We start from the raw sequence: 137,548 nt of genomic DNA, 5'->3' as shown, positions 1-137,548 counted from the left end.
ATTAAATCGTGTTGGGGGAAATTAAATCGTGTTTGGGGGAAATTAAATCCGGTTTGGGGGAAATTAAATCGTGTTTGTGGGAAATTAAATCATGTTTTGGAGAAATTAAATCATAGTTGGGGGAAATGATAGCTGTCGAACACCGTATCCGGGCCTGTTAATCCCGTATCATCTGCCAACATCTTGTATAATCCTTCCTGGTGCACCTCTTGTTCGCTTTCCATGTTTGGGCTGCCCCATAAGAACAATTGAAGCTGCTTCCTCTTTCGCGTTTTGCACAGTGCCGCCCTGCAAACTTTAACCTTCTAATCCTGAGCCTCTCAGAGATTGGCAACAGATTCCCATGTAGTTCTTTGTTGGTGGTGTGTGTTTGCCATGAGATATCTAGTGCCTTCCAGCTTCCGCAAGAGACGGGTATATCTCCAATTCGCTTCCGTCCAGTGCTTTTATTGAAGATGGAGTTTCCTTGTACAGCATTGCCTTGGTCTTCTTGGCATTCATTCCTATAGTTAACGTCACTGTGAAAAATATGAAGAAATTATTTCCAAATCGTGTTAAGTATGCAACCATTATATTTCTCATTATCAAGAATGCTGGTTAACAATATACAGACTATTGTCTCATTTCGTAAACAAAGGCCCACACAGGATTGTATACCCTGCGTTTGCTTTATAATCGTTCACCCAACTGAAACTATGATACCAGCTCATTGCTCATTGCACAGGTAAAACAGAAACACGTGTAGTGTGGATTTAACCTGGGGTTATACTGGGGTTTAAGTCCTGCAAAGGTCGTGGACTCGTACGCGTGGTGAATTCTACTGTAGACATGACTGCATTATGCCCCTTTTACCGGTACGCCGTCAGCTCACAATGACCCACCACCTCAAAATTCCGGGGGAACATACCCACCAAAAATGTTTGATGCCCCCCGGATGCTATAGGATCACGAAATCCTTCTTTAACTAAGGACTGAAATTTTATTTCAAGGAGGATTTCGTGATCCTAGCATCCTCTTTTTATGCCATTGTCCGGTAGATATCCACGAAAAAAGCTTATTCCGAAAATTTCAGTGGATTCCGATTTTGCGTTTGCTAGTTATGCATGATTATGTGTATTACACTGCTCCATAGACAATGTGTTGTAATTTCGTTCTGGTATATGCCAGAACGAAATTCGAATTTCTCGATATCTTTGCTAAACGAATTAATCTGCAAGAATTTTTTTGTACCATAAACATTATGTAGCCAGGGGTTTCCAGTGATATAAAAATCTCAATTTTTTGGGAGAAAAGTGGGGGGGGGGGATGATGCTGTGGATCACGAAATGTCCTTTTAAGCTTCAATTTTGGTTAACTTTACAGATTCAGTTTTTTTATTTAAAAATGTTGAAAAGCGACGCCGCTATTTCAACACCAAAATTAGCATTGGTGTTCCGTTCAGGGTCTGGTTCCGTTAGCAGTAATTCAGACAGGGCCTATTTTTCTTGTATAATTTCATATCTATCTTAGTCATTACTAGGTTAGCACCTTTCATTTAAATCAGAACATGCCAACCTCACGAAGAACATGGTCCCTAGAGACACCACATTGTCTCTAGTATAGCCATCACCATTCCACCTTTCGCGTAGTGATTTGGTGTAATGCGCCCTTCACTTGCGACAGATCGCTTCTTCCCATTGGTAGACTGCTCTGCATTCCCTTTTTGATAAACAATTCACCATTCCATGCATAAAACACAACACACCAGCTCCCTGCCCAGAGAAATTTTATTCATGGATAGCTATAGCTGTTGGATCAGAACATGATTGCTGGATTTTCCATGGCATTCGCTTAGGGAGTGTTCATAACATAACATAACATAACATAACATAATATACAAATATTGACTGCTATGAGGGGCATGGTTAAAATTATAGGCCCAAGGTGATCTCAAAACCATGACTATGCCCCGAGGCGTAGCCGAGGGCATAGTCATGGTTTTGAGATCACCGCGGGCCTATAACTTTAACCATGCCCCGAATAAAAGCAGTCAATATTTGTTTTATCTAAAAACTCTTCAGATTCTTGTCATCTGTTTGGTTAAAAGTATCGATTTTGTGAAGAGAAATTAATATTTTCAATGCGAACGGCACACAGATTACAATCTGCGATTTCTGCGTAATTATAGCGCGTGAAAACATTAACGCGTGCGTAATATCATTTTACGCTGGGAAAAACGCGCAGTTTGATCGTGACGCACGTGACCGGTCCATAGTTCATTTCCATGGACCGGTCCATAGTTCATTTTGCGGGCATAGTTAATTCAATGACTGCTTTTTCAACCAATCAGATGACAGGAATCTATATATGAGGTATATAACATAACATAACATAACATAACATAACATAACATAACATAACATAACATAACATAACATAACATAACATAACATAACATAACATAACATAACATAACATAACATAACATAACATAACTCATACATAAATTCTAGACAGTTCATTGGTTGATTGCCATTTACCATTTTTACCATCAGCCTCTCCGTGTGATTTACAGATTAACTTTACCTATTGGTCAAATTTATTGATGTTCAAAAACCCAACATTAACATCAACAAGCACACATACAGAAACATATAATACAAGTGTTTTAAATAAAACATGTTACAAAAATACTTATGTATCATGAACAAAAGATAAAATATTAACAAACTATTGAGGTAAACAAGTACTTCTGGATTTAAATATTTACATATAAAGCGGAAGATCGGTTGACGTCATCGCGTCATATGACAAGAAAATTAGCATACATATCAAGCTGGTGCAACAAGTCATAAATACTTTGGTGGAGGCTGGGCATTATGGGGGGGGGGTCAAAAAGTTTTAGGTCTTCAAAAGGGCGGGGACTGAGTTTGACTCGGGGGGGGGGGGGGCGAAAAAGCCTTTTAACCAATATTGATAGAAAATGTTGAGCGCTTTGAGCACATTAAGGGGGTATAATACCCTGATTTTCATCAGTACCCATCTTCTTTTTTTTGTTGCAAATTTATGAAGTATATAAATATGTTCATCACCTCATGTCCTGAACTTATAAAATATCTCTACATACAAAGTGCTTTTAAACCATTTTAGAAAATCATTTTAGCCCTATATATTTTTTTTTGTTTACTGTATCCTAGTAACTCAGATGTGAGTTTCATAACAAACCATAATTTATTCTATTCAACATGTCCAAGTAGAATACATGAATAGAATACATTAAATCCGTTGTTATACTATCTATAGAAATGTACTCACTGATTATAACACTGAATAAATTAAATAGGCCTTATCTCTTCCACATAGACAATTTAATACTACACCATGTATGTATCTTCTATAATGTGTTGTTAGGAAAAGAGATTTAAAAAGGCTATAAGGTCATCAAAGGTCAGGTTATAGGTCAATTGGTTCAGGTCAAATTCAGGCATCAATTTTGAATACACGTGATAGTCTGTGATATCATACATGTCATAATGATCGAGGCATCAATTTTGATATTTTGTCTGTTACTATATACTGGATAATATAGGCCTATAATGGAAATGTGTGAGGTGGATATACTAAAATACCTTGGGATGTAAATGGTGAGTACAATTTAGATTGCCTAGTTGAGATGGATTGGGCAAATAAATATAAAATAGTTACCAAAATCACACAAATGAAGCTTACGGAAAACTACCTATAATATGGTGGTATAGGTGACAAAAAATCTTTTTCAACATTGCTGTAGTGTGGTTGTGGTAACCTGTTACCTATGGCTTAATTAAGTTTCAGTGAAATAATGTCGCAAGTTCAAAATACAAAATATAGCTCAACATTGAAAATAGAAGCATTTTAACCGGTTCAATTTTTGATAGTTGTGGAGCACCAAGTTCATGAAGTCATAATCATGATCGAGGCATCAATTTTGATATTTTGTCTGTTACTATATACTGGATAATATAGGCCTATAATGGAAATGTGTGAGGTGGATATACTAAAATACCTTGGGATGTAAATGGTGAGTACAATTTAGATTGCCTAGTTGAGATGGATTGGGCAAATAAATATAAAATAGTTACCAAAATCACACAAATGAAGCTTACGGAAAACTACCTATAATATGGTGGTATAGGTGACAAACAATCTTTTTCAACATTGCTGTCGTGTGGTTGTGGTAACCTGTTACCTATGGCTTAATTAAGTTTCAGTGAAATAATGTCGCAAGTTCAAAATACAAAATATAGCTCAACATTGAAAATAGAAGCATTTTAACCGGTTCAATTTTTGATAGTTGTGGAGCACCAAGTTCATGAAGTCATAAAAGAAATCGGGGACCACTTATTCCCATTTTACATATCAACATTATTTCCCTAATGTGTTGAGCAACACATATCCAAAATTTTAACGAAATCCGTTGATAGTAAGCTTTCCAAAATGAAGTGAATTTAAAACATCAGTGATGTACCACCTGTTGGCTTATACCATTAGAAGCATGTACGCTTCATTGATACCGATGCCACCAATTGAACGAGAAGATTTGCCCCTTCATTTTGCATCCACTTTGTCCAATTTCTTTTTCTCATTTCTTCACAAAATGCAAAAAAATGCAATGGGTGTAGTACCCCCTTAAACTAAGTTATAGTTTTAAAGGTTTGGGGCTCTGAAAAGAGCCGTTCACTGAAGACTGCCCCTTGTCTACAGAAAACAAGCATACCTCACCTATCTGCTAATTTCAAAGGTTTGGTGGCTCTGAAAAGAGCCGTTCACTGAAGACTGTCCCTTGTACAGAAATAAGCAGACTTCTCCTATCTGCTAATTTCAAAGGTTTGGTGGCTCTGAAAAGAGCCGTTCAATGAAGACTGCCCCTTGTCTACAGAAAACAAGCAGACCTCACCTATCTGCTAATTTCAAAGGTTTGGTGGCTCTGAAAAGAGCCGTTCAATGAAAACTGCCCCTTGTCTGAAAAGAACCGTTCACTGAAGACTGCCCCTTCAACAGATCTGCTTATTTTCTGTTTGTCTTGACATAAGAATCAAGAAACAGTATAGTATATATGAACAGTATAGTTGATTAAGAGCAGGGGGCTGTTGGTTAGTAGGCCTACCAGAGATGTAAGTTTTCGGGAAATCTCCTGGGTTTATTTTGGCTTGGTTCTTTCTCGGGCATTTTCATGCTTTTCACATCTAAAATGCCTCCACATCTTAAAATAAACTTGTTCTTCATGTGTGGACACTCTCATCCTTTTATCACAAAATGCACAATGATTCAGGTTAGCAACTGTATTATATAGACTATGCCATAGTCGAATTTTATTAAAAATATGTTATTATTAGTCATGATGAACCCATTTCGTTGAACTCAAAATTATACTGATGTTTATTAAAATTAAAGTATTCAATAGTAAAATGGTCATAAAGAGTTAAAAATATCAGATGATTAGTGACAATAAAAGTAATTGAATGCAACATTATCTTGCATAATTATAATGGCTCACTTTAATACTGAACAATTCTGATTTTGGAATCTACCAGTTTATTGATAGCGAACCCCGAAAAACTTGGGAAGCTAACAAAGAGAGGGAGTAGGGTGACTGAAAAGATCAGATGTGAAAATCTATCAATTGTGCACACATTAATTAAATCAGAGTTTTAAGCTTAAATACAATATCCAGAGTATATGCACAATGGGCAAGTGGACTACGGGGTAGTCTACTGTATATACAATTCCACATCTAGTACAGTGCACATCTTCTATATCAGTGACATGGGTACAATTTCATTGGACATGACTATTACAAGTTACCTAATATATCCTGAGATATCAAAACGTTTTAGGGGGTGTCAAAAAAGTTTTGAGTTCTCGAAGAGGGGTGTTAAAAAAATTTAACATGAAGAAAAAATTCCTGCCCCCACCAAAGTATTTCTGAACACTCCCTATTTATGTAGGCCATCAACATGCTCATAAGGCCTATGTAATGAAATGATTAGTTTCCCATGCATCACCCGCCCGCATCACCTTTTCAATTTGACCAAAACTTTTATTATTTTCATAAAAATATCAATTATCTGAAAATTGAGATGGAAATAAACAAAATTGAAACTCTCAAAATGTCTGACATACCCTGCTGACCATAATCAGCAGTTTTTATACCCGCATGCGAAGCATGGACGGGTATATTGCCATCCTTATACCCGCATGCAATAGCATGCAGGGTATCTTCCCATCCTGTGGTTTCTTCTCCTCCTTTTCTTCCATCAAACACATCATTCTGTCAAGGCTAGCGCTAAAACTACAAAGGCCCTGGGGCCCATATGTGGTACACTTATGGGCCCTACCCCATAGAAGTGCCTTTTGCCCATCGTGGCCCCAGAGGTCAAAGGTCACGGGCCCCAGGGGCCCAAATGTGAAAATACAAAGCACGCCATTTCTCATCAAATGAAGCAACCTCAGGACCCTGAGTTGGTACACAGATAGCCCTAGGTGTACTCTATATTTACAAATATACAAGAGCCCCATATGTTATATATTATGGGCCCCAGGGGCCCAAATGTTAAAATATGGTGCAACAGATTGACAAGCCTAGCTCTAAAAGTACAAGATCATTAGGGCTCATATGTGGCATATGTATGGGCCCTAAGTTGTAGATGTGCCTTTTGCCCATTTTAGCCCCAGATGTACAAGGCTGGGGCCCCCAGGGCCCAAATGTTAAAACAAAGGGCCGGCCGTTTCTCAGCAAATAAAGTAGCTACAGGGTTCAGATTTGGTACACAGATAGGTCTTTTAGTATTATATTGTCATATGTATATATAACCCCCATATGTCACATAATATGGGCCCAGGGCCCCAAACGCTAAAACATAGGACCGGCCGTTGCTCAGTAAATAAAGCAGCTACAATGCCCAGCTTGAGTCTACTAATAGCACTTGAGAATCATACTTCAACATATGTGCATGAGCCCCATAAGTCATATATTGGGCCCTAGGGCCCCAAATGTTAAAACAATGGGCCGGCCGTTTCTCATCATATAAAGCAGCTTGATGGCTCATAGTTTGTACACAGATTGCACCTGAGAATTACATTGTTATATGTACATATGAGCCCCATATATCACATAATATTGGGCCCAGGGCCCCGAACGCTAAAACATAGGGCCGGCCGTTACTCAGTAAATAAAGTAGCTACAGTGGCCAGCTTGAGTCTACTGATAGCACTAGAGAATTATACTTCAACATAATTATGTACATGGGCCTCATAAGTCAAATATTATGGGCCCCAGGGCCCCAAATGTTAAAACAAAGGGCGGACCGTTTCTCATCAAAGAAAGCAGCTTCCGGGCTCAGAATCTGTACACAGATAGCACCTGAGAATTATATTGTTACTAACACTCAAACACCCATCCACCACACACATGTAGGACTAAACAGATCGTATTATAGCATAATTGGAAATACAAGCGTGAAGCGTTAAGGCTGTTCCAGTTAAATTACATACCCATTGGCTGTTCCATTTAATCTACATACTCCCTCTGAAATGGCCCCAAAAAGGCTGTTCCGTTTAATATACATACTCCCTCTGAAATGGCTGTTCCATTTAATTTACATACTCCCTCTGGAATAGTTTCCCCTAATCATATTGCATAGCCTCACTGTGAGTAAGAGAGACTGACAACAGCAACCTATGGAGAGTAAGAGAGACGACTCCCCTGGGAGGGACTTTTACAATTTCTTTATTTTAAGTGCTACGACAGTGCAACCTACATTCAATTAAAGCTTGTGACTTGGACTTTCACTTTTTACACATTTTCTGCCCAATTGGGCGACTTTTTACAATTTCTTTATTTTATGTGCAGCAAATAAGGACTGTAAGTTTGGGTACACCGATAACATGCGGGTATAGCCGTATTTGTGTACAAATATATAGCCTTCTAGTTGGGTTTCATCTCCTTCTCCTCCTTCATCAAACACATCATTCTGTCAAGGCTAGCGCTAAAACTACAAAGGCCCTGGGGCCCATATGTGGTACACTTATGGGCCCTACCCCGTATGAAGTGCCTTTTGCCCATCTTGGCCCCAGAGGTCAAAGGTCACGGGCCCCAGGGGCCCAAATGTGAAAATACAAAGCACGCCATTTCTCATCAAATGAAGCAGCCTCAGGGCCCTGAGTTGGTACACTGATAGCCCTAGGGGTACTCTATATATACAAATATACAAGAGCCCCATATGTTATATATTATGGGCCCCAGGGGCCCATATGTTAAAATATGGTGCAACAAATTGACAAGCCTAGCTCTATAAGTATAAGATGACTAGGGCTCATATGTGGCATATGTATGGGCCCTAAGATGTAGATGTGCCTTTTGCCCATTTTGGGCCCATATGTACAAGGCTAGGGGCCCCAGGGGCCTAAATGTTAAAACAAAGGGCCGGCAGTTTCTCAGCAAATAAAGTAGCTACAGGGTTCAGATTTGGTACACAGATAGGTCTTTAGTATTATATTGTCATATGTATATATAACCCCCACACATAATATGGGCCCCAGGGCCCCAAAAGCTAAAACATAGGGCCGGTCGTTACTCAGTAAATAAAGCAGCTACAGTGCCTAGCTTGAGTTTTCTGATAGTACTTGAGAATTATACTTCAACATATGTACATGAGCCCCATAAGTCAAATATTATGGGCCCCAGGGCCCCAAATGTTAAAACAAAGGGCAGGCCGTTTCTCATCAAAGAAATCAGCTTCCGGGCTCAGAATTTGTACACAGATAGCACCTGAGAATTATATTGTTACTAACACCCACACACCCATCCACCTTACACACGTAGGACTAAACAGACAGATCGTATTATATCATAATTGGAAATACCAGCGTGAAGCGTTAAGGCTGTTCCAGTTAAATTACATACCCATTGGCTGTTCCATTTAATTTACATACTCCCTCTGAAATGTCCCACAAAAGGCTGTTCCGTTTAATTTACATACTCCCTCTGAAATGGCTGTTCCGTTTAATTTACATACTCCCTCTGGAATAGTTTCCCCTAATCATATTGCATAGCCTCACTGTGAGTAAGAGAGACCGACAACAGCAACTTATGGAGAGTAAGAGAGACGACTCCCCTGGGAGGGGACTTTATACAATTTCTTTATTTTAAGTGCTACGACAGTGCAACCTACATCCAATTAAAGCTTGTGACTTGGACTTTCACTTTTTACACATTTTCTGCCCAATTGGACGACTTTTTACAATTTCTTTATTTTAAGTCCTCAGAAATAAGGACTATAAGTTTGGCTACACCAATAACATGCGGGTATAGCCGTATTTGTGTACACATATATAGCCTTCTAGTTCTTAGTTGTATGGGTAGAGGATGTGGTAAATAGGCCTAATGGAAATTTAAGGATTACCTCATCATGTTTCTAGTGATTACAAAAATTGCAAATTTCTTTGCATTAATCAAAACAAATTCAAATCTTTTCTCAATCTGTTGCACTGAAAATAAAAATGTCTGTTTATGGTCTTTCATCAACAATATATGTAGTAGCCATGTAAATGAATGTTTTGACAATAATGACATTTTCTAAAATAATGAATAATGAAATCATGACTCCTGACCTCATATTTCACTGAAAAAAATGTGACGGGAAACTAATCATTTCATTTCATTAGCCTAAAGGCCTACGGCTTGAGTATTTTATTTCAAAAATGAGCCTGAGTCAAGTGCCGTATAAAATTAATGTTTTGGTTATCGTCCGTAGGATTTGTATGAATTGATGAGGGAGGGGGCGAGATTTCCCCCATTCAATGTAAAATTAACATTGTAGTTCTCGAGGAAATAAAAGGAGCATGCAGGCACGTTTTTTTTATTTTTATTTTTTATAGGCCTATGATATTTAGGGTTTTTTTTTGTAGGCTTATGAAGTTTTCCTAAGCATTCCAAAGTCTAAACATTTTTGACAAATCTGAAACAAAACACAAATCCCAGAAATCGAGCAGGAAGGGGACGAGAACGATATGCATCTCTGTGCATAAACAATCGTCAACCGTGCCATGGTTTACAGACTGATCATCGACCGCAGGTCTGCCTCCGCCGCTCGTCCACGAAGTTTGTTTGTAAACAAACTATTTTGATCGAAACGGATTCACCCTAGTCTGGAGTGTCACTATTGCAAAAAGCACTGCACGCAAACTACCCATTCAATTATGGTGCATTGTGGGAAATTCGTAGGTACTCGGTGGGGTGAGGTAACACGATGTTTTCCTTTGCGTCGGCCATTTTGCCAGTGCTGTGAGAAAAGGTAGTGGAATGGCATTTCGTCAAGCCTCGGATAACGACGCCTGGGCGCTTCTAGCGCTAAAATCAGCGCCTGCCAGCCCTAGCAGAATTCCCTGGTCAGATGAGCCAAATAATGGGCAAGTTATTGCAAGGCTGGAAGGTAGAGATTTCGAGTATTTGGTGCGACAAAAACGAATTACCATCGGTCGAAATTCGAAGCAAGGAGAGGTGGATGTAAACATGGGGCACTCGAGCTTCATTTCCCGAAAGCACTTTGAGATTGTTTACGATAATTCTGGCTTCTTTTTGGAATGCATGGGAAAAAATGGAGTGTTTGTAGATGGTGTGTTTCAAAGGCGAGGTGCATCTCCTCTTCAGTTGCCTAAAACGTAAGTATAACTTCATCAAATAGAATGTACATTTTCACGAGAAAAAACTTCGCGAAGGTCAACATTCATTGCACATGCACACATGTACACTGCGTGAACGAAAACTGGCTCCTCCGCATGCGTAGATCGTCAGGTTATTAACGGAAAAACAAGACATTTCTATGAAAATCTAATAATTTTACGTTGAACGAACATAAATTTTGAGACGCAGATCGTACTATTATTGTAAAATCTTCATTTCCTGATGGCATATGAATGTTTATGTTTACTTCTTCACCATGAGTTGATACACGGGCATGACGGGACGCATTTCAAAGCAAGTCATGTTGTTTTCAATTCGAAATGTAAACAATCGTAAAGCTTGAATCTCTTCCATTTTTAACCATTAAATGCACACTAGTTCCCTTTTAAATCTATCAAATGTTTTACATGAGTTGGTGGTGTAAAATATGACACGAATTTATGGTGATTTTGGACTCTCTAAAGGTTATGAAAACCCACTTGAATTTTTGTGTTTACAAGGTCTGTGTACGTGATCCGTGAGCTGTCGTGTGGTGGTGGTCATGTTTAGCACAACTACTGACGTCACTTGCCAGCTGATTTCAGCCATGTGCGCGGTTCAGAGATTGAGCAATGGCTGATATATGCAACAGGAGACATGGGAGGGGGAGAGGTGGTGTGCCCGGGGTGGTGTGTGTTTTCAAAAATTGAAAAAATACAAACGGTAAAACTTTTGTTTGCCTCCAACATGTGTCGCTTCTTTTTGTATTTACAGTGTCTTATTGATTTTATTTTTGTACTTAAAATATCAGTGACAGGGGGAGTGGCATATTTTCAATTTTGTTAATACCTTTCCTGCTGGCGCTCTTCAACAGAAGGATGTGTTGTATTAAAAATTAGGGCAATTGTTAGCAATGATTAAGCTCTATGCATTTAACAGTTTATTTGCATTTATGCCCAGAAATTTGAAATAAACAATACACACTTCGGCCAAAAAAAATTGTTTGATTTGTGTAAAAAAAAATTTTACACACGCTTTTTAAACTGTAAATTACATTGGGGTTGGGGGAGCCTTGGAACTTTTTTTTTTTATTTAATTTTTTTATTTTAAATTAAATTAAATTTTTTTGCAAAAAAAGAAAGAAAAAAATCTAGGGTTGGGCCAACTTTTAGTGTCGGTCATGTTGCGCCAATCAAACAATTTTTTTTTGCCATTTAGTGATACTGCAACAAACATTTTGGTTCTCGTTCCTTCCCTCAAGTCAATTCCCAGTTTCCCGTTACATAATTTTTCATGACTATGTAGTCTATGTAGGTGACATTTCATTATTTTATAGTATACCATTTCGTTATTGCATCTGTTACCGGTGTAAACCAATAACTACCCATGTATCAGCGTTCGAATTAAGATTTTTTTCTGGTTGTCCATCGGACAACCAAGTAAATTTTTTTGGTTGTCTGAAAATATTTTAGGTTGTCCCGAAAATTTCAATATTGATACCTGCTTCACCATGCATGTTGTCAAATGTCAATAATCCTGGGCAATAATCATTTACCCACGGCAAAAGTCATGGCATTCACCGCTGCATACATAGCTCACTCGCATTGCATGGAAAACATGGTAATAAATGCCTCGATATAAAGTCACAGTTCACAAGCGAGTAGAGGCAAAGGTTGCTGTGAGAACTATGCCCCCAACGTACGAACATGCAAAAGCCTCAATGAGAGTACCACAGTTCAGATTGGTTTCGATAATATTTCTACATTAGAACTGTGTACAAACGATGATTACGAAATAGATTGATGACCTGTAAGTTGTTGACGTGTATTTCGTCATCAGTATTCAACACTGGGAATACCCTACCCCAGGTCATTTTTTAGTAAGTAAAGCATTGGCTTTTGCACTTGCAATGTGGTTGCAATGCTGTTGAATTCTGCACACTTTTCCGATGGAGAAGTTCATTTCGTGGAATTCGGTGAATTTTTATGGCATAAAGCAACATTTTTATAGTAAGTATACTGCTTTGGAACTTTCTTAAAAAGCGAGATAATTGGTTAATAGCGAGATTCGCGGCGTGAAAAGTGAGATCTCGTTTCTTGCCGGGCCTTAACCCTAGAGCTGCAGGCATTTGACGATCGCTGCTCGAAAGTGGGATTTACAGGATTATGAGAAAAAATAGAAACTACAAAATGAAATTTTTTTTTGGCTGTGGTAAACTGGTAAGCTTATGAAATTACACTGAGGACGTTTTCTATGGTTGTCCATTGGACAACTGCCTTCTTAAAGGGACATATTTTATGTAGCCAGATCGCTAATAGCCTCATCCCCAGAACCCCAGATTTTACCGGAAGTGGTATAAATTTTGGTATCAAAAGAAAGATACTATTTTTCTCATTAAGGGGTATTACACCCCTGGCCAATTTTTTGCCTATTTTGCATATTTCTCAAAAATTATAGCGCATTGGTGACAAACAAGATATGTATATTTTAGGGGCAAGGACTACAACTACAGCACTGAACATTTTATTTCAGCACAGACAACAGTTGTGGAGTTACAGTAAAAAATGAGGGAAAACCAATATTTGATCAATAAATCAATAACTACTAAACCTTGAGTTACTGAATTTTCAGTGCAGTAGTTGTACTCCTTGCCCCTATAATCATGATAATATACATATCTTACTTGTCACCAATGCGCAATAATTTTTGAGAGAAATGCAAAAATAGGCACAAAATTGGCCAGGGGTGTAGTACCCCCTTAACCCTGTGAAATTTCAGGCATCAAAGATATTTAGTTTGCATGTCATGAATGAAAAGGTGCACCTTTTTGGTCGACCAATTAATTTATGTACCCGTTTACATTGGGCAAAAGTCGTAATCAACTTTAGCTGTATTTTGAATTACGACAGCAGATTAATTCGTTTAGTGGGTGTTTACACTACATCGGCTGAATACGATTCCAAATTCTCATTCACGAATATTGAATTTGTTTGTTACCAGTGGTTACGGCAGGTAAATACAAATTCAACAATGTGTTCGTTTACATTAGCGAAAAGTCGTAATTAATGACGACTTATTCAAATTCACTTGAAATGAATGATGATACAAGTGACAAGTCATCATTTGAATTACAACTTTTGAATTACGATTAATTACGACTGTACCTGTTTACACTTATGATACGAATTAGTGTCTGACCGATCAGGTCCTTATCTGAATCGGCCGATTGTCCGATCAATTGCCTCTTTGATCTGCCAATCAATTCCCTCTTTGATCTGCCGATTCGATCACCGATTACCAACTCCCCAATTGTAAACAATGGCTGCCATCGCCATGAGTAAATTTCACCGGTATGTTGAAAGGGTACATGTACGCAAAGTATTACCATAATTATGTATGCTCTGAGCACAAAAATACACTCCCGTTCTCATTTACAATACTTAATTTGACAGGAATTAATGTTTAGTCCTCAAGACAAGCCATATAGTTTACTGTTAGTCCCCATTTGAGGCAAGTCATAGAATCTACTGTAGGGCTGCTAAAAAATACGCAATTTGCGTTATTTGCGGCGTGTCTCCAAATGCATAAATTGGACTTTTTTTGCATTAAAAAAATGTCACAGATTTGGAGAGTCCCTGACCTAGAGCGAACTTCGCGAAGTACTGCAATCATTTGTGGTTGATTTTAAAAACTTGAATGGGGTGACCAGATCCTGGAGAGAAAGTGACCAAAAAATTTGTATCCAAATGGGACTGATTCGTAACTTGTGTTCACTTCAAAATCTAAAAGATATAGACTTGTGTACAAAACCAATGCATTTTTATATCTTCAGATTATAATGTGAACAGGTTATGGGCACTGGGTAGGTCAAAGGTCAGGTCACATAATTTAAAGTTGCTCTGATTGAGCTGCAATTGGGGGGCGATCCCAGACACTTCAGGAGTATGAAACCACAGGTCATTCGAGGTCAAAGGTCAGCTGTAAAGGGTACGGGGCTCAAACTCGGTGACAAACTTTAAAGTGATCAGTGACAACAAACCTCATGACCAGGGGAACATTTTGCATGGTAGTGTCAAAGGCCATGCAGAGGTCAAATCTTAGAAATGCATTTTATGGACATCTGTTAGGGGTATGGGGCGCAAACACCCTAAGCAAGGAATTTTTTTGAAATTTACCCCTAAAACAATAGACATTATAAAAACACCCTAAGCGAGGAATTGGTTAGAAATTTGCCCCTAAACAAGGTTTGTCGGTACAGTAATATCAGTAAGCTTAAAATTGGCACTGTTGAAATCGGCTCAGATTTATCTGGTTGGTAAAATTGCTCAGAAACAACACTTTTGTGCCGAATAATTGGATAAATGTCACCACTAATGTCCGTTAATTGGGTAATTTAAAAAAAAATTACCCTAAGTGAGGATCATCCTTAAAAAAACACCCCTTCTTTTACCAAAATGAGTGTTTTGAGACCCTAATCGCGGATCCGCGCGGATCCTCGTTTTGCTTTTCAAAACCACCCTAAATCTGTGTTTTCTTTCCGGATGCTTACAACTTTCATATGAGTGGCTCCCCGGGGGTAACAGGCACCGAGAGCTGAGTTAGGAGTGCAATTTCCCTTGGCGATGGCAGAAAGTGCGGGAGGGCAGCATGGGTGGGGGGGGGGTGGGTGTCAGGTCAAATTTGAAGTTGCTTCGATTGGGCTGTAACTCAGGGAAAATGATCCCTGACACTTGGGAGTATGAAACCAAAAAGGTCATCAAAGGTCAGGTCAAATTCAAAGTTGCTCCGATTGGGCTGTAACTCTGGGAAAATGATTCCTGGTTGGGGAGTATGAAACAACAAAGGTCATCCGAGGTCAAAGGTCAGGTCAAATTCAAAGTTGCTCCGATTGGGCTGTTACTCTGGGAAAATAATTCCTGGTTGGAAAGTATGAAATGGCAAAGGTCATACAAGGACAAAGGTCAGGTCACATTTGAAGTTGCTCTAATCGCGATGTAACTCGAGAGGGAAACAATCGCCCACGGGGGGTGTCACTCCTCATAAGACTGTGGTAAATATTCCTATTTTGGGTCTATATCTTGAAATCCAAAGAAGGTATGACCCCCAGGTGACAGTGGTAAACCCAAGGCGTAATGACGAAGCCGTGTGGTTCAGCTATGGTGCGGTAACCGCTCTAGTTATAATTCCCCATTACCAATGTGTAAAATGATTTAGTTACCCAGCAGAGATCTGAGACAATTTTATCAGTTTTGTAATGCCTGTACCCCACTGCAGATTTAAATTCAGGTACCAATTAGATCTTTCCTCTCTTGGGCCATGGATTGTCATCTTCAATTTATTTCCAGTCATTCCTCATGGGATATCTATGGGTTTAAAATGGAGTCTTCAGATTCAAGGAATTTTATTGAATTTAGTCAGATTTAGTCATTTTACCCATCATCTATACATCTAAATTTACTGATGATTTATATTTCAAGTGAATCAAAACAGTAGGCATGAATGGGAATTGAACCAGTCATATAACGTTGCGTAAAGTTACGTAATTCTTCTTTTCATGTCATGCCAGTTCGAGGCTCTCCTTGCATCATGTAATGGGGGAAATGGGTCACTTTCTCTCCAGGATCTGGTCACCCCATTCAAGTGCTCAAGAATGTCAATCACTAAAATATTTTGCTGGACAAATATACTACCGTGCAATAGGCAAATTAGCTTAGGATGATGATTTTTTTTTCAAACTTATGGTACAGTTTCAAATACTGTCCGCTTCTTGCAACCATGTAAAATATGAATAAATAAATAATAAATAAATAAATAAATAAAAAGTATGAAATAGTACACAGTGCACTTGTAACACATACTGATCAAGCCTCAAAATAAGCCGATCTGGACGAGGAGCCACACATTTGGAAAAATCAGCTCCTGGTCTTGAGATTATCTAGTGAACCAGGAGCCATTTTTAAAGAGCTAAGAGTCATTTAAATTTCAATTGTACACATTAAATACAAACCTGCTTTAACTACCAGGCTCTATTTAAAAAAAGGAGGGCCTAGTCTAGTTCATATGATTTTGGTGTGGACCAGGAGCATAAATGTTATGACCATTGGGTAAATGGCTCCTGGGTGCCTGGTTATTTTGAAGCTTGATACTGATATACTTAACATTTATAAGTGTTGTCACTCTAATTAAGATTTGAACTGTTCATGGCATGCATGTACGTGTGTACAGGTCCGAATGAGTCAGTTTGATTCATTGGTTGATCAGTCATCGTACGTTCATTCACTGTTGCATGTTTGATGACACTGCAGATGGATGCATGGTGATAGTTTGTGGGCATAGTTGCATCTAGCCACCTGTTTGGGGATTTGGCATTTCATTGATTAACATAAATGTTCACTCTCCATGTACATGTGTGTGGTAAATAAATTGATGAAGAGCCATGACTAAGCTTGTGAGTGTTTGTGGTTATGCTTCATGAAAAATAAATGTAACAGAAACAAAACCAATATGCAAATTTATTGAAATGAATTATGCATATTTTTCATATCTCAGAAGGTGTTTGATAAAATTGTACAATGCATTTTTAGTGTGAATTCCTCATTTATATGGACTCATGTCCCATATTCCCTTTTTCCATGATCCGGTCTGATTGTAGGACCCTTACATTATACATGTAGTAAGTTGAGGCATTAGCCAGAGAGGTGTCTTTAGGGTGTCCAAAATGGTTAATACCTTATTCTACAAAATCAGGGTGTGCAATTCCCATTCACTCCATTATAAAAATCAGAATTTTAGGGTGTCCAAATTGAAAACAGGGTGTCCAAATGACACCTGGACACCCCTCTGGCTAATGCCTTGTATACAAAGGGAGTTAAACATAAATAAGGCCTGAATGTGAAAATAAGTCTGGTTCTTAGCTATTCTGATATGACCAAAAGACTCCAGGAGGGAAAATTGGATTCTTAATGTATCACTAATTAATATGGTAGTATGGATCAGACTTGAATATTGTAAAAGTCCATATGTACATACCGTATTGTTTGTAATAAACGCTCCCCCTCTAATAAACGCCCCCTCCAATTTTTCTGTGAAAAATTGACAAAGATGCGAACATTTCCATGACATATCGTGTAGGTAAGCTTAAAACTTGCATCAGTCATGTCAGTCACGATCGCTAAATTGAATGGACAAAACCTTTTATGGCTCAACTCCCATCCATTTCATTGCCTAATTATGGTAGAATTTCACTAATTCCATGCACTGACTTGCAGGTGTAATTTTGTTGTATTCCCCACGAAAATATCATTTTCTGTGGGCACCGCCATGTATAGTCGTAAATCCCTCCTTTTAATAGGAGCACCATCGGGAAATTGAACACGATTTTTAAGCTTTTTTCACTGACAATTCACTTCCAATAAACGCCCCCCTTTTGGAAAAATGCAACGCCCCCGGGGCGTTTATTACAAACAACATGGTACGTTAACCACATTTAAATTCACCTGCGAAATAGGCTGCGATACCTTAACATAATCCCTCTGCTGTGCATTATGCAGCAGTGTGAAAAGTTGTTTTTGTTTGTGTTCATTTCTCCAGTTTCATTGCTAAAGATATATCTGTGAGAGAATTATTTTGGTCAACAAGTGATAACAAGTAACTAGGCTAGTGTTTTTTATTCTCGGTGGCAAAGTAAAGTGATAGAGCGGTCATTGATCGTTACTATCAGCTTGATTTATCTTGTTTTGCTGTATCCAGAAATCAACCTTTGGCCTTTTACAATACAATGTTTTCATTATCAGCTCATCATTAATTAAGGTTATATTGTGTAACTGCAATATGGGCTATTGATAGCTTCAAGATTGCACAAGTTTTATATGCAGGACAAAATTCAGCACAGGCTGACATAATTTTTAAGCTATAAAAAATCCTAATTATTAAAAAGAATTGATGAAATTTTATTTGTTTATGACTTCTATAAATATGGACATAATTCAGCTACCGTATCGTACATGTGCAATAACAAATACCCTGGGGAAGATTGTGGCTGCGCTTTAGTACTAAATATCAGCTCATTGATTCTATAATTGAATTGTGTTTGTTTTGAGAGATCTATTTAGATATGAAGGGGAAAATATCCATCTCTGCAAATACATAAAAACAGAAGCAACAACAACAACACCCAGCACACTCTTCCCACACACACACTTTTTTTTCTATCTATGCGAGGACCTTGCACACCTGAAGCTAGGCTCCAAACCGTGGACCCACCTGATTGGTCTTAAAATATCCAATATGTTGTTATCCTGGTAGGTAGAGGGAACCGTGGATGTCCTCGGTTACTGGGTGTCCTCGGTTACTCTGCTATTTTCGGTTGTGCATCCTGGAGGTCTTTACAAACCCACCCCACCCCACACACGCACCCGCACCCGACTCACTGTGAAGGTTCCACTACAGGACACCAGCCCCTGAAGTATTGACTAAATTAAAGTAATGTTCTTCATTTCACTTCCTTGTTTCAATGTTGACAAAGCTTTGATGGAATTGTTCCATGTGTACCACTCTGCCGTATCAGTGCTGGTTTGGCATTTTGTAAAAAGCACCAGTTGTAAGATTTGACTTAAACTAGGGACTCAATGTTCACTGGTATGCGACTTGAAGAATTTGGGAAAGGTGGATATATGTATTGAAGCTGGTTTAAGTTCGCATGTTGGATGCTGCATTGAGGCAGCTGTTTCACACATGGATCTATGTGGCGTCTAAAAGCATGTGTGTGTGCATGTGACATGCCAACGCTTTGAGCAAACGCTAGCTACATATAATGAAATGCGCACTGACGTCACTGCCACTTCATGGTGAAAAATTTTCTCTTCAGAGTAAATTTATGCTCATTCAGCATGAAAAATTGCCAATCTCTCCACTAAAAATACATAATAATGCTATTCTCTTGTGACAATTTCATTCATGAGACTTGAGAGGATTTTATTATATTTCATGTGGTGTGTTTTCATGCTGATTTTAGCCGTGTGGTGGTCATATTTACATCAACAAAAAAAGGACTAATCCTTATCACTTGGTGGCACCCTAACTAAAAGCCAAGATGGTGTACAAGTTGAATAGCTATGAAGAGTGGGTGAAAATAAGCGCTCGGTAAAAAAGAGTAACCTGTAAGCGCCCTGGGTGGTTAATGGAATGAAAGTTGGAATGATAAGAATAATGGAAGTTGTTAAACACTTCAGGGAGAGAACAGGTTATTGGCGAGTTAAAAAATAGGCGAGTTAGAAAAAGGCGAGTTAAAATGGCGAGTTACCCCCTGCAGTGTTTTCCGGAAAGTCCATGTGGCGAGTTGTGAATTTCCGGAAAGTCCATGCGGCGAGTTGTGAATTTCCGGAAAGTCCATGCGGCGAGTTGTGAATTTCCGGAAAGTCTCACGCTGGCGAGTTGTGAATTTCAGAAGGTCCACATGGCGAGTTGTGAATTTCGGAAAGTCCACACGGCGAGTTGTGAATTTCGGAAAGTCCATGTGGCGAGTTAAGAATTTCCGGAAAGTCCAAGATTTTGAACCAAAAATGCAGTTTTGGTCAAAATTCAAAAAAAATTGATACTTGTATTCTTTGACTCATGTCAGTTCCATAATTATACTTCAGAGGTTGTTTAAATGTAACCCCAGAATACATTGCAGCCACTGATGGCATGTGGTTTGAGAAACACATGGTTATTTTCAGAAAATATCACACTGGGCTCCTGCTGTGCATGGTCAAGGTTGTTATACAACCAGATAAGCTATGTGTCTGCATGCATGCATGTGCAAGAAAACTTTGCTGGTTTCATCTTCTTTTCCCAAGCATTTAAAATACAACTTTTTAACTTTCTTGGTGGCAATGTATCCACAAACATTAGCCGTACCAAATTATCAATTCAAAACATAAAAGTCTCGATGAATATTCCATTAACTCACTAATGGGACTTCATCATAGTGTTACTGTAACTCGCCACCAGGACTTCATAGTGTTACTGTAACTCGCCACCGGGACTTCATAGTGTTACTGTAACTCGCCACCGGGACTTCATAGTGTTACTGTAACTCGCCACCGGGACTTCATAGTGTTACTGTAACTCGCCACTTGGACTTCATAGTCTTGCTGTAACTCGCCACTTCACAGTGGACTCGCCACTCATAGTGTTACTGTAACTCGCCACTGGGACTTCATAGTGTTGCTGTAACTTCGCCACTGGGACTTCATAGTGTTACTGTAACTCGCCACTGGGACTTCATAGTGTTACCCATGGGAATATCTAAAAATAGCCTGACTCTGTGGGGGGTAACTCGCCTTTTTAACTCGCCTTTACCTAACTCGCCCATATTGTAACTCACCTAAAACATGCTCTCCTTCAGGGATAGGGCTTTACAATTGTAGGCGGTGCAAGATCATAGTGTAATGACATCAGCTCTTTCCTGCTCAATCTTCCCTTTGCTTATTAGGGCATGCAGAAAGAACAGCTCATTGCCGACTGCTTGGCAGACTTGTTGGATGCAATAGCTATGTGTATTGAAGCTACATATATATCTGCAGTGAAAGGAATTGAAACCTTGCCAACTGACACATTTGTTGTCAACTGATGTGCAATCATGAATTATTGCAAAATATTTGTTACATGATTGTTAAGCGCTGATTATTGCAATTTTAAAGAAAAGTGACCGCGAAATGTTATAGGGATATAGACATTTGAAAGAACTCTGAATACCAGGGATGTAATATAATATATTTTTGAATGTTCAGAACTGTTTTTACTAGATCAAGAGGATGTTGCCCTCAAGACAGTTGAGGAGCCATTGATTATTGTATGTAAATGAGCCACTCAAATTATGCAGGCTCCCTACGTGTATTATTTCTTCAGTGAGGGAAAGTGAATCTTTGAGAAATCTTGTTGTAAATTAAAACATGCTGACGACTTCAACTGCAAAGTTAATGTTTGCTTACGCAAATCAGTATGATTTTGATATTTTCCTTGAGTCCCTGGACGACTCTGTGCCAAATGGATAGGCAAGATGCCAAATGTTGCAGTACTAGTCATACACAAGAACCAGAGTCAGATGAGATGTTAGTATTGATTTTGAGCTTGATCACTATCAGGTTGCACTGTCTTCTGTAATGTAATTACAATTTATCTGAGCAACTTTTTTTACAACCCTTCCTGACTTGCTAAATGAAACACCAACATTTTACATACATTGTTTGTGTTTTGGGTGCTTGTTTTTGTGTAGGGAGTGGGGTGTGTTTATTAATTTCATGTGTACTGAATGCTGTTCATTTTTACATATCAGTTGGAAATGTAAGGGTCTAGGTCTTTGGGTGACAGATATAAAGGGAAAAATATGGGGTCTTTGGGTGACAGCGATGGTGGAAAGGGGAGCTGAGAATGCGAACAGATTCTGTTTATCCATGATTTTTTGTTGCGTTGCTACTGATAGCATCAGCTGTTGACTGTAAATGTGACTATCCAACACAATTGAGCCCTGAAGTCGCCAATCATCATTTTTGAGATATTCAACCAAAATATTCTGCTTGAAATTAGCTTTAAAGTGATGTATATCATGTCTATAGTACTTAACATTTAAGTAGTGAAAAATCAATAAAACAGTCAAGAAATCCTTTGTTTCCTATTGATTATTGTTAAGTTCAATGGAGCATATCTCAATAGTGGCACTGGCGACATCCAGGCTCAGTTGTGGTGGATGGTCACAAATGTACAACAAAAATGTACCATTTCTACAGGTGTATTCGTGTAATAATCAGATCAGATAAAATTTGATGCGAATTGTGTTTAAATTTGTATTTCCACAGATGTTTGCTGAGGTTTCCAAGTACCAACATCAAGATCATGTTCCAGTCACTAGCAGAAGAACAGCCACGGCATCAGTCACCCCCACCTGTAGCGCCTATTCCCCCACCCCCAATAGCTGTAATACCAGCAGCACCTAGTCCTGTCAAAACAAGTCCTGTCAAAAGGAAAATGATTCCTCCCTTGAAAATAGATATCCCTCCTCCAGATGCACAGTTTGGAAGTCCATATCCTTCACCTACTGGTACATTAAGGTGAGTTTGAAAATGAACAACAATCTTCCTCTAAGTGCAGTCAGTGACGTCATGTGGATTTCGCTTTATGTATGTACACCTAATAAAAAAAGTGTGCATGTGTACACCAGCGCTTTGAGCGAACACTCATGTTTGAAGCTGTGTCAAGTGCAATGCGCAGTGACATCACTGACTGCACATTTAGACTAAACATAGTACCATATTTTACTTAACACCCCTTCTATTAAATGCCCCTCATCAATTTTCCAGCAAAAATAGATAAATTTCAGCCATGCAATTTACTGGAATTTCCATGCTATCTTGTGCAAGTAAGCTTACCATGGTCAACACATGATCGGTAATTGCTGCGATATGTCATATTGGCATGATTTTTAAGCTAACGTAACAATTTTTCAGGAACTATCGCTGTAAGAAGACCTCTAATAAAAGTCCCCTATTTCAAAAATGTCACGCCCCTGGGATGTTTAATAGAGTAAATGCGGTATGTTATATGCAGAGTGAGAGCGGATCAAACGTTATCGCTCGTCAATTTCAGAAATCAGTACAAATGGACATCTTCTTTGATCAATTTTATTTTTCTTCCTGGCAGAGTTTACATTATAATTTAAAACACGTTTTAAATTATGATGATTGTGTTTCCTGTTTTAACTTTGCCCTATATATTGAAAAGATGGTTCCTTCCTGATGGCATGTATTACACGTGATTCATAAATATTGTACTATGTCAATATTTACAGATTCTCACCTCGCATGTTATGAATCTTACCGATTTGCAGTCACTCTTGACATCATTTTGAACCTTTGAACATGGAAGAAGCCAGTTCGAAATACACAATATTCTCACTGAATATTTATTTGTCTTGCTGTGAGTTTTAAAATGTTGTACTCAAGAATGTCATGTCCAATATTTTGAAACTCGCAGCTCAACCAATAAATATGGACTCAATTAATCCGAATTTATATCACACTTTGGTCTGGTGTAGAACATATAAATTAATTACAAAGAATAAGGATGACATTTGCCTGATGTCTAGTTGTATCATTCAACCAGTCCAAAACTATTTGTTTGTGAAACATTAAAGCTGTAATTATGCTTAACTTGTGTTGCATTTGTTTGTTTGTAGTGCTGCCAACTCATGTCCAACAAGTCCCCGCGGCGGAACCGGGCCGCGACGAATAACTCCCGACCTGCAGGCAGCTGCCTTAGCAGCAGCAGCGGCGACGGGATCTGGTGTTGAGGAAAAAGAAAGCCAGTCGTCAGGGAACGATGCGGGTAGTCCCAAAGAGGAATCAAAGCCTCCGTACTCATACGCACAGCTCATTGTGCAGGCTATTATGTCAGCACAGGACAAGCAACTAACGCTGAGTGGAATATATGCGTATATTACAAAGGCGTATCCATATTATAGGTCAGCTGATAAAGGCTGGCAGGTAAGTCTGGAAATACTCAAAAGGGGTTAGATGTGTTCTAACTTAGAAATCTAAACCAATTATAATATCATCACCTGATATGATAATTGCATTGAACTCGTATTTTTTAGCCAAATAGATTTTTTTTGCCATCAACTCCCAATCAACATGAGCATGTATCCAAGTATTGAATTTCCATACTTCATAATAAATTAGTTTTTACAAATTCATCCAAAAAATAGTGTATGTTTATTTGACCATTTTTGTCGTGTTCCCCTACATGTACGTAACCTGATAGAGGTATGAAAGAGGAGTCCACATGTACATGCACATTGTAAACATGTAAATACCATCCAAGAAAGCCTTGGTGTAACTACAGATAATGATGTACATTTTGAAGGTTGATAGGAACCTCTTACTTGATAGCAACTGCACACATACTGGAATGTTTACATAATGATTTCTTTGAATAACCAGGCACATTGTGTACTCATACTTGTAGACAGATTTTCAGGAAGAGTGATATCTTTTTTTTTATTATGAGAGCCAGTTGTATGCAAGAAAGAAAACAGCGCAAATACATAAGAAATTGTCATTTGATGCTCTATACATGTAAACCAAATTAACCTCTGAAATACAATGCATTTTAAATTAAATTAATTAAAATCAGACTTGGGCATAATGATGGTCAGACTCATCATTTCATTGGCTGATTATTCAGTACTTAAATAAAAATATGGGCCTTTATTCTTTCTTACCAAAAGGCTAGAAATAAATAAAATAAAGTTATTATCTTTATTCATGGTGCCATCTCTTGTTTGGGTAATGAAATGAAATGGGAGATATGCCTTCATTGCGTCACCCTCATGTATTCCACAAGTTAACGAAGAATGCGGCTGGAAATTTGATTAATTATGGGTTTGTTACTCAGAAAATCAAAATTGCAAATGAGAAACAAGGCAGTTTTGTTATGAGGGTGACAAAATTTGGTAAAGTATGTAATGGAAATGCATATCAAGAAGTAAGAAACCCTGTCAGGAAGACAATGTATGATGTCAGTTAAAACCTTTGCCATAACTCTAAATCTGTTGTCTATGTTCTTTTGCAGAATTCAATTCGACACAACTTGTCGTTGAATCGCTATTTCATAAAGGTGCCAAGGTCACAAGAGGAGCCTGGTAAAGGTTCTTTCTGGAGGTTAGACCCAGCTTCAGAAGCCAAATTAATGGAACAAGCTTACAGAAGAAGAAGACAACGAGGCGTACCGTGCTTCAGAACACCATTTGGTGGTGTTTCATCAAGGTAAAAACAAAGAAATGTGTGTTTGTGAAGGTGGTGTATAAAATATCTATATATAACACATATTCTAATAGTTGCCGTCATCGTTTTAATAAAGGTGACAAGATCTGATCCAATCAGACCAAAGTCAGCCATAGTGAAATTGAGATATAGGCAAAAACAAGGAGGAAAAAAACATAAGTAAATGGACATAAATAAAACATTCATAACTTTGTGACCAAGTTTGCCAGGGACTTAGGGAAATCAATATCAGCATGAAAGTTCAGTAAGCAATAGGTACTGAACAAGTATATGGACAATGTTTCCGATATTGGTCTGAGTTGATCAAATCATGTTCTAAAGTTTGTTCGGTTTATATAAGGCAGAAAAATAAGACTCATAACACCGTGTATTGATATAGAATGGCATGCACGCAGCTGGGCGCAATGCTTTCACTAGTTATGCGTTGCGTAATGTGTGACGGGCGCACGCTTATGTGAATTTACGCGAGTGTGAGTTGGGACTTTATTGATGCGTGCAGTAACAAAAGCCGAATAATTTCTGCCTTATATAAGCCGAACAAACTTTAGATTTGGAGCGTGCATAAAGGGCTCAAAAGGGGAAAGGTCACCTGTTTTCATATAAGATGTTCTGTAGTAACAGTACTTTGTTTTCTTTTGCCCCATACAGGTCAGCACCAGCATCTCCTTCACACACAACCCAGTTCTCAAGTGGGATTTTCACCCCCGATAGCTTGTCTAGGGAAAGCTCGCCAGCGCCACAAGGGGCTCCTGATTCAGGAGGAGACCATGCGGTACTGGACCATCAGAGAATCACACAGGCTATGCAAGAGGTAGGTGTCATTATGTTACCATCCTCTCTGGTCAACTCACTTGGCAATATCACATGATGAAGTTGATCATGTGTGGTTTCTAGGGGTAGAAGTGCATGCATTTAGCTTGAATGCAGAATTCATGTTTGTTTTTGCAAATTTAGTGCTGTGTAAATAAGAATCAATTTTGATTCAGGCATATCAAATCAAGAGAATATTTGCAGGAATCGATTTGCGAATTCTTGCCAAATATTGAAATTCTAGCCTGGCTTGTGTTATACTTTGTAAGCTGTGACTTTTAAAGCAAAGATCTTCATTTTGGTGCACCGGTCAAGACCATGGTACAAGTTCAAGGTACGAATACCATTTAAAGATACTGAGTCATCTCCCAGCTTAATAAGGTTGAAAGAAAAAGACATTTTGGTCACTAACTGTTATCACTATAGCATGTGCAGATCTTTATGAAAATTAGTTTGAGATGACTGGTTTTTAAATGATATTGTATATATTCCCGGTAATGTTGACAGCAAATGGCAAATGTTCAATTATATTATTTCACAATTCACATGTTTAAAAGGAAATACTCTTTGGTATGTTATGTATAACACTCATGGTAGTAAAACAAGGTAATGCTTTGTTCTCTATAAAATAATATGGAAGTGGAGTGAACAGGGCCCCAAAAAATGTTGACTCTTTCTGGGACCTTAAATTGTAATGGCAAATATTTTCTGTCAAATATATGCTTGTGCACATCACGAGCAGCCAGTAGCGCCAAGTCCCCATGACTGGGGTCCAGGGCCCGCCTTAGGGCCCTGGAAGCCAAAGGTATTTTGATGCTCTCTGGTGCGATCTGGGCCTAGTTTTGGACCATTTTTGGAAATGTTTAGGACTTTAAATTACGAAGATGCTACACCTTAATCACCCATCTTCTTGTCACATTACAATGAAAATAATAAATCATACTACAACAAAACTATTTATCATTTGCATCTGATTTCTTCATGAGTTTCTGCAAAATTCGGCAGCCATGCCAGCCATACCAATGCATACAGGCCCGGTCCCATCGTTGATTGAATATTGTTGAATACGGCCAGTTTGAAAGTTGTTATTTGATGGAATCAAGTTCAGTAATATCCAGAAAATGATAGATAAATAAATGAAATCATTCACTCACCTTGGTACGTGATCAATCATTCGATCCGTGACAATATAATATGACACTGACAGCATGCCTTCCGGCTGTGTTTACGTTTTTTCGCTTCACGAGTCAGCATTGCCTCGTTCAGTAAAATAACTTGACAATAAAACCCTTTTTTTTTTTCAAAAAGGACTTAAAAGTTGATACTAAGGCAGAAACAAAATGAGAAATATTTCTTGATGCTGGGAATACCATTTTCATACTGAAACTCATACCAAACAATAATTAAATTAAGCAAGATAATTATGTCTAAAAATAGCGTGTTGGGTGTCTGTCATTTAATACTGGTCTCTTCCGCATGCATCGTATTGTGTCAATCCGGTACTTGGAGCACGTGGTAAGTAGGCTCACAAAGACTGTACAAAAGACTAACGTTGTCCTTGCAGAATTTTAATGAGCACCGAGTCGCTGACGACGGCCACGACGCACTGAGTTTATTTTATGGATAATAATGACTGAAATTGAACATGGAGATAGGGAACGGGAACGGGAAAATGGACAAAGAGGCATATAATATTAGGTGGAAAACAATAAATAATAAATCTTGAAGTTGAGTTTGAGAGTTTGAAACTTACAATTTTTAAGCGATTTTTTATTTTTATTTTTTTCATTTTTTTTCATTTTTTTTTATTGGCTTAAAAATTTTCTGCAGCTGTTAATTTCTTTCTGGGACCGCCGGTCCCGCGGTCCCGTGGATTTTGTGGGCCTGGGAGTGAACATCTTAATTATAATATAAATTAATACTATATAATTATTTTTTTAATCCTGTTTATTTGCAGCAAGTAAAACGAAGCATCTCTAGTCCTGGCTCACCCGTTCATCAGCAGCCATCCCAGGCAGCTACTGTTACCGTCTCCATGCCCACCATAAGCACCTCCTTTCCCCTCGCCATACACCGACTACCCCAGACACGTGTGCAAAGAAGCAGTGGACAGATCCCTGCATCTGTCATCACATCTTCAAGGGTTTTGTGATGCATGAGGCAGTCAGTAATAGCTATGCTAGTGCCCAGACAGGTTTCATTCAGCAGGAGGTATCATCAACAGAGAATGGTGCAGCAAAAACAGTGTTGAAAATTGAAGGCAACGGTGTTGGTGAGTAAAATTGTTGTTTGGTGCACACCAATTAGAGGTTAATGACTGCGCATCAGTTGTTTTGAGGGTATTGTGAAATATCTAAACATTGTGCTTTGGAACCGAGGGATATTCCGAGGTCCAAAGCACAATGTTTAGATATTTCTAATACCAAAAATAACTGATGCAAAGTCATTAACCTCATTCATAACCGTTACTTTACACTTTTTAAAATTCAATTTACGTCACATTTTCTTCTTTTAATTTGAGAACAGAACACAATTTTAACTTCATCTGTCGTTTTCCCTGTAAAAAATCGAACAGCCCATTAAGGAAATACCGCTAGCGACCAATCACACTAGCACGCAATCATGCGATGTCCAAATACGGCGGCCAGCGTCCGCGTAAATTGTTCGAACGCGTAACACGTCACGTAACACGGTCATTGTAGAGCATACTTTTAGCTACGTCACGAGACGCGGTCATTATACTTTTTCAATGACCTGCATTTGCATCCGCGTATTTAAAAGTTATTATCAGTGATTGGATCGCACTTGCTGCGTATATTAATGAGGTTATGAATATGGAAGAAAAGTATTTTGTTTTATGGTTTCCAATTATTGTCTGGAAGAAATATTTTTGGAGATTTGAAAAAATAAAATAAAAAACTTGCAAAACCCACTTGAATAGTAAGAGTGACCAGTTCAGCACCCACTATCTAGTCATTCAAGAAGTGAATAAAAGAAGTTTTGAAATATCTTCCAAAATTGCTACGAGGACAAATTAAAGTAAACACTAGACAATTAGATTCAGGAAGTTTGATGCAGCAGTCTGTGTAATGTGAGTGGTTCATTATATGTGACATGAATAAGGAGAATGAGTCACATGTTGGCAATTTTCAATTAGAAGTTTTTACATCATTTTACTAACTATGCAAACCCCATCAAAATCGACATCTGGTTACCAAGTTATGAGCAATTTATCAATGAGTCAAAACAATATAAAACAAAAGAATTTGAACACTGTTTTGCCAATATCTCAAAAACAATATTAGCAACATGCGGCTCATTCCGTCTTGATCATGTCACATATGCAAATCAAAGAAGAAACAGTGAAGATTCTACTAGCATATTGTGTTTTACTAACTATGTTTTGTTTTGTGTTTTAACTCAGAAGCAAAGCCCGTTATCCAAGCCCCAATAGTAATGACACAGACGAAGATGGTAGTGGCCCAACAACAACTATTGCAGCAGCAACAACAACAACTGCAGCAGCAACACCAACAGCAGCAGCAGCAACTACAGCAGCAGCAACAACAGCAGCAACAACAACAGCAACAACTGCAGCAACAACAGCAGCAACAACAGCAGCAACAACAACTACAGCAGCAACAACATGTTCAGCAACAAGATATTAAGCCCCAGCAACCAGCTCCTGGTCAACACATAGTCACAGTTTCAGGGACATACCAACCCCCAGCCAGTCTGTATCATCACATAGCAACCACTCCCACAGCGACGGTGGCTGCTGCTGCTGCCAGTTCTCCATTGGTCATGTTAGCCACATCTGCTGCTCAATCAAGCAGCAGTCCTGTCAAACGACCGCTCAGCGGGATTACAGAAGAGGATGAGGCTAGGGACGACCACAGTAAAAAAATCAAAACAGAGAGTTCTGAAGGCTGAACAAACCCCACGGGTAGTAGTACTACTAGTGTAACAAAACATAATAATAGAATGGCCAAATATATAGAGTGGTTTGTTCCAGTCTTATGTTGATTATAAGATGAACGTACCATTATTATTAATTTTTTCATTTCAGTCAGTGAAGTGGTCTGCCAAATGAAATTGATAAAAACAAGTGTGTAGGTGTAGTTTTTAGACTAGGCTAGTTTCTAATCCTTGTAGTTGTCCTATTCTTTATGATCCAACAAGGGGCTGTAAACATATCATTTGTATTTTTTTTTTGAGTGAGTGGATCTTTCGAATGTCTAACATTATGTATGTACAATTACTGTCATACAAAGTCTCACAACTGACAGGCAGAGGATGTTAGATAGTCCACCCAGTTTTGATACAAAACCTTGTGCATGTAATTCATGGTTAAAAGAGGAAGGACAGCAAGATGCTGTTAAAGTGATATATCCAGTTTTGCACACAAGGCAGATATTGTGGAATCTTTTTTGTTATGTCATGCTTGCAAGTGAATATATAGTTGGTTACCCATTTATATATAAAACTTGACATGAGGATATTGTAGATGTGATTTTCTTGATTAATAAGAGATTGAAACGGTACTAAATTTGTATATTTTTGCCGTTTTGTGATCACCTTGTAAATTTCCTTGGGAAAGTGTAATCAAACCTGTTTGCCTTATCAGCTGTTGATTTTCTGCCAAATTTTATCATTTTTCTTGTCTAGATAAATGTTGCCCCACTTCAGATTTGGGCTTCTGCATAAATGATACCTTCTCAAAGTTATGGTGTCGTTTTGAAATGAGAGTGACGGGTAGCTTATATATCGGGTATCTGTATGTGTAGCACAGGAAAACTCATCTTCGGATGTGGTTTGTTTACCCTAAATGCTCTGCAGGCTAACTGCATGAGAGCTGATGTTTGCTTGCACTGGCCCTCTGGTGAAATGATGGGACCTTGGGTCCATTTTGACAATTCACTTTCTTGATCCCATTTGCAGAAAAGAAGATGTCAAACAAAACAGAACTTCAGGTTGAATTTTCAAGAGGTCTGCTAACTTGTAACAAGGATTAGTCTAAGTAGAGTACTAAAGGGGGGGGTAAGGGATGGTTAGATGTAGATATATTATCAAGACACCCCAGTTCATCATGTTCTATGATGAATATTAAAAGGAGGGAAATGAAAAGTGCCACATAAGTAGACTACTGGTACATATTCTATTCTAGACTGAATTTAAATTAGGACATGGGGTCATGGCGTTGTTGGTTCCAACAGCATTATGCTGACTTACGCAGGGAAAAAGTGGGAAGCAGTTCTGAAAATCGTTGCCCCTGTTTGATCAAAATGTTTGTAAAATAAAAAAGATGTTGGTACATTTAGCATCTCATAATGTGATCAGTGGTTCGTGTTCATAGAATCTTGATATGGAGATTCTTAATTTTGGAAAGTGGTGAAATACTAAATTATTTGTGTGAGAACCTAAATTATTCCTTTCCTGGAAAACAAGCAATTGAAATAAGGTCCAGAAAAAAATTTGTCTCAGCTTCCCTTGGCCAAAAATCCATGAGTGGTATGCATTTGTATAGTTGAAGAAGGCGATGTGGACAGATGTTTTATTTTTATTTATTTTTGGCCCAGTTTTATTTCTCAGATATTAAAACTTTTTCTTGACAATTAAAAACCCTCAAAAACATTTCAAAAAAAAAAAAAGAAAGAAGAAAGGCAGTAAAATGCAAATTTTAAAACCTATTTGCACATCAAGCTGAGACAAACTTTATTTCTCACCTAATATCATTTTCTTGTACAGGGGTGAGTTTAATATAAGTGTGACTTAAAAAGTAAATTTCACTGAGACAAATTTTGTATGAAAAAATGAAATATAATATGTACTTTAAGTATTGAAAAAGGTGCAAAACTTTAAACAAATTGTCCACTTAGTAAACTAAGTTCAAAAGAATTGGTAATTGTGATGACCCAGTTATTGGTTACGCTGATTTTGGAAATGTTATAAAAACAGTACCCATATTTATAAAATATATAGTGTTGTTACTATGTAGTAAGTCCATTTCAAAGTGTCCACTCCCAAGAGTTCAAAAGCATTGGGAAGAGTTATGCATTTTAATGGTCAGTTTTGTCCACATTGACTTGTTGAAACAAGTGTTTTACTGGAGGTTTTGTACAATGGTCATGAGGAAAGTTGATTGTTCTTATACTGTACTGTTCCCTAATATATATGAATTTTGTTCTGATTTGTTGTAAATGTCATAAACCTGAAGATGTGTATATTGTAAACCTTCAAATGGGTGGGTTCTCACAGATGTGCAGTGTATAGTATCTTCAGTATATTTGGAAGGAAATGCATTGATTACTAGAAATTTTATTTTACAAAAAAATTATGAAAAATGTGTTTTTGTGATGCATCTTAAGTGTGAAGTTTTGTGGGAATCATTTCAGGTATCACAGGTTCATCAGTTACAAGGACTGTCACATAGAACTGGCACAAACTAAGACCCTGCGTAAACTAAGGGAAAGCTGTTGACCTGGTCTTTATCGAATTCAATACCAGAAGTAGCATACATGGATAGAGTAGATATAAGTCTAGAGTAAGCAGGGTGTTAGATTTGGGGCAGACAAAGTATTCCCTTTCACCACATAATTATGTATCTTTATTTGAAGAAAGTTCTGTCAGACAAGAAAAACAACTTCAAATGTTCAACTAGCATGGCCAGCAGAAGTATGAACAAGCAACACTTGAGTTATCCATTTGATTTTGTAATGCTATAGTATGTGTGATTGTTAGTTGAGATTGAATGAAACATGTAAAACCCATATTATGCTAACCAGTCACAACAAGTGTAGCTGTTACACCATTGGAAAAAACCCAAAATGCTGTAGCTATGGGCATTGTGACTGACTAGTTCGATATGGGCCTAAGGGGGAGTTACTATAGTGGTTATCTGTAAAAGTTTCAACATGATTCATTTAATAAAAAACAAGTATTACAAGGAATATTTCTGATCCAGAAAACGTTACAATATTAAATTTGCTTACTTTTGATTTTGTAGTATTTTTTTTCTGTACAGATATTGGATGTTTATTTTTTTGATTTACGTACCATCCAGAGAATGGGGAAGCGCTATGTGCTAACCAGCTAATGCGTACATATTGGTGACTGATCAGACATAATGACACTAATGTACTGCACCAATCTGAAATATCCCATTTATTTGGGTTTGTGAGGAGTGAAAATTGGCATTGTGTGTCACAAATGGGGACACATGTCCATGCATGACCATATTACCATTGCACTGTATCAGTGTTACTGTAAACTACAAGACTTCAAAATAATCTTGTAGAATTGTGAACCAATGTTTCATTCACTGTAAAATGGCAATTTTGTGCAATTAATTGATTGTGCTGTAATGATTTTCAATTGGTGTTTTTATAATTGTTTTAAGTCGCGCTGTTTAGGATTTCTTAAGTTTATCTTTGTTAAAGTTTTCTTGCTTGTAATTTTAATTTCGCACTCTACCAGAGGCACTTTAAAAGGAACAAAAGTACTAAAATTTCTAGTTTTACAGACTTGTGCTGTTCTGGGAGCAACTCAAATCAATCATGTTTATCATATGTTAGAAGCAAACTCACTGATGATTCATAATTTGGGAAAATTTGTGACAAATTTTGAAAGCCATTTATTGAGATTGATTAAGGGCTGGGGTATGAACGTTTGGACAGTATTTATTTTGGGACATTAGAGCACATCAGACATATCGAATTGCATTCTGAATATGAAGAATGTCATTCTGATATCAAATAATTTTGATTTTTGAAATTATAAATTAATACACATTTTATGGCAAATCATTAAAATTGATATTTTGATATTTAACAGTACTTGAAGTAAACTTTATTAATCTGATGATTTATACTTAAAGTGTATGTAGGTGGGATGAAAAGCCGACGATCAATTGAAAATTTTGACCTTTCGTATTGAAGATATGGAATTTTTTCCCAAAACACCAAAAAAATTAGGTCTTTTTGGGAAAAAAATCCATATCTTCAATATGAAAGGTCAAAATTTTCAATTGACCGTCGGCTTTTCCTCCCTGCTACATACACTTTAAGAATATATCATTAGATTTATATAATTTACTTGAGGACTGTTATATATATCAAAATTTGAAAAATATCAAATTTTTATAATTTGTCATAAAATTTGTATTATATTGTGATTTAAAAAAATGAAAATTATTTGATATCAGAAAGACATGCTCAGTATTCAGAATGCAATTCGATAGGTCTGAGGTGCTCTCATGTCCCACAAAAATACTGTCGAAACACAATAAACGCTCATTTTGGATCCCTTAAGTAAACTCTTATGTTTTGTAGTTGAGGTCATAAAATGTTGGATGTTTGCAGTTGTCCTGGAACAGCATGTTGGATGAAACCTTGGTTATTTTATGAAGTGGGAATGGGGGCTACTGTCATTAGTTGCTGACTTGCTTTGGGTTGTCATTGCTCAGTTTAAAACTTGCCAGCCAAAATAAAGGACAGTATTGTAGGCTTTCATTTTTATTTTATTATTTTTAATCCGATGAGGATTGATATATTATATGATGTACACGAGTTGGGTTGGGCTTGAAACTGCAGGGGTTTTGCAGTAGATGTTATATTCACTGGCATAAAATTCAATTAATGGACTTAATAAATGAAGAAATCAAACCAACTGAATTAAAATGTATTATAAAAAAAGTGATATTTCTTTGTATTTTGCACCGGATTAAAATTCGCTTGTAGATGTAGGTCCATTAATTCTATATGAATGAATCATAGTGAAAGTGGATACATGTTGGAATCCAAACACTCTTTGGCTTGAAGTAGGAAGAACATAATACATTCCAGAACACAGGCAATAATCTGGGATGATTTTTTTTCTTTTCTGCTTTTAGACTGCTCTTGATCTTTTTCATTTGTAAACGAATAGGCAATTGAATATTTACAACTTCAAAAAAACATTGCAGGCTTTGTGGTCATTGATTGTTTTGGTCCCTGTATTTATATGAAGGGTGTGCCTTTGCCACAATTTGTACATGCTCTAAAAGAGAATCCCTTTTACAGTCTTGAATCAAAGCAGACTCTAATCGTACATATTCAGTATATTGATGAAGTATGACTTCCTACTGCAAGCCAGAGAGTAAAGCCCTGCAGTCTCATCTTTTTGCATATTTTGTTAAACTAAATTTCTGTGAAGCACTTCACTACGGTGCACTCTGCTATTTCTGTCATATCCGATTCCTTTCATATCCAATTCCTTTTCCATGTCAGTAAGTTTGATTATGTTTGTTATTTAAGCTTTATATATCATTATTTAAGATCCACGTTTTGGTAATTTTAAAGCTTGCACACCAAGTTCTTTAATTTGTCAGAGTATCTCTGCTATGTATATTTTTTGTAAAGCTTGCAAAAAGAAAGTTAAAATTCGCTGCCATGAAGGTTGGGACAATTCTACACAAAAGGTGATGACATAGTTGGCACAATATCTTCCTTAACTTTCCAACATCATATCTGTTCAATTGTACTTCATAATAAAGCATGAAACAAAGGCTGTTGTAAAAGTAGAAGTTACTCTTATTATTATTAACCTTTTGCTTCGTTGAGGTAATGATGTGTTTTTCAGTGTTGAATCTTGCATGTTGACTTATATTTACATACATGCACATTTGTTCACATACATCACAGCCGGTGTAGCAAAGCATTGCTATCGGCTCCTTGAGGAAGCATCAAGTATTGTTAATGTAGATACTGTGTACTAATCCAGCAGCTGATTCCGAGCCAGGGGTCCATTTCACTAGCATTTGAAACGCTTCATAAGTCTCAAAATTCATTGTAACTTACGACGCATTATAAAATCTATTTTGCTAAGAAGTTTTACAATCGATTCCTCTCATTAGTAATAGGGATTTACTACATGGACCCTTTGTAAAGTTACAAAATGGGTATTCATAACTTGTGAACAGTTACTTGAGATGCGAAGGTTTAAAAGTTAAGTGAAATGGACCCCAGGTGCACAAGTAGTACTGAAATAAACAGTTTGGAACCATTCTTAACCTACAACCTCTTTTCTCTAGTTCCTGAATGCAAAAGTTTGTTGTGCCATCGGATATTTCTGGCAATTTAGGCACCGAAAAAGGTGCAAAGACTTCAGTCCTTTATTATTACTGCTTGCCAAATGAAAACGGTGCATTGTAGGAACTTTGCTTTACTGCATGTGGCATGCAGGTTGAAATGCAGAGAACCGATGTCAGGAATGTGAGGATTAACCATGCTGAAATGTGTGCTAATAACATCATTATCCCTCTAGTATATACAAATCTTTCCCCTGATATCCCATAGCATGTTGTGGTGTTCTAGCACATGTACGTTTGGCAGCTGTAGATGTGTACTTATACTCTGATCAGCTCTTAATAGGCAGGACTCATAACATTGCGGATTGATACAGAATGGCATACACACAACTAGGTGCAGCACCTACGCGAACTGCGTTTTGCGTGAATGATGCATGCTTTTGTGAATTTACGCGTCCGTCAGTTGGAACTTTATTGACTCACGCAGTAACAAAAACCGAATAATTCCCGCCTATTAAGAGCTGATCATAGTATAATGCTTTTTTTGCCCGGGTTGTCTAATGATGGGTTTTTTCTTGGTTAATAATGTAAGCTAGGCGATTAAGAACCAGAGGCAATGTAATCCAAATGCCCTCCCTCAATCTGATCATCCTACTATAATTCACCAGAATCTGTTTGTGTGTTTGTGTGTTTGTCTGTCTGTTTGTCTGTCCGCCTCTTTTCTCGGAGACCGGGGGTCGCGCGTTCCTCAAACTTGGTGGGAGGGTGCAGCTTGGTATGAGGAAGAACGAGTTTATATTGGTTAGTGGGTCAAGGTCACCCAAGGTCATCCAGGGGTCAAATTAGTAAAACTGTTTTTCTCGGAGACTGGGGTCATACGTTCCTCAAACTTGACGGGTGGGTGCGTCTTGACCCGGGACAGAACAAGTTTGTATTGGTTAGTGGGTCAAGGTCACCAGAGGTCATCTAGGGGTCAATTAGTAAAAACTGTCGTATGGGCATGAAACTTGGTGGGTAGGTGCATCTTGACCTAGGACAGAACAAGTTTGTATTGATTAGTGGGTCAAGGTCACCCAGGGGTCATCTGAGGTCAAATCAGTAAAAACTGTTTTCCGCCTATTTTCTCGGAGACTAGGGGTCGTACGTTCCTCAAACTTGGTGGATGGGTGCATCTGGACTTCAGACAGAACAAGTTTGTTTCAGTTAGTGGGCCAAGATCACCCGAGGTCATCCAGGGGTCATCTGAGGTCAAATTAGTAAAAACTGTCGTACGGGCATGACACTTGGTGGGTACAGTCAACTTTTAGAGTCAAATTTTTGGAAGGTCATTTTGGGGTCATCTGGGGTCATCTGAGGTCAAATTAGTAACAAATGTCGTATGCGCATGAAACTTGGTGTGTACAGTCAACTTTTAGGAGTCAAATTGGTGGAAGTTCATTTTGGGGTCATCCAAGGTCAAATTACTAAAAACTGTCATATGGGCATGAAACGTGGTGGGTACAGTCAACATTTAGCGCCAAATTTTGGAAGGTCATTTCGAGGTCACATGGGGTCATCTGAGGTCTAATTAGTAAAAACTGTCCTATGGGCATAAAACTTGGTGAGTACAGTCACCATCAGCCAGGTAATCGCGACACCCAAGAACCACCAAATTGGTGGGTAGGTGCATCTTGACCTAAGACGGAACAAGTTTGTATTGATTAGTGGGTCAAGGTCACCCAGGGGTCATCTGAGGTCAAATTGTTTTCCGCCTATTTTCTCGGACACTAGGGGTCGCGCGTTCCTCAAACTTGGTGGGTGGGTGCATCTGGACCTCAGACAGAACAAGTTTGTTTCGGTTAGTGAGCCAAGATCACCCGAGGTCATCCAGGGGTCATTTGAGGTAGGTGCATCTTGACCTAAGACGGAACAAGTTTGTATTGATTAGTGGGTCAAGGTCACCCAGGGGTCATCTGAGGTCAAATTGTTTTCCGCCTATTTTCTCGGACACTAGGGGTCGCACGTTCCTCAAACTTGGTGGGTGGGTGCATCTGGACCTCAGACAGAACAAGTTTGTTTCGGTTAGTGAGCCAAGATCACCCGAGGTCATCCAGGGGTCATTTGAGGTCAAATTAGTAAAACTATCGTATGGGCATGAAACTTGGTGGGTACAGTCAACTTTTATAGTCAAATTTTTGGAAGGTCATTTTGGGGTCATCCTGGGTCACCCAGGGGTCATCTGAGGTCAAATTAGTAAAAAATGTCGTATGCGCATGAAACTTGGTGGGTACAGTCAACTTTTAGAGTCAAATTTTTGGAAGGTCATTTTGGGCTCATCCAAGGTCAAATTACTAAAACTGCCATGGGCATGAAACGTGGTGGGTACAGTCAACATTTAGAGCTAAATTTTGGAAGGTCATTTTGAGGTCATCTGAGGTCAAATTAGTAAAAACTATGGGCATAAAACTTGGTGAGTACAGTCACCATCAGCCAGGTAATCGCGACAGCCGAGAACCGCCAAATACGGGTAACCGCCTAGTTACTATAATTCACCAGAATCTGTACGTCTGTTTGTCTGTACATCTGTACGTCTGTCCGCCTCTTTTCTCGGAGACTAGGGGTCGCACGTTCCTCAAACTTGGTGGGTGGGTGCAGCTTGGTATGAGGAAGAACGAGTTTATATTGGTTAGTGGGTCAAGGTCACTGCAAGGTCATCCAGGGGTCAAATTAGTAAAAACTGTTTTTCTCTGAGACTGGGGGTCGACGTTCCTCAAACTTGACGGTGGGTGCGTCTTGACCCGGACAGAACAAGTTTGTATTGGTTAGTGGGTCAAGGTCACCAGAGGTCATCTAGGGGTCAAATTAGTAAAAACTGTCATATGGGCATGAAACTTGGTGGGTAGGTGCATCTTGACCTAGGACAGAACAAGTTTGTATTGATTAGTGGGTCAAGGTCACCCGGGGTCATCTGAGGTCAAATTAGTAAAAACTGTTTTCCGCCTATTTTCTCGGAGACTAGGGGTCGCATACGTTCCTCAAACTTGGTGGGTGGGTGCATCTGGACCTCAGACACAACAAGTTTGTTTCAGTTAGTGGGCCAAGATCACCCGAGGTCATCCAGGGGTCAAATTAGTAAAAATGTCGTATGGGCATGAAACTTGGTGGGTACAGTCAACTTTTAGAGTCAAATTTTTGGACGGTCATTTTGGGGTCATCCGGGGTCACCCAGGGGTCAGGTTAGTGGGTCAAGGTCACTCAAGGTCATCCAGGGGTCAAATTAGTAAAAACTGTTTTTCTCTGAGACTGGGGGTCGCACGTTCCTCAAACTTGACGGGTGGGTGCGTCTTGACCCGGACAGAACAAGTTTGTATTGGTTAGTGGGTCAAGGTCACCAGAGGTCATCTAGGGGTCAAATTAGTAAAACTGTCATATGGGCATGAAACTTGGTGGGTAGGTGCATCCTGACCTAGGACAGAACAAGTTTGTATTGATTAGTGGGTCAAGGTCACCCGGGGTCATCTGAGGTCAAAGTAGTCAAACTGTTTTCCGCCTATTTTCTCGGAGACTAGGGGTCGCACGTTCCTCAAACTTGGTGGGTGGGTGCATCTGGACCTCAGACACAACAAGTTTGTTTCAGTTAGTGGGCCAAGATCACCCGAGGTCATCCAGGGGTCAAATTAGTAAAAATGTCGTATGGGCATGAAACTTGGTGGGTACAGTCAACTTTTAGAGTCAAATTTTTGGACGGTCATTTTGGGGTCATCCGGGGTCACCCAGGGGTCATCTGAGGTCAAAATAGTAAAAAATGTCGTATGGGCATGAAACTTGGTGGGTACAGTCAACTTTTAGAGTCAAATTTTTGGACGGTCATTTTGGGGTCATCCAAGGTCAAATTACTAAAAACTGTTGTATGGGCATGAAACGTGGTGGGTACAGTCAACATTTAGAGCCAAATTTTGGAAGGTCATTTTGAGGTCACAAGGGGTCATCTGAGGTCAAATTAGTAAAAACTGTCCTATGGGCATAAAACTTGGTGGGTACAGTCACCATCAGCCAGGAAATCGCGACAGCCGAGAACCGCCAAATACGGGTAACCGCCTAGTCTATATAATAATAGGCATCGTCTATCTGTCTGTCTGTCTGTCTATCTGTCTGTGTGTCTGTCCGCCTATTTTCTCGGAGACTGGGGGTCGCACGTTCCTCAAACTTGGTGGGTGGGTGCAGCTTGACCCCATACAGAACAAGTTTGTATTGGTTAGTGGGTCAAGGTCACCCAAGGTCATCCAGGGGTCAAATTAGTAAAAATTGTTTTTCTCGGAGACTGGGGTTGCACGCGTTCCTCAAACTTGACGGTGGGTGCGTCTTGACCCGGGACAGAACAAGTTTGTATTGGTTAGTGGGTCAAGGTCACCAGAGGTCATCTAGGGGTCAAATTAGTAAAAACTGTCATATGGGCATGCAACTTGGTGGGTAGGTGCATCTTGACCTAAGACGGAACAAGTTTGTATTGGTTAGTGGGTCAAGGTCACCCAGGGGTCATCTGAGGTCAAATTAGTAAAAACTGTTTTGGGCAATTCCATGTTACTCGCGTTACATTTTTGATAAAATCAGCACATTCAATGTCATATAAATAGAATTGAACAAGGAGTTGGTTTATTCATCTTCTCTCCACATGTACTTACTGACCCAATGTATCAAATCACATAAACTTTAATTTTGTAAATAACTAGATGAAACATTTATAGCAAAAAATGTGATTGTGACTCAAGCGTTCAAAAAATTACACCTTCAAAATTAGGCTTTTACTTGTTCAATATTTCTCCTCAAACAAACAGCTGCAGACAAAAGTTTATACCACTAAGTAATTACCTTATATCTCAGCTGTATTACAGAAACAAACACCAAGTATATTTGAGATTGGTGTTTTTAAAATGGCCAACTTTAGCTAAATTGGTGCGTGACTCGTGTTACGTGACTCGCGTTACGCTCACTATTTTGATTACATGGTCCCACTTTGAAAGCTTTAAACACGCTCAATTTCATTTCCATTGTGGTCAGTTTTACTTTAGCACTATAAAAATACTATAATTCAGCATTAAAAAGGACCCTCTCCTCTGGGGTGGGGTGGTGTGGTGGGGTGGTGGTATGGTAATGGGGGCTATTGATGGAAATTAAAAAAATATGGCAATTTGAATAAGAATACAATTTTCATATACATTTATTACATAAAATGCATTGAAAAACTGTATGGAAACATTCATATACACCAGGCACAAAAAGAAACTTGTCAGTTATAGTCATCCTTGCTGTTCAACAACCTGATCATTTTGGATTATTCTGAAATATACATTTTGTTAATTGGACTTTGCTTTCTCACTTGACACCCTGTTCGTAAAAATTGAACAAGAATTGACCACGACATGCGCCTCCAAACTCTGAAACCCCAAAATTAAAAGTTGCAATTTCAATGATTTTCAGTGGGATGCATCGTTGTGTTGTACACAAGCACCACAGGCCAATCAATAAAGCACACAGTGTAACAGGCACAATTGAATCGTTAAAATTGCAACTTTCGATTTGGGGGTTTGGAGGCACATATCTTGGGTCAATTCTTGCTCGATTTTCATGAACAGGATGTCAAACGAGAAAGCAAAATCCAACTAACAAAATGTATATTTCAGAATAATGCACAATTATCAAGTTGTTGAACAGCAAGGGTGACTATAACTGACGAGTTTCTTTTTGTGCCTGGTGTATATATGCAAAACTGATATAGACAATTTAAGGTTTGCAAAATGGGTTCCTAAAATTTTTCCATATGTGCAAAGAGGGGTAAGGATTTTTTGGCAGGCCGAGAAGAGGATCAAGCAATTTATGGCAGGCTGAGAGGGGAGGCCTGCTTATTGCAGAGCCCCTAGTAGCAAAATATAAAAGGCTGCCGCTGATCAATGTGGAACACATTCCTCAGACTTGATTTATTCATCTTCTCTTTACATGTATCAAATCATGTAAACTTGTAATTTGTGAATAACTCTATGTAACGATGTAACATTTATTGGCAAAAATGTGGTTGTGACTTTTGTTACTAAAATTACCCCTTCCAAATTGAGCTTTTACTTTTTCAATATTTCTCCTCAAACAAGAAGCTGCACACAAAAGTTGATACCACTAGGTAATTACCTTTTACTGCAGCTATACTACAGAAGCAAACATTAAGTACATTTGAGTTTGGTATTTTTAAAATGGCCAACTTAGTGCGTGACTCGCGTTACGTTACGTGACTGTTACATTTTGATAACACAGCCCTATTTGAAAGCTCTAAACATCCTCTATTTAATTTATATTGTGGAATTCAACTTTAAACATGACCTTCTGTTCTGGGGTTAGGTGGAGAAACTGGGGTGGAATGGTGGTAGTGGGTGTTTATTTAATGGGTATTTATAATGGAAAGTCAAATTGTGAATTTGAATTCACATATGGGGACAAAAATGGTTTCCAGCCCTGTAATTTGTTAAGTGATGTACAATAATTATAAGTCCTGGGGAGGGTAAAATTGGGAGGGGGAAGTTTTAGTGATTATTTATGGATTATTTTCTAGCCCTACTGTATAGAGAGCTGTATAATATGTGTGACTCGCGTTACAATATCGTGACTCACGTTACATTGTGACTCGCGTTACCATTTTGAATAGTCTGTCTCTGGTGGTACAATTGTAGCAAACCAAAAACCTTATGAAATAATTATGAGTTATGACCCAAACCAGGAGGAAAATAAAAGGGAACATTTATAACCCTTTAGATTTTTTACTGCATTAAAAAGTTGTTCTTTTTGTGACTCGCGTTACATGCTTAACATTATACAACTTGCCGTGCCATCCTGACCATTACCAACACAGCTTCCTAATTTTTTATTTTTATTTTGACAAATTATGTATCAAACAACACTATCACAAAAAAGAATTGTTTTTGTTCCATATATTAATGAGAAAAAAATTAATTACTTTTGACTATCTGCTATTAACAAAATGTAGGAAAATACATTAAATCCTTCAAATCAAAGAAAAAAATATACTGCAGCTGATATTCATTTGAAAATTTCTTTTTTTGTTAACTTTAAAGGGTGTATAATCAAAATATATCATCAATCATTGCCAATTGCAAAGTTCATATTTTTGAAAAAATGTCATTTTAACATGGAATTGCCCACTTCCGCCTATTTTCTCGGAGACTAGGGGTCGCACGTTCCTCAAACTTGGTGGGTGGGTGCATCTGGACCTCAGACAGAACAAGTTTGTTTCGGTTAGTGGGCCACGATCACCCGAGGTCATCCAGGGGTCATCTGAGGTCAAATTAGTAAAAACTGTCGTATGGGCATGAAACTTGGTGGGTACAGTCAACTTTTAGAGTCAAATTTTTGGACGGTCATTTTGGGGTCATCTGGGGTCACCCAGGGGTCATCTGAGATCAAATTAGTAAAAACTGTCGTATGGGCATGAAACTTGGTGGGTACAGTCAACTTTTAGAGTCAAATATTTGGACGGTCATTTTGGGGTCATCTGGGGTCATCCAAGGTCAAATTACTAAAAACTGTCGTATACAGTCAACATTTAGAGCCAAATTTTGAAAGGTCATTTCAAGGTCACAAGGGGCAGTGTTCGAAATAAGCACTTATCCTCTTGTCCTCTTGTCCAAAAATCACTGGGGACAACCATATTGAGCTGTGTACTTATCCCCTGGACAACCACTATATTTTACCTCCAAAAGTATGACACATTTTGGGGACAAGCAAAATGTATTGAGGACAAGCAGAATTCATGCTTTAGTTATCCTCGGGATAACCTCCATATTTTCCTTATTTCGGACACTGACAAGGGGTCATCAGAGGTCAAATTAGTAACAACTGTCCTATGGTCATAAAACTTGGTGAGTACAGTCACCATCAGCCAGGTAATCGCGACAGCCGAGAACTGCCAAATACGGGTAACCGCCTAGTTAGAATATAATTTTGTTGATTCTTGCATGTTTGTGCATTTGCCTCTGGTTTTTAAGCCAACGCTATGTGACTGTTCCTCCCTGCAGTGATTTCACCTTCAGAGGCTGTTTGTTTGCTCCTATTCCAATTGGGTGCTGTTTAAGATATTTATTGTAAGTACCTTAATAAGCTTACAATAAGTCATCACAGCCATTATAATCAATAGCATCACTACATGGAGGAAGGCAAATGGAGTATACTTTAACTTATGTTCATGCTGAACACAATTAGAAAAAAATAATGCTTGACATTTGCATAATGAGCTACTATGTTGTACAAATTATTGTGTATATGCTACATACATAATGTAATAAAAAAAGTTATTGTTTAAAACACAACATTGGGTGTATATACATTGTATCATCATTGTACATATCATTTTATGTACCAGTTATCAGTGCTGAATATGAATTCATTAAAAGGCAGCTTCAACTTGAAAACCTTGTTTTGATTGTTATTAATTTTGTTGATTGATTCATAGAATCCATTTCTGAATTTGGCTGCAGGTCTGTAAAGTATAAATCTGCAGGATTGAGATCATAAATGGATCACAATGTCAAGAGCCTCTGACAAAGCATTTTTGAAATCAATTCATAATTGCTGATATCAAAATTGGATTAATTGGTATAAGATAGCAATTTTGTATACAAGTACAAAATGAAACCAGTTAAATCCCAAGCTTTTTTAAGAAGCTTTTTTTGTGAAGCTGTCTTTTACAAGCATCTGTCAATTTATTTGACTGTTCACTTATGTTGTGAAGGGACATGCCACTGAACTCTGCTTAAATTCTAGGGTTAAGCAGTATGCAGACTTTTTATTAGACGTATAATATTGTATGTAACATATCTATGTTATTTAATCTATTGCCATTCTATTTCCAGTAATGTTCTAACAAATGTTTGATGACGTAAAATCGATAATATATTTCTACCAGATATTATATGTAACATTATCGAATTTACGTCATCAAACATTTGTTAAAACTTAAACATTACTGGAAATAGAATGGCAATAGATTAAATAACGCAGATATGTTACATACAATATTGTACGTCTAATAAAAAGTCTGCATACTGCTTTAAGGATACTTATTTATGTGGTTCAAGTTTTGCTTTCTCATAGGTACTTGATCTATAATAAGTTATTTGTTACCAAAATAATTGTGTGTTAAATCTTGTCAAGGAAGGGTTGGACAATGAAAAAATTGACAATCATAACACAGTCATAGTTATTGACTAATTAAGGCCCTAAAGAACAAACACAAAACAACAACAACTGCAGGGTTTCTGAATTTGAAGTTTGGATATCTGTAAGGTATTGTTGGGCACACTACAAAAAATATTTTGTGCAAAACATTTTGAACTCTACTGACTCCCTCATGAATAAATACATTCCTTCCTGTTTGGCCCTACCCTTGTCTCATGCTAACAAGTTTCAACCAACACTAGTTCTGTCATTTTCCTTCTAAGTGCTTCTCATGACAATCATGTGCACAATGTAATAGGACTTGCATCCTCTGGTATTTATTGACAGAGTTGAATAAAAGATTCATTTATAATCCTCTATATCTACAACACCGTATTATTATCTGAAACAGCCTTATAATTTAGGGGGGAAATCAGTGGTTTGGAAATAGGAGCTACACAGAGTTGTACAGATGTATACACTGCTTCATCAACTTTTACAACAATGTGTGATCAAGAACACATTAACATCTACCAAGCAGAATTAATTCTCATTTAACTGTAACTCGTAGGGTGGGGGTCAGAGGTCCCCCATGTGTTATCTGCCCCACCCACTGTAGGGGGGAGGCTCCCAGCCTTTAGCACCTCAATTTCTAGATCGGTTGCCGCTGTTCACAATACAATGCGCCGTCAGAGGTTGCTCTTGCCAATCCCATTTTTGACCTCCAGTCGACATTTTAGCCATCGGATTTTCATGCAAGTGTGATAATAATAATATTGAAAACAGCTCTACATAGGATTCTGTGTCATCAATAGATAGAAAAAGGATCGACTATAATTGCAAATTACTGTTATAGTATGCATTCGCATGTAACATCATTATTTTGACATTTAAACACACGGTGACGTGTTCTTGTGTTGAATTCACATTACACAGGCTTTGGATGTCGTTGTTTTCCCACGATGCACTGAATATTTTGCCTCTCCCCGGCAACCACTGGAGGCGCATCGTTTTGTGAATCAACCGAAACGTTGGCTTTTAGAACTAATTCAGCTAAGGAAATTTCTCAAAGCTTTAAATTGCTGCTGAATAAATCTTATTTTAATTGCTCCATCATCGGTTGTATATATTATGTCAAATACATGGTTGAAGCTGGTTATCATGAGAATCACAATATCCTCAAAAAAGAAAAAAGAAAGAAAGCACAGCAACACGTGAGACACCATATTATTCTAATAACCAAGTGCACATATCCCCTGATATTTAATAACAAGTGTACTGTATCAGTGATATTTTTTTATTATTTGAATATACAAGTTTTCTATTGATTCAATCCACCTTAAGGATGATATTGACCAAGTGATTTCAACTTCTAAATTTATTAAAACAATATCAAGGATGTTTGTAAAATTAATCCAAAAAGAGTGATGTTGGAGTACGTGGAAGCTGCATTCTGTAAAACCACCCACACCTAATAGCGACTCACCTATTGTATAAGGTACCCGCTTTCAAACGGACATTATTTTTGCGTTGAAAAATAAACAAAAATAATGAATTGGCGAAATGGGTGATTTAGTCATTGTCACCTATATGGCAGGGTGGGTTTGATTGGAACTGACCACACACTTTGTAGAAGTATTATCAGTATATGCAGTGGGATTTCTCTTCCCAAATAGAAAATGAACAAATTCATAGTTTGCAGAATTTTTATATTGCATATTAACATTTAGTTTGTAACTTAAGTGTAGAGGTAAGATTTAAAGTTACTAATGGGCACATCATACTAAGCAATCATTCAGAGCTTAACTGTTTTTTGTGACGAAACTTCTGTCGCTTATCAGAAAAGTGATTGCCCATACCTGATCGATAAATCGTAACCTGTTAAGGGATGGGGGTATGAACGTTTGTACAGTATTTATTGTGGGACATTAGAGCACTTCAGACATATCGAATTGCATTCTTAATACGAAGAATGTCCTTCTGATATCAAATAATTTTGATTTTTTTTTAATTCGCAATGTAATACACATTTTATGGCAAATCATTAAAAATTGTTATTTTTGATATTTAATAGTACTAGAAGTAAACTTTACAAATCTGATGATTTATACTTAAAGTGTATGTAGGTGGGATGAAAAGCCGACGATCTATTGAAAAATTTGACCTTTCGTATTGAAGATATGGATTTTTTCCCAAAACAACAAAAAAAATTAGGTCTTTTTGGGGAAAAAATCCATATCTTCAATATGAAAGGTCAAAATTTTCAAATAATTGTTGGCTTTTCCTCCCTGCTACATACAGTTTAAGAATATATCATTAGATTTATAAAATTTACTTCGAGGACTGTTATATATCAAAAATGTGAAAAAGATCAAATTTTAACAATTTGTCATAAAATTTGTATTATATCGTGAATTTCAAAAAATGTAAATTATTTGATATCAGAAAGACATTCTTCGTATTAAAAATGCAATTCGATACGTCTGAGGTGCTCTCATGTCCCACAAAAAAATACTGTCGAAACGCTCATTCCTGATGAAGGCAATTTTGTCACTTTATCCATAACTGGATGGTGGTAGCGCTTGTGAAAACACTATCAGTGATTACTAGCGATTTTGATTCATGACTGCTCAGTATGATATGACTTTTAGTGAATTTTAGTTAAGAGTGTTTAATTATAGGCGTCAATTGGTTTAAAAAAAGCAGCTGTTCATATTTTGTTTTTTATTTGGTTTTAGTTCAGTGGAGCCACTTCTGTGGCATGAAATGTGTTCAGTGTTTTTAAAGAATCTTTGTAATAACATGATCTTGAACTATAATCTAAAATACATACAAGGGTGGTGTCACATAATTATACACATCCACAAGTTATATGTGATTGAGTGGAAGTTGGATTACTCTTAAAACCAATCCAACTATACAGTACGCACCTGGTGACTCTGTACATTAAAATAGACAATTTCGGTAAATCCCAAATTCAAAAGCTTTTGCAAAAGTAACCCTGCAAAAGTGGTGATATGGCCCTGGGTCACACGATACGCACATCATTATGATGCGCTTGTCAACATGCGTAGTGAAAGTGTTTGGATACTGGGATTTACCGAAAAGGTCTATTGACTATTACACACTGGACAAGTTTGGAAGTTTCTTTTGGTAAAAAAATTGTATGTCTCAAAGGTGCAGCACACATTCGTTTTGCAGTACAAAAATATTGGTAAAAATCTGTTTTACAAGAATTTGTTGGAAGAATTGTGTGATTAACACTTTTAAGTAGTCAAAAAATTTCAAAATTTCTATCATCTCAAGCTTATTTGACTTAAGTTTGAGAAGGGGTGGGGTGAAATGCACTATCCATTGGAATCTAAAATTGTGGCAACCTTTGAAACATAATGTTTTTGCCTTACCTTGGCTAGAGTGATGAAGCTAACATTTCTGTTGTTTAATAGGTTTACATGGTGTTTTAAATACTCTTTTTGATGGACAGCACATAAGAGGAAAATTTCAGTCTGCTGTTATGGTATGCTTTTTGTGCTACCATATTAAGGAGTCGCTGTCAACCGCACATGGGAAATAAGTAGTTGTAGACAATAGAAATGATTATATAATCTCATATATGGGGTTAATTAAGTGTTCTTTTTACATATGAGTTTATTATTTATTCTGTGATTTCATTGATTGTAGCAAAAGCTGACAAATCTCCCACTAAGTATTTTTGTAAAAGATATCAAACTTTGTATATTGTATTGTGGGGAGTTTCTGTTCTGTTGTTATTTTTGCCATGTTATGGACTTTGTACATATTGGATAGATTATCCAAGGGGATCAGAACCCTATTCATACTAGCGTAACTAGAGCTGGGCCAGCACTAGATAAGAACAGTATTTTCCATAGTGACCATTCATAGAGGGCAAATGAATGTTACAAAACTGGCAATATTACTCGTCAAGTGCTTTGAAAATTCACTATTCTCTTCAAATCAATAACAATTTGTGTAAATTATTCATATATGCTTATTTTTAAAATTTGCAAGTACAGTGTAAAGACAATACTTATTTTGTAGAAACCTTTGTGTGGCTGACAAGTTTATATATGTAGGTGACATGACTGGCAATGATGTAACTGAAGATGTTGTTACCATGGTAATGCAACAGGCTCTGAAAATTGAGAAGGAAAACAATTTGTTCTCCAGTATTTTTTTTAAAGTTTTGTGAAGTCATTTCCACTTGTGTGTTATTTTGTTAACAACATCAAGGAGAGCTAGATGAATAACACTTCTGGGGTTGTAAGGATGAATTCAAAACTTGACCTGCGGTAGACCGCCGGTTCCGTCCGGTTGGAGCCGGTTTCTATCGTTATAATACAATGGAACATGGTTCAACCGCTGGTAACTGCCGGTCAACTGGTGGTCAAGTTTTGATTTCATCCGTAAGAGAGTTAAGCTGTTGAGAATATTATGTGATTATGAAAGAAACTTGCTTCTTGCAAGAAGAATTAAGTGGTATGCAAGCCTGAACTTTTTACAAAACCTGGCCGGCCTCTCATGAAATGTTTAGTTTGTGCATGCAAACATTTCCCACTGTACATTGTAGCTTTTCACTTTGCAAAAGCTTTCTGTAATACTCCAAACATATGACAAAACTACTTCAAATGTATTGCTGGTAGCATTGTTCATTATCAATTATGGAAAACCTGATAGTTGCATTATGATCAGAAAGCAGTGTTACTGTGGAAGGTTGAGTATCTAGATCATTGTTTCTGTTGAAAGAGCCAAAATGTGTAAATTACAGACAATATAATGGGGCCTTGTTTTCCAAACTGGGTCGCTACTCTTTTAGGGGTTGTGGCCTCTTCCAAAAGGGGTTGCGGGACTTGCTGGAAAATATTTAGAAAACATGTCTCTGTGTATTTTTCTGCAGGGTACCATCATATTGGTTGTGTAAAAAGTTTGGGAATTCCTGTAATGGGGATTTAAAGATGCATGTGGGTGTGTTTTTGGTTGTGTATAATGTATGGTGTATATGCTCCCCCATTCTTGTCAATAGTGGACAGGGTAAGAGACATTGAAAGTGTTATTTTCACTATAGTCTGCCTTGTTTTGTCTCAAGTAATGCCATGTTGGATTTCGCAGTAGCAGATTCGATTCCCAAGCACCAACCTAATGCTGCAGTGTGTAAATGCACTCGTAGAAGGGCGATATGTCCATACGCTGGCAACGCAACTGTGTTAATGCACTGATTCAAATCTGCCAAGTGAAATCGAACATGTTGTTACGCTTAACTTGAGACGAGACACTATAGGGTGTACCAAGGAATTATGCATGTTCTAAATGAAGGAATAGGTCAACATGCAACATTACAACATGCATCATTAGCTTATTTGACAATATTTCATTGTTGCCGGTTATGGCATGAGGTTAAAGGTCACTCGCCTCTTCTTCACTATATCTTCTCAACTTTGCCTTGTTTGTTAATAATGATTCTTAAATTAGATGTAATCAAAATTGCAAATGTGAATAAAACCAAAATTATCACAAGTGAAAGAAATGACTATTATGAAACCTGTTTGATGCAGACTGATTGTGTTTTTCTTAAAGTTGTGTGTTATAGGACTGGGATATGGGGTTTTATCCTTTACTTGATGAGAATTCTGTAATCTCATCGGTAAAACACTCCTTGGATAGAAGTCTATATTACCTGCATACTCCTCATTATTACACAGGCAGGTAATATTTGTCGTACAGGGTGAGTCAAAAAAAGTGCAATATAGAAGAGAATCAATTTTTATATAAGAACCGAGTTGAACCTTTTAGGTTTTAAAACATTTCATATATGGTATATCCATCAGTGACCTTGTGTGAAAAAATTAAGGAATTAGCATTTACCGTTTTGTTTTTATGACACATTTTATAGCGCTACCCAATATTAATGTTTGTCCAAGAGACATCTAAAATTTGAATGTCAGCCCACTCTGTGTAAGGTAGATTTGGAACAACTGCCATTTTCTTAACCTCATTGGCATTGAAATAAAATGGAGCACCCAAAGTGTTATTGCCCTTGGTCTTGTTTAAGAAGAAGAAACATTATTTGTTGTTATTTTTATTTTACCTTTACGTACTAAAGATGTTTATTCTCTATCAAAACATACAAATTTGTAGGCGGGTTTTTCAAATGTCAAAATGAAATGCGCGCAAATTGAAGTGGAGTGGATTGCAAAATACCCAGTAAGTTAGACATATTGGGATTAAAAAAACTGGAGTTGGAGTCGAGTGAGGTATGAAGTTTGTTTGAACAGAAAAAGAAATTAAAATAACGCAAAAATCAACCTTATTTAAGTTAAAGTCAGTTTCAGATCTGGTGCCTTTACCGTGTGTTATCACTGTGTGCTCTCATTCAAAATACATGGTATCTCGTGGACAAATAACGAAATTGGGTATCGCAGTAAAAGGACTCATAAAAATTAAACGCTAGTCGCGATTCACTTCATATTTTCATAGAAGGTGGCCATTGAGTGTGGCATTTATAGCATTTTTCAATATTGGGAAAGTTCGACTTGGTTCTTACATAAATATTGATTCTTTGCTCTATTGTAGTTTTTTTGACTCACCCTGTATTACCTGCGTAGCCCTAACACACACGTGCAGAGGATGTTTAAAGACATTCCCACAACCCAATGGGGTTTCTGACCTTGTATGTCTGGCTTTTGTACACATGTGGTACAGTTGATCATACCTTGCATTGGGATTGTGCATATATCTGGTGTTTTCATCCTATTATTTAACATTCAAAACATCAAGACTTATGAATAAAATTAATGCAGTGGGACAATATATGAATGTTTCCTGTAAGAAAATCAAATATCATTCCTAAGTCTCAACTATTAGCTCATTGGCTGCAGTTTTAAAATTACCATTTTGTGTGTGTGGCAATGGGGACTTTGCCTTTAAAATTAGGTTATATTGATCAAATTTCCCAATCATAGTGCATTGTAGGAATGCCTTTAAGCCTCCTCTGACACACGTGTATGCGTAACACAACTTGTGCAATATCCTAAGACTGGCGCACAAACTTCACGTGTGGCATTACTGCACTGTTAAAAATCAAGGAAGATTATCAAACTAAATTCCTTAAGCAAAGTTAATGAACAAGTTGAAAGCTAATATAATTCATGTTTGCTAAAGAATAAAATTGTTACCCCCTATTTGTTCTCACGAAATACAGGGAAAATATCTATGGTCTGGTGCTGTACCGTAAAAACTTGATAGTTTGCATATGTGCTTACTATACTATTGAGCGCTTTTAAAACATGCTACATGAAGTGCTCCATTCACAAAAGTGTGAAGGGTTTTGAGCAAATCATCGATACACATAGAACAAGTAAACCTGCAAATTTGTGTCTCGACTCGACCCCATTAGCTCAATTGTAAAGCGCCAGACTTCGGCGGTACAATTTCATGTTTTCAAAAGCGCTTGATAGTAGTAAGCACATGTGCCAACTATCGAGGTTTTACGGTATCGACTTCATGGAATACAGCACCCAAACCGTATATATTTTCCCGTATTTTGTGAACAAACGGGGGGGGTAACTATAAATAGTATACCGCATTCAATTACGCTACTTCTCGTTTAACATTGACAAAGATGCCAACATTAACATCCAGAAAATAGGGAGGTTGCCCAATTGAAATGGACAAAAATGCTTACAAAAATATGGAGCCTCCCTCTAAAAAAAAGCAGTTGGCATCTGTGCATTACCCAACCGTCATGTTTACTAGCACTAGTAATAAGAAGTCTTCACAGATATATGGACAATAAAATTAAAACAACAGTGCCACAATTTTTACTTTTTTGGCAAAATATTAGATTTTATTGACATTTTGAACCTGTCATACATTTGGCCAAAACAAAAAACAAGGTTGGTAACATAATATTGTTTACAAATACTTGTATACAAACATTTCCTGTAAAATACATTTTTAGGCATAACCCATACAAACATGAAGTTAACTTTTTTGTTTGTAAACACAACATATAAATACTTTCATGAAAATGCACACACATTTCTAGTGTGTTGGCTTATAACATCAAAATAAAGTTAGTAAGTTAGCTATCAGATAATATTAACTATACTATATCCTTTAACATAAATATACAAAGCTACATTCTAATCTAGCTTTACCCCATCCCTCCAAGAATAAATGAAGCTTCCTATGGCAAAACCAGTTTAATGCTGTTTAAGGATGCAGCTCCCGCAGCAGACCCTTCCAGCCTACTAGATACCACCGTAACCAGGTTTTAGGCACCTAGCACAATTTTGATCACAGATTCTTCAGCCCAGCTTGGCCAAACTTCAACATGATGTGCAAAAACAGGTATCTTCAGCAAATTTGTGAAAGATAGGTGTCTTAGGTGATAATACCTATAAACCTAAGATGTGAAAGCTAGGCACCTATAAATAGACCCAAGATGAAATAAGATAACCAATATGCCAATTTCCCATCTTGCCATAGAAGGATCAGGAATTGTTATACTCTTTTACAAAAGTTGAAAGCACCTTAAGAGTTTTAAACATAAAAAAGTTAGCACAATTTACATATAAAGAACAAAAAAAGTCGAGATTTAGAGCTTATTTAATTGACTACACAAAAACTGATGTTGATTCATGTAAGCTTACAAAATGATATATATTCTAACAAATGTACAACATATTAACCATCCAAAACACTTAGGTTGAACTAGTTTCTTATGTGAATATTTTCTTCAAATTTCACATTTCTGTGTGTGAAAATACAACATGATTTATGATATTAAGTGGACATTATTCAAGTTACATAAAATTGCACACAGAGCTCACCTGGTTTGGCAACATCAACTGTGGAAAACAAATTTTGCTTAAGATCATGATTCAACAAAAATATATAGAAATTTACACAATATTCTTTTGGTTTGTTTACTGTAATGTAGGCATACAAAATACTTTTTGACTAAGTTACTAAAGAGAAGCTAACTGTAAATAATTTACTCTATAAGCTATCATATATGTTCCACAACTTAGTTCCCTTAATACTTTTTAAAATTAATCAAAATATATTTTACAAACTGTAAAAGGTATGTGTAGCCTGATTTGTTTTACACATGTGGACCAATTTATAGCGTCACACATAATTGCGTTCAGTCAAAATGGTTCATTATGTAAAAAATATTTTGCAGTATACTTTAAAAAGTATTAGGGGGAACTTAAGTTATTGACCCTATAGTTTGCAGGGCTTGGCTGTCTCAGCTGCCCTTATATATTCAATTTTGGTTGGGGTTTTGTTGACATGATTGAAGGGTAAAATATCAGATAAATTCAGTGATGTTTGTGCATTATAATTGAATCTGCAGAAGAGCACCCAGTGGCATATCCAGAAACAGAGACCTGGGGTGTATTCAATAAACCCACCCCAGCATGCACAAAATATTGGTTATCTCTGTACCTGTAAAGGTTTGTAGCTTGTTGAACAAGCTTATAGAACCACCTGAAAGTGATTTGGTCCTTCGTATTATAAAATAAATTGACACCACAATGTTTTAAACCTTCCTACTTAAGTGACTGACACAAATTTGAACTACTAATTGAACTTACTAGAATCTTGAATTCAGAAAGTAAGCTTATAAAAATTTCATAGATGGGTCTTAATTTACATCTCACAGACAACTGTTAGCATTTTACATCAAAATGTGCAAATAATTGCATCCAAATGAAATATACACAAATAATCAAAAATTGCAATACATGGAATTTATTATTTTTTATTACATACTGTTATGTCAAAGATTAGTTTGATCCATTATTTTATAACATGATTCAACATAAGTTCATGAAAATGATTATGGATATTTTATCCATAATTTAATCCTATAAGTCATGTTCACAAACATGATTGATTACACATACTATTTTCATAATGATCCCAACTTGCTTCACCCTCTATATACACATAATATAGTCCACAACTTACAAGTTCCCCCTAATACTTTTTAAAATAAGTCAACAAATATTTTACAAAATATAAAAATGTAAAAAGATATGTATATCGATCCCTATTTGTTTTACCCCTGTGGACCAATTTATAGCGTCACACATCATTGCGTTCAGTCACAATGGTTAATTGTGTAAGAAAAGAGGCTGTTTTAAAAGTTGCACCCGAGTCCATAGCAGTCAGGTTTTCTTTAACAAACACATGAATAGGCCTGGCCTACTGTATTGTTTGAGATCCGACTCCTATGGACTCAGATGCCACTTTTAACACTGTTTAAAACGGTGTCTTTTTTTTACATAATGAACCATTGGATTGAACGCAATGAAGTGTGACGCTATAATTTGGTCCATATGTGTAAAACAATCAAGGCTACTTATATCTTTTTACACGTTTTTGCATTTCGTCAAATATTTTTGATTTATTTTAAAAAGTATTTGGGGGGAATTTACAAGTTGTGGACCCTATATATCACCATATCAAATACATTTTAAGTCAGTAGCTAGCTATATACCAACTCCTCATGATGTTAAATACTGTTAAAGGCATGGTAAGAGAATAAAACTAAAGTGAATGATCCACAAGTACAAAAAGTAATCTTATGAACTCCTGCATATCATATCACTCATACCCATTTTAATTTCCCTCCTTATTACTGTTGCCATAAATAGGACATACACAGTTGTGATAACAACATTTGACAAAAAGTAAAATGTCACTGTTAATAAAAAATATTTAAGTACACTTTTATTTAAGCCAATAAAAATTACATGTTATTTTTGCAGGCTGTCACAAGAACATAACTTTTCATCAGCTATATTGAATTTTGCATAAATTATTTTTATTTGCCACAATACCATTTGCATAGCATTTAGTTACAATTATATACTGCACACAAAATGTATCTGTACACTTAAAACAAAAGCAGTATCTTAAAAAACCCAAAATAAAGTGATCAATTAATGGACAATTTCAGCACAATGCGATTTTATTCCACTAAGCTATATGCGTTTGAATGAGTTTAAAAGTGACAAAGTTGGATAGAACCTCCTTCAAGGTCATTTCTGCTGGTTTTTGTTACGGACTCATTACAGTCTGACAGACGAATGCTCACTCCACTGTGTTCAATTTCTGCATGTTTTGAGGGAAAAGGCAATAGAAGTTTCTTCACTTTTGAAAAGTTCAAATTGCTATAAAGATGTATCGTGCCGAAAGAGGTATCTATCAACATACGCAGAACAAAGTTCTCCATGAATCAACCACTTTTTTTCGTAATTTAGTTTTAGTGTCTTTAAGAAAAGGCTTTTGTTTCAAGTGTACAGTTACTTTTTGTGCACAATATATTCTTTCTGTTATGAAGCTTGAATTGGATTGGAATTATTACACAAACACTGTACTGCCAAGCTCAAAACTGTGTGTGCATCATGAACGAAAGGAGAACCAAGACGTCGTAACCACAAGTGCACCCTCATGCATGTAAGTAGCCTATGGGAAATACACTATTAAGTCCCTTTACAGCAAGGATTTGCCATCTTGCTATTAAAACAAGGTTCTCAATGCAAATGAAGAAGTGCATTTTTATTGTTCACGATGCACATTGTTTCCAGATAGATTGCCAGAAACGTTATATAAGCGTAAATACACAAATTAAGTCATGCATGTGAAAGACAAACGCATCCACAACATGCATGAAGTTGTACCTCATTTTGAAAAGAAAGTGGCAAAGGTCTACTGGATTGTCATTGGAACCAAGAGCATATCTCTGTAAAGCTAAAATCAAACATGTTTCCCTCCTGTCTCACATCCCTGGATTTACAGCCTGTGGATTATATGGGTTGGCACATCATAGAATGAATTTAGTTTATTTGGCAAATTCAATTTTACATGGCTTTAGAAAAACATAAAATGCATGTGACAGAGTAAATGGCCTATACTTAAAAAAATATAATATTTGTAAAAAAGCCCACCTGATGCAACCAACTAATCAGGCCGTTGCAATAAAGTTAAAACACTATGTTCATATCAGTAACAACCTTAGCATAGACATGGATGTGGATGGTATATATCTATTTTTACTGTCAATCTAGCAGATGTGGAGCTAAATTTGCTCACATGGGCTAATTACTTCAACTGTATGTCACACATGACACATTCACACTGCTTTTATAGATCCTATGCAATAAATCAATCGAAATGGTAGTAATAATTGAATTGGCAGCCATCTTGAGGGTCTGGGCAGGATCACCTGTTCGAATCATGTGGGGCAGAGTTTTGATGATGTAATATTGCATAGGGTCCATAATCACATCTCAGCTAAGGGTCATTACTGATTGGCAGTAGCGTATACTTCAAATTTTGGGATTATTATTAACTTAGATACATACCGTAAACGTTCGCCTAATGGCGCTATGGGCTCCCTTGACATAACTGGAATTTTAGACACAAACTACAAGTGCCCTCCCATAAAAATCCCACCAGCAAATAAGTGCACATACCCTTAATTCTTGTTGGGAGTTTTAGAGGAGGGAGCTCTCTATTTGTATGAAGGCAAGGAGCCCAGGTGCGCCATCAGGCGAACGTTTACGGTATTTCCTGAAATGCATCTTGTTCAGGTAAAGCTAGTGCAGCAATAATTGTATAAGTGGTATGCTATATACACCTGTGCATTATACAACCAACTTCACAATTTTGATATACCATGTCAACGAGTCAAGACTCACTTTTTCAGAAATGACTGTCAAATTATCAAATTTTCCCCATAGAAATTGTAGTGACTCAAGTCATTATTCCTAGAAATGACCCAACTTATTACAACTCTCTCCTACCATGTTGTACATTTATATTCAAATCAAGTGTATAGTAATTTGCACATTTTCATAATTGTATCACAGTACTTTAAGGAAGAAATCATGATGAAATAGTAACTGTGATCAACAAAATCACAAATATCACTGTCACAAAACATGTAGCAAGTTTCAGGGATCATGCTACCTGCTTTGATAATGACAAACATAGAGGCCCTCTAGAAACACTGTATGTGATATAAAATTAGAAACACTGTTCTTATTCTCAGCACCTGCTCTCATCAGCTTTATCAAATTTCTGGCGTGCCTGGAGTCTCTCATATCGGAAGTTCTCATAGTGGATACTGTGGGTGACATCTTTGAGGTCTTGCAAGTGGGTACGAATCAACATGTCTCGCAGATTGGCAAATTCACAGTGATTGGGGTTTTCAACTGTAGCAAAGAAAAAGAGTATTGAAAATGTATTATTACACCTTGTATCTACTGCAATTTATAGCTAACTATACCATTCAGCAAATTACTTCAGTGGTGCTCGTCTGCTGTCTGATTATCGCGTAAAAAGAACTAGGTCACACATTGCTACACAGCTTGACCAGCGAATGAGGTGCCGATGTGATGATGATGTGATTCAATCAGCCAATCAGAACCACACTTCCGTACATGCCATAAACTGCGCCAAATTGGCAGACTGCTGTAGTTCTCTGCTGAAAACTATGGCCCCTACTTAAATTTCTTGTGTATAAATTTGTAATGCTCCACCTGTAAGGTTAAAGGACTATTATACAGTCATTTAATTTTGACATCAACAACTAAGATATTTGATATGCAAGTTCTGATTTTAAAAACCTGACCCTGAACCTGCTGCTGAATTCCATTCAAAACTATTTTTTTTAATAAATTCTTTATAAGTAACATAATACACGCTTGCATAAACAGTGTGTATGTCATTTACTCCATCTTGCGTTTAAGCCCTGCCATCAAACATCAATAATTCTTTTTTCTTGTTGATATGGTTCATGTTTCTCTGTGAATTGAACTTGAGAAACAATTGATGTGAAAAGCTTTAAGGTTTAGTTTTCATTTAAGGATGTCAAAATTAAATTTTAAGTTGGTTTGGGGTTTTGCCAAACACTGGACTGCATCCAACGTAACCAGACAAATGGCCAATTCTAAAAATAGTCTACACAAATGTGTCAACAATCTATTTTAAGAAGGTCTTTGAAGTTTTCTGAAAATGAAGACTTAATTTTTTATTAGAAATGATGACTGACCGTTACAATTTGACAATAGTCATCAACCATGATGAGTTGTGGTTTGGAAGGAGGGTGAAAGAGCATCCTACACAAAGATAGTAGGAATAGGGTGCATTTTTGACTAAAATATTGTTTGGGGACAATATTTGGTGAAAGGCACCCTAGTTTCGGGATATTCATGCCAGCAGGGTAAAACTTGTCGAGGGGTTGTTGTGTTTTATGCACATCCCACTTGTACGTCCTCAACCTTAATGCTACTATATAGTACTTGTGTCAAGTTTGATAGGCATTTTCAGGCTATTTATCGCATTAAGATTAGAGTTGGAATTAAGGTTATCATTTAAAGTTAGGACTGAGGGAAAGGGGTTAGTTGATTTCCTTACCTTCAATGAGTCCCCAATTTGTTAGTCTGCCTAGCACTTCATTACCATCTACTGTATGTGACTTGTCACTGCCAACAACTGCAAATGGCATTTGAAAAAAAAAAAAAAAAAACATAATTCATCATTGTTATTTTTCAATTAACAAAAACAAACATGGTTTCCACTGAATTGTTTCTAAACATATAGCAGTCACTTCCAACCCTGTCACAATTTTATGGTATGCATGAATATCACAATTTGTATACATTTTGCAAACCTAGACCCCCTTTACACTCATGAAAAAGTCATAATCCGGTTTCTACCTTAAATTTACTTTTGACCGATAGAGGACTGTTATAAAGTAATTCACGTAAATGGATGTTTACACTATCATTAAATATGTGAAAAACATAAATTAATTTAACTGTTTGCACTAGCACAAGACACAACTAAGTCAAATTGAATTGGACTAAATAATGCTCCAAAGCAACATTCCATAACGATCAAACAGCAACTGTACAATGTACCTATTTACATCAGACTATAATTTTGAATTTTATTTATGCAAAATGGACCATGTCAATACAATCAAAGATAAATAAGTTGGATTTCATTTTGCGCTACCTGTCAAAATAATTGTTATAAAATGTGCTATTCTGAAAATATTATTTAATTTGGATAGAGGTATTAAGTCAACAAAATTTAGCATTCACAATGTGCAATTCAGCAATTTATAAAAGAAATTCAATTTGAAACATCCAATTCATGTTGGTCACATCCCATTGCATTTACTTCAAGTTGCCTTCGTTAGCTTGTCTGCAATGAATGTCAAATAATGTATCAGTCAATATTCTCATGTTATTTTGATGATTTGATGCACAAGGAACATTTAGCATCTTGCTCACAGTTGCTACATCCTGACTCATATGTGTCCAATGCATTATGGAAGATTTAGAGTGTCTTTAATTTCACAGCTGTGGATGATTCACAAAATTCGTAAAAATGAAACCCTCATGATCATGACATATGGCCTGGGCTGCAGTCAGCAGACAATACTGTTTGTTTAAACATGTTGCCTGTGATGTAGACTTACCCTGAGACTTTCATTAATTTGTGCATCTTCATCATCCATTTCTAAGTCCTTCATTGGGTATGTAGATATGCCCTCTCTGCCAAGATCTGCCATTATCTGATGTTAGATAGGAAAGGAAGACAACGAAAATAGCACAATTATGAAAACGCAAAGTGACAGAACATTTGGAAGAAACATTAATTTTGTGATGCTTCACAGCACCCCTCTCCAATAAACAAAACAGCAAAGGAGATCATTAAGAAGCCTGGAAATTCATTTATAAATTAGGAATTGATGTTTTTACCAACAGTTTACAGAGTGAATTAACATGCATGCTGCATATAGGAAGGGTAACTCTACATTTTCGTACTAAAATTGCCCATATAAAGTATTTTGAATGACTTTTGTTTTCTTTATTTAAGTATATACATGAAACTAAAGTAAAATTGTGTAACTTTGAGGAAATTAGTTCAAATTTGATTGAAAATAAGTAAAAATTGATACATGTTGCACTGCAATAATAATAATAACAGAAACAACAAGTATAATAAAATAAATGACATACATTCAGGCCTATGTGTCACCATTTTAATATTTTCTATATTATGAAGTCTTTCTGATGTTCTCAAAACAAACGCCCTGTAAATATTTACTACACAGTTTCCTGATCAACCAATATTATTAGCAATAAATCATAGTGGGATAGTAAGCCTAGTCTATATGGTATGACACTAGTGTCAGAGGAAATCCCCTTCCCCATAATATATCAGGGACACAAATTTCCAATGAGTGAGTCATAGCAAATGACTTCTATAAAACACTCCTGACACACTATGGCTAACTATGGCAGCAATAATTTATGATGACATTAGCACAATCCATGCTATGTTTAAACCATAGGCCACAGTGTTAAGCACATGGATACAACACCTTATAGGTAGAAATATATACATCTGGGATACCAAAATCCATAAATAAAATATCCAAGAAATATATTAATTGGAAGCCAATATTATTGTGTATAAAATTACAAATATTAATTTATATCATGATCATCAGCTGGCTTCCCCGCACCCAAAACAGAAAGTAATAGCAGTGGGACAGTGGTGACACTACGGTACAACGTATATTTGATAGGGTGGTGACATTCATTCAGGGGTTGAGGGGGCAGCAGGGATCCATGAGGCAGACCCCCTTGGTTGGAGTCAGGGGAGCAATGCCAAAAAGCTATTTGAAGTTTTAGCATATGAAACATACAGTGAGCACCGATTTAAAAAGGCATGAAATTTCTTACAAGAAATTATTTAAACAACAAAAATGAACAATACACAGTTCGACATAGATCTACACAATTATAGGGTGTTATCATCCCCGTTGTCATCACATTCACAATTTTGAATTGACATAGTTTCACAAACATCCACACCAAACCTTGATATAAATCAAGTTGAGTATATGGGTTTCAAAAGTTCATCTGCATATCTGTGTTTTGTCAGCATGATTAATGAACATCATTGGATTAATGGAGTCCCTATTAGCAACAACAGAAACCATACTACAGTATAGAGACTAATTGACAATGATAGGTTGACATCTGCCTTATCCTGTCAAACCCTGCATGTCTTCACTGCTATTTGGGTTCACTTGTATGGTCTCATATGCACAATTTACACATGAATTGAATCAGCTTTCATTATAAAATGACTGAGTGATTATATAATTTTCTAACAGCACCACTCCTACCTCCACACAACATGCATTATAGCAAACCAGAAAGTCCTGAAGGAAAATTTGTGACATATCTCCCACCACAGAAAACTATATTTTGGGGAAATATAGGAGCATTTTTTTGCTTATTTTTATGATAAAAACTGGTATGTTCTGAAAAAAAAAACCCAAATAGGCTCCCTAAACAATTCAGTAGCAGGGTTGTTATGATATTTTGAGTGAAGGGTAGTCCTTGTCATAGATTTATTTACAGATTGAAGATATGCTGGTGTAGTACTAATGTATGGATAAATGACAACATTTTTGTACGAAATCACCAGAATGCGTTGACTTACCCTTTGTTTAAATAATGTTCTTTCTTCTACTGTGAGTGTATCTGCCTTGGCTATGACAGGTATAACATTGACAACTTTATCCAGTTTCTTCATAAACTCTGTGTCCAGTGGCTTCAAACTGAAAAAACAAACCACCACATACATAGAAATATCAGAATGAACATCATAATAACAACACAAATCACACAGACTGGGGAGAAACCACTGTCTGCTTTCTATTCAGCATACAACTTGTTTCCTTTCATACTTCAGACTTTCTTGGGGGACATTCACAAGAACTACTAACCAGACTTGATACTGAACAATATTTAGTAACTACACTGCAAGATTCCTATTGTGGCTGCCTACACAGGTACACTGTCACCAAGGTACTTGGCTTGTACTGTGTAGTACCAGGGGAGTACCATTGCAGTGCAGTACACACTAATGCTGGTGGGTCCTGCGCAGTAGCAACATTGGTACGGTGTAGGTTTTCTCATGTGTACCATGTACCTTGGCAACAATGTACCTGTGCAGGTACTAGGTAGCCACAATATGAATCTTGTAGTATGGATCTTTCCACTTTTTCAACACAAGGCAGCCTTGACACTTGTTTGACTTTGAACTTTCTAAAATTCAACTTTCAATAAAATTGAAGCAAAGCAGTTTATTTACATTACTTGACATTGTAAAAATTTGTTAACCTCAATAAAATTAAATTCAACCATCTTTTTACAATAATTTCAGATTTTAGAGACCCATATTTCACCTTGGACTTGACACTGTCAATTGTGCTTGTAATTGGCCAACTTGGCAGTTGAGAGTAGATTTTATGGGTTCATGTGGTCTCCAGAAAATGATATTTAAAACATACCCTGAATTTAAGACCCTCAAGGGATCCATCTTTTTTTTATTATTTTCATTTTATGGAGAAAAACAAAACCAAAATGTGCAACTTGACAATTAGAAATCTGATTCTTGAGAAATCTGATTCTTGAGAATCAGCATTAAAATCTGGTGTGATAAAAGACATGCACACATAGCACATACTCATGTTTCAGAGCATACTGTAAAGCAATGGCAATAGAATACTATACAAAACAAACCCAGTTTGCCCTTTTTGTGACCTGCTTGGAATATAAAGGCTTTTCCTTCATGATACATTTTATTCATTGAGAAATCCCACATGTTAGTACCCATTGACAGATCAGGCTTCAAAATAAAAAAAACTATTTTCATTTGTTCATATCAAATAATGGTTCCATGTGCAGGAGGCACATGCACTATGTTTATGGAGAGCATTGAGAACAATTACACAGGCACATGGCTAGGAGCTGCTAGCTGGGTGGGTGCAGGTCAGGACTTCAATAAATTGGACCTTTTCAGTAAAAAGTAAAATAAAATATGATATGGACTGGATCACATGGATGTTTAATTTTAAAGGGCCAACTAACGCTGAAGATATAACATCTTTGAACAAGAAACATCACAAATTCTTCATATGAAAACAAATCTACTATCAAATAATGTTAATTGTTAACACCACCGATTTTGTTCAACTAGCAAAATTACATGTATCAAAAAAACTGTTTTAAACAAACTTGTAAATTCTTGGTTTTGCATGCCACAGTACTTGAGTGAACTTGATTCCCTAATATTTTGATCCTTGTATTTGATTCAATTAGGAGCTATTTCCTTGAGTCACTTACCAATACAAACTAGGTCTCATTCTATTTATTGCTGACACACATACAATGTTTACATGGACTTGACATTTATTTTATTTGATAAAATAACAAATGTATCTTACCAGTCAAGGTTGATGACAAAGTTTCAGGTCAAAAAGTGCACAAAAACATATGTCACAGCACTTATCATGCATGTAGGCCTACATTGTATGTGGGGTGTGTGCTTTTGAATGAGGATATAGCCTACAATTACATATGAGAAATCTCATGGTAAATTGCGGATGTACATGAACTGCAGATGTCCTGATTTGCTAGTCTACTTCTTAGCCCTCTTTTAAAATCTACCAGGATTTTCCATTTTCCAGAGGGAGGAGGGAGGGAGGCAAAGTGGCTGTTAGGAGGAGGGGAAAATTTGATGAAAATAGTAAAATCTGGGAAAAATGATAACAAATGGGCAAAATGAGCCAATGCCCCGAAAGATGGAGGCTGCTTCCCCTTTCCCCCACATGGTTACACCACCGCTACAAAGTAGGCTTTGCATGCACTCATTCAAGTACAATTTGAGTTACTTGAGAGTATTCTGGTTACTTGACCCTATTTTCACATTTATCTAGAACATTGAACATACAATGAACCTGATGGTTATGAAACATGATTAATTGTTTTGTGCACACATTTCTACACGTTTCCTACCAAAGGATGTCATCTTAAATTTCTCTCACAAAATCACCCCAATTAATCCCGCAAACCACTCTTTGTCTGGTAACTATGCCGACTTATAATTCATTGTCATTGGGGTTTGGCTACAATTTCTGAGTGGTTCATATCTTGAACCAACATATTTAAAACCTCTGGCTTCCTTTGAATGATGTGAAGTAACAGTATGACTCTATAGGCTTAAAATATTACTGTGTACATTTTGTTCAACCACATGAAACCTTTCAAGTTCTAGATGAATGAGTAAAACTTGTTAATCCCATCACCGCATGTCTGTTTACTAGTGGACATGATATATACATGCTTTGTTGAAAATTCAGTATGCCTCATTAAAATATTTTTACCCACAAATACTTACATTTCACCTACTAACTGTGTGCACAGGTTATGTTGTCAAAATATTTGTAATTTTCTGATATATTTGAAGTCTTAAAATGTTGATAAATTATGTTTTTGTTTTACTTTTGTTTTAGGGGCTGTGCAATAATTATGAGCCCCCCCGGGGGGTAAAATTTCCAAACGTCTCGCCAAAAATCGCTTGCCCCCCCCCTCTCGGCCCGCCAAAAATCGCTTGCCCCCCCCTCGCCCGCCAAAATTCTTTGCCCCCCTTGAACATGCCAAATTTTGGGATCCCAAATTGCAAACCTCAAATGGTCTAGATTTATGTTGCGGGCGCAGCGAGCAGGAAAAGTTGCATATTTAAGCGTTTCCGTGCTGTTTTCCTAAGCCTTTTTAGAGCGTTTTATTAAAAAGGCGCCCCATGAATGCGTGCCAAAATCGCTTGCCCCCCCCCTCTCGGCTTGCCAAAATTGCTTGCCCCCCCTTCGACTTGCCAAAATTTCTTGCCCCCCCAATTTTACCCTCCCCAGGGCTTCTAAACGTTTTAACTGATGTATCCTGGGAACAAAGCATTTGACACCCGTTCACTCTCATTACATTTTCTATATCTTACTACTGCGATAATGAATTTTGAAAGAATGATATACTTCTATATCCTCTAATGAAGACATTACTATATAACCCATAGTTCCCTTTTCACTTTGAATTTCAATTCCTGACCTTGATCTTGCATGACAAATTCACCCTAACATGAATATGACAACATGAAAGGTATCACCTGTTCATAAATTCATACAAATTCAAATGTTTATAAATAATATGTCAAAATATTCTACTGTACGTGATGCATGTCAACATTTTCATTGAAACATTAGGGCCTACATATAAACCAGACTATAGTGCTACTGAATGAGAAGGAAGCAAAATGGTTGAAGTTTTATTATGTGAGACTTAGAGTGTATGGGAAGAGGGTACAAAGCAAGTGTTTCTTCAAAGACTGATTTTGTCTGGGTCAGTCTTTAGTAATCAAATTTAAATATTGGGTCTTAATTAAATTGTTGATCTTTATTGGTATTATTTGCGTTAAAAATATCCTTATTTGTTTAGAATTTTTTCTTATTCAATTTGATACTGTGTTTTGCCATTTTTGATATTACATTGAATTGATCATGTGTTATATTGCTTCGCTGTATTAAATATACTTCATTTTCATTTTTGTTTTCTACTCACGTGTTATCTATGTAGTGTATACAGCTTGGCTTTAAAAAAAATTGTGTTTTATGATTCTAATTTCATCTTCTGTTTGATATTTGTAAGCAGTATATTGCTGTTTTTTATTCAAAATTGTTGTCTGGTTAAACTTATTTTGCTTTATTGCTTATGCCGTCACTTTGAACATTTCACTTAGTTGTTTCTTTGCTCATTTTGCATGTATTTGTCCGTGCAATACCGTGCAATGTTCATCGTGTGCCTATTTCATTTGTTTCTAATTTTTTATTGATGTAAACACATCCCAAAAAGAAAGTATCCAGTTTGATTTTGGTCCATAAATCAAAGATGGGGTCTTACATCAAGACCTACCAAACGTATGTTACAGATGAATTTATTCCGCACAGTTTGATATCTCATTTGTCCAAATCGATGCAGAACTGATGACACAGTGATCTCTAAAATGCAATCACCCCAATTATAAAAGTTGCAATAATCCCTATTGATGTGGTTTTCCTGCTTCTCTTGATTCTTCATAAAGGTGCACAATAACAGAGACGGTCTGAGACTGTTTGACTTCACTTTATGTGTTTTATTCAATACAGATACTCTTTTACTCCTTCCTCAATGTTTTACCCTTCACACTTCACAGTCAATATCTGGTATGTCCTCCTGCTGCATCAATGACTGCCAGACATCTGCGGCGCATGCTCTTGATCTATCGCTACCCATATTGAGTAGCAGGACTAAATCAATAGGATTTTACTGCAACTTTTAAAATTGAAGTGATTGCGTTCAAAAAGTCATTGTGTCATCAATTATGTATCGATTTGGACAAATGAGCTAACAAACTGTGCAGAATAAATTCATCTGTAACATACTTATGGTAGGTCTTGATTTAATACCCCATCGTTGATTTATGGACCAAAATCAAACTGGATACTTTCTTTTTGGGATGCGTTTATATTTATATTTTAATGGGTATTTTGTTTTTACGTACACATGTTTTAATTGTAAAGCGCCTTGTGGTCTTTGATGTAATGCGCTATATAAGAATAAATTATTATTATATATTATTATTAAATGACAAAATGGATCTTAATTAAATTGTTGATCTTTAAATGACAAAATTGAACATACAGACTACAGGCAAAATTACTTAAGTCTCAAAATATGAAGCCTGTACTAGCCCCAGTGGTGAAAGAATCTGAAGAACACTAAAGTCTGTCCACATAGAAGTACAAAGTAAATAGACCTCGGAAACTGGAGGTATGAGAATAATTATTTCAGTGCAATGCGTGTGCAAAAGTTTCTTTGGCGTGCCAATTGCTGCGCGATTTGTAATTTCCGAGCGCACCATGCTCTTTACGCGTCTTTTTTTAACACGCAGTGCGTGTGACGCAAAGCATCGACCCCTGATGCCACAGATTTGGTTCATACTTCTATGTGGACAGACTGTAAGCAAACTGAGTTGGTATGGTATAAAACTGTTCACTGACATTGAAAACTGCCACAAACTTGTGATTGCATGGTCCATTTTTTAGCAAATTCTAAAGCATAAAGCATCAATTCTTGCATGTATCTAAAGAATGTGTTTAGGCCTATCTTACCTGTGACCTGTGGGTGCAATGAAGTACAGACATACATGAACTCTACTATCTGGAATTTGCTTCTTACGACTGATGTTGATTTCTTCTGAAAGGAATTTCTCATATTGTTCATTGATGAACTCCAGGATTGGTAACCAACTGAAAGAGAAGTGTTTGGATACACATTCATGAACCTGTAAATTCACAAAACATACTGGTGAAATAATGGGCAGATGTAGCTTCTGAACCTCATGCCGGACCTGATGTAGCCTCTGAACCTTCAGATGTAGCTACTTCTGAACCCGAGGGTAGATGTGCTGGTGAGTGAAAATGAAATTTTGGGGAAGAATGATGCTCATCCAGAGTCCAGAGGTTCTGCCAAGTATATGTGATGCGATCAAGCAAAATCAGTCGGAACTCGGCAATAATAAATTTTCAGTTTCCTATAGGATTGTAAAAAGTATTTATAAAGCTGGATTTTGCAGAAAATCCCATTGAAATTGAACAACCAGTTCCAAAGATATGAGCAATTAACGAGTTTCCAAAACAATAGAAAACAAAAGAAAAATTTTCCTTTGTTTGGCTATATCTCAATATCAATATTTCCGAGTTCCGACTGATTTGGCTTGATCGCATCACATATACCTATTGAACGCTCAGTTTATAGACTTCTCTCTTTTGAGTCAAAATATCCTCACATCTAGTGGCATAGTCTGAATAAGCTCCATTTACAATCACACATTAAATCTTAATCTCATCCAAATTGGTGTGAAGGACTGCATTCCCAGTCTACACACTTTGGCATAATTTGATATTAAAGTGTATCTATGACCCCGTTTACACAGAGCCTGAAGTCGACTTTAGTCGACTTTGAACTCGACTTCATTTGTGTGTAAACAGGGTCGTCGCATTTTGAACTCGACTTCAGAAGTCGACTTGAATGATGACCGGAGCAACTTTTGCGAATTCAAAGTCGACTTCAAAGTCGACTTTTGCAGTGTAAACGAACACGTAATTAGAAGTCGACTTCATAATGGTAATTTGAAACATGAGCAAGTGATGGCATAAAATTTGAATTCACAATTTGTTTTGAAGTCGACTACCATGTAAACACCCAGTCAAGAAATAATTTATGCTAATCCTTAGTCACAATCTGAATTCGATGTCGCAATTGAAGTCGACTTCTCTCTGTGTAAACGGGGTCTATGTTTCTACAATATTTTGGAAGCTTTCACACATATTCAACCTTGAAATGATCTACTTTGCAATAAATTTTATTATTCTGAAATATTTGAATTCCATTTAAAATGAGCTAATCCAAACAACAAACAAACAATTTCTAGAAAAAAATTACAATTGCAGAAATTAGGCCTATCCTTTTCTGAACCTGCTATATTGGTTTTGACTGGCTGGGAGGTGTTCAAAGGATTGGCATTTTCAAATCCTTTGATAAGCTTAAAATAAATCGGCTTATACCTCCAATATTCAGCAAGGTGTTTCTTACATTTAAAAGATTAAGCCTAATTTGTGATTCTTGATCATTTATTAACAAAAGGTCGAGGTGAGGTTAATACAGTGGATGTGGAACAGATAAGGCTGCAAGAACCAGAGTCAAGACACAGAAGTTATCGCCCTTAAACAATGCTATTGCACAGGAAGTTTGGATATTCTGGGGTCACTTGGATTAACCTTTCTCATTGACTCAAATAAATGTTCTGATATACAATAAGATTGCTGGTAAGGTGTAAAATACATTTTGAAGTTGTAATCATAAAATTAAAGCATTTTAAAAGGATTAGAAGGATGTGTAGTTTTGGTTTCTTTATACATTTGATGGGAGCTGAAAATAATAGTTCAGGGTCTGGTTATGTTCTTGTTGGAAACTTGACTAAAGAATCATAAGACATAAACATAAAAGTCAGCCCCAAATGAATGGTAGAATGCAGCCAAAGAAATATAATTATAGACTTAATGACTAATTAATATCAAATGCACAATAGATTAAAAAACAAGTTTTGACGTATGAAGTTCAAGCTAGGGTTTCTATTTTTCATGTGGAAGAGGCCCTGCAGTCTGCTTTAAATATCTTCATATGCCTTTCACATATCTTACCAGTTTTCATTGTTTATGTGATCACCAAATCCAGGTGTATCTGTGACAGTGAGTTTTAGACGTACTCCATTCTCTTCAATTACTGAAATTCAAAACAAAATAATAAATTATTAAAACAAATTACAATAGCAGCAACAATGCTAATTTTATTCTTGCTTTTTTGTACTTTTCTGATGGTCAATTTCTAATGAAAAAGGACAAATGAAAAGAACCTTGATTCATTACTCATTATCTCACTAATTAAACAGAACATTGGGCCAAATGTTCTCACTGAATCTGAAACTTGGCATGCAAAATAGAACTCTTCAAATCCACACATGCAGAATGTGGCAGTTGAGATTGGATTTAGAGTTTCTTTTCACTTGAGGTTCAGAAGAATATTGTTAGGAGTGGCCTTCATTTCTTCAATTCTGTATTTCTTTTCTATCCAAGCCTGGCATCTGTAATTAGATGAAATGTGCTTCAATTAACAACAACATTGAGTGAGGGATGAGAGGTTCAAGACCTTGTAAAAGATTTAGGCATTAAAGATGTGTTATATGTCTGTTGTCATTGTTGTTTTTATTCAATTCAATTTATACACCTTGAAATTTCCTTAGTTGAGCCAGTCCTTGAGGCAACTTTTTTTTTCTTTCTTGGTTACAAAGTGGGCGTATGAAGTGTTCCTGCAAGTTTGTGTCCCACTTTGAAATTTGTATCCATCAGGCAATATTTTGGAGTTGTTGGGGTATTCCTTATCCAGAGTTGCCAAGAAATTCGACAACTGGACTAACTTTTGTGTATGCTTGAGTGTCAGTTTTAACAAATCACTTTTGACATGCCTGGAAAAATATAGAATCCATGAAGTGCCTTCTGTGGAAAGGTTGGTATTTGGAAGGAAATCTGGTTTGGTATTTGAGGGGAAATTTTGGCATTTGGAGTTAAATTTGGCATTTGGAAGGAACTTTTGGCATTTGGAAGGAAATTTTGGCATTTGGAGACCAAATAAAGTATCGTAATATATATAGGCTCTGCATAAAAATAATGGCATAATGTTATTTTTTGCTGGAAATTTTGATTCAGGGAAATGAAATTTTGTTTCTAGGTCTGCTTTTGGGGCTAAACCTCAACATCCTGTGAATAATTATGTGAACTGTGACTATACAAACCATCATATGGACACAACTTGAAAGTGGTTTCCCCTCAATATTTTACATGTCACATTTTCATGCCTCTCTGCAAATGTCTTGTAAACTTGTATTTTACTTACCATGACTAATAGCTTTAACCTCTACTGTCTTTGGAATGATTGGGATCTGATCCTTCTCTGGTGCACATGACCTCCGACTGACCTTTGCTTTGAATAGTGTGTTGACTAAGGTAGATTTGCCCAGGCCACTTGCCCCTTAAAGAAAATGGTAAAGAGAGAACAAAAGAAGGTTAGCCATATTTATTTAACTTAGAACTTAAGACCTGTGTAAAGGTTTTCACACTTGAAATATTTTTAAAGAGTGATAGAGAAAAAGGAAAGTTAGCAGTGCTGATTTAACCTGGTAATTTAACAACAATAGAGGCTGTAATTTGTCTCATTAATAACTCCTGTTTTGATCAATTCAATGACATTTGCCTTTTTGGTCATTTTTGTTTTAAAATTTAATGTTTATTGAAATAAAATAAAATACACAAATTTATAAGCATTCCAAATGTTGTTAAAAGAGCAATGTTTGTAGTGCAAAATTTTCCACTTCCAACAACATTTTGTACTAATTTCACAATGTTTTTCATCAGGCCTTGAGCGTATATTCTCTCAACTGTGGATTGAGACCACAGAAACAGATAGAGGAGAATATATTCTATATGTGACCATCCAGCACAACTGAGCCCTGAAGTCGCCAATCATCATTTTTGAGATATTCAACCAAAATATTCTGCTTGAAATTAGCTTTAAAATGATGTATATCATGTCTATTATAGTACTTGACATTTAAGTAGTGAAAAATCAATAAAACAGTCAATAAATTCTTTGTTTCCTATTGTTTATTGTTAAGTTCAATGGAGCATATCTCAATAGTGGCACTGGAGACATCCGGGCTCAGTTGTGGTGGATGGTCACATATTATGTTAAGATTGTTGCATACTCAATTATTGCAGTAACTCTCAATGCCAAGATGTTTTTCCCAAACTTGGCATTGCGTGATGGAAATGAAATATACTGCATGCAATATATCGCTATCGTGAGGAAGACGGTTTATTTGATGTTTACCTGAACTTGATTTCCCAGCAGCCAATCAGAAGCATAGAGCCCCGGCATAGAGCACAATAGATATCACAACAAAGTAGAACAAAATTCAACTCTCGGCGATGACCAAAAATCCATCGCACGATAAGGATTTCCATGACGCAGGATGTAAAAATCTGGCTTCAATGTGGGGTCATTACATTGGCCATTAATAAATACTAAATTTTACGCTGCTACTGTGAATATGAGGAGCATGGATGGTACTTGCATTGATCTGTTCACTTACCTACAACCATAATATTGAATTCAAATCCTTTCTTTAATGCTTTCTTTCTGATCTGTTCTTGTAAGGTATCTATTCCTACATAGCCTTTGATGTCTGTTTTAAGGGCACCCCATTGGGTCGTCTGTGACATGGCTTCTGACATGATGCCTACAAAATCTGAAAACTGGATCAGACCTAGAAAACAAACAAACAAAATAATATCAGCAGAAAGTCAGAAAACTAACTCAGATTTACAAACAAGCAGCAGCATATTATTGTGCAGTACATTTAGCTCACTATACATTGTTTCACCTAAGTTTGGTAGTGCTGTTAATGATAATAATTATACAGTCGCAGTGCAAGCACAAAAGCATGACAACAAACTGCCCTTGTACGCAATACGCATATATATGACTATCATTATCAGTTACATGTCCAGTCTCTTAAACTTTCAATAATATAATTATATGCCCAATTCTCATACCGTGTATCTGCAACGGACTATGATAACTTTGAAAAGCTGAAGAAAACCTTTAATCAGTTTCAACATCTCTTGACTTCAATTACATTCAGCGAAATGTACATTACATGTATAAAAGCCAATATTAACTGTTGATATGCCATTCTATGAAAAAAAACCCCAGATATTCCTAAATGTGATAACTGCGCCAGATCAGCACAACTTCAGACTTACAATGTAGGCCTTTACCTACAAAACACTGCCTACAAAATACAATAAACACTTTATCAGTTTTTCCTATTTAGCTGTTGATAGTGAACCTTGGCTACAGGTTCATGTAGTCAGTTTCCAGTCATGAATTACTGGCATTCTGTTCTCCCAAATTGGCACATATCCAGGCACATATAAATAGACAAACTCTGTTTTTACAGACAGGACCTTTGAGCAACTATCTAGTAAAGCTGAGGTGTTATTTGCATTGTAAGACCATGTTTAGAAGTTGTCAAAACTGTATGAAATGGAGTACTCGTTCCTCTGTAAATCAGTAAGCCCCTATAATCAAGGGCGTAAATCGGGTGGGGGACAGAGGGACACGTCCCCCTCACTTTTTAAAGTGGGGGGGGACACAATATCAAATATCCCGCCCCCCCACTTTTTGGTCCCCACCCCTAAAAAAAAAAAAGGAAAAGAGAAGAAAAGGAGAAAAGAGAAGAGAAAGGGAGAAAAAGAAGAGAAAGGTTAAATTGCATGTAATTGAGTATGCCCATCACTGCCCATGCCTACAAAAACCGCACAGTCGGTTATATATAGGCCTGTGGTTATTTTAGGCATTGCGTGCGGGTATGCAGGGCCTGTCACATTTTATCACCAAAAAAAAGTCAGTATTAAGATGGACTCATGGCATGCTGATTGCAACATCAATCCATGCGATGCATGCTTTAGTAACTTGTAAATTTCAAATCTCAAATAGGGAAAACTTTTCCACAAAAGGCTTCATGGACCGTCATTTCACAAATGTTTGGCTTTTTTAAACTAAAATTTTACACACTAATTACACACCCTGCGTAGTGGGTAAACAAGTAGCCATTTTCACTTCTGCTTTCCACATTTGCCAATTTATGTAATTTATAGGCCTACAATAATAGGGAAAACTTTTCCACGAAAGGCTTCATGGCCGGACCATCATTTCAAAAAATTTTGGCTTTTCTAAACTAAAATTTTACACACTAATAGTGCCACAATGGGCCATCAAATCGCTTCAATTAGGTATTCATTTTGCAAAAGTTTCTTACTTCTCAGGGGGCACATCCCCCTCAGACACCCCTGCATCGCATCGCATAGCTTGACGCGATGACGCCGCTTCTTGCCATTTTTACTGTATTTATTGATTTCCCCCACTGTCAGTGTGTCCCCCACTTTCACAAACGGATTTACGCCCCTGCCTATAATGTAAACTGATGTCTTTTTTAGCACAAATGTGGCCTGAGATTTTTATATTCAAATTTAAATATTGAGGGTGTAGGTCTTATATATAGCCAGAAAGTGTTGTGGGGTATTAATGTGTTGCAGGTGTATGGGGTGACTGGGAAGAAATGGGAAATGCCTGGGGAAATGGGAGTACAGCTGTTACAACATTACTGTTGAAAACCACTGTTAAAACATTACAAAAAAAAACACCCAAAAACAAAAAAAACCAGAAAATAACAAAACTATTCAGCACATACAATAGAGCTGGGTTTCAATGACATACCACTATTATATACCAGTATGTGTTTGCCACCAAACATTCAATGGGAAATAATTGGTTGAGTAAGAAGGAAGTAATCCATGAAAAAAAATTATATATCAAGGTAGGCATATTTTATCAATTATAGTTTCAGTTTGCATAATCTAGATTTCACTATTATAATAAGTTACGATAAAGGGAATACATGATTCCCTACTTTCCTTTCTGTTACTTGAAGCTGCATGAACTAATATAAAGGCCTACCTGTTAAAATAAAAACTATAATGTCAGTATCAGTCTAATATTTGAATTGATTCAGCTGAATACTAATGTTTCATTTGAAAATAAAGAAGTATTTAACTAGTATTAAATGTTACAATTTTACTAAAAAAGTAATGCTTAATGTTTGCAATTTGAAAAAGATTTAGTTAAAGTCCATTATTTTGCCATAAAATGTTTCAAATTGATTTTAACTTTCTGCTAGCCATCAATTTTACAGTAAAGTTTTAAATAGATCTACATTCAATTCCTAGAATTGAGTAAACTTCCTGAATTAAAAATATGGTGCTTTTCCGTAAGTTTGTGAAATGACACTGTCACTTCTCTTTTTTAGTGGGCAACAATGATCAGAACAATAAAAATATTTCCTATATTGGCTATATTTCCTAAACCAGTCCCTGTAGCCAGCATTTATTGGGGGTGCAGGGATTTAAAAAAAAGCTGATTTTCAATGTTTTTTGCCCAAAATAAATGGGACCTTTTTGGAGGTCGACTGCATGGTGGGGGGGTGCAACACACCTTCATACCCACTGGTTGTAACTCAGATTTAAGCACAGAGGCATTTATTCTATCATCATTATTTTTATTCTGTTTTTCAAATGAGCTAATTTGCAGTTGTGTGTGATTTAGAGCTGTCTTCTAGTGAAGGAAGAACACTATCAGGTGATGCATATAACAGTAATGGATGATTTCAAATTCAGTGTTAGCAACCGACATTGGGAAAATGAACAATTAGATAAATTGCTATTAGATACTGATCTGGAGCCTTCCAAAGTGTGAAACCAAGAACATTAGGATCATAAGTCATTATAATTTCAATTAAAAATACAATTAATATCAATAAAATTTGTAACATTTCAGATGCAATCAATTTCTAATTAGTAGCTGCTGTTTAGTAACGACCCATTAAACACCCCTCTAATCACCCCTGGTTTAAGTGAATAAAGGGTCGCTGATGCATGTAGGACCATTGTTGAGTGTTCAGCTATTAAGCAGCGATCACACCCTTAGGGCCAAGTGTGTTGTTGGGAGTTAAGGGTAAGTGATACTTTGTATACAAAATTCAGCATTGGTGCTACTGAAATTACCCACATATGCATGCAAACATCATTCCACTTTCAATTTGAGCATGTTCTATGTTTGTTTACATTGTATATACAAGGAATGGAGCACATACTGGAAACCAAAAAAATGTGAGAACTTACAAAAATGGTGACTGAGTGAATTTGATGGGGCTATTTTAGAAAATAAGGGGAAAATCGCAAAAAAGGTTTGTGCATTACACATAGCACTTATGGACTTTATCATACGTAATCGACACAGCGCATTATACTCCAAATACCTCACAAGCACACGCTTTAAATCAAGTGCTTTTTTGAAGTTTGCCAGACGCATGGCAAAATAATCCAGAGGTACCGGTACACTTAAGCGACACATAAATGTGGGAGTCAGGGATCGCTTTGAAATCACCACTGACCAAACAAGAGACAAAAACCATCAAAAACAAATTAAAGGAATTACATGTGGAGCAGGAGGTCATCAATACATGTGTATGTATACAACATACTCAAGAACTTGACAATTATTTCCTTAATAAAAATTTCAGTTCCTCAATCCATTCACTCACCGTTCTTTCCAACTTCCTTAGGCTGCAAGAGCAGTCCGTCGTTGTGGAGCCCAAATGGGTGTGTACCAAGGATCTTCTTAGCTATCTGCGGCACCAAGCTGGAGTCAATACTGCCCGTCTTCTCAGTGTCAACTTCATGGAAAGCTTTCCTCAGTACTGCAAGTCAAATTCAGCAGGAAAAACAGAAAATTAGTTGTGTGTGGGTATATGGAGTGAGAGCTAGATAGCTTGTACAACAGAAAGGAAGTTGTTGGGAATTAGTTTTGATAAGGGTCGATCTGTGTCTGCTGACTGATATGAGCCGGCTCTAAGAACACAGCCCAAAATTGGGCTCCTAATGTGTATTTTGGTAAGTATTCTTGTACAGGACAGGATAAAACAAATGATAGGTAAATTACCTTTTACGGAAACCAATCTTTTATGCACAAGGTAAATAAAGTGCAATGAAAAGGCAATTTCTCACTAGAGTTACATTTCATTTTTGCACACATATTTTTTTAAGTCTTGAAATATCTGCAATTATCTTCATCCCAAACATCTCACTCACTATTAATTAGCAACAGCAACAACAACAAATAACTAATTATAATTTTGTTTCCAATTTTCATTCCATTTTGAGTACCTCTTGGGCTAAACACCAGTGAAACTGGCAACCTGTTTTACAGGAGAGGAAACATGGAACATTGTACAAAAGCTAACTATCAGCTCTCCCGCCTGGGAAAGTTCTATAAAAACAATTTATTTTTGTAATCATTTAATTTCACAAATGTCACTGAATGTGTCGATCTGCAAAATTTAACTGCCAAGCAATTTGTTTTTTACATAGTTGCATACTTCAGCACACACTCAAATTTAAAAAACATATCTTTATTGTTTTTCATTTGTTGTTAGATAACTTCAAAAAGTTATCATGAATGTAAACCATCTTGTAGAATGCACTCAGTATGGCATGCAAAGTGACAAAGTTTTGAGGTGGAACTGAATATCTTCCGTTTTATCTTGCAGGAAATCCTGTCAACATCCTGCCAGAGGAATTGTGGGTAGATTACCTGAGCAGGTTTACAGGGTCATGCCTAGGACTATCAACTATATTAAAGCTGCTGTAGATTCTCATGTATTTATATTAAAATTCAATTCCCAAAATACTCAGAATCATAACTGATTTTCATCTTCAGCTTGCATGTAAAAAGTAAAGAATTGGACAAGTATACAGTAAATTATAAACTTTGGGATAATGTTGTAAGTAGGTCCTCATCAGAATTATGGGAGGTGTGTGATAAGATACATTGATTTTGTTTCAATTAAATGCTTAAAACTCCAAAACTGTCAAATTGTGGGGTTTTTTTCATCTTACTTAATAGCCTTGTTCAGATGGGCTTAGAATTAAGTTCGTGTTAGGCAGTAAGGCTAACACTATAAGCTACCTCTGAGGTAGCTTAGAGTTAGCACTTTTCTGAACGAATGATCTGTTAACAAACACAAAACTTAACATGAAAGATTTACCACCAAGAAATCTCTGTGGTAGCGCACTAACATGAAGCGATCGCTGCAGCTAATACATACTGCTTAGAGTTAACAATGGTGAGGGACAGTGTGGAGAGGATCAGTGTTATTAAAATGATGACTTCACATTACCTCTCTGTTATGCTAACATGGAGGCAAGCTCCCGTCTGAACAAGCCAATTACAAGTGAAACATAGTTGGATCATTCTGTACTTTTAGCCTTCGGAATATAAGCAAAAGCATACAAGTATGTGATTGTGAGCAAATAAAGCCAAATAAAGAAGTTGGTAAATACTGGCAAATTTCTATTCCACTTTGATTCATTTGTGGTGGATGTCAACATGCAATGTTTTCTACAAATAGAATCACATCATGCAACCTTATATAAATTATGCACCTGTCAAACCTATGCACCCAAACATTCACATGTGTTCAATTGAACCAAAGCATGTTCTTTTTGCACTGAAAGTGCTCTTGAACTACCACACTTTGTCATATGTTTACATCCCGGGGTTTACATGCACAAAGTTATATCCCCTGCAATCTTAATAATCCCCTTGCCATCCATCAATACTAAGTTAAAGTTCACTGCCTTCAGATGTTCAGATATTATCATGTTACATTATGAATGCTTTATAGAATGAGCATGTACACCAAGCCTATTAAGCTACTTGCAGTTCCGCCATTATGCACTATGTGCGGGGAGAGCCTCGAACTGGCAGCATGCATGAATGGGAATTGAACTAGTCATAACGTTCTGTGTAAGGTTACATAATTCTTCCTTTCATGTATGCTGCCAGTTCGAGGCTCTCCCACATATAGTGCATAATGGCGAACTAAGTAGCGAATGATTCCTAGGGTAGTTGCTTGGGGATCGTCTTTTAAAACAATAGAAAAAATTGAACTCTTGGGCGTGAGGCTTTCTTTGAAATAAGCGTTTTTTCACACAAAGTGTATAGGCCTACTTCTTTGCTCCTTTTAGACAAAAATTCTATATGCATTTGACAAAGAAGTGAACCATTTTGAGGAAGGGTATAGCCTTCCTCTCTCCTTCTGGTTACAGACCTGTTATGATGAGCAAAGTAAACAAATAATTGACAATCCTCAATGCTCATATTTTTTTTCCTAATATGGTTTAAATGAACTGAAAAATATGCACATTAGCTAAAAATAAACTGTCCAATACAGACTAGTAAGCAATCCAAAAAAATAATAATATAAACAAAAAACAAACAAACAAGTAAATCAATCAATCAAAATCAATCAATCCCGGGCAATCAATCAATCAACCAATTTTAAGAAAATTCACTCTATCCCATGTTCCCCTTTTCCATATTCATATTCACCCACAGTTTAATTTGTTGAAGCATGGAAGTAGTAGAAGGTCTTTCATTGACATTGTGCCAGGAGAAAGCACTATTTGCTTCAAACTGTAAATTATGCAGACATTCCCCTCGATTGTTTATACTGAAACCACTATCAAACAAAAAATTAGGGTCACCTCAATCCATGATGTAACTAGAAGACAAGATATGGCACCTATAATTAGTCTTATTAGTACTCCTCTGTCCACCTGTGCCATGTCTCAATAAACCAACCTGGAGTGTGGAACCACTGGATCTGTGAGCAATATCCGCTTTATATAATAATACTGATGATTGATAGTGAACTTCACAAGTAGGAAATTGTTCAATACAACAGTATTTTTAATGGCTTCTGTGATTAGTCTGATTTAAGACTATATTACCCTATATACGGTAATTACCGGTATATGAAAGATCATATGTGCCAGTCAATGATCTCAATTCATCTTATTCAACTGGACTTTTGTTTTAGCAGTTTTACCTATAATAACCTCTTTTTTTTGACGCCATACAAAATTATGTCCAATGAAATGGCTTGTTATCTGATCAACACACAAACAGACGTGGTTGGGTTATTGCTATCCATCTTTGGCCTTTGCATGTGTCATGACAAGGGATGGTCCCATACAGTAACTTCTGTCCTCAAACATCCTATATGACACAACAATTCACAAACACTTAACCTTTATAAACACTGGTCTTGAAAAAAAAACACCTGAAAACTGTTTTTTAACCATTTTCTGTGAATTAGATTCAGAAATAGGCTGAAAAACACTGAAAACAATAACAAAAAATGCTGAAATCAGCTAAAATGCTGAAAATTGTCATGCCTGCATTATGCATTTTTACATTATGATTTTGCTAAACAACTTGTCACTACCAAAAAGTCCATTTCACCCTTTTCCATTTTTGAGAGGCAAACTGTAAGTTGTGATTAATTTACAGCTACAAATTCAAGAAAAGGAAAACCCAAGCTCAGTTTCCAACCCACTTGAATTAAATTCTTACTTCACATACTTTGAGGAATATCAGCCTTTTAGTCCTTGATATCCTGCCAATATCAATTGCATACAAGGATTCATTACATAATGTACTTCTTGTAATTAGTCATCCATCTGACAGTTATTTAACACATTGGCTTTTTAATTACTAAATAGAATGTTGATTGACTGCATCATAGACAATTCTTTCTAACTGTGTCATTCGTTCTTCCTTTCTTTGTCACTCAATCTTTCTTTCAACTTGAGAGTGATAGAATCTTGTCTGTGATGATGCTACATCATATCTGATCTCCCATCCCCACCCATCTCATGCTTCATTCAGACTTTCCCATCATCACCAATCATCTCCTCACCACATCTCCATGGTGACATAAACCCTACAGCATTCTCGAAACTCCACCGCAGACTCAAGTAATGCTTATGTTATGGAATGTATGTGCAGCATCAATCCTCATGATCCTAGATGATGGAAGAAAGTCTGGATTGTGTATGCCTATATGGATTGCAACCACCCATGAAATTGGACAAACAGGATAGAATCCATGAATGACATGCCTCAAGACTTAGTAAATATGAAGTCCAAAATCTGCTAAACTTTTATGCAGTCCAATACTCCAAATTTGGTTAAGGTATAAAACATTTATACAAACATTAATAACACATGTATAAATAAATCCAAGTAAGGTAAATCATCCACAGTAAAGTGCTCAACCAAGAAGGGAGCTGGAATACATTTAAAATAGACTTGGTGATTTATTAAAGCATTATTTAAAGCATTATTTACAATATTGTTTCATGCAAGCCAGCCGAAGCCGACCTACACTCGTCAGAATATGCTTATCACTGGAAACTGATTTCTAGTTCTATAACACATGTATACATGTATGTGTTACTTATATAAGCATAAATGTTCTCAGTTTGTACATGGTTTGTACAAACAAGAAACATTCAACTATTGACACCCATGCAAACATGATTATGTGTTAAGGGTCTTATGGTTGGTTTCTTTATCTATGGCAAATAACAATACCTAATTTATGGCAACCTATGGCTGAGCAATCCCTTTTAAAGGGATTTTAATATCCATGGCTACAATAAATATGCAGGTCTGTGACAGACCCAGTCTGTTACAGACAGACCCCAACAGACTGGGGTTCGGATCTGTCTGGAGGCTATCAACGGGGCTATCAAAGGCTACTAGTGGTCATAAAGGCTATATAATAGTACTAGTAGCTTCCCTGGATTTGTCATCATTACAATGTAAAACCAGTTAGCAAACAGTCAAATCTGTAAACCAAATCCTAATCCTATATTCTACACATAGCTGCATGCACAGCAACATGATTTCACTGAAGTATGAACATTGAGCTATGCAACAAGTTTATTTTTGGATTTGGGTGGTTCAAGTCTTCTAAAATGATGAAAATTGTCTTCCAAAAATAGTGAAAGGACTTTACACAGGTCTACAATTGACATTTCGTTATCAGTGGCGTAGCTAGAGGGGGGCAAGGGGGAATTGCCCCCAATATGCTCATTCCGTCGGTTCAGACAGGACTGTCGGTTCATTTTGAGTGGTCTACTAAGTGCCGGCCCGGAGGGCCGGTCCGGGCCGGTCGGCAAATCATGCATCTGCATCGTCAGTCATGTGAACTTGGGTCCGACTAAAAGTGTCAGTAATGTGAAAATTTGATTCAACATTACTTGTTTGTATGGTATTTAGGCACACCGGCGGACTATGCAACCTACGTACGTAAATTATTTCAAACTTTCAAACACTATATTAAATAGCAACCTTTCTCTTTAAAACATGTTAAAACATTATTTCCTTACCTTCTCTAGTGATTTTCACTCAATTGTAAAGGAACAAAATACTATATATAGGCCTAAAGGTAAAAACATGCATGAAAAATGGCCCTCCACAACGCTAAAACCTCAGAGCTTCCCGGGGCTTGGACCCCACCAGGGGCCCTAAGGCGGGCCCCTGGACCCCACCCGTTGCTCGCTACGCTCGAATTGACAATATTACTTGTCGGTTTGTGTCAAAAACTTGCCCCCCCCCCAATATAAAATTCATGGCTACGCCACTGTTCGTTATTATATTTCAACATTTGAAAATTCTTGAGGTAATTTCCTACTCAGAACAGCAGACCTTTTGGATGACACAAGACAATGACAAGATCATTTCCCCTGTTAGATATAGGCCTACAGATAACATATACAATCACATGTATCCTCATACACGTATTCCTATGTGCTTACAAGCATTTTGACAGGTAGGTGTGGTACTAATATAGTCCACTTGTCTGGCTGGCAACATGCATGCTGCATTTATTTTATTTATTTAGGCCAATATGATGGGTATGATGTGAAATGACTTGGTCCAAAACTTGGGTTTCTGAGTGGTTTGGTTTCTAAACCATGTAACTCATGCACTACAAAATTGGTATAACACAGTGACAGTATAGAAGACACCATTATTCATTTCATATATCTTACATTTGTAATCAAGGCTAAAATAGGCTAATACAGAAATAATATAGTACTGGTAGTAGTACTAGTAGTATATTACATTCTGTGCCTACTCTTCCATGTCTGAATGATACACCCCCTCATTTTGGTATAGCAGATAAGCTTATTCATAGATTACCCAGTTAGCATACATTACATATTACTGAATTGAGACAAATCTAAATTAGCATCTCTATAGTATTTACCTTTTCAGCAATACAATACATTTATACTACCAAGACAAGCTCTGGTATTTCCAGGCCTACAAATCCACATACTGTTCAACATGTTCAAGTAAAAGTTTTGGTTTTATTCTCGCTTCAACAATTTCCAACTTAATTTTCTTGAATTTAATTTTCACTAACTTGGAACCACAAGATACTGAAATACCTTTGATCATTTTATTTTGCAGCAGTTTGATAGTATCAAAAGGTGAAATTATTGAAATGTAAAAAAGTTTTCATTTCCAAAGATAGTGAATTCATGCATGACCATGCTTGACAAATTAAAGGCACACCAGCAGTAATCGCTTTTGTTCAAGGTCGTTAAGCTTTGTAATTAAACGATGTGATCAAGAAATAAAAGGTTTTAAGTTTAACAAATCATGCACTCAAGCATTTCCTGCAAATAATGAAAATACTGTACTATTTTAACATAACTAGTGATCTTGAACATTTATATTGTATTGGGTTCAACATATATACACAAAAAGTCACATTCCACACATAAAACCAAGTACCGATAATATGTGAATGCCAGAAATGAAAAAAAAATGCACAGATTTGACATCAGTTCCTATCCATATAGGCCTACATACAAAAGAAAAGAACAACAAACTCCAATTGATGCCATCATGATACTGCCATCTGAGCAAACCTTCATGAAAATGGGAAAAAGGGAAATTCTGACAAGCAAGTTTTAAATCCAAAGTTGCATTTGCTAAAGTTGTTACTTACACATTATCTGTTGAGCATGATTGATCTATATTAGAAGGTCTGCATCAAAAATAATCTGATGTCCAACTTTACTCATCAGGTGTGTCTTTAAACATTGTCCAAAGTACCAACCAACCTTTGGAAATGTGAATACAGTTGACTGCAGGTTGATTGCAATATTATAAAACCACCGTTTTGGTTCGCTACATGTTCATGTATACATGTAGTGGTCCCATGCAGAATCCCTATTCTAATCAATTGGATCAGAGAATAGGCAATTTGACTATCCTCAAACTTGTGGTCCCACTTATTCGTTTGTGTGTATTCTATAGGTCAAAATTATTTTCCTAGCAGGTTTCCAAGAATGCTTGTAGCTATGGGCTAAAGAAGTTAATTTAATTATACCATTACCATGGTCAAGTTGGACATTAATCTCCAAGTCAGGGCTATTACCATTCACACTGTGCTGCCTTTAACAGTTTGAAACTTAGCTGCTCTTGCAAATACTTTTCAATTAAAAGGTATTTTAGGGCGGTTATATTGTTCTTTTCATTCTCTCCAAGTTTCATGTTTGTACACAAACTACAGCCCTCTCCATGCAGTTTTGACATACATGTAGGCCCTTATAATGCTATGACCGTCCCATCCCATGTCTAATTGTTACTCTACTAGAGCACAATGCCCCTTGGGTTAGTGGCATAGGATGAGTCATCTTATTGGGGGCACACCGACCATGATTGGGGGAAACAGGGCCTGAGGGGGGGGGGGCAAAGCCATATTTAGGCAATGAGTTTCCTATGAGATGGGATTTTCTAAATGTTCAAATATGTAACATCAGAGGAGTGTAAATTAGGTATTTGCAACACACTGAACAATCGGTGGCATCTGCAGGTTTTCAAAAGTGAGGGACCTCAGGTCTTGATTCCTCCGACTGTTCAAAATTTTCGGCTCCCTTTGCTCGCCGTAATAGCTAATTCCCCAAGTTTCCCCAAACTGGGTTCATTTCCCCCGACTGACTGACAAAAGTGGGATGTGCCCCCAGCCTAGCCTCCCACCCTTTGCGCACACCACAGTGAAAGATTAATACCATATGATTTGTAACAAAACTCATCCAATATTGATCTTCAATCCTCACAAGTCCATTAACATGGTGCAATTTGTAGATTGCTGACAGAGAACTATCAGTGTAGTGTTACAAAATTACTATATTAGGCCTCTATTATTACAAGCTAACATCTTGAAATATGAATTGTTATACAGGCCTTAAGCAATTAGGCTCATTTTACAAAGAAAAGTATAATGTTGATAACTGTGAGATGTGAGCCCATAGCTGAGCAACACTAGCATTTCTACTACTTCAATCCAGAACTACTAAGTGCAAGCAGTATGCGCAAGATGCATGATTTCACGTTTTGCCTTTGGAGTTGACAGCTCCCGAGGACTTGATCTACATTCCCATGTTCCACAAACAATATGCTCATGCACTAAAATCTACTACCAAAATGCCAGTGATCACCGAGCCAGTGATCAAGTTGTGGAAACAAACAAAAGCATGTTCCAATACATATTTTGATTCAAATTTCACAGTTTAAAACAGAGCTGTTGAGCTTCATTTATAACTTGCTGAAACACACTACTTACCACTTTAAATGCCCGACTTAACTGGAGTTATCACATACAGGGAGTTGCTAATGGTAGCCAATCTGAGATATCTAAACATGTACAAATCAGGGTTCTACTGTAAGATTGGACATTTTCCCACAAATTAATTTTCACATTTTAACAACTTTGAGCTGTTTCACTTGTTTTCAAATTTGCTATTTTAAGCTTCCTTCAATCCTTATAGACATAAAACAAATCTATTCCGGAATTGGTATTTTTGACAAGCTGCTTTAAAAGAGTAGAACGCACTAAAATAATCGTAGCACCAAATTTTCCACTTTAACAGTATACAAAGTATATCAATTTGGTTTGCTATTAAAATCTTATCTGACCTCTCAACATTAGCTTTCATTTCTGACAGTGATAAGATAAGGTTCATACCAAGTGCAACAGTTCCAGTGCCATAATGGTTAAAATATTATGACTGACAGATCATTGCTATCTATTGTAATGCAGGAAGGTGATGACTCCTTTTATGTGTTCAAATATTAATAGTAGACAGATTCTTAAAAAAATTCTGGAAGAATATTTAGGTCCAATAATATTAAGCTCGGCTGTGCAATAATCATGATAACGTGCCAGGTGAAGGAGCAAATGTTGTAAGGGAACACATGATATGCATTTCCTACATACATGCCATCTTTTTACAGTCTATGATGCCATGTAACATTCTTTTTTTCTCTTTTCCACTGAGCACATACTTCGGTGCCAGTGCTTTTATTTTTTGTTTTTATATACAAAAGAACAATTAAGAAAAATCACAAAAATCACAAAAGAATTACAAACGCAGCATTAATTACAAAGTGTTACTACATTTTAAACTTAAACAAAATACAAGAGCATACTCAAAAATCATGTTATCTGAAAACCAGTCTTTAAAAATCAAATAAGATACAGTACATGTACTTACATGCGTGGTACCAAAAGAAAAATTAAAAATCAAACCTCCATTTTTTGAAATGGGCAGAAAGTTTTCCCCCTTTTTTGGCAATAAAATACTCGGTTTCTCTGTTGTTTTTAATAAAAGCCTTACAGCTCAAAAAATTAAGCTTCTTTTTTTGAAATTTAACATTCTTGATATCTAATATCATAACATTGATATCTGTGGCAAACAAATAGTGCATATTATGCAACTTGCAACAATTTTATTCTCAATTGATTGTCTTATTTAATGAACACAAGAGGGAGACATGATTATTTTAACAGCATAGAATGCTCTCCATTAACCTCCCCAAGGCTTTATAACAAAAGAGATGATGTCATGTTCCGCCAAAATTTCTTAGTAATGGAAATAAAAGATGGCAGCGGGCCTACACGGCCTATATAGCCACAATTGTTCTTCCTCGCCCACATGACCATCTTGTCAGAGTGCTCCCCCTGACAAAAAATGAAAGAGAAAATCAGGAGGGCAAAGGAAAAGAAAAAGGGCAAGGAGCCCTTTTCTAGCAAAATTCAGGGCCAAAATAGTGTAAAATACAAACATTTTTTCAAGCTTCGCTGCACGCGTTTATAACGGTAAAGCCCTTTTTAGCGGATAATGGGCGAAAATAGTGTAAAATACCATTTTTTTTTTTTTTTTCATCACATCATCCCAATAAGGCCCTTTTCGGGAAGCTCGAAGACATACAGTCTCTATGTATTGTATGATGCAACTGCAATTTTTTTCGTCTGTGCAATCAAAATTCTATTTTGCCCCCCCTGACCAAGAAAGCTGGCTACGCCCCTGCTGAAAATCAATTTCTTTGACCAATGTTCTAAAAATATATATATGCTACATGTATGATGTGATCAAAATGAGTCACCATTGAAAGCCTGGTCACCTATATTAAAAACAAATAGGGAAAGCTTCAAATTTTATCATCCATACGAAGTAACATACAGGGTGCCCCAGAAAAAATTACCGGGCAAATGAATTTGGACGTAAGTCGAGAAATAGCCATCAAAATCCAAAAATCTAAACATCAGCGTGTAGCTCATCTTATTCTGCATCTTATATGCTAATTTTACAGGAATCGGTTGACTGATCGCGAAGAAATGAGTGATTACATAACGCATGTGTCAATTCACTTCATTCCAAGTTTGAAAGAAAGATCATTCAACACAATACGCACTAGTGGTTAAACTGTCAATGGGCTTTAAATTTTGTTCTATGAAATCCTTTTCGTTCTTTTTAAACAACATGTTTCTTGAAAAACATTTAATTAGGTTTTGTTCAAATTTGAAAACCTGCACGATATTGAAAATTAAAGCTTGCATGAATAAATCTTAACTAAAACCGAACTGAAATGTAAGATGATGCTCGGTATTTGTAAATATCTTTTTTCGTTGACGTTAATGGTTAGAATTGCTGCATAAAGAATTACTACATAAAGAATTCCAGCTGGCTTAAAGGTTTTTCACACACATTAATGTTTTCAGAATATTTCCAAGAAATTGTAATGCAAAGTTTATATCTTTAATGTTGCATGGTATCAAAATCACACGTAAAGTTGTAAGCACAAAATGTTCTTTGTAAAGTTTAAATATAATATACTAGTGCACCTGCGGCTGTGAGAGCCCTGATGCTGTGAGAGCACTTATTGGGGTATGGGCGCTTATTGGGGTATGGGCGCTTATTGGGGTATGGGCGCTTATTGGGGTATGGGCGCTTATTGGGGTATGGGCACTTATTGGGTGTGGGCACTTATTGGCGTATGGGCGCTTATAGAATTCATTGGCAGCAAGTTTGGGCCCGATCGGACAAAGTTTGAAATGTACAAATCATTTGCAGCAATGCATTCTGGGTAGACATTACAGTGCATTTCAAATTGGGCAGATAGCCAAAAGCTGAATGACACCCGCTTGGGCAGCTTGAAACTTGTTGTAGATTGTCTACTGAATTCTTTTTATCCACTTGCTGCTTTGTATCCATGTGGGGTATTTTCCCCATTTGACCTTTGACCTTGACCTCCGATGACCTTGAAAACCACATGGCCAACATGCTTTTCCCGATACCTATCTATATGCGAAATTTCAGCGCGATGCGTCGAAGCACGGCGAAACGCATAGCCGGACAGACAGATAGATAGACAGACAGATACAGCCCTGATGCTGTGAGAGCACTGGCATGATAGCGATACTGTTTGACCCCAGATGACCTTTGACCTCGGTGTAATCTTTTTCATGCTCCCCTCATACGACGGTTTCGACCTACCAAGTTTAAGCCCAATAGGGCAAAGTTTAAATTTAGCCCCTACATGACCTTTGACCTCGTTTGACCTCAATTTTGTTTTGCCCATATATTCCCCTCGTATCAAGGATTCCACCCACCAAGTTTGAGCCTGATAGGACAAAGTTTGAAATCCATGACCTTTGACCTTTGACCTCAGGTGACCTCCATATAATGTTTTTCATGCTCCCCTCATACGAAGGTTTCGACCCACCAAGTTTGAGCCCGATCGGGCAAAGTTTGAAATTTGACCCCTCCGTAATGACCTTTGACCTCAGTTGACCTCGATTTTATTTCGCGCATTATATTCCCCTCCTATCAAGGATTCCACCCACCAAGTTTGGGCCCGATCGGACAAAGTTTGAAATTTTGACCTTTGACCTTGACCTCCGATGACCTTCAAAACCACATGGCCAACATGCTTTTCCCAAGACCTATCTATATCCCAAATTTCAGCACGATGCGGCGGCGAAACGCATAGCCGGACAGACAGATAGATAGATAGATACACAGATAGACAGAGACCGCTTATTATTTTATTAGTATAGATTTGCACAACCTAAAGAATGAAAATTGGAGAGCTTCCAATTGCAGAAAAAGTTTTCTCGGACAAACTGTTATTCATCTTCAGTGAAAGCATGAATGACATAACACCGTCGGAATAAATTTAATGAGATACACAAACTTTAGGAAGCGGTGAGCGAGTATGAAAAAAGCTCATGTTGATCAAACTTGGAATGAACTGCATTGATGCACGCATTATGCAATCGTTCATTTCTTCAGAACCAGTCAACCGAATCAAATCAATTTTTCATATGTGATGCACAACAAAATAGGCTATGCGCTACATTTTAATTTTTTTGATTCTGATGTCTATTTCTCGACTTACGTTCAATTTTATTCACTCGGTAATTTTTTCTGGGACACCCTGTATAGTTGGATATCAATGCCAATAACATGTTTTTCACACTAAAAAAGGTTTCCAAATTCCATATAGTTTTAATGTCCAGAACCACAGTAGAATACATTCCAATGAGTACAAACAAACATGCCTAGTTTGATTCAGTAGATCTTGAATGATTGACAAATCTATGGTGATTTTATAGGCCTATAGACTGCTACTCAACCAGCAGTCAGATATCTATGCATAGATTATGGCCAATTAGTAATTCTTATTATTTACAAATGGGAAACAATCAAAACCAAATTATTAATAGTTGATAGGATTAAGAAGTACTTAAAGTTACAAAACTAGGCCTAGGTCAAATAAAAATCACATTGGTTAACCATAGTTTCTATATCAAACTACAGATATAGATCATTCATATTAAACTAAAGTATGGTCATACACGTTCTGATATGATCACACAGCAAGATTAACACAAAGTGGCTTAAAAAGTTAACCACAGTATTGAACTAAATTCTTGTTTTCGGTAAATAGTTTCAATATGCCTATTATGAGATTTGGATTTTAATCAGATTTGTAAGATTCTGGGCTTAAATCTATTCAGTGCAAATTAATGTAATGAGTTTTATCTATTATGGAGGTTTATCCGATTCCTGGTAATTGGTATGTAAGGATGTCGGCAATTCTGGTAATTTTGATCACATCATAGAGAGTGAAGGCACAATAATGTGCGGCAGATATGGTTGTACAGGAGACCAGGACCACAAGACCTAGTATCCAAATGCTCTAGCCAGATATTCAATCATTCCACAAATATCAAAAGTGGGAACATTATACCCTTTTGTCTGCATTTTTCTCCTCAGTGATCATTTCCAGAGGCTCCCAAAGATTTTTAATATGGGGGGGGGGGGGGCACATTGATACAAGGCCTCATTTGAGTTGCAAAAAGCTGAAGGTGGGTGGGTGCACAGATATATCTGTGGTGGGTGTGGGAGGGGGATCTCCTGTTGTACTAGCAAAATGTACTTCCAATTTTACTTTAGAAGCTGATGCCTTCAAGCAGAGTCTAAGCTTCAAGGACTTCTTCCACCAGTTTTATTATTCCATCAACACATAAACTAGAAGTAGACTGATACAAGTAATATTTGGGTCATAGATGTTTAACAATTTGGAATGTCCACTTATCATGAATAAATACAAGAACCTGTTGTCTGGTGAAATTTGGGGTTGCATTCAATGTGTCAGAATTTGCTCCTAATGCCCAGCTGAGTATGTAAACTTTTCAGTTATTCAAGGCTTGGGCACATCCCATATGAACAAAGAGATGGATTCTGATTTCAAAAATGAAATAATTTTTGTCTGTGAATTTCAGTAGATCTAGGGACAGGACCTATAATTAAATGCATGATTCCTGAATTGATTTTCCATGTAGACCTTGTACATCCTATGGGTTTTCTTCTTTCAACAAAGTTCGAACAAAGATACACATTTTTTCCTAATGTGTACACACGTGTCTGTCTTGAGTGTCTTCGACAAAGATTAAAATTGCCAAGCTCAGTTCACGAACTATGTCCGGGGAACGTCAATATGAAATGGATATAGGTGTAGGGCTGGCACTTCCGCACTAAGGGGCATTCGGTGAGAGCAAAATGTAACAAGAGCACCAATGGTACTGTGGCTCTGTGCTTTTTGGTGACAGTGAAAGTAGAATGTGCAACAGGTGAAATCATTTGAGTATATGTGACATATTACATTCAACGGGTACATCTGGTCGGTTGGTAGCTATCTCATTTGCAGAGCATACAATGATACATCAATCAATTTTGGGAATTACTATTTAGCCACATGGATCTGACCCAAAAAAATCCTGAACTCGCTAGCGAGCGGAGCTCTTGTCCAGCATCAGGGCCGGGGGAATGGGGTCATTGGGTGAGAGCATGACTTTTTTTTACATGGAATCTTTGGGTGAGAGCCGAAACAGCGCCACAGAAACCTCAAAATAAGTAACAAAATCAGTGATAAATGAAAGTTGCTGTTCAAATTGAACTTGTAAGGGTCTTTGGGTGACAGATCAAATGGAAAAATAAGGGGTCTTCGGGTGAGAGAGCATCTGTTCGTAAAAAAATATGGGGTCTTTGTGTGACAGCGATGCTGAAAAAGGGGGTCTTAACAGCCCTATATACGCGGCAAGTTGAAGGGCCCCCCCCCCCCCCGGAACTATGATGCCCAGTATCATGAGCAAAGCAAGAAGCAGCGAGTGAAGCAAGCTAAACTGAGAGAAGCCAGCAGAGCTACAATCAACTAAATTAATAGTTGGCACACATTGACAATATGTTGCAACTCTTCATTGCCGCTCTGATAATTCAGTGAAATTTATAGTATAACTATGTTTGATGAGAAGTACAAACCTTCTCCTTTCCCCTTCCCTCCCCCATTCCCCCTCAATCAATGTTGGGGAGACTGGAGAGCCCAATGGAAAAATTGCTTTCATCAACATTGAACTGGTGGAGAGGGGTGGCGATTTACGTTTAGTATGCCAGAGTGTGCCAACATTAATTTCGTTGATTGTAGTTGGACCATAGACCCTGGAAGATACTTCAAGGGTCTATGGTTGGACATGTACACAGGGTCTACACTGCATAGACTCCACTCCTCATCAGTTAACAGTTTGGCTATCAATAGCATGTTGAGTGACTAGTACTTGACCCTGACAGACCCCTATCTAGTCTAGCTGGCCTACTGTATACCCCTTGAGCTACTACACCAATTTGTACAACTGGGAACTGGATCATGTTCATGTGAGGTATAGTGTGTTTCAATATATGTAGGCATAGACTGTAAAAAGTAGGCCTATAATAATATTCTTCAACTTTCAATTTGGCTTCGACATACCCATGGGACAGTGGCGGATCCAGGATTTTTGAAAAGGGGGGGGCACAAACTTATAATAATCGGCGCGGCAGCGACGTACGTCAAGCGCTTCTTGCTGACGAGAAATGTCTGAGGGGGATGTGCAGCCCTCAGAAGTGAGAAACTTTTTCAAAATGAAGACCTAATTGAAGCTATTTGGTGGACCATTTTGGCACTAAAATTGTGTAAAATTTTAATTTGAAAAAGCCGAAAATTTGCGAAATGACGGTCGAATTGAAGTCATTTGTCGACAAGCTTTCACTATTATTGTGTAAATTATTGCTTTAAACATAAAGTGTCGGGTGTCCAAAACAGAAGCGAAAAGGTTAACTTCTTTATGCATACGCAGGGGGTGTCTGAGGGATATGCCCCTCAGAATTGAGAGACTTTTGCAAAATGAAGACCTAATTGAAGCCATTTGGTGGACCATTTTGGCACTATTATTGTGTAAAGTTTTAATTTGAAAAGCCGAAAATTTGTGAAATGACGGCCCAATTGAAGTCGTTCGTCGACAATTTTTCACTATTAATGTTTGCTTTAAACATAAAGCGTCTGGTGTCAAAAGCAGAAGTGCAACTTCTTTATGCATACGTAAAGGTGCACTGCAAAAAGAGCAGAGCAACACTTAATAAACACTTTAACACTTCATAAACACTTGCTTGTACAGTAAAAGTACAGGGATGTTAATTTATAAACGTGTTTTGGTGTTTATAAATATAACATGTTTATGTTTTTCACTGTACAAACATAGTGTATCTATGTGTTAAAAACATTTATTAAGTGTTGCTCTGCTGTTTTTGCAGTGTGGGATGTTCCCTCCTGAGAAGTTGGAAAATTTTGCAAAATAAAGGCCCAATTGAAACCATTTGGTGGAAAATTTTCACTATTGTGTCAATTATTGCTTGAAACATAAAGGGCCTGGTGTTCAAAGCAGAAGGGAAAAACTTCTTTATGCAGACGCAGGTTACGCACAGGGGTGTTTGGGGAGAGATGTCCGGATGTCCCCCCCCCCCCGATAAGTTAGAAAATGTGTGAAATGAAGGCACAATTGAAGCCACTCCTAGACCATTATTCACTATTACTGTAGGCCTAATTATATTGCTTTTGTTAAAACATAAAGTGTACGGATGTCCAAAACAGAAGTGAAAACGGTCACCTGTTTATCTCCCCTCAGAAGTTGGAAAATGAAGGTCTCATTTAAGTCATTTGGTGCATCATTTTTACACTTTTATCATTGCTTAAAACAAACAAGAAATGTCTTTAAAAAGACAACGCCATGGATGAAGATCATGTTTCATAATTTTGCATTGCAAGTACTTGGAAAGCTAGTAAATTTGAATGTTTGGCACAACTAACTGGGTGCGAAATATTGGCATTTATTGGTAAATACCACCAATGACATACTAGGAAATACTCAAAATTTTCATAACAAAAAAAGGCCCCGAACTCAATTTGCAAAATTTTAAATATTACACTTGTCCCGGGACTGGTCCCGACTGACACTTTATTAGGCCTAGCATGCACGGATGGGTGTTGAAGTCAACATTGAGTCCGTCGTAATACTGGTGATAAAATGTGACGGGCCCTGCGTATCGGCGGGCCCGCAGTAATTTCACAGGCTTTTGGGCAGAGGACTCGCCTTCAAGCAATGCCTAAAATAATCACAGACAAGTATAGGCTTGGGCCCACTCAATTACGTGCAAATATTTGCCCCCTTCTTCTCACCTGGTCTTCTCCATTTCCTCTTCTTTTTCTCATTTTCGCCCTTTCTCTTCTCTCCTTTCTTCATTTCTTTTAGCGTGAAGGGGGCTGGCATGGGCACGGGCCAGTGTGCCGTTCCATCTGGATCCGCGCCTGGTCCAAAAAAAGATGCCTATTGACTTTTTTTTATCCATACGCGGAGGGAGGGTGTCTGAGGGAGGATGCGCCCCCTCATAATATTTGGAAAAAAATCAAAAATAAAGGCCGAATTAAAGCCAATTCATGGACCATGAAATGGGTACCGTCCGGGTGTGCCCCTGCATGCATCCGCCACTGGCATGGGAGGCCGTTGATGTAAAAAATGAAAAGTAAATCAAAGGGGTTTTATTTTTTTTCCAACAAAATTGTAAAAAAAAAAAAATTAGGACCCTCGAAAGGGGGGCACGGGTTCGTGTGCCCATGCCTGGATCCGCGCCTGCCATGGGATACTTAAGTTTGGTTTGAGTAGGGATGTATTGCTGAATATTTTAAAGTGGAACCATCAATTTTTCCAAGATATTTTGACCATATAACTAAAATTTTCAGCCAAATTAACACATAGGCCTATTATATTGCCAAGTTTTTACAACTTTTCCTGAAATGCTAAAATAGGCCTCCATTCCTCTACAGGGCAATTTTTGAATTTTTGACAAACCTACAACAAGACTTTTGAAGCATATTATTTTACATACGGTATTCATTTAATATTTTGCATAGAAATCACTTTTCCTGCAGCAAAACATCTTCCAACATGGGAAAATCAGGTACACAGCACAGGTGGTACTAAATAACTCCATACTGGTAATTGTCCCATTGCATTTCAATCTGAGACATACTATAACCCAGTAGTTTTGGCCTGAGGGTTCAGATCCCAATGTCATAAGATTCTTGTTTAATCACCTGTTTGTTTTGCTGTCTCCATGAGCTTGTCCTTATATCAGGTCACATACAACCAGTCCATAGGGCCCATGTCACAACATTCCAAATCAGCCTGCAAAATCCTTGTGTGTGTTGATTGAAGAAAACACTACATGAGAACATTACAGTGTAATTTTATTTTAATAGAATGAAAAAGTGAGATGCATTTGTTGATATACATTTTGTATCATACAAGACTACTACAGGGGAATGATGTAAAATATTCATTTATGAACTGTCAGGTTTTCTGTAAATAAAGCTGATCATCATGTAGCCATAGCGGGATCTTTTTGAATTGAATCACAAATCCTGGAAATGATCTGTGATGGAATTCAGGTATAAATTTGCTTATATTTAAGAAACAATACAATAGAGGGCCTACATAAATGTAGTCTTTGTCAAAGACTAACTCACGATAGTGTCAGACTTCCGATCAAGGGGGGCGAGCGGCGAATAAATTTTCAATTTGCTAAAGGGTACCATTAATGTTGAAGTGACAGATAGACATCGGTACAGGAAAATAGCTGGATGACTACAACTAGTCCTGTGTAAACTTGCAACACATTTTCTGCATCAGAAAAGCTAATATAACATCTCAGGGCTCTTTTAAGTTTTATAACATACATAAATTTGTCTCTAATAAACGCCCCTTACGAAAACATTAGGTAAACCAGGTATAAAATAAGCGCCCACCCAAAATGACTTTGTTAAGCGTCCTGGGCGCTTATTGGAATGAATACGGTACACGGTCTGTAACACAGACTAAAATAAATGGTGATGACTAATGCTATAATATCATATGACATTACCATATAAAAGAACTGACTGACAATAGAAGTATGACACTGCATATAGGCCTAGTAATAAATTATAAACCACTGATTTGGATACAAATGCAATAAACCACAAAACAGAAAACTTTGTAAATAATTTGTTTACATCTTGCTTGTGGTAAATGAATCACAATTATATACATTTGGTTTTGTTTACACAAGTAGCTCGACAAGCCATTAATAAAACGAAGTTATGTATTTGTCTGAAACCCCTATATTGGCTGAATCCCCTGCTATACAGGTACTACATGTGTCACCATTGAAAATATTACTTAGAACTAGCTCCACACCTCAAAATCCAGGGTGTCTCATCCTTAAATACATATTTTGCTGCCACTTCAGTGACCATGGTGACTGGACTGAAAATAATGGACTACAATGTGTCTATCCAACCACATCAAAGTATTTTATCAAATGTATTTTGGATTGTTCATGACAAATCGAGCTAAACTAGCTGGTAAACCCTCTTGCCCAAAAAACCTGTTGTGTGCAGTTTGCAGTGAAATGTATGTATATACATGTATGTACTGACCAAGCTGTCAGAGCTTGTCAGAGTCTGGAGTTCAGCAGAATCCATTTTCTGATGACTCAGACCTGCTCAAATAATTTTAAGAAAAATTCTATAAAAAAAATCAATAACACAGTTATAAAACAGAACAAATGGATAAAAAATATTATTTATTTTTCAATAATTACAGGAATTCAAACCATTCGGATTCATTTTGTGTCAATTTCCACACCAGCTAAGTTGAATAGTTACAGATGTATGACTTCCACACACCAGTCACTTCCTCTTGTCCCATGTCTTATATCTACACATGCATGACAGCTATGCAAAATAATGCAATATTTGCGTTATCTAGCTTGTTTATTTCACTGGCGATATACTTTGTAAACAGTCAATATTCAAAAAACAAATATAGACAGGCACCATTTTTCAACCAATATTTTGACAAGCTCTAACTTTTTCGACCAAGACAAATTGCAGAAACTTTGTGATCTTATTACTCATCTGTTCTATGCAAATAACTCAAAATTAAAACGCAAACATAGCTAGCCGCAAACACAAGTCTCTAGCATTTTCATAATTTTAAGAGGTGACATGATGACGACAACAATATTTTCAAAACACTGGAATGAAGTTACTGGAGGACTTTGTGGCTTTTACACCTTTTCTTTGGTTATAGCAGATTAGCACTCCAGTTTAGCCTCCATTAAATCTCCCTTCAAAACTAACACTAATAGATTTTAGACTAATCATAAACAAGATAATAAACCAACACATTAGTGTCATTAAGTGTTAGCTCAAGATTAAAACAAACATCATTAGTCAAGATTCAAGCATGCTCAACATTCTTCAAACCACACGGATGGCATGGACTAATGGGCAGTAAGTGTAGATTGAAAATATATGAACACATTTCACAAGCTTGTAACAAAAATGTAACTTTCTTACCACCTGAGGTGCTAAAAACAAACAGAGGGGGAGGAGAAGTTACACATATTAACACCTTATACCACTACATTGTATATGATTGACAGAACACACAGCTATGTTTTTGGCTGAAGGGAATGGAATAACACACTGAATAATCAAAATGATCAATATTACCAACATGCCCATCTGTATGTAAGGCTGCGATCACATAGAACTAGAAGTATATTGTATGGTATACGGTATTCGCTATACGATGTATGCTCATTCGATCAGGCCGAGTTCACATATACAGTATACTTGAATTACTTGTGATCGTAGCCTACAGTCTGTCCACCTAAAAGTATAAAGTAAATAGACCTCGGAAACAGGAGGTATGAGAATAATTATTCCAGAGCAAGGCGTGTGTAAATGCTTCTTTGGCGCGCCAACTCCGGCGCGATTTGTACTTGCCGAGCCACCACACCCTTTACGCGTCGCGTTTATTTAACACGCAGTGTGTGTGACACAAAACATCGACCCCCTGATGCCACAGATTTGGTTTGTACTTCTATGTGGACAGACTATAATATAAGGAATAGCCAAGAATGATTTTTGAGTGTGTTGGGCACAAAACTTCATAATATCTGAGCTATTGTTGCATGGAGGTTTTGAATTGATGCCACAGGAAATGTTGCCTACTTCATAGCCCCTTTTCGAAATTCATACTTCAATATCAACTCACAATGATAGTAGATTGTGAATCTCTCCCATCTGAAAATTGCAATACCCTGAGAAAAAAGGTACACTGGTCATGCACTGAGAATGTATTGTGTTTTATTGAATGGCATAGCTGGTGTGAATTGTTTATCAAAAAAAGAATACAAAGCAGTTTACAGGAAAAAGACAAATGTTGACTCATAATTGTTGCAAAGTACCATATTCAATTCTATTAGCACCCTCCCCTACTTAGCACCTCTATCAACTTTTCTAACATGCATTCATCAATGCAATTTCACAGCCCTAAAATTGTTTCAGCATTATATATGGTAGCTGCCGCCATTTGTTCTTTGGGTATTATTCCCATTTTGTTGAACAAAAACAGGATTTTACATTATTTTTCATTCAAAATGTACGTTCAACTTTCAAAATTTCAGTTTCACATCCAAGAAAGACTCAATTTTACCTTGGCCCATGACAATGCCCACATAGAGTGGGGGAAGCCTTCTCTAGTCCATCATAAGATTTTCAAAATTATTTTTATTTACCCAGAAGCCTGTATTTGAACCTGATCTCAACTTCGATTTGTTTTAAGACATTGTTCATAATGTTAATTTTTTGTCTTGTCTACATATTCACCAAGGAATTTCTACAACATGATGATTCATTTGCAACAATATGACTTTGAAATGCCAACCATGACCATGGGCTTATCAGTCCATATCTAGTCTGCACATTAGTATGCAGTCTCGAATTCAAGTCATGGACCAAGTAATATAGTAATACATAAACCACAAAGATTTAATTCATATGCCCTGGCCTCTTGCACCCCCCCAAATAAGAAACTCAAATAGCATAACCCCTTGTCCCTGCTACCACTGAAGAAAATAATCTACCATGATAAGTCTATTCTGAATCCCCAAGTCAATGACATCAAAGATCATGATGTGGTTGTTTATATGATGATCTTATAAAATGAAATTTGTTAATTTTTTCAAACCTGATTTTTTTTGACATATTTGTAATATTTACACATATTCCAACTTTCAGGTAGCCAAAATAGCCATTGTGTTTCTCTTACATTATCTTGTTATTAGCTTAAAATAGACAGAAACCTTTCCTAACAGTTATTACTAATATTATTTCAGAATGTTGAGTAAAGAATAACAATAATTATTAAAATTTGATGGAAATTGTACATTACATTGTGACTTAGTATTACATAGGCCTACCTGTATAATACACTTTTGCCAAACTGAGAGTCTAAGCTCTCACATGCATGCATGGTTTCTTTGTGTACACTTTACACAATATTGCACATATTGCACAATACAAAGTATCAAGGAAAGTATAAAGGTACATATAGGAAACCACATAGACCAATTCAAACTATTTTGGGGTGGGGGTATTTCCCCCTCCTGGTGATTTACATTTCAATCATTTTCCATATTAAAACATCACACCATTTCCATTTTGTCTTTGTTTGAAGTGTTTAGGGTCAAATGTCAATGTTTCCCAAGTTTATTCACCTCCCTAATCATTCCCAAGTGATGATAGGTTTTTATTCCAAGTAATTTAGTGTAACTTTCTACCTTATGAATGTAAAATGAATTTGGTTACCCCTGCACTGGTTACACTTTCAATAATCTTAACACCTTTCTTTAAAACAACTTTTCCAATTATAATTTAAAACCTCAATTCCGGATTAGTTTCAAGGAATCAACAAGTGTTGGTGGGATGGGGCTGACTGGGGGATTATTTGGCACAGTGACATACATACAGACCACAAAAAGTTGGCCAGAAAAGTAACATTTTGTGAATAAAATCCACACACACCTGTGTCCTTTCAATGCCATTTTATCCAATCTTTCAGTCAGCAAATAATTGAGGTTTACCTTCAGCCTACAACTTTAACAACCTCTGACCTTTATTTTATCAACCAAAATAATTCTGGCAATGTTACCAATAAGGCCAAAAACAATTGTTGTGTTGCCCTCAGCCACTGACCCTAAAGTCTTGAAAAATCAGAATCACAATTTTTTTTTTGAATGGTTTTTACAGATATGTTCAAAAGTCAATGCTTTCAATTAAAATTAATATTTTATTGAAACTAGACTAGTCTTAAATTGATTATCTAACAAGTATACAGTAGTCAAAATTTACAAATGTCCCTAATCAAAGAAGCATTATTTCATATTTCCCACTTGAAGGCAACACAACAATTTATTTTTTGGCCTATCATCAACAGTCATCATGAAGTCACTACAAGACAATTATGTTCAGACTGGAAACACACAAACACACATGATTTAATATTTAGGGGGGCCTATATGAACAGGGGATATTAAATAATCATGATAAGTTACAGTACCAGTGTTGCCTTGAATCTACCCCTAGTTGTATTCACCCACAACTGTGGACACTTGGATTTAATAACCATCAACCTGCTGGCATAAGACCATATTAATGTTGGACCTACAGGGGGGGACAATAGGCAAATTATTTTTAAACATATGTAGCGCTCTCTGCAAATGCAATAGGTTTTGTAACCACGGTCTTGAATGTAGTGTTATGAATTTAAGCTCACAAAATATGGTCATGAAAAAAGACATGCCCCCATATACACACATCAATGCCATGATTTGCAAATTAATAGGCTCCAGCTATTGAACCAGTTATGATTTTAACAATCTCTGAATTGCACAATTAGCCATGCCATCGGAAATACGCTACGGTCAATTAGTATCCGATGTTTCTTAATCATCCTTAACATGTTCATCTCAAAGCAAAAAATTATTTTCCACAAAGATTCCTCAACTTTAAAAAGAAAGTTTAGTCTCCGGAAGAAAAATGGACATTTGAGCAATCAGAGTGTGATGAAACAATATGAAATCATCCTAGCATATCTAAAGTTAATTAACCATTACATAAACATTACCATACTTATTATTAATTGGTGTAAAATTGGCCAGTCACTTTGTTGCGATCCATTGAGTGTTGTATCAACAACAAAATAAATTTAACAAACACTTGTATCCCATCCTTCCTTATTGCAAATGATCATTGTCTATAAATTGATAATACCACACATGCACCCTGGCAATTTACCTGAATAAAATGATTTTTAAACAACAGTTAAGTTTAAAAGAGTGGTTTTCAGAATTTTTGTTTGTTTGTTACCTCCAACTTACTATGGTTTTATCAGCACAAAATAAGCAGGTTTTTATTTTCTGTCATTCTGTGTCGAAAGGGTAAATGGGCTTGCACCTGTAGTGTTTTTGTGTTTGTTTACACTCTTTAGTGTCAAATCGTATGGTTATGAGGCCATCATATAGCGTGTTTCTATTGAGTCCCCTGCATTTTACCGGTAGAACTGTTCGCCGTCAAATAGCGGTGAAAGGCGGATAACGGTCAGTTTCCATTGCACGTTGTTTACCGGTAAACACTTTCGATGAACAGCGCCAATTGACACACCTTTAAAGTTTGCCGGCGAAAGGTCGTGCACTGGGGTAAATCCCCGGGTCAGTCGCAAAGCATTGTGGATTTTAATATTGTAGTATTTTCTTAATTGTTTGGCTAAAAATGAGGTAGCAAACATCATGAACATGAGAAAAGAGGACTGAAGAATAATGTTTTTTATTAGCGTTTTCATTCGCTCTCGTACATCAAATTACGCCATTGGGAAATCCCCCTCAGTGATATCGACGTGAGTACTCAGTATTGTTGCGCGCAAAAAAAATAGGTCTTGGAATTTCATCTTTCACAGTTTAATTTCAGTTAATTCTTTTTAGCGAATAGTAATTTAACATCAACAACATAATATTAAATTCATGAAATCTTTCTAATTTTCTGAAGCACACACCGCCGCGGATCCGAGTTGATTTCTATTTTTTTTCGCATGCACAGCTGGATTCATCCGCTGATGTTGTTGTTGTTGTTGTTGTTTTATTTCATGGCTTTTACTAGGTCATAAATCATAACTCATGTTAAATATTTAGCATAATATGTATAATGCAGGGATAATGCATTATGAATATTTCTTCCATTTACTTTATTTATAGCAAGTGAGTCAAATATTTGTATGTGATTAGGCCTAAGAATTTTTGCGAACGGAATGGTATAAGCTAACTCATGATGCAGAGGTCAATTTCGCGACTCAACTTCCGTTTTCTTCCCTGTATGCGCATTCAATCGGAACGGAGTGAGTTTCTATTGACGGTTACCGGTAAGCGTCCCCCGCTATTTTCCTTCCTCAAGAAGGAAAACGTTACCGTAAAATCTCGCCCCTGTTTACCGGTAAATAGCGGGAAGGTCAGTTTCTATTGAGCAGAAATAATCCCTTTACCGTCTTTTTACCGGTAAACGGTCCCAATAGAAACACGCCTATATTTGATAATAATTTCTCTTCTTACCTCTGATCACAAAATGCTTTCTTTACCTACATACATGTAAAGCCTTCCCAATGTACCAATATACCATTTTTTTCAGTATAATGCATAATGCCAGCATGATTCATTTTCCAATACCCTTGAAACTCAGGCTAAAAATATTTAATTTTAACTTATCATCTCACTCAAAACCCTGATCCCAAACCAACTATTTTAACATGAAATCAGTATGTATAAAGTTTCCTTGAAAATTCATTTTACAATAGTATGAAGCCTATGGAACAAAGGAGTCTGAACATTGTACAAGATTTTCAGACAATAGGTATTAAAGTCATAATTATGTTGACCCAACACATGTTCCAGCCATTCTTAGGGTTTGGAACATAAACATGAAGCCTCTGCGATATGCTGATCCCAAACCATATGAGCAGCCATACATTGAAGACCTACACAGCTAGCAACGGATACTCAGTTCTTGAGCTTGGGGTCCGATCAAATCAAGATTTTCAGACAATAGATATTCATATAAATTATCTTGACCTAACATATGTTACACACAAAGCCATTCATAGGGTTTGGAACATAAATATGAAGCCTTATAATTAATTATGTGATATGCCGATTCCAAGGAAAATCATACAGGAGCACTGAGCAGCCATACATTGAAGACCTATATACAGCTAGCTAAGGATACTTTAGTACCTAGGCCTACTGGTTCTAGTGCTTGGGGTCCGATCAATAATTTTGGTCCAACTCAACATTTGATATGGGGATTTAAAAGCATTCAGTTTGAAGGTTCAAATCATATGCTTGAAGGTCATTGCACATTCCTTTACCTCATTTGCCTCTCCCCACTCAAGCATAATGGGTATCTGTAGTCTTGTTATATGAGGTTACTGTAGGCTACACCTTGTTGAAACTACTAGCAATTATATTGTTGTTTTCCTCTTGATAAATACTCAGGTGAGAATTTTCAAACATAATAATATTAGGCTAACAGAAAATATAATGTATAATTGCCATGATTACCTTATTTATATTAATATATTTAGAATTTGCTTCCAAATTAGACCAAACATCAGAAAATTGAATAAAAGGCAACCTTTAACATACATCTAACATCTCTTTACTACATGGGTGGTATCATCAACTTTAAAGAAAAGAGAAGAATACCAGGATTCCATTATAATGTTGAGAGTAGGCCTATCACTAGGATCCACAACATGCTCATCTATCAGGGGAACAGTTCTTAAACCCCAAAACATTTGTACATTCATTGAATGACCTTTGAAGATTTGGGTACAAAAACTCATACTCTGCAACTCGAGGTCAAATTTTGCACTATGATTATGTAATTGAGGTTATTGGACTATGCCATTGGGATGAGACTCTTATGGTCCATAGTGTATGTAAAACCATTTGTGTCCTAAGCATGCATCACACACCTGTATCTTCAGATATAAATAGGACTCTTGCCAATGTTTATATCCTCTTTCAACAAACTGTGCTATTCAACAAACTGTGCTATTCAAGTGATCTGTATTCCATTTTGAAACAGTTCTGCTGGAATGGTATTCAATACAATTAACAATACCTGTATATTTATTTTGCTCACACATTTAATGGAATAAAATTTAACTTCTGGTAACATTTTAACCTATAAAACAAATTCAATTTTAAAGATCCCTTTTATAATGGCTTATAATTTTGGTTTTCCAATAGCATAAATAGCAGTGCGAGAACTAGGATTTTCTCGAGGGGACATTGAATTGGTGGAGAGTCCCCCTCTTGTGAAAGCCACTGCAATAATAGTAAATGCACCTATCCAGTGATGCTGTGATGTAGCATGGCACCCCCTAAGTTAATTTGCTTTACAAATCTATTTAAAAACTGAACATTTCAAGAAAATGAAATAGTAAAATAATAGCATGTTAGGTTAGAGTCCGAAGTTTTCCGTTTTATGGAAAACGGAAGAAAATCACAGAATCGGAGGTACAACACAGAAAATGACATTTTTATATGACGTGACAAAAATTGTTAAAAGATAAGAGAAATAAATGTTAAAAACAATCATTTGTGTATATCAATTTTTATGATAAAAATACTGTTTAATAATACCGAAATGAAGGTATATTACCAAGGCATGAACCCCCTATATCCCTCCAAACATCGTAATAGTCGGCCTATTATCGTGAGAATATGCCAATCAGAGCATATTGATCATGATATATTGAACAATTTATTGTAAAATTAATATCATTGTTCATACATTTTAAGCTTTATTCATGACACAGATTTACAAATTTTACAACACGGAAAATGGATTTTAGGAAACGGTAGAATGTTAGGTGTTCTTCCAATTCTATTGTGGTAATCCACAAGTTTGAACATAATGATGACTGAACTTTTTTATAGGAATAACCATCCTATGCAAATAATTGGTAATAGTTATAAAATAACATATTATTTCATTTTTAAAGTAAAATAGTTGAAATGACCATAATTGACTTTTACCAAGCACAAAAACACCTCTGTAGTGTTAAATTTCGAGATGAAAAAATAACATACAAGGAAAACCCCATAATTTTATAACCATTTTCTAAACTAAACTGCTTTGGTATACAATATCCCAACCCCTATGGCATGAAAACACTATTTATTATCATATCCTTGGTACTACATAATACATGTATAACCACCAAGTAACCTTTCTACACCGTAATATACCAACACTCCACACAGATGCCAAAGCCCTATGGCCAAAATTTTGCGGACTTTTTCACTACGTCAAATACTTTCTAAATGATATTTGCATAATAATTGCTGCATTCAAGTCAACCCTTGGGGAATTAATATATCTATTAAAGGAGGCAGAAACATAAGCAGCCCCTTTCAATTGATGGTTTCTTTCATTTTAAACCATTAACCATTTTGAAATTGCTTTACATGTTTACCTGTACAGCATCGCATAGTGAGGTACAGAAGGTAAAAATGAAAAATAATAATTACAAAATGATCCCAAAAGTTGCCTTCCTCAAAATAATATATTAAATTACAAAAATTATCCCAAAGTTGCCTTCCTCAAAATAATAATTACAAAATGATACCAAATGTTGGTTACATTTACATTGTTCAGTGATTTGCCATTGTGGTGATTTGCATAGTTTGGTCAAATTTTGGTGATTAGATATCATTTAATTGGTGTCAACCTGTCGAGAAATTAGGCCCTATATATTTTGCGAAATGGTGGCTGAACTACATGTATATAATTATCAAATTGCTTACCTGCACATATTTGAAAAGGTAAGTTTAATTTCTGAGATTGTTACAAATATTGTTACAAATATTGTTTTTAATTTTAATTATAAGCTTCACTGAATCAAAGCAACTATATTCTATAGATAAACAAATCTTAATTTCTGGGAATATATCTGGATTTGTTTACCTAATATTTTTGCCTTGCTCAACCTACCAAATCCTACAGTTGTAACTGTTCAGTTCATTGTGTCATGTTTTAAATCACATTATTACACCAATGATACATTTCTGTATTTTTGTACCCTATTCATACATGTATGATATGTACAGTGCCTGGTTATGTAAAAATACAATTTTTACATGAATCTTTGGTCACGCCTGATACCAACTAGTCGTGCCAATGACCCCTCAGGTGATACATAAGTAATGAACCCTTTCAATATTTTTCAGAGCACTGTGAATACCTACAAATTTCCAACACCATAAATTCCTTCATGCCTTTTAATTTTTTAAGCGCATTAGTTCCACTTATCACCAGTAAGCCAGATTTTGATTATTATTTTTGACACCATTTTTACAAACGTGTAATCAATAATATATTATTAATATCGCACAAGGATATAATGAAAGTCAAATATGAGTGAAGTTTACACAATTGGTGCAACAACCGCACATGAAGTTTTTGAGTCATCATAGGCTGGATTATTACAGCTCTTTAAGCTATCGTTCATGCGACCTCTCACCTTTAAGTAATGACACATGTTTGGATGAATCAATCGTGCAGAAGATGTTCGTTTTGTAGTTTTCAAAGTGTACGCATTACCTAAATAAATATTATACAAGTTACCTGAAATTTAAAGCAAGAAAAGCTGTTGCCTGCAAGGAGAGCAATTATGTGCGTTCCTTGTCAAAAAGGGAACATGGAAACAAAAATGTTTTAATATTTTTTGACATTTTTGTTTTTTAGGACAAATACATTTCCTGTTTCGGAAGTTTTGGACATAATCCAGTCACAAAAAGACATCCAGTGACTGTCCCCTCTTCAATAAAATTTGTTAGGTTTCCAATCTGTGAGAAAAGAATAAATTGTTCTTGACCAGTTTAAGCCAGTAATAAGACTCGCCTTCACAAATTAACATCAGGCTATCTTTAGCCAAATGAAAGACCACTCTGTCAGCTCGACCTTCTTCATCTGTTCTTTCAAAAACAGCTGGCACATTTTCCAGAAAAGAAAGTTGAAATGTATGCCTACAGGACCTAAGCAATGCAAATTACCATGACAAACACTTCCTTCCCTCCTCTTCAAGAACCAAAATTAGATTTCAAAAGATATGGATTTCATTAAGCTTAACCAATGAAATGATTCATCATCCATCAATGTACACGTCCAGAATATATTAATGTTGAAAAAAACTGCTTTGGATGAAGCCATTTTAGTAAAATGGAATAATGGGCTTGCCTTCATTATCAAGACATCTGGTTTAGTTTGGCTACATCAAGAGCAAACCTACATGTACACTACAAGATTAATATTGCGACACAGGTACTCCATCGCCAAGGTACAAAATGTACCTGACTGGTACCACAGCTGTGCTGGTACACATAAAATACATACACAGTAAATGCTGCTACTGCACAGGACCCACCAGCAGTGGTACTGCACTGGTACTACACTGGTATTACATTGGTACTCCCCTAAAAGTACCAGCCATGTGCATGATCATTGAAGTCATATTGTAGCATTTGCTGAGGTTGCCCTCAATGTTTTTCAAAATTCTAATGTACCTGGTAATTGTAAATAATGTACTTTAGAAAACTAACATACCCTGCAAAAATCACGGGTTTAGATGCTGTAGTTGTGACAATATCTGAGATTTTGACTGAATGACAATGTCGATTAATTATTACAATCAAATTAATAGTCAAATGCGTACACATTGTTCATAACACTGTGCTAGTCCAATGAGTAGGACCTGTTTTTTTCTTAGTTACCAACTATACTCTGATCGCTCAAGAAAGATTAATATAATCACAATGAAATTAACTTAAATAGTTCAGATCAGTAAATTCTATGGCCCAATGACTGGACTAATTTATTTCACATATCTATTATGAGCAGATCTTTGCATTGTAAAGAACTAATTGGACATGAGAATGAAAAAGTAAAATACATTTTAGGGAAATTATAGCCATTGAACCCAAATTAGGTATAATTAATTTGATATCAACCTTCAGTGTTGGAGCTGATGCTGACAGGATATAATAAGTAATTATTAATAAGAAAATAACATACATTTTCACACTGAGGTCTACATATTTGGATATTAGTCAATTCTGTTCTTCAACCAAGGTGGAATTAACTTCATTGCAAAAGTCACTTTCAAGTTCAACAGAGAGAGAAAGTATAGTGTGTCTGTCTCAAGCTGAGAGTTACAACACCATGTTGGATTTCATAGGGGCAGATTCGACTCAGTGTGTTTACATGGTTGCGTAGCAAGCGTACGGACAAATCGCCATTCTACGCATGTGTAAACTGCACCCCATGGGGTTAGCATTCACAATATGAATCTGCCACTGCAAAATCCAACATGGCATTACTCTCAACTTGAGACGAGACAGACAATAGGGTGTGTGGTTTCAATCTCAAAGTTGCTGATCAATTGCAATGTCCTGGTACACTGTAGAAAGTTTATCATTTAAAAAATAATGCAAGTAAATTATAATTTGAGATATTCAAAATTATTTACATATACATGTTGCGGCTTCACCTTTGAAAATATTGTATATAATAGCTTATATAATAATCTAATCTTTGGTAACAAAATGTCATTTTTGAATGTGATTATAATTTATATTACACTATAACTACTGAAGGCAATCTTTTCAAACTCTCTTGTATCAATTCTTCATGCAGTATGTACATTTTTGTATATAAGAGAAGGCTGGTAATCTTGAAAGCTTACAAAGGTCTAGACTTTCTTGAGTGTCGCAATTATCACATCCACAACAAATTCCAGACTGTTTATATCCTCATTCCTGTTCAAATTAAATTCTTTCATTGCATTTCAAGTGATGATATTGCTTTCATATTAATGATAATTCCAGGGAAGATTCTATAATCAGCATGCCTAATACTTCACCTATACATGCTCTGAATAGCTAAATATTTTTCAATCACATGATAATAAGCAAAATGCATTTATTTCATGTACAACAAGCAATCTGCTCTATCCACCACCATGATTTTTTTTAATCAAGCAAACAATCTTACGTGAGACCTGCTTTTGTGTGGCATTATGATGCAAATGCATCAACTGAACCATTTTGATTTTTGTTATTAGAAAAGAAGGCTTTTTATGTTACATTGATTCACTAAAGAGAGTGCAAAGTTTTGTCCATTGTTGATCAATAATACAGATGAGGATAATAACCAGTTATATAATGTAGGCCTATGACATTATCATACGCCTACACATTTAATGGGGTATTCCAGAAAACACTTTGCATGGGGTGTGTAGGAGTGCTGTACCAGTTAACCCTAACACCCTAAGGTACTATAAAATACTACATGATGCACTGCGCATGCATGCATCCCACGTGATACAATGACGCAATCACCCTACATGATATATACGCACAGTTTTGATGACCGGGCCAGCGAAACAACTATGGTTACTAGTCGCTGTATAGTGCTTGGCACACAAGGGGTCTCTGGTTTGAATCCAGACTAGTCCGAATAATCAGACCCAGAACAACTTATTAATTTCTGATATGATCCTGTACTGGGTCTGAACTGTTTCCATATGAAATCTTGATGGCAAATTGGACAATAGAAGCACATGGTTCTACGTGACAGCTTTTTAATCCCTATTCATGTTACGTGAATCACGCTATTGTGGACCATCCTTCTGATACTTGAGTGTTTGGACAAGCGGGGCGGTCTTTTGTCTACCTCTCTGTTTGTAAACAAACCAGGAGGTCGAAATCGTCCGAATACGAAAGTCAGCGTAATAGTACGGCACTGAATCCAGACCAAAACAAACAACTAATTCTTTGTTCATTCCTTCATTCTTTCCTTCACATTCGCCAAAGAGCACTTAGAGCATTTAATTGCTCTAATTTAGGGTTTTAAGGTATCAATTAACAAGGACACCACACATGAGAAATTTCTGGGTAATTGCAGATCCACGCAAACTGTGGACATCTGTGGTTCATGGACGGTGTTTGTACATGTAGATCCAAACCAGCATAAGGATGCATTATAGCCACTGACCTCAGTTGCTGGTATAGGGTCAGGTCCGCGCTTGGAAAGTAAAAACTTTAAAAATGGACCTAGTGCCTACCTACAAATGAGCAGTCCTCAGTTCATTAAGGTCTGTGGTTCATGTAGGATTGTAGGTAAGTGTATTGCAACTAAAATTCTGCCATTTTGGTATGTTGATTAAACATCCTCGTTTTGATGTATACAGATTCTTCAGGTGAACTTTCACAAATTTGTATACACCTTTGCTATATGAACACCCAGTTACCTACATCAGTGGCGGATTTAGAGGGGGGGACACGCGGCGCACGCCCCCTCTATTTTGTGCAGATCGGTGCCTGACTCTGTGTATTTTTGCAGAGTGGCGCCTGAATTTGTGTGGGCGCCGAGCCGCGGCGGCGGTGGCGTGGCTCGGCGCCCCCTCTATTGAAAATTCCTGGATCCGCCCCTGTACATGTACCTGCACCCAGTGATCAAAATGCTGCAGAGGTCTGCGGTATGTGGGCATATATCGTACTGGGTATCATACACAGCTATACACCCAAAATTTTTGAGCCTTGGGATGTCGATTTTACATCGATTTAGACATCCTCATTTTGATAATTCCGATTCTTCAGCTATTTTTGACTGGCGACGTTTCACATCCTATCCTGGATGCTTCCTCAAGTCGTATGATTTCTCGGCGGCGATAGGTCAATAGACCCCCTCTTCCCATGGAGAGGGATAAATGTGGGAATTGGGGGAGGGTATAGGCCCTGATATTATACCAACCAATATGTACTCACCTTCCTTTTCCAAAGCAATCAACTTTTAATAGCTATGGTACCTTTTTGTGCATAGAGCAAAAACATCATATACATTGTAATACAACATTGATCATGAGGATAGGGGATATAATTCTTAATTGATAATTATTGTTGTTGTTGCTGTTGCTTTACAAACCCCAATTTCCCACTGACTTATCAACTCACCTTGATATTGATCATCTGACAGCGTCATTCCCTGAAAAAACAAAAGTAAATCAACAAATTACATGAACTGAGATGTGAAATACTGCTGATGATTAATATTATAAAATTTTCACGATTAACATTAACCCCAATCTCATCAAAATAAGCACAGTAAAAAGTATGCACAAATTGGCATAGCAAACTGCATGCAATACATTATACATCATACAACTTACTTTATAATTAAAAACATAAGAAAACCCTGACATTGTTTTATATGACAAGAGTGAATCATGTGTGTATAACATTGACTCAACCATCAAACTCAAAGCATGCACATTCCCATACTGTTACATTGAATCTAATTGGTGAGGTGTTACCGACCATGAAGTGGACTTCCATGTCCGCATTTCATTATAACTTTAACAAATATCAATATTTTGCAAAATGATATGATGTTGCAGTAATCAATCTATTGAATCCAATCAATGTTCTTAATCAATACAAAGCTGAGACAGGTGTAAGAGAAACCCACATTGTATTTACTAAATATTGACAGTGTGACCAGGAGGCCTGATCCTTACTCATTACATGGTTTATACACACCATTCTTTTCCATTAAAATAGATAAATAATACATGAACATAGCAGAACAACAACAAACAATGTCTGGAACAATCTTAGGCCTGGCTAAAACAAGAGTTAACTTTTATCATTGCAAATTGTACAATGATATTTCCCAAAGGGCTTTCAAGGGGGAAAATGTGACAAAAATGGTCAAAAATGGGCTAAAATGTACAAAACAGGCATAAAAAATCTCAAATATCAAGGGACCAAAATTGCCCAATTTCAGGCAAAGTTTAAAATACAGATTCCCCAATAGGCCCAATTCCCCCAAGACGATGTTTGCACTGTACATAAGCTACATGTACAAGCTTGCAGGAATTAAACCAGTCTTTTGGACATTTCTGCATCAATATTCAATATTAGGCATATGAAACAGACTGCTTGTTTTGATGGGGGAAACACCAGAAAGAACCTGTTCTGCGTTTGCACGTAAGCTGATATACAATCTTGCAGGCATGTATTATGTAATCAATCTTTTAGATATGTCTAAATCAATATTCGATATAAGTTATTAAAAGCATAGCCACTGGGGGTAAAGGGGTAAGCTTCCTCTTCCTCCCCGTGAGAAGTCTTGCCCCCTTGCCCTCCCCTTTAGTGTGATTCTGGCCCTAGACATCGAGTTCAATAGGAAGAGCGGAAAGCAGACAATTACCGGTATAATTTACCACATGGATACACACTACGATAGCATACAGGTCTGTGGTTACAACTTGAAGGGAAACTAGATTCTACATTTTAAGGGGGTACTACACCCCTGGCCAATTTTGTGCCTATTTTTCCATTTTTCTCAAAAATTATAGCGCATTGGTGACAAGTAAGATATTGGGGCAAGGACTACAACTACTGCAGTGAAAGTTCAGTAACTCCAGGCACGTAGTTATTGATTTATTAATCACATATTGGTTTTCCCTCATTTTTTTTTTTTTTTTCCACAACTGTTGTCTGTGCTGAAATAAAATTTCCAGTGCAGTAGTTGTAGTCCTTGGCCCTATAATATACATATCTTACTTGTCACCAATGCGCTATAATTTTTGAGAAAAATGCAAAAATAGGCACACAAGTCCGCAGGGGTGTAGTACCCCCTTAAATGCCTGAAATCCCTGAATCATTTGAATAGAAAAATTAAATAAGCATGTTCCCTAATAATTCAAATGTTTATAATGTCAAATCATGATAAAATTTAAACTCAGACCCCCGTTCCCCAGATAGGCTCCCAGTGCCCCAGGGTTGAAGATTTCTTGGCATGCCCCTGGTGCCCCTTCGCTTTTCCTCTTATTAGCATATTTAGCATGCTAACCCTGTCAATGGGTTGGAATTGAAAAGAACAAATAAAGTAAAGTGAAATGTTATAAAGGAAGTAGTGTCCATGCATAGTCTAGCTGTCTGGTTTGGACAGCAGTAAGATAATAATAGACAAATAATACATCTTTTCTTGATTTGGTAGCCAGTGACTGCTCACTGACCATGCTGACCAACCAACCCATGGCCAAACCAACACCCATATTTACCCATAACAATACCATACAAGGGCCCTTGAATGGGCAGAATACAAAGAGGGTTAAAGGTCCTTCCTCTCACTTTTGTTTGCCTATAAATATAGCACTGGCCAATGTAAGGAACAGTCATCATGTAATTTTAAGATTTCAAAGAAATACTGAGGACTGGCAGTGTCAAAATACCCTCAAGATAACACTTTTAATATGCATATTTTACAAGTTTGTATTATTTTAAAAACATGCAAAAAATCAATATTATAAGGAACAAAATCAATTACAGTATGCAACGTACTTCTTGACATACACAGTTGGCAACAGGCCCGTAGCACCACTGCACCCCCCCAAATGCCAAAGGCCCAAAAAGTCCCCCTTTTTTTTTACCCAAATAGCCGCATTTGCGAGTGTAGCGAGCGAAAAAATAGAGATTTTTTATGCCATTTTGGTCCAAAAATGTCCAAATCCGCCCCCAGTCCAAAAAGGTCCAAATTTTGAAAATATATTTTACACATTATAAATTGTATAAGTACACCCCACACACTCCACATCCCCCACCCCCATGCAAAAACACACACATCCCTGACCAGCTCTGTCTGCAGCAGCTAGGATTTATTTGGGGGGATGCAGATGTGTAATCTAATCATTTTTCCTTCAATAAAGGACTGAATTTCAACATTTTTACTTTTACATAACCCATCAGCATGGGCCAAGTCCCCGCCCCCGGGTTAGGGAATAGTGCCCCGGGACTGTAACATGTTTGTAACAGTTTCCAAAATTACATCCCTGGGTAGGTCCCCGCTATCCCCGGGTCCTGGGGGCCAGGACTGCAATTGATTTGTGCATTAGCCAGGGTTTGATTTACTTTGAAAAACTTGCATAGCAATTTTTAGCGAAAATATAATTAGGTGATGTTCTTATAATATTACCATATGTTTACATTGTAAAATATTGCTATACAAGCTGATATTTGTGTAGCAGGTTGTCCAAAATGGGGAGCATTTTGCTCCACGACATAAGTTAAATCGAACCCTGGCATTAGCACTGAGTAATGCCCTCTCAGACCCTCCCCTCTACATAATAATTAATAAAGATAGGCTTTCCAGGGGCATAGCTAGACATTTGTCAAGGGGGGGTGTATAGACTTGATACATTTTATGTATGAAGGATTCTGAAAGGTTGGTGGCATATTTCATAAGTCTGCCATTTTGGTCCTCAATATTTCGATTCAGATGTCCACATAATTGAACACACACTGTATACATATGCATTGCATGTAGTATCTCCTCTCCTCCCCTTCCTTAGTCTGAGCAGAGATCCGAGGAGATGCTTGAAAAACTTTCAATATGTACACACACTGACTCTGTAGTCCATTTATTTTAATATAGCCTACTGTACCTTTTTCTTCACAATACAAACACTAGGAAGTAAATCATTGCATAAACTGCCATTTCATCAGATTATATTTTTCCTGGTGTTCAGAAATAATGTAAATTTAAGCAGGTCAGGACTGTACTATTATAGCATTGTCATGATAATATATTCAGTTGGCTAGTTTTAAAAGGCAAGTTTACAAAAGGGATGCCTATAATTCTCTGTTCCAGTATATTGTCCTGAGCTGGCAGATTGATCTCATGTCATTGTGTTTGTGTAATCAGCTATTTCCAAAGAGACAGGTCATACATTAGTTCTTTTAGTTTTGAATGCAAAAAACTGGAAAATGCACAGAAGAGTGTCTAAATTTTAATACAGAAAATTGCCTGGAAGGGATTTTAGACAACATCAAAAATGCTTATTTTCATGCATATAGCAACAAACTATTCTGACAGCAAATTTTTAAGTCCAGTGCAGCTGAACCACATTGGAGGTGCCATGATTTTTTCAGGGGGACAAAAGCAACAAATTGTGCACAAAATTGTTGGGGAGGGGGAGAGGGCATTTGGGGGGAGGGGGAGAGTGGCAAAATGATCCATATTATAATTTATTAGTTTCTAGGTACCATTTGCTCCCCCTTTTTGACATTTGTACCATTTCTCCACCTATTATGTCGCACGTCTGTATAAAAAAATATATATAGAAACATGTATGTGTTATCATCATACTGGTACAACATCCATACCGGGTATACCAAAATAGCCAGAAACATGAGACTCCAGTTTGCAGAACATGAAAGCCATACTGAGTACCCCAGCTCCCCCTCCTCGGATTCAGGGGCACTGTCTGTTGTACAATGTGTATGGTACTACCCAACCCAAAAGCCTTGGCCTCAAGAGACCAGACCCCTCCCAGCGAGCCCCACGATTCTCCCTTTTTAACAGCATGAACATCCATCGACACATATCACATACAGGTTCCAAAGATTTTAATTATTGTGGGGGGCAGTTATTGAGGGGCCCATGTGAGGCTGGGCACTAGCCTATGTGGAACTTATTCCATGGCCACCAAAATTATTGCTCTCCCCCTCTCCTCCATGAAAAAAATGTGAATAAAGGCTTTTTATTTAGGCCTATGCTATTAAATAATTTCACTCTCATTTATCATTTAGGCTACATGCTACATACCTGTTGTTTGGTTCCTGGTACAGATCCACCAGCAACTTGGGTAGGGCCAGGAGTAGAAGTAGCCTTGGGATTTCCCGTAGCTGTTGGTGTTGGCATGGCTGGACTACCTCGTCCCTGAGAAGCTGGCGTGGCAGGAGATCGTGGCTGCTGCATCTTCCCGTTGGTCATCCCTGCTTGGGCAGGGCTTCGTACAGGTGTTTGCATCCCATGACCACCATTCATACTAGCATTCACACTACCATTCACAATCGTTGACATTTTGAGTGTGTAATCTTCTTTACTACACGTAAATCACTTTGGCAAATGTTTATAAAATCCACTTTGCAAGTTTGTACACTACTTCAGCAACCCGTGTTTCCCCCACGACTTCGCATGCGGTCTGTGATGTGATTGTCGATTTGTTGTGATAATGAGATTGAGAAAGCAGTCCCTGCGTAAAACCAGGGGGATGACACTCACCTCATTTGCATGGCAAAATTACCCGTCTCCTCTGCAGCCAATTTGTTTTCGCTCCATCGAAATCAAGCTGGTCACGGAGGAGACTACCTTCCTTTGTGTTTGTTCATTTGTGTATGGAGAGCCTTTCTTGGAGTCCATGACTTAGGCTACTACGCTCTCAGCTAGAGTCCGACGCTGCATTGTACTAGAAATACCTTTTCTGTGAAATCGCTATAGAGCCAATCGGGAACACGTATTCAATTTATAAATATAGCATTAAATTAGTATCACATAGTGGCCTCCGTGCAGTGGAAAACCTTAATTCTTTCATCAAAAAGAAATGAAAATGACCAAAAAACCGGATCCACCTGTACGCCTATAAAATGGGCACAGAAATTTGTCTCAAATATGAATGAATTTTAAGAAACATACGGGATATGATGAACCAATGACCTGACGCCATGATAGCAGGATCTATTAGTTGTTTTATATACAATACATATACCGTGTTGTCATAATACCAATATTTGGCATAATATATAACGACTAATATTTAGTATTGTAAATATGCAGTTCATATGCACAAACGAACACTGATCTTTATGATATTCAGGTTGTTGTACATCTCATATAACATGTCATATAGGAGGTCATATGTGTTGACCTTCTCCTATTGTATTTGTTCATCTGTGTATGGAGAGGATTAGCGCCATTAAACGCCATTAAAACTCCATCAGTATTAGGGCGTAGTTCAGTGAACTCACCAGATTGCTATTCCAAGTACTTTGATAAATACAGATAATATGTATTGATGGGTCGAGGCGATTGCATTGAAAACCTAATACATTATTCATAACAGTTACGTAATCAATCGATAGTGCGGACACTTTTCATTTGCAAACCACCAAAATTCGTGATCTTTTAGCGTTGGAAAAGAAACCACGTGAATAGAGTGCCCTCTCAAGAATATCAACTCTCTGGTAAAACCATGGTAAAACAGCGGAGCACGTGAAGAGCACCACACAGCGACAGGCTGTAGATAATTTTAGGGACAGCACCAAAACACAATCTAACTCCATGTCACGGTCCGGGTTCACGGTCCCGGTACACATGATAATGGTATAGGCCTAATATAAGAGACTGTGCAATAATTATGAGCCCGGGGTACAATATTTTGGTATCCCAATTAGGGGCTGTGCAATAATTATGAGCCCCCGGGGATAAAATTTCCAAACGGCCCGCCAAAAATCGCTTGCCACCCCCACCTCCCGGGCCACCAAATATCGCTAGCCCCCCCCCTCGGCCTGCCAAAAAATCTTTGGGGATCCAAAAATTTTGGCATGTGCAAAGGGGGGGGGGCCCCCCTTTGCACATGCCAACATTTTTGGATCCCGATTTGCAAACCTTAAATGGTCTGGATACATGTTGTGAGCGCAGCGAGCAGGAAAATGTGCATATTTAATTAAGCGTTCCGTACTGTTTTCCAAAACCTTTTAGAGCATTTTATTTTAAAAAGGCGCCCATGAATTTTTGTCAAAATTGCTTGCCCCCGCCCTCTCAGCTTGCCAAAAATTTCTTTCCCCCTAATTTTACCCTCCCCATGGCTCATAATTATTGTACAGTATTCCTACAAACTATTCCTGGTCTAGATATAGGCCTAGGCCCTATATTTAAGCATTTCTGTAGGCCTACTGTTTTCCTATTAAGCCTTTTTAGACTGAGTGTTTTATTTAAAAGGTGCCCCATAAATGTGTGCCAAAAATCACATCACTTGCCAAAATGTTTCCCCCACCTCCCTTTAGGCTGGCCAAAATTTGAGGGGGGGGGCAGTGGCGTAGCGTCATAGGGGCACGGGGGGGGGGGCACGATATGAAATTTTAAAAATCCCATAGGAAAATGGCCGAAAAACGGCTTGTGCCCCCCCCCCCATCAGACCCGGTGCCCCCCAATCGGATGACCCACGCTACGCCACTGAGGGGCAAATGCTGACGAGGTCTAGTGGGGTATTTGGGGGGAAAAAACGGGCTAAAACATGGCATGGGGTTTTTGGGACTGCACATCTTAGTATTGAGATTGAAATTGGGGTTGGCAATTCACAATTTCTGTTGAGAAAAATATTTTCGTCGGTACATTAACAAATTTGTGCACCCCCCCCATTCCGAACTGACCCCAGGGGCAGATATCCTGGAATTTTCAATAGGGGGCGCGCGGCAGCTCGGCACCCACACAAAAGTCAGGTGCCGCTATGCAAAAATACACAAAGTCAGGCGCCGCTATGCAAAATTAGGGCCTAGGGGTTTGCTCGCGCCGGATGTGCCACCCCCCTACCCCACCCCACCCTTAAATCCGCCCCTGGACCGTGCATACTGAACAGATACCGTTAGGGGTGGTGCAATAATTATGTGTACCCCCGGGGGGGGGGTGAATTCTCAAAATGGTGTGCCAAAATCGCTTGCCCCCCTTTGGCCGTGCCAAAAACCTTTGCCCCCCTTTTCGTGCCAAAAACCTTTGCCCCCCTTTGATGTGCCAAAAATCTTTGCCCCCCTTACACATGCAAGATTTTGGGGAACCCGAATTTAAAACCTTAAATTGTCTTAACATATAATGCGAGCGCAGCGAGCAGGAAAGTTTGCATATTTGAACGTGTTCCTAACGTTGTCCTATGCCTTTTTAGGGCGTAATATAGAAACGGTGCCCAAAATATCTGTGCCAAAAATGGCTTGCCCCTCCTTTCGACCTGCCAAAAATCGCTTGACCCCCCCTCTCGACCTGCCAAAAAATGCTTGCCCCCCCTTTTGGCCTGCCAAAAAATCTTTGCCCCCCCCTATAATTCACCCCGGGGGGTACACATAATTATTGCACCACCCCTTACCGTACCGCACGAAAACACACCAGGTGAGAGTCCCGTTTCTTTTATAGGGAATTTTATTTAGCACTTAATTGATAGGCAAATAATCTCGTACGTAGAACAGATGTAGTTCATCAATTTCACGCAACGAGAGATAGCACCAACGTCAGTGTAATTGTGATGCAGAGATTAATTTACGCCCGTTTATAAAGGAAGTAGCTAAGGACGCCGAAACAGGTGCATTTTTTACTGCCTTGCAATTGCATTGCATGTGTGTCGACGTGTCCTTGGTTTTCTGTAAGAGTTCGCATTCATAGACAGGTAAAAAACAAGCAAAATGGCCGGATTATCAGATCAAGATGTTGATATCGTCATCGAAAAATTTCAGACTAAAGTCTCGATATCTGAGAAGCCTGAATTAGGTGAGTGAGTGATGATGATAAAAATAAATAAATGATCATGCAACATTTGCAGTCTGACTTGATAAGCTTACCTACTTACAAATGCTGCACAGTTAGGGGCTGTGCAATAATTTATCGGTATGCCAGGTGAATTCAAATTTGCCATCAAACTGCATCATTTTATATATCAAATTAAAGCCCTTGAGTAAAGAAAGCCAACACTGAAAACCTTTTTGTCATAGCACTTTCCGTAGCAAAGTTACATCTTGTCAAAGATTGACTTTCATCAAAAAGATTCTGCTAGCAAAATTCCCCAAAACAGCATTACGGGGGTGTTTCTAGATCTTAGTCTCATGACGATAACACCTTTTTTTCACCCAGGCTTCAGCCCTGGGTGATATTACATTCAGTTTAGACCTTGTCCTTTGAACCCACATTGGCTACTTTGAAACGAAGTAGCCAAATGCATTTGCTTCGTCCTCATTTAAATTATTTTACAGGATAATGCAGAGTATCTAATGGATCTGCAGGCTACTAAAAAACTAACCTCACTCCCCATGACAAAATTCATAAAACTATATTCAGTAGAGCTTGACTTTACCCAGAGAATGGGTGGAATATTAACCTCATTCAAGTCCCCATGACAATTATTCCTACAGCTGTTCTGTAGCCTATGAAGTTATTTTTTGACATAATTATAGGGATGATGTTGCAATATGAAAGTTGACTGGTGAATGGCCATGGCCACTAATTCATGAACTTGGCTAGCTGGCTGGCTGGTCTGAGGTCACACTTCTTAAACATCTATGATTTGAATTGCATTGTTGTTCTCATCACAGACTGAATTTGAAGGAACCATTAGAAGGAACCTATTATAATCGGACACTAAATTAATTGTAAAAAATCCTCCTGCTCCCATCATGCAAGTTATTCCACTTAGACCGTTTGATATAGGCCTACTTTTATCAAAATAATTAAGTATTGATTAAGCATTTGGTCATGTTTTTTATACTGGGACCCTAAAAAAGGTGGTGCTGTCACATTTTGCTAAATCATTTTGTCTACTTATTCCTATATTTTTGCTAAAATTCATCATGAACAAATGGTTTTGGTCTTATTTTGAAGATATATTATTAATCTAATGAATTAATAACAAATACAATTAAACAAATGTATTAATTAATTACAACAGCTTAATTAAGTTAATTAGTCAGGGGTGGTGCCGGAAGTGGAGGAGCCGGAAGCGGAGGAGCTCTGTGTAATTCCAATGGGAAGTTGATGTTCATTAATAAAATTTATGCACTTTGTTGCCTAGTAGAAGTAAAAATGCATTTTGCATAATGTTAATCTTATTTTTTAACTTTCTATAACTATAATTGCCTAGTTAATCTTAATGAACTTAGTAATTAAGGATTTAACAAGCTTTTAATTAATGCAGTGGAATGTGGGTCATACAATACAATGGGCTGTAATTCTGCATGCATGCATATGAAATAAATTTCAATATTGTTTTATCTTTGAAATATGAAATAAATCTTCTAAAAGGAGATTATTACAGTCAAAGGATTTAATCTGATGACATATTGATCTCTGGTTATTGTTAAATAGTTTATTGATACATGTAGGCTAATTGTACATGTATTGTACATGTACCTTTGTTACTAATTATTCACTGAATATTGATTTTTGGAACACCCTATATAGGAATTGGATATTTAAATTTGATATTATAGCAATTCTGTAAACTATTTTGAATATATCTTCCAAATTTAATGGCACTTAGGGAAATTTTACATTTAAAAAAAATTAATTTACAACTTTTTTTCACACCCTGTATAACACAATGGGCTTAACAAATATAGTGCAAACTATATATTTAATGAAAGGACTAACTGTGTACATTCCAAATATCAAGTTCATTTTCCAATTTAATATACTATGTAGAAATATTGGGGCGGTAAAGAAATTTAATTTTTTCGGTATTTTTCAATGGAATCACCCTGTATATTTTTTGGTACACCCTGTATATCCATTCAAACTTTACAGATTTGCAATCATGACAATATATGCTTTCTAAAAATGTATACTTTTACTAGTTTGGGTGAAAACTTTTTGAAATATAATCAGAAATACAAAAAAGGAGTTGATTTTTGACAAATTGCAAGATGTGACACAATTGGGTCCCACCTCAAAAAACATGACCATTTGCCAGTGAAACATTCTCACTCACAAAAATCACAGATACTCAACATGAGAATCTGTGCAATGTTTGACAGAGAAGGTCACTAAATCTGGCCATCACAAGTTCATAATTAGTTTTGATTGATCTTCATGTACCAAATCATTTACTTTAAATTGATATCCTAGCTGTGACCTCTGAGCCAAATGTTCTATAGCATAGTAACACCACATGCATTCATATAATATACATTTATATACAAACATATTGGCATAATGGGGACTGATGTTCTCTGACTGCAGTCAGAGGGCAACATGTAGTACCAGTATGGCTAGTAGCATACAGGTAGTTCATATACTTAGGCCTATTCAGCAATCATAGCTCAGTTGTGGAGTACTAGTTCTTTGGTTGAATCACCACCTTCTTGACTGATCAGAAGACCTGTGTTTTATATAGGCTTACTGCATACACTGCCTACCTCTTTGCAGGTATGTGGAGCTAAGGTGGGCAGTCCGGGGGGGGTTGTGCAGTCATGTGACTTCCTTACGGCCTGGGTATTCCCTTTTAAAGGGATTTTTATTAATGGAACTGCTATCAAAATCTCTCTGAAATTCCATGTCTTGAGTCTCTCATCACCAAAAAAAAATCATATATTTGGGTCAAGTGAAGTATAGACAACATATTTAGGAAGGTTTCCTTCTTTATAAAAAGCTTCTTTTAAATTTCAATGTAAATTTGTATTGCCGGTTTAGGCCATTTTGACTGACTAGCAAATGTGTTAACTGAGGTTTCCCTGTCATACATAATTATGAGCCCTGGGGAGGGTAAAATTGGGGGGGGCAAGAAATTTTTAGCGAGCGAAGGGGGGCAAGCAATTTTGGCAAGCCGAGACGAGGGGGGGCAAGCGATTTTTTGGCATGCATTCATGGGCGCCTTTTAATAAAACGCTCTCAATAGCTCTTCTGGAGCCTTCAAGAAGAGCTGTTCTTCTGGAGCCTTCAAGAAGAGCTGTTTAGAGCATACAATCATGCAATAGAATGTAAGAAGAGAATGGTCAACTAAGGAGAGCTAAAAATCACTCTCCTATATCAGATTTATGGAGAGCAGTAGAGAGCAATAGCTCTCGCTCAATCCCTTTCAACAACAAAAACAAGGTAAAGGCTGTATACCGGTATTCATCCAAATAATTATGAATTTCATGAGGAATGCCAGTTAATCATTGCCACTCAACCTTACAAAAAGATCGGTGATTTCAGCAATAAAACTACAGAATAAAGCGGTAATGTTTAGCCGCTACCTCCAAAAATATACGGAATTCAACTAATTCTATGATGCGCACACAGGTTCCAGGCATGACGAATTTACGCGCTCACACATAACATGTATTCATCACGGATTAGCAATGGTTGACTCCTGTACAAAGGTATAGAAAGAGTTGTTTGAAATATTCACTAACGGTCAAAGCTTGATTTGACCGTTAGAATCCGTTCGTATCGCATATCGGTCGGATCTTCGATGTATAAAAATGCACTGCCATATAAACACTGACATGACTGATAAAAATGCTATGTATTGGCTTACTTCACCAGCACATAATAAGCGTGTCATTATATAAGTTTTATTGTACTTAGTATTACCTACCTGTTTGCACTTTCGATGCATACGATCCTAACATTATAAAGGAAATATCAGCTAAATATTCGGCAAGTTTTTCATAGCTGGATCCGGCCTGCACACAGGGTTGCCAAAAGATTTCAGCCCGAATCGCGGGTCAAATAATCGAAAAGTCGCCCAATTTTTCTCTTTACCATTGGTTTCTATGGGGCAGGAAACTAGCGGAAGTTGCGGGAGCCAATGTTGAAAAAGTCGCCCAATTTTTTTCTAAACCATTGGTTTCTATGGGACCGGAAATTGTCAAAAGTCGCGGGAAAAATCTTCAAAAGTCGCCCAATCGGGCTACCAAATCGCGGGTTTGGCAACCCTGCCTGCACATGCTATTATTATTGTAGCTGTTTGCGCCGTGCTGATGGTGAAACAGTCTCAACCTACGAGGGCATTTCACACACGTAAATTGTGCTCATTAATGACTGAATAACGTTTTGTGGGGTTGAGAATATTATCGATGTAACAGGCTCAGGTGATAAGCAATTAGTTTTTAACCAATGAGGTGGAGCGTTTTAGCTGCATTGGACTTGTCTCTGTTATGTTAGTGTATTTAGTACAAACCTAATTTAACAATACAAAATATTGATATAGTGTCATAAAATAGTCCAAAAACAAATCAGCAGTTAATGAAGAAGTAATTTCCGATATACTGTCAGTAGCAATTAGAAATTTTTTTTATTTTTAAGAATTTTGTTTATTAAACATGTCTAGGGAAATTGAAATTACAAACTAGAAACAACAGTAAATTTTACTTCGTGAACTGACAGTTGAATCATCGCCGATCAATGGAAAAATGGGAGCAATTTTAGTGATGAAATATCCATGCAATTGCACTTGAAATGCGAAGTACTACTGAGAATTACCGGTATGTTGGGAACGTGTATAGTAACAAATTGGTAGGTCATGTTATGTGGAAAGTGGTATTTGAGGGTATGCTTATTGAAGCAGTCAGTGGCCTATTGTATTAAGTATACAGTGTTATTTACATGTTTATTTACAAACTACATTCAGATATTAAAGGACACTAGCTACGAATGCGAGGGCATCCGTGAGCAAATTCGTAGCTAGTGTTTCTCGAGCAAAGGAAGAGTTGTTGAAATTGTAGATTGTACATTATTAAGTGGTTTTCATTTACTCCCTGCATTCTTTCCTTCATATGTTTCAATCCTGATTCAAATATTTTCTTCATCCCAAACTTACCAGGTAATCACTATGAACCCAATACATCTGAACCAATTGCACAACCTCTTAGAACCTTGGATGAGGTGTTACTATGGAAACCTGATGAGGATGGGTTCAATGTCGCCACCATACTATTAGCAAAGAGAACAGAAGCCAAAGCAGGCAAGCCGTACACACTGTTGTGCCATGACATGATGGGTGGATATCAAGAAGACAGGTATAGGTCATAAATCTAAATTTAAATCACAGACATGTGTATCATAAAAAAATTAAATAAAAAAAAAGCGCAGTGATTTATAGTGCGCTACGCACAGGCACAATGCCTAGACGTTGATCCAAAAGCCTCAGCACACTTTACAGGTTGTTGCTGACCACTACGAGTCTACAGCCCCACATCATTCCATAAACCATTTTTAAACAACAAATCAGGGACTTTGCTGCTTCAAGAGCGCACACTCTCGACACTCCACAAATAACTTTGACCTTCGCAACCAGGATCAGCTCCCCGAGTTTAGTACGGGTTACAACGAGACAATTTTTCCACGAGAGCGTACTAGGCACCACCAGGGTTCGAACCCGCAACCTCTCGCACCATAGTCGAACGCCTTATCGATTGAGCTAACTTGACTGCATCATCATTATACTTCGGCTGTGGAGATGGCGACCTCAAGATTTCTCCATTCAGTTGGCAAGTTGATCTGTTCTGCTTGAATCATACCAAGGATTCTCGAGTACTAATATACTATAGGATAAGCCACTTTCGTTTGCGCAAACGAAGTCAGTCATTCAGCCTATGCGCCTTCATGCATGTGATGGCATAGCTGTGTAGGAGTGTATTTTCTGTGGAAGAGATGATGCATGTTTACGTCATCGTTTCAAAAAAAAATTAAATGGCGAAACGGCGAACATTTGGTCGAATCTTTCCATTACTATCATATCGTGAAAAACCAAATAGCTGAGGAGTTAGCTCAATATGCTAGGAAAATATTATAACCGATGACCCCATGACGAGACTGGCTAAATAAGCTGTACTTTTGCAGGAAGGGGTCCGAATAATTGGCAGTCGATGGGCGCCATCTTGGAAAAATAGCTCGAAATAGACTTCATCGACAGTCGTTCAAGATTGAGGAGATTTTAGCCTGACGATGTTAGACTTGATCAAGGCGGAGTGTCGCTTTGCACTGTATCGGTCTAAATGTGCACATTTCATACATAAAATTAGCTCGAAATTCAATAAAACAAGTAAAATATGGGTCTAATATTATCTCTACTAATATAAAATTTGATGAAAATGGTATTTGATCCTGTGTCACATACTGGGGTACGGTACCCAAAAAGGTGGCTTTGTTACATTTTGATGTGCAGCTTGGATTTCAAAACACTGTCTCTTGAGTATTCCTTCACTTAGAAGATTCAATTAGGTCTTAAATTGAGGCTAATTTATTCTAGATTACTCATGTTTTTATCCTGTTTTAAAATATTTTTTAATTATTTTCTTATGACGTTTACCATGAAATGTGCCAAGGGTGGCTGAGGATTAGGGGGGGAGGGATTCATATCGTAAATTTGATTTAAAACCCCATTAAAAATTTGAATCTAGTAAAAAATGTCTAAATGGACTCCCAGACATCTAAACCAAGTAAATAAATACAGAAGTTCATTTAAAAGACCAATACTTGCTCAAAATGATTGTAAATGTGGAAAAAAGAGGTGGGGTTACATCCTCCCTACTTTGTGATTGTTTTTGCCCTCACTCTCTCATTTTTTCAACCGATTTCCATAAAAAAGGTGTCAAAATGCTCAGGAGGATGAACCACTTCAAATGAGATGTGTAGGTAAAATGTTTGAGCCATTTAATTTTTTTACTATGTAACACAAAGGTACCCCAGGTTGTGACACAGGACCATTTCTTTCTTAAAACAAATAAACATACTTTCAAATTGCGTTACAATCGTACCTGTTCTGGCAGGTCTGAAACTAAGACTAATTTACCACTTGCATTCCCTAGCAACTGTCAATCAAATACAGGATAAGTCCTTTTGACCAATAAAGCAGTAACGTGCATCATAACGTTCACAAGTACGTAAGTTTTAGGCTTACCACCTCGATGCATAGCAACCGGCATAGCAACCGTCACTCAAACTGCCGGCGAAGTGACTTCATTTTTTATACAGGGATTGAATACGATTGTCACGGCCCTGATCATACCTTCATCATACCCTAGCACACATATGGCGAAATGGTGGTCCTGTGTACCAGACGAGCAATATCTGGACATGTAAATGTTGCAGGCCTTTTTGTAAAGAGCAGAGGATCAGCCCGGGCCTGTTTCCTGTCACACTCAGCATTGAGGCCAACTTGCACTGCCCTTATGGGCTTGGCACTAAGTTGGCAGCATATCTACCAGTGGCGGGCAACATTAGTGAGTAAATATTTAGAGAGTGAAGAAGAAATATATCATTAATTATTTTTCAATATTTTTTCCTTTATTAGATTTGTACAGGGTGTCCCAAAACTTGAGTGTTATCGCTACTACCATTGGCAATACTTGGACATGTTTATCTACTTCAGTCACTACTTTGTTACTATACCACCACCCTCATGGACCAATGCAGCTCACAAAAATGGAACCCTTATGCTAGGTAAGGAAACAACTAATATAAACATTTCAAAAAAAGTAACTGCCCCCCTTAAATAATGACCATTGTTCAAAAACGAGCGATTGTATTAAAAATCTGTAAAATGTGTGGGAAGCAGAATTTATTTCTGCACATTTTGACACCTCATTTGTAGCAATTGACTAAATATTGACGTCACAGCGTACATTTAAATCAATATTATTGATTTAATATAAACCCAAGATTTGAAAGTTGCAGTAAATTGTATTGATTTTGTATTCAGTATAATGGATGGAAATCTGTGTAATGATATATGAGTGTTTTTGTATTGTTAATAATTGTATGTAAGTGCAACTTTCAAATCTGGACCTCACTACATTAAATTGACCGGTGTTTTATTGTTATCTGGACTATCGTATCAAATGAGGTGTCAAAATAAGCAGAAATAAATTCTGCTTCCAACACATTTTACAGATTTGTAATACAATAGTCCCTTTTTGAATAATGGCCATTTTTCAAGGAGGGTTAGTTACTTTTTTTTAGATGTTTATTATGTGCATAGGGACATTGCATGTTGTGTGTGTATGCATGTAATGCATCTGTTACATTTTATGTTGACATCAACTTGGTACACCCACCAATGACAGCTCATTCAAAAGTTCAATACATGCATTGTAATTAGCAATGTAAAAAATATTAAAATTGATCTAAGAAAACTACATCAGAATTATTTGATTTGATGATGTTACTTAATATGTGTGATTCCTTGAGCGGAATTTATACTATATATATGCAGCAACTAGAATATGCCAATACTGTAAAGATTCACTGGGCTCCTTTGCCTTATTTCATAGTAAATTTCATGTACAAAAGAGCTCACTCCTCTGAAAATCTCAACAAGAATTAAGTGTCTACGTCTGTGCACTTATTTACTGGTGTGATTTTTACGGGAGGGTATTTTACATGTAGTTTGTACCTGAAATTCAAGATATGTCAAGGGAGCCCATGCACCATTAGGCGAATCTTTACAATATTATCATAGAATAATATCTGTGGAATATTATAGTGGTAATGTTTGATTGTTCATTTTGTATGTTATCTAGGTACTGTAATAACTGAGTGGAATGATGGTGCTGAGAGATGCAAACAGGTCTTTGCCAGTGAGTCAGCCTACAAGACATTTGCAGATAAGTTGGTTGCTATTGCCAAGTACTACAAATTTGATGGTTGGCTGGTCAACATAGAAAACCCTATTGCTGTAAGTTTCTACCCGTGCTTAGGTCACTCATCAAATATATTTGTTGGAAGTCGTTCATCTTGGTTGTTTGATAACACACCCAATAGGATCTCTGTGAATCGTTGAGTTCATTGAAGCCCTGTCAGGTGTGACCCAAATACCAAGTATATGCACAATCAAAAATTACCAACTTGACATTCAAATTTCTCACACTGATCTTTTACTTGTTACCATCCGACAGGTGCTTTAGAAATGTTTACCCCCATTAAATTACCCACTACTTACAGGTTGGTTGGTGAGTTTAAAGCAAGGCTTCCCAATTTTTTTCCCCCATGACCCAAATTTCGGAAGAAAAATATAGCATGAACCCCAGCATAATAATACAAATGATGTTACCTCGGGATGTTACTTACTGAAACTTATCAGCAGCAAAATGACCAATTTCGAAGTTGTCCCACTGACTGGCTCCCGGACTTAAATGCAAGAAGATCTATTTCAAATCCTTCAAAAAGTAGCGACCCATAGTTTGGGAATGCTGGTTTGAAGTTGCAGCCCTGATTTGTTTCTATATTGTAAATGAAGGGTTGTTTTGAATTGTCAGAGAAACACACAGTAACATAGGGAAAATAGAACTACTAGGGATTGTGCTTGAATAAGAATTATCGTCTTTCTAAAAAAAAAAAAAAAAAATGTGTTTATTACTGGGAGGGAAATCGTGAAAGATACAAATATATAGCACTGGTTTTCACAGGAATTACGCAGTCGCCATCTGGAGCGATGTTTTGGATCTGCTTGGACCCATATTTGGTGCTTGCAAAGACCACCCTTTACTAAAGAGGTAATATTGATTTACCAACTCAATATTTAGTCATATCATTACATTTTGGTCAATAAAAATACTATTTTCTAAACAAATTAGTGATGCTTTTTAAAAGGTGTTCACTTGCATTTTGAAAATTTAACCTGATGAGAACCCAATCCACATCAACATTGTCATCACACTGATACTTAAATCTGGGTTGAGACATGGTTTATCTTTGTATAGATTAATGTAATACTTGACCAGCACAATGCATAGCCTCATTTCTGTGATAGGAGCCCAGTCTAGTTTTAATTAGAATCGGAAACCTGTTCACATATTTAATATTTTGTCATAGATCCAAAACTGCAGATAAAATTCAATGTAGATTGCCCCTGTATCAAATCATTTCATGAAACCATGCCCTTACTATATATATTTCTTTGTTGTTGAATTTCAGGCAACCCATATGCCCCAAATGGTTGGCTGGGTAGAGTATCTAACCAAAGAAATGCACACACACTTACCAGGGTCAAAGGTCATATGGTATGACAGTGTCATCATAGATGGATCTCTCAAATGGCAAGACATGCTCAATGACAACAACAGGTAAGCTAAGGGTTCATAGGTCAAGAATCTACCATATTATTAGTACCATCCACCATACCATCTCAAAAATTATTTACCCAATTGACTTTGATTAACTCTAACCGAACCAGGTCTCACTATTAAAACCACTGCAGTGCTCGTGCATGCTTTGTATGTGATGTGATGAGCCTAAGTCATATATATCCAGGGAATCGTTGGCCGGGCCAACGTCACCCGTGTAGCTACAGGTCGATGATCTTCTGCGTGGCATGCGAGTGGTCCGAGGTTTGAATTCCAGCGGTACCAAGTGACTTCTTTGTTCATCTTCTCTCCTTTTTCGTTTCTTCTTTCCCTTCCAATAGCAAAAACACCTTGTGTTCAGTTAGGGTTAAGATAAGAAACTTGCAACTCTTTGACCTAACTTAATCTTAACTTATGAACTTTTCAAGAAATACTTGTCAAGAAATGCATTTCAAATATTTCCTTACAGAGTTTTCTTTGACATCAGTGATGGGATGTTTTTGAATTATACATGGAATGAGGCTAAATTAAAGGACTCAGTTAAGAATGCTGGGGAACGAAAATATGATGTTTTTGTTGGAGTGGATGTGTTTGGCAGAAACTGCTTTGGAGGAGGTGGATGGAACACAAATAAGGTAATAGACACTTAGCAGGCACAAGCACATAATAGCACATTATTCAAAATCTTGAATTTGGCTGACTGTTATTGGCAAACAAAAGGCAGTATGTAACAATTATATAGAACCTATAGAAAATTGCATAGACAGCAATTTTCCCAGTTGCAGATATTCAATTGGGATAAAAGAAGTCAAATTAAGGTATCAAGAATAAAATGGGGTGTAAAAATACGTGCATGAAAAGAGTGTTAGATTGAAGAAGAGAATAAGAGAGGGCATAGGTAAAGAATGTGACATTGCCCCATTTAATATGGAGTGATATTTCTTGTCGTCTCAGAATCACTCCGTACTACGAAGGGTTGTAGACTTAACTGGCAAAACACAAGAGACATCAGATAGGTTTGGTCATTCATTATCAGATCAACCATACTGATTTAGTGCTATATTTCTAGTTCCTCATTACATGTGTGTGTGTGTGTTTTGCTTCACCTGTAGGCTATGTCTGTGATCCGGTCAAACAACCTGTCTGCTGCCATCTTTGCCCCTGGTTGGGTCATGGAAAAACTTGGCAGGGAGCAATTTATCACTAACCAAAACAAGTAAGTTGAGTATAATATGTGGGTATGGTTTCATCACATAAGCTATCACAAGAGTTGTAATTAGGAATTGCAAACATAAGCTATCACAAGAGTTGTAATTAGGAATTGCAAACATAAGCTATGACAAGAGTTGTAATTAGGAATTGCAAACTCTTTAATGTCTGGCAATATATGAAAAAAGTGAATAGATTGACTGGAAGACAGATAATATGCTTCCAACATAATTTAAGATGTGGATGTATGATGTACTGTGTGGATGACATCAAATGCAATTGTGCTGTCAACTGACTACCACTATCACATGGACCGAACACAGCAACCACAGTCTGTGTATGAAAACCACATCTATCCTGTAAAACTAAAATCTTGTTATTGTTTCTGTTTACATAATCTTAAATTAAGAACACAGATCATCATGTTCTAAAGAAAACAACTTTTTATGTCAACAGATACTGGGGTATTCTAGATGATTTCCTCCCTACGCATGGTGTCTCGTCTCTACCGTTTGTTACATATTTCTGTCGAGGATATGGGGAACAGGGATTTAGAAATGGAACGGTATGTCTAGGGATGAAAACCCAGGGGCCTCTCATGTATAAAAGTTGTAAGCATCCGCGTGAATTGACTTTCAAAAATGAATTTTAGCTAGGATGTCGAAAATCCTAATACAAGGATTTTACTCAAATAAAAAACACCCTACAGTTTGTCCACTCTGAAGTACAAAGTGACAACGCGTGCGTTAACAGTGCGCAGTGCTGCGTCTCTGCTGCAGGTATGCGTGCCTTCAAAGTCGGCACAATGTGTGCGTCCGCGTCGGTACTTTGTACTTCAGAGTAGACTGACTGTAAGCAAGGAATTGGTTTGAAATTTGCCCCTAAACAAGTATAGACAATATAAAAACACCCTAAGTGAGGAATTGGTCTGAAATTTGCCCCTAAACAAGGATAGACATTACGTGTCATTCGGTAGAGTGTCATTCAGTGACAGTGATGATATCGGTAAGCTTAAAATTGACGCTGTTGAAGTTGGCTCTCATGTTTTTAAAAATCTGGTTAGTAAAATTGCTCAGAAACCACTCTTTTGTGCCGAATAACTTGAAAATATATCACCACTAATGTCCATTAATTGGGTAATTTAAAAAAAACTACCTTAAGCGAAGATTGTCCTTAAAAAAACCTTTTAGTAAAATGAGTGTTTTGAGCCCCAAATCGCTGATCCATGTGGATCCTCGTTTTACTTTTCAAAACCACCCAAAATCAGTGTTTTCTTTCACGTGGATGTTTACATATATGAGTGTACCCCGGATGTAAAAGATGTAGTGTGAATGAGGTAATAAATGTGACAAATATATTATGTATATCATTGCAGCATTTGCATAGAGACGTAATGTCAATTCATTCTTTTGGGAAATATGTTGCTCTCTAGTATAACATCATAGACCACATTGTATTGGGAGTAACATTAAACATTCAACATTAAAATTTTCTTTCTCACAATTCTAAAATTTAGGATCTAAATTTCTTGATTCTGTTCTCATTTACCTTAAGCAGGTCACATTATGCTCTGCAGGGACTGCCTTTTGAGGAGAGCGAGAGCAATTGCTCTCTACAGCTCTCCTTAAATCTGATAAGGAGAGTGATTTTTAGCTCTCCGTAGTTGACCATTCTCTCCTTACATTCTATTGTAAATGAACTAAACCGCTCTCCTTAAAGGCTCCAGAAGAGCAAAAGACAGTCCCTGCTCTGATGTACACTTGATGGGATAATTATGTTAAGAATTATTATAGTATTGGCAAGAATATGAGCACAAAGTCAGAACAGATTTATGAAAATTGTGTTATGTCCCAAAAGATATATTTAGTCATTGGTTCCAGCATTGATTTGTACATTTGTAACTTTTAACTGTAGTGTTACATTTATCATTATAAAACAGTACAAGAGAAATCTATTCTTACAACTCTGTATTGTCATCATTTTTTTCCAATTCTCCAGGTTGCCTTGGTGAAATCTTGGTGTAACCTGAGTGCCCAGCAGATTCAACCAACCTTCTTGCAAGTGCCTCAAGATACCCCTGATGGCAAGACTGGTCATCAATCCATGGATCATTGTGTCAAAGATGGATTCAATGGAGGAGGAAGTCTGCTTCTCAGAGGAACTCTTGGCCAAGGACAAGTGCATCCTTACAGGTGAGGCTCAAGATAAATCATTTGAATCTATTATGTGGATGAAAGAGGAAATCTTCTGATGATAATAATTTTTTAGCAAGTGGTGCCTTAATGTCTGTAAGATAACTTGTGGTGATCACTATTGGAATTGTAAAACAGTCTTAATTCATGGGTATACTTTTGACACCGGCCCAGAAGCTAATTTATTGTAAGTTACAGATGATGTATCACCTTGCTTAATGTTTGTAATGTAATGGTTTCATAAACATTAAAGATGAAGGCTTCAGTCACTGTAGTCTTTAAGATCAGACCAAAAACTCTGGATTATTCACGGTTGTACTTTTGACACCAGCCCAGAAGCTAATTTAACAGGTTAAATAACACTTCAGTACATTGGGCACTGCAGATAATAGTGTTCCTGTTTGGCTTGTAACTTTAATTAGTAACCAACTAATCTGCCTAGTGCCCAATATAGTTATGTTACATCTCTGGTTAAGGATTACTATTGATTATGATAGCAAAGAGAAATAAGGATGCAACCAGGGAGTCTGTTTCTGTTCAAACCTGTCACAAGTTCCTGAGTCAATCATGAGTCTGATGAAGTTGGAGATTTGAAGACATCAAGATACTTTCTGAAGCTTGAAGTTCTACAATGGCAAGATACAGATGATGTATCACCATACCTAGTGTTTGTAATGTAATGGTTCCATAAACATTAAAGATGAAGGCTTCAGTCGCTTTAGTCTTTAAGATCAGACCAAAAACTCTGGATTACTTCTTGTTACTTAGCAACAAATAATGCAGATCATGGGTCAAAAACAGTTACTTGATGCTAGTAATAAATAGACTAATATAAATCCATACAGCATATTGTAGATATTTAAACTGAGTTTTGGATCACTCTCATTTGCAGGATTTTTGAGACTGGTATAGTACCAAGCCATCAGCTTCTTGTTTCCTATACAGTGAAGTGTTGCAATGCAGTGGATGCGTGTGTGTATCTTGACTTGGGTGGTGATCAAGGAAGAGTCATTCTATGGACATCTGGAGGTAACATAACATAAACATAACAACAAGTATTTATATGCGCCTTTGCCTAGGGATTCAAGGTGCAAAAAAAAAGAAAACCAGAAAATTCAAAAATACAAAAAGCAATGGCAGCAAAAATTAAGGAATTAAGTGAGTTTTGATCAATGACTTAAATATTTGAAAAGGCTCTATCCCCAGCACATTTCCTGCATGTGCGAGGAATGATAAAGCTAACACTCTCATTGGACCTAGTACTCATAGCATGAATGGAGCTCTTGACTGTGAGACAGTTGAAAATGTACTGAGGAGAGAGCCCATTCAGGGATTTGTACACAAGCATGAGTGTCTTGAACTTGATTCTGCCATTTACTGGTAGCCAATGAAGATCTCTTAAAAAATAGTAAGCTTACTTTAGAAGCACAACATGAGATTAAATTGATAGGACAAGAGCCTCAATGTTAAACATTGTTATCATTAGAATCCCCTGTCCATTTGAAGTACCATATACTTGTGGAAGCTCACAAAATTTGATTACATTACATAAAATTAAAATTGTCGCACATTCATGTGCCACATCGAAGTACAAAAAACTGATGCCATCAAGTGATAGCTTGCGATAATCAGACTGACAGCTTGCTGGACTTTTCAAACTGATGATACTTCAAAACTAACTATTTTCAAATATATTTCAATCATAATTTTTAATGTCCAATATTTCTTGAAAGTAGAACTTCTTCATGGTCACCCATAAAACTTCATGGTTATGTATAAAATTATGGTGTTCCTTAGACATCATTCTGCTTTATGTTTTTCTACTAACCTGTTCATTTATTATCTTAGAATCAGCTGAAGACAAGCAACCAATGAGTGCATATGGGTTGAGAGAATCTGAACAACTAGATCCATCGAAGCTCCCAGTAAGCAAGACCACGGCTAAATGCACTGCATATGCCCCATTGAAGGAGGCCAGTCACAAGAATATGCAGGATATTGTGTTTGGATGTGATAGTAGTAGTATTCATTGCATTGGATGGCAAACTAGGTAAGCATGAGCAAGCATATAAAACAAATCTGCTGCTGGCTGTGCCTAATTAGGGGATTTATAACAACAAAGATATATTATGTTTGGATACAGAAGTAACCAGTATTGACTACAGCAGAAATAATCAGCTAGATGGGTAATTATATTCTGCATATGTTGAAACCTCATCCGGCACAATACAACTTTATTCACCCATGTTAAACCAATTTGAATGGAAAAGGAGGGCATTTCAAAAGTGACAAATTTGGGATATTGTCTCCTTCAGTGCGATTCCTATTGGCTTTTGTAATGGTTCACTACAGCGTGAGAGATCAACACTCGCTTCATGTGCTCATAATTGGGATATTTTGAGAGAATAGAGGAGATGACTTTTGTCACTTTTGAAATGCTCATCTTTTTCATTCAAATTGGGAAAATAAAGTTGCACCGTGCCGATTAAGATATCAAAATATGAAGAACAAACTTCTTCAACTATTGACTACTTTATTTGGTAATTTAGGTTTAGTATCTTTGAGATATTACTTTTGTTTTAAGTGTACGGACACTTTTTGTGTGCAGTATAGTAAAGATCAAGCATATTGATGAAGTGGAAATATGTAGCATTTGAATATAAAAACAAACAAATCAAAAGCAGAAGTAAGAATACAAACAAATCAACAGCAGGAGTTACAATAACAAAGAAATTTATTCTTTAAAAATGGCTTATTTTCTTTTGAAAAATAAAATTGACAAAAGTAAAATAGTTGTACATATAATATAAGTAAATTTGTAGTATGCAGAGACAAGTTAGTTAACCATATGTGTGCATCCATATCAAAAGATGCACTTGTCGGCTGTTACATGTGTCTCTTTTTACATAATAGCTGGGAATATATACCAGACTCATCTCAAGTGTAGATCACTTTCAAATCATACCCAAGTCACTTGGTTTAGGAATGTTATCAGCATTCCTAAACCATGTGACGTGGGGATGAATTGAAGTGACTTCCACTTGAGATGAGTCTGGTATATATTCCTAGCTATTATGTAAAAAGAGACACATGTAGCTGCTGACTAGTGCATCTTTTTGATATGGATGCACACATTAATTACTTTGCATGTTTGTATTTGTGCTCCATAAATCACCAATGTTAATTTATACCTGATTTCTCTTTCTCAGGCACTACCTTCTTCCTACATCTGCTTTTGGTGAGGGAAGCAAAATTGAAGAAATGGGAGTTTTATGTTTCCCTACAGAATCCGACCCTCCCAAGATGGATTACATGGTCAGGATTGGAGAATTGAAGGTAAATGTGTAAACATAACATCGTTGGGCAGGAAAAACCTCATGGTGTCATAGGCCCCTGAACATGCTTGAAGCAAAACCTCCTATGTAACTGGTTGGCAGTTTTGTTTTAAACATGTTCAGGGGCCACAAACACATAGGTTTTTCCTGCCCAACGTATGTAATACCTCTCTTATTGTGCAGTATGTGATGCCAGAGCAAATGTCAGTGTGTGCAGCTTCAAATCACAAATGTTAACCCAAAGCACTGTCCTACATATGTGACAAGTATTTAAAGATGCTGCATAGATGTGCATGAAACAGCTACCTCAATGCTTTATGTTGCTAAAGCA

At 37.1% G+C, this 137,548-nt stretch overlaps 3 protein-coding genes across 3 annotated transcripts in view; 2 read left to right on the top strand and 1 right to left on the bottom strand.

The window, feature by feature from the left end:
• The first annotated feature begins 10,288 nt into the window (after positions 1-10,288).
• LOC140162009 (forkhead box protein K2-like) lies at positions 10,289-33,260 on the top strand. Its single transcript, XM_072185301.1, has 8 exons — positions 10,289-10,680; positions 22,519-22,770; positions 23,895-24,201; positions 25,289-25,482; positions 26,149-26,311; positions 28,268-28,459; positions 28,519-28,582; positions 29,735-33,260. Exons 1-8 carry the CDS (start codon positions 10,322-10,324, stop codon positions 30,241-30,243), a joined length of 2,040 nt encoding a protein of 679 aa, XP_072041402.1. The 5' UTR covers positions 10,289-10,321; the 3' UTR covers positions 30,244-33,260.
• Positions 33,261-53,403: 20,143 nt separating this feature from the next.
• LOC140149886 (neuronal-specific septin-3-like) lies at positions 53,404-116,932 on the bottom strand. The gene is made up of 11 exons (XM_072171909.1): positions 116,506-116,932; positions 111,849-111,879; positions 77,348-77,503; positions 73,277-73,450; positions 72,022-72,156; positions 70,773-70,854; positions 68,682-68,819; positions 63,140-63,257; positions 61,098-61,193; positions 60,026-60,122; positions 53,404-58,821 (listed from the first exon to the last, which is right to left on the bottom strand). Exons 1-11 carry the CDS (start codon positions 116,761-116,763, stop codon positions 58,655-58,657), a joined length of 1,452 nt encoding a protein of 483 aa, XP_072028010.1. The 5' UTR covers positions 116,764-116,932; the 3' UTR covers positions 53,404-58,654.
• Positions 116,933-120,059: 3,127 nt separating this feature from the next.
• Positions 120,060-137,548, top strand: part of LOC140149873 (cytosolic endo-beta-N-acetylglucosaminidase-like) — a 19,697-nt gene continuing 2,208 nt past the window's right edge. The window contains exons 1-12 of the mRNA XM_072171902.1: positions 120,060-120,213; positions 125,240-125,435; positions 127,712-127,860; positions 128,940-129,094; positions 130,333-130,481; positions 130,951-131,116; positions 131,594-131,697; positions 132,147-132,255; positions 133,689-133,882; positions 134,775-134,911; positions 135,731-135,932; positions 137,092-137,218. Coding sequence (XP_072028003.1) covers positions 120,129-120,213; positions 125,240-125,435; positions 127,712-127,860; positions 128,940-129,094; positions 130,333-130,481; positions 130,951-131,116; positions 131,594-131,697; positions 132,147-132,255; positions 133,689-133,882; positions 134,775-134,911; positions 135,731-135,932; positions 137,092-137,218 — 1,773 coding nt within the window. The 5' untranslated portion in view covers positions 120,060-120,128. The remainder of the gene's footprint in view (positions 120,214-125,239; positions 125,436-127,711; positions 127,861-128,939; positions 129,095-130,332; positions 130,482-130,950; positions 131,117-131,593; positions 131,698-132,146; positions 132,256-133,688; positions 133,883-134,774; positions 134,912-135,730; positions 135,933-137,091; positions 137,219-137,548) is intronic.

This window comes from Amphiura filiformis, chromosome 1, assembly GCF_039555335.1.
Source record: "Amphiura filiformis chromosome 1, Afil_fr2py, whole genome shotgun sequence".
NCBI classification, from domain to species: domain Eukaryota; kingdom Metazoa; phylum Echinodermata; class Ophiuroidea; order Amphilepidida; family Amphiuridae; genus Amphiura; species Amphiura filiformis.
This window is presented reverse-complemented; position numbering and strand designations above follow the sequence as displayed.

Coding starts and splice junctions, on each gene's coding strand:
- LOC140149886 (XM_072171909.1), bottom strand. CDS start 116,763: ATGTCAACGATTGTGAATGGTAGTGTGAATGCTAGTATGAATGGTGGT. Junction 72,157..73,276: donor ATTCAATATTATGGTTGTAG/GTAAGTGAACAG, acceptor ATTTTCTTTAAG/GGGCAAGTGGCCTGGGCAAA. Junction 61,194..63,139: donor GAACATTATTTAAACAAAGG/GTAAGTCAACGC, acceptor ATCTAACATCAG/ATAATGGCAGATCTTGGCAG.
- LOC140162009 (XM_072185301.1), top strand. CDS start 10,322: ATGGCATTTCGTCAAGCCTCGGATAACGACGCCTGGGCGCTTCTAGCG. Junction 26,312..28,267: donor TCACACAGGCTATGCAAGAG/GTAGGTGTCATT, acceptor GTTTATTTGCAG/CAAGTAAAACGAAGCATCTC. Junction 28,460..28,518: donor TCACATCTTCAAGGGTTTTG/TGATGCATGAGG, acceptor TTCATTCAGCAG/GAGGTATCATCAACAGAGAA.